This window comes from Cinclus cinclus, chromosome 2, assembly GCF_963662255.1.
Source record: "Cinclus cinclus chromosome 2, bCinCin1.1, whole genome shotgun sequence".
NCBI classification, from domain to species: Eukaryota; Metazoa; Chordata; class Aves; order Passeriformes; family Cinclidae; genus Cinclus; species Cinclus cinclus.
Genome location: NC_085047.1, coordinates 46477211 through 46614825, shown reverse-complemented (window position 1 = coordinate 46614825; position 137615 = coordinate 46477211). Strand labels below are relative to the sequence as shown.

At 40.0% G+C, this 137615-nt stretch overlaps 3 protein-coding genes across 3 annotated transcripts; 2 read left to right on the top strand and 1 right to left on the bottom strand.

Annotated features, from left to right (window-relative positions):
* The first annotated feature begins 24832 nt into the window (after positions 1-24832).
* On the top strand, positions 24833-102672 carry XPO4 (exportin 4). The gene is made up of 23 exons (XM_062487591.1): positions 24833-24913; positions 45715-45820; positions 49277-49418; positions 49669-49807; positions 61591-61707; positions 62490-62643; positions 71842-71954; positions 74336-74493; positions 74758-74932; positions 78964-79140; positions 81004-81146; positions 81272-81417; positions 82673-82850; positions 84292-84451; positions 86045-86214; positions 87157-87331; positions 88414-88707; positions 89611-89791; positions 91294-91412; positions 92312-92442; positions 93211-93328; positions 94524-94616; positions 97704-102672. The coding sequence occupies exons 1-23, from the start codon at positions 24833-24835 to the stop codon at positions 97899-97901; spliced, it is 3468 nt and encodes a 1155-aa protein (XP_062343575.1). The 3' UTR covers positions 97902-102672.
* A 10418-nt stretch (positions 102673-113090) lies between these two features.
* EEF1AKMT1 (EEF1A lysine methyltransferase 1) lies at positions 113091-117648 on the top strand. Its single transcript, XM_062514658.1, has 5 exons — positions 113091-113108; positions 113383-113532; positions 114384-114466; positions 115126-115406; positions 116581-117648. Exons 2-5 carry the CDS (start codon positions 113386-113388, stop codon positions 116706-116708), a joined length of 639 nt encoding a protein of 212 aa, XP_062370642.1. The 5' UTR covers positions 113091-113108; positions 113383-113385; the 3' UTR covers positions 116709-117648.
* A 5239-nt stretch (positions 117649-122887) lies between these two features.
* IL17D (interleukin 17D) lies at positions 122888-131961 on the bottom strand. The gene is made up of 3 exons (XM_062514656.1): positions 131947-131961; positions 131545-131855; positions 122888-123203 (listed from the first exon to the last, which is right to left on the bottom strand). Exons 1-3 carry the CDS (start codon positions 131959-131961, stop codon positions 122888-122890), a joined length of 642 nt encoding a protein of 213 aa, XP_062370640.1.
* Positions 131962-137615: the final 5654 nt, after the last annotated feature.

Genomic DNA, 137615 nt, shown 5'->3' with positions numbered 1-137615 from the left:
TAAGTAAACACACACAAAAATCCATAATTCAGATTAGTGTAACAGTCCTATTTAAAATGATTGACCTAATAACATTTGAGGAAAACACTCCTTTAATGTGTTTTTGGTTTATTTTATTTTTAAATCTGGAGCTTCATTATTTTTTTCCGTATATTATTCCACATATTATTCCTTAATGTTTTAGCATATCCTATCCTATCCATTGTTTAGATATCTAAGCAACAACATATGAATTCATCAGCCTAAACTAAACAAAAATGATTGTGTATTTGTTTACATTTGTATGAAAGGAATGTTCTGAGGTATGCAGTGCTTGTGTTGTGACAGTTCATGTAAGATTCAGTATTACTGCTTTTTTATATAGTAATGCCATTTTTTGTTATTTACATCTATCTGACATTCTTTCATGTGGTAGGTTCTTTCTCAGGAACTCAATTTAACTGTTATTTATTGATATATCATTGCCTTTGAAAGCTTCTACTGGCAGAATTTATTAAAAATCTGAATCAAAATCTACAATGTGTTATTATCTGTTATGTGTTATTCAGTCCTCCTTTAAGGCAGAAGCTTTAGTGGGTTTCTTTTTGTATTGTTATCAGTGGGGTTGAGCTATAAACATAAGATCCAAATCTCATCTCTCCTGCAGTATTTAATGTGGAATCTCCAGGTACCTTCAGACAATTTCATCTGTCCTCATGGCCCTTAAGAATAAGGAGCAGGATTCCAGGTAAAACTTGGTTTGGAGTGACCAGGTCAGTGGATGGAATAGAATAGATAAAATTGAACACAGTCACTTTCTGCGTAGTGGTGGTGCTGCCAGGGCAGCCACAACCCTGGCTTGCCCCCTCTGGCTGTTGCCTCTGATTAATTTCTAAAACGTAAATAACTCACCTGCACAGGTGGAGTCTCTGCAACTAAGCACAAGAGAAACCAGCCCAGAAGGAAACAGGTGCTTCCACCATTACTGATTTACAATCTGTGCTTCAGGGAACAGAAACCTACTCCCTTTTCACCTAAAAAGGGTGATTTGAAAAACCAATCTTTCAAGTTTATCAGTCTGTAGAAGTCTCTCATCCTTTGCAGAGGTAAACAGAAACTTGGGAGTAAATTTTATGAAATTTGGACAAGTAAACCTTGTGCCACATCCTGAGGCTGGCTCTAATTCTTGTTTCTGCTGAACTTCCTGCAAAATCAAGTATCTTCTTTTCAGAGGTTATAAAAACTCAGGGTTGGTATTAAAATACCTCTTCCTCTAAAACAAAGCAAACCAAGAAAAACCACAGATAACTTAAAAAAAAACAAACAGAAATCTTTCTATAGCAGGGGTGCCAGGAACAGAAAGAAGCCTCTGCAAACCTTTCATATGTGTACTCTTCAGCAGGGCCAGATTTGCTGAGCAGCAGCAACAACTCTTGAGAAACAAAATATTCCTAGTTGGACACAAAAGAACTGGCAGTGGAAGTTATAACCAGGTGCCTAGCTTGAGCAACATGAAAGCTAAATGAGGGAGAGAAGCATTTGACTTTTAAATGGAAATGGAAGAATGAGGCTATGCAGGAAGTAGGCGATAGCCTGGAACTGGATGGAAAATTGGTCTCATGAGCACAAGAAAATTCTTTTCCCTGTAATTTTTGAGGTATGAAATAGCTGCCTTAAAAGCTTTCCTAGAGAAACTGCAATGAGAAGAGGAATTTAGAACGTATAATTTGGTACTGTCCCAAAATGCAGAAGCATTGGCAGAAAATGGCAGCTGTTACTAAATTTATTATTGGTATTAAAAATAATAAATCTTTCCCACAGGAAATAATCTTAGGAATAGATAATGTAGAAATAGCAACCATTAAAACACACATACACACACCCCCCAAAAAGAGGTGTAAAAATGTTTTTCTTGGCAGAGAAATCTGCTGCAGCAAAGAACATGGAAACTCTGCCTACTTTGTGTATCTGTTCCGAGTAGTAAATGAACAGTGGGCAGCTTTTTACAAAAACAGAGTCCTGGGTTTCTTCTTACCATAACAAACTGAGGATCTGATCCATAAAGCTGGGGTCACCTTCTGCAAATACTGCAGTAGCTCCAGGCCTTGCAGAAGAAACGAGTCTGGTGGCATGGACAACAGAAAGTTGAACAGACTGATGGATGCACTGACTTGCAGCTCTCATGGTTTAGAAAGTGCCTTTACTTCAGTGCTGTGAGATGAAAAATAGCTGTGACAGCATCTGTTATTTTTAAATGTGTGAAGAAAATGGGGCTTGATGAAGCAGGCCTTGAGTGATCTTAAGTGTTTCTCAAACTTCAGGGAGGCTCAAAAAACAGTTAAGGCACACCCCATCTCATTTCCATGACCCAAGAAAGCCCCAGGTACTTAGTTGTTGTAAGAAATGGGGAAATTGAATGTGCAAGAGGTACACGTGGGCCAAGGGAGATAGTTGATCCTGTTATGCCATGAGTGGCAGCCAGGAAAAAGACTTTAAAGATTGTCCAGCCTTGCTGCAGTGTGCAGTGGTTACCCCATGGGTGTGCACGTGTTGAGAATGTTCTTGGCACCTCCTGTTGGTGTCACCCTTGTTGGGAGCACACAGCATCCTTCCCAGGGAGTCCTGCTGGACAGGAGGGAGCCTGCATGTGTCCTCACAGAGTGCCAGGCCTGCAGCTTTGGGTGCTGCTGTACAGGGAAGGGAAGCTGCATTGCTGCCCTGCTCCCACACCACCTCCATCCCTGGGCTGCTTTGGAGCAAAGAGGAGCAGCAGCTCATCCCAATGTTGCTGGTTTGCCAAGCCAAGTGCCACAAAGTGCAGCCACAGATGGAAAGCTTTTCCCCTAAACTCCTGTCTGTTCATATGAAAGCCAGGTGAACTGTCCCAGAAATATTCTTGTCAGAAGTTACAGTGTTTCTTTTTCTCCTGCTTTTATACTGTTGGGCAGCTAAGGGTGAGGTTTTTTCCTTTCTTTTTTCAGGGCAACAGTTGTCTGCACAATTCTGCTCCTTTCCAAAGGGAGCTCTGATAGCTTTCTGTGGCCAGAGGGGAAACTGAACTAGAAAGGAGAAGGATCTGCAGATCACTCAGTAACATGGCAAAGCTAACTCACTAAAGTGGGTTAATTTTAGTAATGCAAAATCTGAAAATTAAATCACCACTCCTGAGGGCAGCCTCTCGTGGTGGCCTCATGCTCTGATGAGTTACTGTATCTTCTTGACAGCTGCTATCCATAGCATTGCTCATTCTTGGCCTCAATAGTGGCAGTAAGCCACTGCCTGTGGCTTTTACTGGTCTAATGCCAATTTCAAAGCAGTTAATTTCACTAAAAAGAGACCTGATCGTGCTCAATAGTACGGCCAGCAAAAAGGAGAGGAAGGAATACACATTTACCTTTAATGTGTCTAACTTTGCTACTGGGACCTTGGCACAAGGACAAAAGTGTACATTGGCACATTCTTATGAAAGGCTCAGTTGTCCAATATTTCACAGGTACATTCTCCAGCTATTTATATGTTTGGGTTTGCCTCAACACTGAAGGATGGATAAGAGGTTTTTTGGTTTGGTTTTCTAGGCATAAAATTTTCTAGGCATGAAACAGCTAAGAAAGGTCAAAATTCAATTTCAAAAGTACCTGTGTAGAGTGTGGTTTGCCCTGATGTTTGCCCTGGACAGAACTCCAACAAAAGGAAGGGGTTTTTTTAATAGGAGGAACTCACTTGGGTGGAAACCAGGAAAGCTGCAGATACCCAAGCTGACCAGGGACTGGTAGGAAGAGAAGTGAGTGTCAAGGCTGGCTTTACAGCTGGATCTGCTTTGGCTAAGGCCAGAGATGAACAGTCAAAAGAAACACAGAAATGTCACAGTTGGCAGAGACTTACGGAGATCGGCAGTCCGATCTACAGCTCACCATGGGCTGCAGCCCACAATGGGACTGGCCAGCCAGACTTTTGTCCAGGAAAAGCCTCCAGAGATGAGGCATCCTCTCCCAGCACAAGGGCCTGAGGCTGAGTGGAACAGAAGATGGCTGCCACCACCCAGATCTGCTGGTCTCCAAGCCCTTGGGAGCCTGGCTGTGGGGGTTCTGTGGTTGATCTTCTTGGCATTGTTTCCCTGCACAGAAGCCTCAAATCACTGTTGAGTGCTGTACCATAGCTGCAGGAATGCATGGTCAGACAGTGTCCAGCCAAAAGATTCTTAAAGGAAGCATGGCTAAAGGACTGCATGAAGGATTCTGAAGCTGTTAAGGTGTTGGGGCACAGGCCACCCTGGCTGTTCCCCAGCCTTTGCCCACCACTGAGCAGAGCCATGCACAGCCAGAACACCTAAAAGGAGCCCATTTCAGAAAATGTGCACCTACACAGCCATAAGTGAATGAGGTGACTACCACAGATCAGGCACCTTTTCAGAGGCAGAAGTGCCAGATAAATGGCAGAGCACTGATGAGAATGATGATCTGCTGCAAATCTGGTGGGACACTCATGGCATGTCAGCAAGGGGAGTAATAATGCCTTTTCTATATCCATCTTCTTAATGTGTGCCTTGTCCCTGCTGTGCAGAGGGACTGTAACATTGACACATGTCAGTGCTCTGCCCCCCAGATGCTTAAATCTGGAAGAATTATCTAAATAAAAGTATCTCCCAGAAGATAGTTGTCTTTCCATTCCCAGGGATGGGCTGGGGACAGGCTGTTTCCCTCAGGGAACTCTATTTGTGTGGCTGAAAAGACCAATTCCCTGGGCAGAAGGAGGCAAATTAAAATCCATAGTGAGTTTTCTTCCCCCAAAGAAAATACTTCACATAGGAAAATACTGATTTGACAAAATGGAAATGTTTTGTGAGAACTTACCAGTGCATTTACAATCATATGTCTAAAACATGGTAAAAATATTTTGTTTCCAAAGAAATCAAACCAAAAATGTAATAAGAAGGCAAAGGGGTTATATTTTATATTTAACACTCTATATTCAGAATTGCAAACATTAAAATGAAGTTCTGTGACTATATCATTTTGAAGTTTCCAGAACAGATTTTGGAAATAGAATTTCTTGGAAATTTCCAACTGTGCATTCCAATTTAGGCTGAAGGATTGTTTTAACATTCAATTTCCCACATAGCAGGACCTGCCAACTTAAACTAGCTCTAAAAATACCAAAGAGGTCGAACAAATCCAACTAATATCTGAAATAAAAATGAACTTAATTGACAGCCTCATCCTGCATGTAGCTCTGACACTATCAATCTTCTTGCCTTCTTCTGAAGTTTAATCCATATTCCAGCCAGGGCTAGGAATGGGAATCACAGCAGGAGGGGTTCTGAGGATGTGATGGTCTGAGCCAGTGCCTGCAGTGCCATCAGTGGAGGGTGTCATGCTGGGGACAGACCAGAAACACAGAGAGCAACACCCTCAGCCTGAGTGGGGGGCTGGCCAAGCTGCTGGGCCTGCTCCACACAGCCCATTCCCGTGGCTGAGCCGATCACTGGGAAGCCTCACTTTGTGAAGTGCCAGAGCAGGACAAGCAAAGGTTATTTACCCCGGCTTGTAGCTGAGGCACTGACACTGCTGCACACACAGTTTGCTTTAGTTTGTTGAAATGCTGTGGTTTGCTGATTTGGAAGTATTCTTTTCCACTGTGGTTAAGTTGGGGGAACAGTGGTGGCTGGAATTGGTGTCCAAGTGGTTGCATATTTGCAGCAATGCAGGAATGTCTTGTTATTGCTCTTTTCAAAGTGAACCATAGCCCAGATGTGCTTGGCAGCTGTCCCAGTGGAAGGTAAAGAGTAGTGTAGGTGACAAGATGAAGTGATGTGAAAGCATTTCAGGGCTGGCAGGTTTAAGGCCTTTAACTCGAGGCCCTGAGCAGATGAGCAGGAGCCAGCATGGTGCAAAGGCAGGAACTGATACACCTGTTGTGGCAGAAGCAGAGAAGTGAGCAGTCACCACTCCTGAAGCCAAATGGTACCCAAGCATTTGTGCCCGTACTAGTGGCATTAGTGAACTAATGTCCCATCCCCTAGGAATGTTTTTCTGTCCCCACTAGTTGGGACACAGGGCCAGTGAGGAGCTAAGCAGTGTGGATTATTTGCCCAGATTTGTTATTTTACTACTACAGAAAGACATGTCTGGGGGACATGGACCCACCCAGGGTGCTAGCCAAGTCTGTCTCTACTGTCACAGCTAAGCAGAGCACATCAGGTACCTAACAGGTACCAGGCTGAGTGGCATGTAATGCCCACAAGAAAAAATATTCTGGGGTGCCTCTGTATTTCATGTGCCCATGAACTGGTGCTGTTTGATGGAGGGGCCTCCTGGTGTTCATTGACTGAACACAAATTCCGCACGGCAATCAAGACCAACCCCTGCCTTATGTAGCTTCCTAACCAAAGCCAATTCCACATTCCTAACAGCCTTGCACTTGGCCTTGGTAATTAATGCAGTCACGACCTTGAAACCTGTAATTCAAAGTCACAGCAAAGTTAAGAACCTCAAGCAGGTTGGAGGCAACTTGAGGCAGCCTGCTGAGCAACCGTGACAGCAGCGCCTCTCTCTGTAGTGCTTTACTTTTGGGTTTGGTTTCTATTAAATTCAGCCCACTTGAAGTTCTCCTTTGCAGGGTGAGAAACCTGGTGGCAAGCTGCAAAAATTCAAATTGCTCAGTGTGGCGTTAGCTTAGAGGTTTTTATAACAGCTAGCTCAAGAATCAGCTGATTTAATATGTGGTTTTGCCAAACAGAGTAAATTGCTTCTAGCACATTCCTGCTTTGGTTCCTGTAAGACACCTTGAGATGACCTTATGCTGCCTGCTCTGAGTTCAGCAGGAGGTTGGACCTGCAGGACCCCTTCCAGCCTCGGGGTTCTGGAGTTTTGGGCCAAGGATGACAAGGAGCTTCTGGAGGCTTCCCCTGGCAAGAAGGCGAAAGCCTCAGCAACAGAAGAAAAAAAAAAAAAGGCAGTTTATCTGGAAGAGAAACTGTTCTAGCAGCTGAGTGGCAGTAGGGAAGAGCTTGAACCTGAAGCATTGCAGTAAATAGCAAGAAAATAGTGCTGATCAATGGGCTTGGGAGTCACTTTGTGGTTAGGACAAGTCATGGTGTGGCACAGACAGCAACTGGACAACCCCAGCGACAGCAGCTGGAGCTCAAGGGGCAGGGAGGAAACTTTCCAAAACAGATTGGAGATCTCTTGTTCTGTCTGCTCTTTTCTGATACATTGGATACATTGAAATTCACTTTGCAGCTCAGTGACTGACTTAAATTAAATGATTAACATCCTCACTCTTAGAGAAAGCATCCTCATCCCTTTATTATGAATTTAAATGTTACTTTGCATTTTCTGAGTGTCAACATGCGTAATCAGGCTTGACTTCCTTTTGAGAAATATCAATAAAATAACAGCCTCTACTGTCAGGCCCTGGCACAATTCCCAGTCATTGAGCTACTTGAAACAACATTTGTCATTGCTAAAAACCATTTCTGAAAATAACACGAACTGCACTGTAGAAGTTTAACTGCTGCCCTCTTTTGGGTAGGATAATTACTGCTCATCTCTGTCGGGATGCTCTACCATCAACAGACATGGAATTAACTCTGCGTCGGAGCACAGAGGTGGAGTGATTCTGTACACAGCATAATGTCCTTGAATAGCCCAAATCCCACGTGCTGTTTGTATTTTACAATCAACGGTGGCTTGCTTATGAAGGATTTATGCAATCAGTGGTGGTTTCTTTGTCCCTTAGTTCTTCTTCTGCAGCTCCTGTGGGCACTGAACAGCTCTGTGCTGCAGGATGCTGTGGATCACAAACTCATATTGCAGACTGAGTTTTAAATGAGTTTTAATTGCTTGCGGAATACCAGGGAGAATAGCACAGATTTATCCAGTCTTTGTAGTCTGATTTTCAGATGGTTTTCTCTTGTGCTGGGAAGCCCAGAGTTAATATGTACTTATATTAACATGAACATATTGTGCTTCTATTAAGATTCTTTCCCCTAGTGTCTGTATTTATTTTTAAAGCGAGTAATACCAGTTAAGTGGTCACAAGGGGGACAATCAGAATCTGTCAGAGAAGATACTGGTAAATGCCCTGAGACAAAAGCAGCAGAAATATAGAGATGGGAAAGGATGTTTGAAGCTCAGGGAAAAGACATTAAAGAACACCTGTGCCTTTGCAAATCAGCTTCTAGTTTATTTTTAAATCCTGGGATATGAGTCAAAGGTGAAACATTTCCATTTAAGGCCTTGCACAGGCAGCTACAGCTGATCAGTGAGAAGAAGCAAGAGGTGACTAGTATGGAATCAGTGGAGATTTTGGGGGAAAATACCTGTGCCTGGGTGGCAGGCTTTCCTTCCTCTGCCACTTTTCCTTTCAGTGGACAAAAAGTGAAACAAGAGAGATGCAGGTTCAGAAAACATATTGTTCTGTGGTCCCTCCAGCCTTGCCTTTGGATTCACTTGTAGCACTGAGGCTAAGCAGAGGCTTGTCTGTAGGATTATCTTCCCTCTCCCTAACAGACTCTTGAGTAGTGGCTTGAAAGATGAATGTATCACATGTCAAATCTGTGGAAGAAAGTGTTTACAAGCATTTGATTTCTTAGTTGCCTCTTCTTCATTTAGACAGCTCTGGCAATTCTCTGGGTGCTGCACAACTATCACAAACTGTCCCGCCCATCCCAAGTCCAAATCCCATGGAGTCTCTGAATTCATGGTGCAAAGATGTTCAAACACCAAACCTTGCTCCATTCCTTATAGGTTGCTGAGGATCCTTCTTCAAGCTGATGCCAAGTTGGCACAAAACAAGATTCTCACTGTAGACAAGGGAGTGCTTACCTGACCAGGACAGACTATTTTGCTAAACATGTTCTGGTATCTCTAAGGAAAAGGTCTCACTGGGGTACTGGAGTGGGGTGTAGGTTGAAGTTCCTGCTTCAGAACGTGATTTTTTAGTTTCTTTATTCCATATCCGTAGGTATATGCTACTGTATAACTTTATATAATTTTATATGAGTTTTTTGCAAGAGATTTTTTGTTAGGTGCATATATAAATCTTTTAAAGGAGTGCCTTGTTAACTGGAGATAGTTGGTCCTTCTCTAGCTCGATGTTGCTATTTATACAAAATAAAACATCTTTTACATGTGAAATCAAAAGAGCTTCCACTCTTTGAGAGTCAGTGCTCAGGTGAAATGGACTGTCACAAGAGGGGCAAGGGAAACTTTTGACTCCAAGAGATCTGAGGTCCAAGACCCTGGGCCCCTCTCCTACCTCCAGCCATGAGACCACTGACTATGCTCAAGCGAAAGAAGCCTCCTATTTGTTCACAGGTGAGAAAGTTGGGATTTGGGTGTCTCTTGCTCACAAAGAGATTGCAGAGCTTTGGTCAGAGGTGCCAAATAGACATTGGGTTTATTTCTCTAGACCAAAATTGGTTGTCTCTGGTGGTTCTTTCAACAAAGGGTTGCATTTATTATAAGCTTCTAATAAGATATGCAGCTCACCCTAAGAATTATTGATGGGACCTGGCTGTCTATTTGGAAGTAACACTGCAAGTTCAGGCACTGATTCCCTTTTGTTGATCTACTTTCAGTGATTTTTAAGGCTGAGGTCTGGATGTCCTCAGCATCTGCTGATGCTAATGGGAGCTGAGAGCACCCCATGAACTCACTAGATTAAGGGCTAACCTTAATAACTGCTGATCTAAATGTTCCCAGTCCAGCAGCCAAGGACAGGAAAAATGTTCTGGAAATTTAATTTAATCTCTCAGCATGAGTGTCCTCCATGGGGCTCATCCCTGCTGCTGGATTGTCTTCTCACAGAATGCCTCAGGCACCACCTTTGAGGGACCTGCTGATTCTGCATTGAAATCTCATTCTAAATGTGATCCCTTTTGGTGTTATTTGGCTTTCATGTAACTACAACCAAGTTAACTGTGCAAAAATTTATGTTCATGGTGTCTACGCCCTCATGAACTGGGCAGAGAGGAGGACTCATTGTTTAGTAACTGTGGAGCCCAAGGATAATCACATCCCACAGGCTTACTACATTGGAAAACCATTTTGTGGAATAAAATGCAGTGATGATAGTAATCCCCAGCTGCAGGAGATGGAAGCCAAAGCTGTGGTTGGTAAAGGCCATCTTGTGGTAAGGCACTCATGCTGTCATTTTAAAACCATCCATCAGGAGATGCCCTTACGTTAAAAGAAATAACTTGAGCCACCTCCAGCCTTTCTGCATTAGTGATGGTATTTTAGGGACCCAAAAGTGAAGATGACATTTTCCAGTAGGCACATACTGAGCAAGGGCTCGACAACAGGGATGAGTGACAGTCTGGCCTCAGTCACAGGGAGAGTCAGGCTGCAAAGAAAAATGGAATTTTTCTTTTTGAGGTAGATTTTAGAAACTTCTCTAATTTTAAATATAATTGCCTGGCAGCTTTAAAAATTGTGCCCAAGAATGCTTTTTAAAATAAATACCATAGTTATGACATATTAAATGCACAGATATGCTAAAACAAGACTAACAAATCTGCTAAACACAGGCTGCCACAGTCAGGTCATCATCTTCATGCCAGAGCAGAGCACAGCAGGCTGCTGTACAGCAAGTCAAGGAAGTGAACAGGGTGCTGCCAGACCTCAATAACTTTGGAAACTGTAATGGAGATGCTCCATTGCTGCATATTTTGGCCAAAGTGCAGACATGCACATATTCGGTGTTCTTTGAATCAAAGCCAAGATAGCTGTAACCTCACAAGGAGCTTACAGCAAAGTTACACCCTGTGTACCAGCAACAAACTGATGGTCTTCTGAATTTTCCCAAATGTGAAACCTAAATAGAATAGTTCTTATTTCACTTTAATATCTTGCTTTATACTAATGAAGCCTTGAATTTGAACTACATTATGTGTTACTTGTATATTGTTCTCACTGTAGGCTTAATTATTATCAATGTCTAACAAGGGGCACTTACCTATCTAATTTTTAATACTCAGTTTTCAAAAAAGCATCTGTTCATAGAGTTGGCTGTAAGGTCAACTCTGCTTCAAGTAACAAGTGAGAGCAAAATATTTGAAGAGTAGTTCCAGTACATTAAAAAAACTCAAAACAACAACAACAAAAGCCCCACCAAAACAAAAGCGCACAGAAAGGTCATCTCTTCCTGCCAGAGAAACTGGATGAATCACTATGTTACTCTAGGGACTACTATTGCTTGATGGGTCAGACCTACCCTGCTCTTTTTCTGGATCTCAGTTTAGGGGTCATTGTCCCCATCCAACAACCTTTCAATCTATGGTTATGTAAAAGAACAGATTGATGATGTGGAGAACCTCAACTGCGTCAGGTGAGGAGGAGTGTGCAGAGGACCACTGCTCAAGTGGGACAGAGGAGACAGATTTTCTTTTGCCTTTAGTTGTGCTAGTCCAGCTGTTCTGCCTCCATTGCAAATATTCAGCATCTCTGGAATAGTGCAACAATGTCTTACTTGGAAAGAAGATATGAGGAAAGTAGGGATGGGATCCAAACATAGGGACCTGGTGTTCTCTTAGGCAGCCTCAGAGTCCATGGAGAAGTTTACTAGCAGTGTTTGGATACAGTCCTGACTTAAACAGGCCATGGAGGCTGAACAGTGCTGTGTTTTCCAGAAGAGATTCCTCCAGTCAAGGATGATGTTGATCAGCTGGGAACCTACATGGCTGCTCCCAGCACAGAAGGAAGTGTTTTGCCAAAACTCTTCATGAAATAGAGAGAAGGTGGGTGCCTCTGGGACCCACTTCCCTCCAAACAGTGTCCTGGCTTTTCTTAAGAAGCTGTCTCCAGCAGTGACAGATGTTGAAGGGATCTCTCGGGTGTTCCTCATGCCTCTCCTGCTTGCTCTTGCCATTTCACATCATGACACAGTGCAGCTGCCATCTCACCAAACACCCTCTGAGACAGCAGTGGCCAGTCCTGTTTCATGAGCACCATCTTCCCCAAAATATTTACAACAGAGAAACCAGGTTCACCCCTTCTAAATAAAGGTGGATGCAGTTGCAATAGTGGCTGAAAAGAAGTGAAATTGCTTGTTCCCAAACAAAAATTAATGAAGACGCCATGATTATTCCATTATTTCAACAACACTGAGAAAATATGACTGATACATAAAGCTATGTTGGTGGGGATACATCAGCCTCCAGCGCATTTCCTGACAATTCAGTTATGACCATTTCCTGGCTAATAAACACAGCCCCATATTTTATTTGCCTTAATCACCTTGGCCTTCCGCTTCAGAGTTCATCCAGTCCAAAACAATGCTCTTGCTTTTCTTTTTTCTTTCTTTGTTTTATTTTTCAGACACATCCTGATGTCATAACTACAGCTAGCAAAGGAACAGGACAGGGGACTTTACATTGTCTGAACTGTTATAATGTCCCTTTGCTGGATGCCACAGACCTGCTGTTGCCTGTTGTGTTGTGTTGTGTTTCTTCCCATTTTCAAACATATAAGCATTAATGCATATTGTACTTTGATTATTCTGGAGGGGTTATTTCTAAATGCTGTTGCTGACAGTAAGTTATACTGATGGTACCAAATTAAACAAGTTCTGCACTGACAGCTTTGAAGAATGGAGAGATTCAAAACAACAGCCATAGAAAGAGTAAACACTGTTGTAACCTGATTCCTGTCACATTTGCTGTCCCAACAACCCAACAGAAACTGCCTTCAGCATTTTGTTCAATGCACAAGTCATTTGAATACACAACATAAACTGACCAAATTTAACTCAGCATGAAACTTTCTTGTAACACATGTGGCATTTCTCCCTCCTTCATCTGTACCTAAAGTTAATTTGGATGACACCATTTTGTCAAGGTAAAGAGCAATTTTTAGTCAGTATTTCTGCACACAAAATATCACTTCCAAGCCTTGGAATTGTCTTGTTTCACTGCATTTTATTGTGACACCCTGAAAACTCAACCCCTCTGGCCTGTTGAACAGTTAGAGTCTGAGGAAAACCATCCTCTGAGTAAATCATCAATATTTCTCTCCTTGAGGCTAACAGAACTGTTTATCTCAGTTGCTCTAGTCATTTACACAAGACTGTTTACTCTGATGTTCACTTTCAAGTGACACTTTATGTAGAATTACTGAAAAATATGCTGGCAGACACTCCAGCTAAGAATAATGTGAAGCAGAGGGTATAATAATGATGATATAATAAATAATGATTTGCATGGGGACAGCTTCTGCTTATTAAGATGAGTAATGCAACAAATGATCTTGTCTTCTTCCTTTAAACTCCTAATTGGGAATATTTTCCTTATGGCAAATTATCCATACATTATTGATTTGGTTTTGAAATTTTAAGTTTTAAGATAAACTGTCTCAGGATGTAGAAATCACGTGTAGATACTGATTATAAATTAGGATTGCTACCTTCCATTCACCAAAGCAGGGCCCTTACCTACTGTTTTTGATTGTAGAGGACAGTTACTTTCAATACTTAAATTTGACATCGGTTGTTCATTCACTAAGTTTTGTTGTTTATTTTTAGTTTAAGCTGACTTTAAACTTGAATTTTTTTTTGTACAGTAAATTCATAGTGAAGCATGCTGCCAATGGCCCCCAAATTCCCAAGCCAATTCCCCCAGCTCCCAAACCCAGTTCATCTCCTGAGGAGTAAGAGTGATCCTGTGAAACCCATAGTATTTAGGAAGCAAATTTTAAAAATATGTAAGATACAAAATGCATCTCTGTTATGAGATTGTTATTGTTCTTTCCTCAAAGTGTATTGTTTTGAGGGGAAGATTAGGCTACCACTAATAAGACTGCTGGGGCTGTGATGTGATGTTCATGAGCTGCACCGCCTGAATATGTGCTCGCTCCTTCCATTGACTTTTCAGCCCCATGTCATTCTCTTCCTGGGTCAGGGTTTTTTGTGACCATGGGACCTTCCAGATTAGGGAATTAATCTTGATGAAAAATAAACCTGGAGGGATGACTTTGGTCTGTTTTTGTTTGTTTTTTTTTTTTTTTTTTTGGTTAGGAAAGCTGCCCGGCAAGTGCCAGTGTGCAGCCTCACAAATGTTTGTGGCAGAGCAGTGCTGGAGGCAATGGAGATGAAGCAAAGGCAGGATCCAAATGTTGCCTGTTGGATTTGCTGCTGCCCACTGTTTCTGGCATTTCCCCTTGGTTATGCTGGCATAACTGAGCCACTGGGCAGTACACTGAGAGCAGAGAGCTTAGGCCAAAAAACATCCCAGTGGAACACTGGCTGCTAATTTTAGCTGTATTGATTTTCTGAACCACTTCAGCGCATGGTGACATGGACAGTCATGCCAGCACAGCGGAGGAGCACAGGGAAGTGCAGGGAATGGAATGATAGTGTCAGGGTGGTGACTGCCAGAAGCGTTACTCTTGCTGAAAAATGTCAGTGTAATCCTATTGAAAGTAGCTCGGTCACTGCAGGAAAATCCATTAGTACAGTCTAGCCTGTCACAAGTAATCAGTCTCCACATTACTGTTTTTCTTTTGGAATGGATCACACATTGATTTCAGGGCATCAGCTTTCACCTCTAATCTGGCCCTGTGCACAGGCTTCCATGGGAATTACACCCGGAATAGGTCTCAAGGTTTTGCACCTATGAGACCGGGAGCTCATCAAGAAAAAAAGATTATTTCATCAATTCAACATTATGTTTTCTTTTGTTCACAAAAATATTTGCAAGCAACAGCAATTTTAACAGACCTAGTTTGGGAAGCTATGTTCCCAGGAAATTTCATCTGTTTACTACAAATATGCCTTTGACAAGTCAAGGCTGCTTATCTATGAGATATAATACTTTATATGCTAATGTAATATTTCAATTTCTTTGTGGCTAACCAGATTATTATGTATTTGCTTTTCTGGTCAATGCAAATGTAATTACAAAATAAAACTGCTGTGTGATTAAATAAATCAAAACCCTTATCTGAAGAAACAAATGCAACTTCACCTGAATTTATCTGCATTATTATATGAATGTAACTTCACTGACAACATTACACATGGACAGCTGATAATGAAATCATTGTTGAAATCCTTTTTACTACACATTCCTTCAATACTCTGCCAGCTGGGAAAGAAGACAGGAGACATGACATGAGAAAGTGGTGGTGGCTTCAAGGAGTTGGAGCACATTCTGACAGTGCATTGGCTCGTAAAATCTTCCTATCTATACTGCTCAAAGTACTTGTCTTCAACCCCAGCCATTATGTGAATCCATCTCCTAAATCAGCTGCAGCGCTAAAGGGTTAAGGGGCTGCCATGTTTGTTCTTAGTTTGTAAAATAACTCTAGGCTGAAATGCATAGGTCACGAAACCTTTTATGTGTATCTGACAAGCTTGTTGAATTGCTACTTAAAAAGAGGACACAAAAATGCATAGAAAATTGTGGAATGCTATGCTGATGTTTGACTAATATGTTTTCTGTACAAGACAAGATAGTAATTAGATATATATAAAGTCTGATCCAGAATGGAAAAGCCTACATAGCTATGCATTTGTTTTACAGGGGGAAAAAAAAATAGTCAAACCATTATTTTGTTCCAGATGAAATTTTCTGGAGTTCAAAAGCAGTTGCTCCATTGTCAAACAGAAATTATTAGTTAAACTAAAGATGCTTAAGTTTATTAGAATAGGAATTAACAAAGAGAGAACTAGTATGGGTTGTATTGGAAGGAAAATGGGATGAGAGGATTGTCTAGAGGAGCATCTAGAGCCATGAAGATCAATCCATTGACAACTTTCCTCACATGTTGCTATCAGTGGCAGCTTACAGCTGCCATGCAGTAGATCCAGTGTCTCAGCAGTGTAGTGCAGTCAGAGAACCCCTGCTGAACAGATAAAAATGGGTGCACAGCACATAATTGCCAAGAAAGCAGCAGCAGTCATCTGGACTTCTCTGGCCACTTCCAGGCAAAAACTCTTTAACTAAGGTGAGAAATCTATGGGAAGATCTGTGATCTTGCTAAACCCCTCCTTGAAAACAAGGGACAAGCCGAGAGACTTGTCCATCAACCTCCTAGAACATCACGTAGGGGGACCGAAGGGAAACCTAAACCAGGAAAACCAGCTTCAAATAATTATCCCCTAGTTCCCTATGCTCATACTAGAAACTGAGTGGCAGTAAAAGGATTTGATGACCATTTTCTTCAACTAAGGTTGCAGGGTTTGCCACAAAGGAACCCATTGGCTACCATGTCAAACCTCAAAACAGAGAAGACAAAGCAGGGTCAGGGATCTCAGCTGCTGAACAAGGGATTGGCTGGGCATCTCTAGAACTCCTGTTAGGAAGGGCTGGCTAAATAAATAGGTGGTGGGCACATACATGGCCTGAGGATATAATTTAAAATTTGTGTACAGCTGCGTGAGACCTCCAGGTCCACCTGCATGATGGAGAATTCCTGTTTTATGATTTATGATAAGGATTAGGAATTTCTTTATACTTATTTAAATTAATTGCCCTATGCAGAGTTGATTCTAGTACTAAGAAAATCCATGGTGAAGTCCCTGAGGGGCTGCTGCTGAAGAACTGAAATGGTATTTCTGCCATAGAGGCTGCATTGCAAAGGGACATGTCGAGGGCTGGAGAGCCTATAAATAGATCCAATTTTAATGCTTTTATAAATGGCTTGAGAACGAAAAGTAGAGCACACTAATAAAATCTGCAAATAGTATTCAGGCACATTCAGTAAAAGATTATTAACAGAACTATAAAAGAGAAAACTAAATGGTGATACATGGAATAATAAAAATGCCATGAAGTTTTTTGCTGTATGACTTCTGGGATTAGCCCTCTAAAATTCCTGCCCTATGTGTATTCCTATGTGTGTATTTGCATCAGGTTTGAGAGGTGCCTAAGATGCCAAAAAGATACAAATGTGAAACTAGTGGAGACAATTTTATCACCTAGGTCAATGCATTTCCAACAGCTACAGGAAAAGCAAGGCCCTTGTAAAACGTCATCCAAAGCATCACCATTCTGGTAGTAATGTTTTGAGAAAGATCAATACATGTCAGAATAGAAGAAGCATTATTTATGGAAAGGAACTTATTTATGGGAAAAAATCTCTTTTAATTCTATATGAACTCACAAAATGAAGAGTAAGGGCAATATGATATTCTAAATATACCTAGGACAAACATGAGGAAGCAAGGAAGAAAATCTAATTGGGATAAAGAATAATATCTATCCGTGCACCAGCGAATATAGTGAAAGTAAATCAACTCGAAGTCAGGAGGATTTACAACTCTCCAAGTCAAACTCTGGAACAGCTGTTCAACAGGAGATGTGAGGACAAGAAAATTAACTCACCTGAGACACCATCATCTTGTGCATGGTTGCACGTGACTCTGCAAAGTGAGTGGCTTAAATTTAGAACTCTTATCACTTCTGATTTATCACTATCTGGTTTATCAGAAGTACATTACTATTTTAGGCAGTAAACTTCCCCTCATAGGTGATGGGTAACAATTTTTTCCTATTTGACTTTATTATTCTGTCATAGTTCTGGTCATACCAACTATCCACATGGATATTAATTTAATACTACTCTCTGATAATGCTACCAAACGTTTGTGCTATCTGGTATAACAGGAGCTGCTGCAGGATCTTTCTAATGTCTCAACACACCATGAAAATTAATACTAAATTTTTCAACAAGACAGTCAAATCCACGAGGGGATAACAAGAAGAGTTCTTTTCCAACAGTGCGGTGCTGTGATGTGTTGCAGGAGGCAGCAGGGATGTGCAAAATCCAGGCAAGATTTTCAATGGTTCAAAACCAGGGTGCCAGTGGTTATCCCCAGAGTAAACTTGGCAGGTAAGAGCGATGGCCACAACTCATACCTAACTTGTCACCCAGGAATCCTCTTCTAAGGTACACTGCCATGTTCCATCCATACTACTCAAGGGAAGAAAGAAATTATTTAAAAAATCCAAGTTTATTCTGGAACTGCCAAAGCTGAAAAATTTCCTCATTCTTAGTATAAGGTTTCCAGGGAGCAGATGCAAACTACAGACCCAAACTGAAGCATTAAAATGGTTCTATGCAATGATCATTCTGCCCATGAACTCTCAGCTACTGGAAAATCTATTGGCAGGTATTTCTACTACTTGTCTCTTCTGTATATGGGAACAAAATAAGTCCTGTTGCATATTTCTGCCACAACTTCAGAAGCTAGCCACCTTCAGATACCCTATGTACTGCTAACTACTGGACCTTACTTTCTCTATTGGAGTAGATTGCATTATGTGACACACACGGTGTGTGACTATACAGAGGATTAGGCAGCTGAGCAGTTAGCTTGCTTTGCATAGACTGCCTTCAAAATAGGAAATGGCTAGATGATGAACCAACTTGTGAGTACTTCATGGTATTTCTGCATCCAGGAGGAAAATTTTTGAGGAAAAGTTTGTGTCAGGCCTCCTTAAGGGAAAACCTCCAAAGTAGTACAGCAGCATTTCCAAACACAAGTAGAACAAGCCTGTGGGTGTGCATGTGTCCCTGTGTTTGTGTTAAGCTACAAAGGCTTCATTGGCACCTTCTGTAAATTACCACAGATATTTCACCTCTCAGCTTCTCCAGACCCCACTGTTTTGTACCTATACAACATACAGGGAGAATCACACATCCAAATGAGGCCCATGAATCCCCTAGTACTAAGGTGGTAAGTCCTACCTAAGGGTCCTGCTGAGGATTTCCACTTAGGTCCTTACTTTTTATGCAGGATCAGTGACAATTTGGCTGTGACTTGTAAATTAGTGAAAGGAAGAAAAAGTCACCTCCTAAAAAGATTAGGAATAAACTAATAGGAGTAGGAAGTTCTTTGCAGATATCTTCAGAGCAGGGTGAAAACAGAGCAATTTCAGAGGAGATACTAAAGCATCAGTACTCTAGCCTGTGCTAATCAAAAATGACTCAATGTGAAGTGAATGACACTTACATGAAGCAAGTGTCTAGAGACAGTAGCCTAAAATACACTGGTGTTGCATTGATCCCTTTTGGGTCAGTAAGTTTGCCTTGACAACAGTCTTGAGATGAAAGAGGCAGTAAACTGGCAGTCTGAGCTGGCATTTGTGTCTTTCAACATAGATACCTGCTGGATGAAGATTTTTAAGTGTTTGATAGAGACAGTTGAAACAGACGAGCCATCATCCTACTATCTCGTATACTAGAAAAGAGTTCCCAAATACTCCAGAAGTCCATTACAGAGGCAGCACAGAGGCTGTGAGAAGGAAAACATGCATATTTTCCAAATACTTACTGTAAGCTATCACTGATAAACTTCCAAGTGAGAATCATAAGCAACATATTCTGATCAACCAGTCATAAATACTAAAGATAACTCTGAAGGTCAAAATAGCTGAACTTAGTGATTGTTCTGTTGAGCTCCCCCCCTTCTAAACACACTGAAGTTCTAGCCCCAACACGGTGGTTGCAAGACAAGTAGAGTTAGGAAGAAACAATGTAAGCAGATACAAACCCAAATACAATAGGTTTCCTGTAAAACAATTAATGGACTCACTTGCTTTGAACAATGCTTAAGCTCTAGCTGTTACAGCTTCATATGCAGGAATGAGTATCACAAGATACCAAGAGTCTATATCTAGTAGCACTTCCCACCTAGCCTACATTTAGATATTTTGCCATCCAGGGTCAATCTATTCCCAATGCAAGGCCTTGCTTGTGAAAAGCCAGTTTAAGTGTGAAGTGTGTGCCTCAGTTCTTGAGCAGAATATAAGTTTATTGAGTGTGACTCAGTCATTTGCGTGTCTGACATTCTCCTGAATTCCCCTTCTGCAGACTGCTGTTTTGGCAGCTCAGCTGGTCCTTGGTGTGTGCTGTGGCTGCTCCTGGCCACTGTGACTGTTCATTGCTCTGACTGTGTCACATGTTCTGCACATACACAGCTACACTACACACCAATTCTCTATAACCTCATTCTTAGCCCCTGTATTTTTTCTGTGTAATATGGCTAATAACTGGTTTGAATCTTGCTTCCAGTAAGACCCAGTCTTGCAATGTGGAGTTTGCTCACATACATACCTGATATCTTGCCTCTTCCCAGTTAAACTCATCTATGACATATTGCATTCCTTGACAAACTCCATTCTCAACAAAATTGAGAACTTGAAATTAATTACTTTAATGACTAATCCAGCTTTGCAGCATTGCTTACTGTTGTTTTGTAAGAAATTAACTAAGAGCAAGTGACCAACAGCACCGGGCAGTGCTATCAAACTTGCTTACAGTAATTTTGGTAGAAGCTTTACCTCAAAAGGGGAATGGTCACTTCCCATGCCCAGGTAACTTGACTGAGGCCATTTGTATGGAAGTCTATCCAGGTTGTCTGAAGGACTTAATCTGAATTGTTTTGAAGTGTCTGGTGGGAGATGATCTGTGTCACTGCAGATGAGTATCACAGACTACCACAAGTGGAATAGCAAATACTGGAACTAGTACTCTGAGCAGACTTCTGCTAGATGCTGATAAAAAGACAGTGATAAATCACAAAGTATTGCAGAACTTACTTGCAATTTATTTACAGAATTTATTGCAGGAATTGTTGCAGAAATCCATGCAGTCAAGGTAGGTGTTAGGAAAAATGAGCCTGGGGAAGGGAGCAAACTGGATATTCCAGACAGAAATGAGGTCTACTGAGAAAAAAAGTGCAGGCTACGTAGGAAGAGATCTCTTGAACACTGTTGGAAATCAACTTTAGGAACATCTTAGGAAATCAAGCACAGAAAATAAATCAAGATGTATGTCCTGATAGGAGATGATGGTTTCTAAAGCTTCTACCTAGCCAGTGACGAAAGATGAACTCCTCACTAAGCTTTGCCACTTGCATGCTTGCAACTGCCATTGCGCTTTTGTACTACTCATCCACTTCCCTACTGACTGTGATTTCCTTACCTCATCTAACTCACTGCTCAGTCACTTCTATTTCCTTGCACTAGACTTTGTCAGATGCTCCTGACTACAGCATATCTTTTCTAGTTTTGTCGTATGTGTGCATAGGACTGATAGACACATTCAAAACAAACCCAGATTCATGACTGGTTTGAGCAACCAACTGTTGTTTCGTTTTCCTTAACATTTTGATCTTTAGCCCAAACTGGAAGCAGTTGGCTGGTTTCAGCTGTGGGGAAAAAATAAGGTAGAGAAGGACTGATAGAACAGGAAGCCCAGGCTCCACTACCAACAACAGTCTTTCTGGCAATGAGTCCAAAACGTTGAACTATTTTAAGAGGATTAGCACCACAAAAGAGGAAAGTGTGAAGGAACAATGTGAGGCATCTTTTTTAGCCAACAGCAGAAATAGCTTCAGCATTCACTCTGACAAGATAAATGAACAATCAGCTTTTTTAAGGCTATCCAAGAGAACATTAAGATTGCAATACAGCTGAGAGAAAATGTGACTACTTGAACATATAATTTTTACTGAAGATTACTCCATTCAGTCCTCCCACTCAAAATGAGGACAAGATATACCTGATGATGATATGGTAAAATGTATGATTTTCATACCATTTGTGAAAGAGGAGTGGACTTTATGAACATGCTACAGTGTGCCCAAACTTCAGGGCAGAAGGGATGGGTACAGATTAATCAAACTGCTATGCCTATTCATGGAATTGGCAAATGGATGCTGTGGTATCATACTTTACCTAAAATGGAATAACCACCACAGCAGTATAGACTGAACTCTGACCAAAGTGGAAATCTGGAGGTCCTGGTGGACTCTGGCAAGGACAGTATGAGCAGGGCCACTCCATGAGGATGAATAAGCTGAGGCTGACCACAGGACAGGCAGGGCAGTGCTCTCACCAATCAGAGTGCAGCTCCATAGGATTTGGGTAGGGCTGGAGTGATGACAGGTCTTCTTGAGAGTCCAAGACAAGGCAAGATCATGAGTCATGTCCAGAGTCCAGACAGAAAGTGAAGCCAGAAACAGTAAAAGACAAAGACCCATGCAGGAGAAGGGTTTGGAGACAAGGCTATATATTACACAGGACCATGGAGGAAGGACAACTAATGAACCACAATGAGAGGAGACTGTGCTTGGCAGAGGCAAACCTACAGAACTGTACATGTTAAAGTCCCAGGTGAGGGTGCCAGGGCAGTTAAGGCCCAGCCATGCACTTTACTTGGCCTGACAGGAACCAAGCTAAACATAAGTGAGCAGAACACCACAGCAGTGAGCAAGGCTACTTTTATAGAGACATACTAGGTTGTTTTTGCAGGCATGTAGCCTACAGATCAAAAGAAGTACTAGTCCTCTTTACTCAGCACTTGTTACATCACATCTGGAAAACCACATTGCACTCTGGGGCCCTCACTATGAGAAAGAAGTTGACAGAGTGCAGTGAGTACAGCTGAGGGCAGTCAAGTTGGTGTGGGGGTGAGAGCACATGCCCTGTGAGGAAAGGCTGAGGGAACTGCATTCAGTCAGGAGGCTTGAAAGGAAACTCAAGACTTTTCTTCCAGTACCTGAGATTATCCAGAAAATGCAGCAACACTCTACTGAGGTGCACAGCAGCAGGATGAGAAGTAACAGACACATGAACACATTCTGATTTAAGGGGAAAAAGAGGTCACTGTGACACCAATCAAGCATTGACACGGTTACTGAGAGAGCTGTGTACTCTCCATTCTTGGAGGTTTTCAAGACCCTGCTGAATAAAGCCCTAAGCAACTTGATCAGAAGGCTGAAGAAACAGAGGCCTATTGAGTCCTCCCAACCTGAAAAATACTATTATATTTCTATTGTTTTCATGACTATTCAAGTGGCTAAACATATGAGGGCACAGGAGAATGGAGGACCTTTGAGCATGCTGAAAAATTGTTGAAGGATCTAGTTTTCAATACAAGGTACAAGTACAGAAATACTCAACTGAAGTAGTCCTTTACTAAGCACAGAATTCTTTAAAATAGGGCTTTTTTTCTTACCTTTCAGGATTTTTTTTGACATTTTACCCCATTGCATATAAACTTCTAAGCTCTGGTTTCTGTTCTTTAGAGTGAGACTCATTGTACATTGTGCTGTTTGCCCAGTAAACACACTCCAGGACTTAAGTGTGTTGTCACATTCTCACTACCTTTAAACTGCTCCATCTCTGACTGTTGTTCAATTTTCTGTATATCGATCCCTCCTTTCAGTGCAGCCCTGCTGATCTCCCCACATTCTTCAACTTTGAAGTTGAATGTTATCCTGAAATGCATGTTCTAGTTCTACCTCCTAGGTAAACCCCAAAATCAAGAATTTACATGGTTTTATTGCTACTTTTAAAACTGTCTAGTAATATGCCCTCTTCAGCATTGAAATCTGGTATTTCTTAGGAGAAAAATACTTGCATTTTTCTTTGGAATAGGAAAGATGGATTTCTTGCTATCATTCGTTTCCTTGATTCCGTCTTTCACCTTTGGCTATTACATTGTATCATCTGCATGGAAACATTGTCCATCGGCACTCCAATTATGAGAACAATCTAGGAGCATTCAACACTGCTATCAGCCGGCTGAGTTAGCTGATAAATCACAAACCTTGCATAAATTCAGCACTTGAGGTCAGTTTATGTCTCCTCAAGGCTGAGAGAACTATGGCTGAAAACACCTGACTGTGTTAAGAGCAGAGTGGTGCAGTGGGTTCAGGGGAACGCAGCAGCTGATGGTACCCCGTGCTCTGCACTGAGGGACGTGCTCTGAAGGGGATCTTGCCTGGACCTACACACTGAATGCTCCTTGGCAATTGCAGATCTTCCATTTTGGCTTCATCTGAAGGCATCAAAGCTCCAAGTCTGCTCCAGTGTGCAGACTGGAGCGGAAGCCATCAGATTTGTTTAAACTTCAACCAAAATGACATACCAGTGAAGGCATAATCTAAGAGTCCTTTTGCTGCTATGGGTGCACAACAGCGTTCTATTCACTATATCTTTCAGAATAATTAATACTCTCTTGTGACTCACAACCAATAACATGGAAGGAGCTCCAGGTGGATTTATGTGGTGGAAAAGTGCATTTTAAAACAGTTTTAAACATTTTCTTTTGTTTTGGTTTGTTTTTTTTGTCTGCTGCAATCCAGTTCTCCGCAACACTTTCTAACGCGGCTGTATTTTATAAACTCAGCTTTTCATTTCACCACAGATCTGCAAGCACCGCAATGCACAAGGGACTGCCAACAACCAACGCCTGCTCCTTGGAAAGCACAAGGAAGTGCACGTAAGTCTCGAGGGACGGTGCCAAGAGGATGGTGTCCAGCGACAGGACGAGGAGCAATGGCCACACTTGAACACAACGGGTTCCACCTCAACACGAGGAAGAACTTTCCATGGAGGCTGGCAGAACACCGGAACAGGCTGCCCAGGGTGGTTGCGGAGCCTCCCTCTCTGGAGACATTCCCAACCCACCTGGGGGCGTTCCTGTGCAACCGGCTCTAAGTGACCGGGCTTGGCAGGGGGGTTAGACCGGATGATCTCCCAGAGGCGCCTTCCACCCCTAAGAAGCTGCGGGCCGGGACAGTGCGGTGACCTGGCAGCAGCGGGGAGCGGCGGCGGCGGCCCGGCCCCCTCCCCGGGGCTCCTGAGGAGCCGCCGCGTGCTGCAGGCAGGGCCGGGCCGGGCCCGCCCCGGAGGCGGCCGGGAGGGGCCTGAGGGGCGGGGCGGGGCCGGAGGGAGGGAGGTGCACGGGGCGGGCGCTGGCCCCGCCCGGCGCTCGCGGTGCTGCTGCTGCGGCGCCGCCGCTTCGCTTCCGCGGCGGGGCCGGGCCGGGCCGGGCCGGGATTGGCCGCGCGGCCGCCTCGCCCCAGAATGCAGCGCATGGCGCGTCATTGAAGAGAGACCATGATGGCGGCGGCGGCCGCGGCGGCGGGGGGCGCCCCCGAGGTGATCGCCCAGCTGGAGAACGCGGCCAAAGTGCTCATGGTGAGGCCGGAGGCGGCACCGCCGCGCCAGAAGCGCCGCCTCACTCCCGAAGGGGCGCCTGCGACTCACCCCTCTCCCCTCCCCGCCTCCGTTCCCGCTGCCCTCGCCCCTCGAGCGCGGGGCTCGGGGCGCAGCCCGCTGGGGCGCGCCGCCTCGGCCGCCCCATTCCGCTCCCCTTTCGGCCGGGATCCCTCGCTCCCTTCCTGTCCCTTCGCACCCGTGCCGGCTCGTCCCTGTGGCCCCGCATGCGGGGCCGGCCCCGCCGCGCACGCCTCGCCGCTCCTCCATGTGCCGCCCCGGGCAGGCTCTGCCGGCTGCCCGCGCCCCGCGCTGCTCGCCCCGCCGGCCGGGTGTCCGGCCCCGAGCCCCCGCACCGCCACCGTCCGCCGCCCCAGACCCTCGCCCGAGCTGCCAGTGAGCAGCTCTTCCTCCCTGCCTCCCGGGGCCGGGGGCCCGGGCACCTCCCGCGGCGGCGGAGGAAGGGCGGGAGGTCGCGGCCGTCCCCAGCCCAGCGGGGGTAGCGAGGCACCCTGGGCAGCGTGGAAGCGGCCTCGGGAGTGGCGCGATCCGGTTCCAGAGTTTTCCTTTAAGCGGAGGGACACCGAGGAGCCACAGGCTCGCGCTGCTGCCGCTTTGAAGCAAAGCCATTATTGGTGCTTCGTACTTGATCTATTTGGTTATCAATTTACTGTCCCTGCTGACTATGTGTGATTTGTTTTCACAATTGTGTGGAAAAGAAAGCCCATATGGCAAAGATCAGAAATGCGATGGAGCTGGATACCAGTAGTGACCATTGGTGTTTAAACACCCTAGATTTGATTCTTGTAAAAGGCTTGTTTGGATGAAAAGCTCTGTGTTGGCTGGTATAGCTTACAGGTCTTTATTGCAGATCTTTTGTACGTGTCTAGCTGAAAGCCTTCCTCACAGAATTTATCTTATCAAAGAATGATTCTGACAGAAATAAAGTTTGTAACATGTTGCTATTAATGGGATTAAAAAAGAAAACAAACAACAACCCACAAAACAAACCCAAAGAAATAGTAGCAAAGTTTTTCTGGTATCAATAATTAATCAATGGCCAGAGTCTGAACGATTGTGTTTTAATGTCTTGCTGAAGTAGCCTGTCAGTGAAGTGAGAGGTGATCAGCTTTACTCATGTGTGTCCCATGAAAATATGCATGTTACTCCTTGTCAGGTCAAAGCCTGAAAGACACTTTATTGTCCTGTGTTTCCAAGCAGGAGAGTAAAGGTAAATAGATTGGCAGCAAGCACTAGTCCTTACAGAAAAATACTTCACAAAGTATGCCACCAGTGATGGGTTTCAAGCTTTGAGCTGCTTTTGATTCGTGCATGCTTTACAAAACATGTCTGTGTAGATTGTTAGATGTTCTGGTAAGGTCTGTGTATCTCTGTTTTAAAAATAACACAAATGCAATAATTACTAGGAGAGTTTGACTGACTAAGGAAAATCAGTGGTAAGTGTTACTGTGTAACAGAACGTGTGTGGAATGCAGCTGGTGCTTAAGTAGTTTTCAGTATCAAACCGATAGCATGTGCAGGAGCATCTCCAGAGTCTTGCATCTGTACCTGAAGATTAAATGTAACTTGTGTGGGCATTGTTTCCCTAGCATAGCCCTGCTAGCACAGAGAGGGAAAAGTAATTTACTGTGGAGTTAAATTGAATAAAAACCTTAATACAGTGAAAAGGCACAGGCCTATGGTAATGTTTGTGCTTCTGTTGAAGAATAGTTGCTGAACTTGCTGGTAAAAAATATGTCTTGGGTCTGGAAACACATGGATGTTAGGATCCTTGATGAATTGCTGCCTTCCTTCCTACAGCCTCTGACAGTATGAAACCTGACTTGTTCTGGTATTCAGCTTTTTCTTCTTTTACTTCTTTCCCACAGCTGATTTTGCAAGTTTCATAGACAACACTAGACTGAGAAGAACTAGTTAGATGGCTCTTACTGAGGAAGCTGTATGAAACAGAAATATTCACTAAAGCTGTCCATGAGGGTGAGGACCCAGAATCAGGCTTCAAGCAGGGTTGGCTGTGGAATAGCTGTGAGAACTGTTTAGAGTTATTTCCCTGTGGTCCTTCTCAGAAATCATTGAGTGTTTGGAGGGATGCAGGAGAGGAGTGTAGCTCAGCAGGTGCTTCACAAAGGCGGACGTGAGACCCCAGAGACTGAAAGAGTTGTGAGCTCTGCCCCTGTTCTGTTTCACTAGCAACTGTGCAAAAAGAGAGGGGCCTAATTGTGTTTCAGGACTGCACCTGGGCAGTGATGATCTGAATTCCATTTAGCCAGAGGGCTTCACTGTTTGGTTAAAGGTCTGCTTGGGGATGAGGGCAGGAACTTATCTCTGTGTGGCAGATGGGAGGGGTGAACTGATCAAGCAAACTGCTGGGGTCACTTAGAAAGGTATTTATGTAAAAATCTGAGGAGTTGTGGAGTGAAGGGTGATGAACCCAGTGGTAGCTTTGGAGGTCCTGAGTCAGGGTTGGCACCTTGCAGTGAAGCCATACCTGAAGCAATGGGAAAAGGCAGAGCTGTGAATGGTCTGACAATAGATGGCAGAAGGTTTTAACTGGGCAGGGAGCTGTGGAGGGATTCAGCAAGGTTTTCTTGTGACAGTCTGTCGCAGCTGAAACAGTGGCAATCCTTGCAAAATACAGGTGGCTAGGGATGCACCAAGGTGTTTCAGCATTTCAAAACACTGAGTAGGCAGTGGTGGTGGTTTACTTCATACTTGTCTTGATTTCAAACTGAAAAACTGAGCCTTGAGGAGAATAATGGCTTGTTAATAAAAAGACCTGAATGTGTTTAATTAACTTTCCTTGAGGATAAGCATGGATTACTCTGAGCTCTCTAAATCTGAGTATTTTCATAATTTTTTTCATTGCTCTGGGTTAGTTGAGTTCTCCTTTCAAAAATTACTTTTTCGATATCAGATAAAGTATGCCCAAGTACTGATCTCCTAAATTGCTGATCTTTATGGACTTTGCAAACCATGGCCTGCCATATTTGAAAACTGGAAACATTCAATCTTTTCTCTCACCAGGCTCTTCTACATCTGCATGGAAATGCTTTTCCTTTGCTACCAGTAATACCTTTCAACAGGTTCTAGGTAGCTCACATTCAAAAGTCTTAATTTGAGAAAGGATTGTAATTTGGTATAAATGGAAGAATTCTTAGATGAAACTTATGTTATCATTAGCTGCCAAATATGACTTTGAAGGGTGGTGCTGTGGAAACTTTCTTTAATGTGTGTAAAAGTATTTGCATATATAAAAATTTGGTACGTAATTCCTTTCTAGTAAAGCTATATGGTGTTTACCTGAAGTAAGATCCCCATTAGTGCTTTGCTGTGAAGTTTTTCAGTGCCACAAGCTGGTATCCACCTTTGGCCTGTGTGACTTTGGCTTGGAAACGACCATACACCAACATCTGTATGAACTGAATTAATTTAGTCCTCCATTTCCTACTGGCATGGTGTCCCCTGACCATGTATCTCCTATCTATTATGTTCTGTTTTGTTCAGGTGGGTTAATGCCAAATATAATTAGTGCTAGTTAAGCACTGTTAATAGCTGTCTTCTTGGATTAAAAAAGATACTGGTTGTATTATTAAGGAAAGAAATGTACATTTTATCCCAGAAGTGAGAGGATGAAGTAGGAAACATTCCTAACACTGTCTAGTTATTGCTGAGAGTTTATTAAAGCAGGTTGAAATTTTTTGCGTATGATATTCTCTTGCACTTAAATGTGAATTCACCGGTTATTGCTTGTTCACCCCACCTCCCTCCAAAAAGAGGTTCTCTGTTCTTACCTGAAGCTCTGCCTTCTCCCTTTTGACCCTGTGCAGAAGGTATTAATATTGTTGAGATGACATAGGAATTAAACAAGGGAATGGATTTCTGTCAGGTTAGCAAGATGTATTGGCTATCTGTGCAGCCATTTAGGTTGCAGAGCTAGCAGAGGGGCACTGAAATTAGATTGCTGGACATGTACAGAGCTGGTCTGCCCCTGCTAGTAGTGAGCTGTCAGGTAGGCTCAAGTGTATAATATACCTTCACTGTACAATTTACTTGCTAACTGAGACTCTCCTGATATTAGATATGCCAGACTTCACTTAGAGCTGCACACTGAAAAGAGGTTACAACTTTCAGAAGGGAACATTCCAGCTGGAGAGAAGACAAAAAAAAAAATCATATTAAGTGTGATTGGTGAAGGCAGTGGAGCAGACAGTGGAGGGAGGCTGTGGGGTCTCCCATCTTTGGAGATATTTAGTACGTGACTGAACAAGTCCTCAAACAACCTGATCTAACTTTGAAAAGCGTTCTTTTTTGGGCAGGGGATTGAACAAAGTAGGTCCAGAGGTCTGTGTTAGGCTATTCTATGTGGAGTGGCTCTTGGAAAGCTCAAAGAACATTTGAGCAATGACTTTTGCAGAAGAATTCCATTCTTTAAAAGTTTGTAAATGTTCTGCTTTGACTGTGATCTGTTTCAAAGGGTGGATGTTGGGGGTGTGCATGTGAGGTGATGTGGATTCTCACATCACCACCTTCTTAGGGTACCACTTTGTGATTTTTCCTGCTATTCTGAGGGAGATTTCAGGCCAAAGTTGGGTAGTCTGACAGTAGTCCTACAAACTTCACTTTCAGATGTTGAAATAAGCTTACAGAATAGGAGCATAAGGGAGCACATTAGTAAGACCAGATTGTTTATGCCATCAACCATGACAGTTTGTATGGTTGGCTCTTTTTGACCTACCTTTCTTGGAGATCAGGCCTGTTGTGGTAAGTGTATGAAATTGTCAGGAAATAAACCCCCTTTCTTTCTAGACAGTCCTCAGAGATCAGAGGAACTGGGTGCAGATAGGCTTAATTTCTCATTTTTAACCAGTTAGGCGCTGAAGTCTGGTCACATTGAATAAGAACTTTCATGGTTGTGGAGTCACAAATAGTCTGTTTTATTGAAGCAGCAGATTATATGTTCTTGTTATATTGCAGATAACTGCACTAGACCTACAAAGTATAAGTGCATAGCTCCGTGTACAGGTGTTCCCAGGTAAGCTCTAATGCAGTTACAAATCTTACCACAGAGTTGTCACTGCTCTGGGGAGAGGAGAGGAGCAAGCCCATCGACTTGTCTGTAGAGTGGGGTTGTATTCTTGTCCTTCAGTAGTGGAGGATTTCAAATATAAATTTTATACTTCTTGGACAAATGGATGAATGACTGCAGTTAAAAATCATTGAGTGCCTGTTGCTGCCATCATAGATGTGGGGTGGGAGGACAACTGTTTTCTTATTTTCATATTGGTTGGTGTGGTTTCTAATGCATAAACAAGGGGGTTAATGAGGGTCTTTGGTTACCTTCATAGAACCAAGCTACCTATCTTGTGGCTGAAAAAAAGCACAGATGTGTGGTACTTCAGTGTGCTCCTCCACGCGGCTGAGGCAGCAGTGGTGGCTGTCTGACCTTTGCCAGGGCTTTACTCCTGCCATTGTCTCCTCAGAGGAACAGATCTAAACCAAGGTTCGTGCACAGTGAATGGAGCAGTGAGGCTGAGGGCTGGCGTTGAGATGTGGGTGCTCTTCTGTCCTTCACTGAGACAACATTGGGTTGTGGGACCTCTGCTTCAGCCCAGGCACCTTTCAGTTGTTAAGCCTTGCTTAAGGGCAGGTGCAAGATGAGCAAGTGGCCTAGCTTGTGGCTTTGCTGAATCAGCCTCATCAATTCTCCACTGTCTCACATCTTGACAGAACCAGCCAGTCTGTTCTCCACAAAGACCATGGCAATCCTTATTCCACAAGGAGGTTCAGTTTCTTGTTGCAATATGTCTTCATTGCGAGGCAATTTTTCAGGCTGTGAAGCATGGCTCATAGTAAGGGTGAAAGGGAGAGATGGACTAGCACTGCTTTGTTATGGCAGGTTGCCGGTTGGAAGAAATCAGACAAGTGAATCATTCCAATGCTAAGATTTGTGAAAGTCCTCCAAGTTGTCACCCATAAAACAAGCAGGATGTGTGCTATATTATGGCTAGAATAGACAAGACTTCTGTTCACATCAGTTTTTTCTGGTGGTGGCCTCTAGCTGCTGATCTAGAGAGGTCTGAAAAGGATGATCCTTTCACTAGTGGACACTTCCCATTATTTGAATAAGCAATTTGAAAAACTTGAGATGTTGTCGTTGTTTTTTTTCTCACAAATGTGTCCAGTTGTTTCTGGAATGATTTTTTCTTTTAGTTTTTATTTATGTTATTTAATCCTTTTATATATATATGCAACCATACACATATATTTGTACACTGCACACGTCTGATTATAATGGGGTTTACAAGTGTTTTTTGAAAAAAACACTGTAGTTCTTTGAATGAAACCTGCTGTTTGATAATTTAATTCATTCTTAAATTATGAAACAACTGTAAAGTGTTCTGATTTTTCTTCTATAGTATCCTTTGTGATTGTTATGATTCTCTATCATATTGCATCTTCCACTCATCTCTTAGCTAAATGGAAGGATCTTGTCTTTTTCTCATGTGGGGTGTTCCTCCATACATCAAATCATACCTCTGTAATTTTTTAGATTTATGATACTGTTTTTGAATGAACTGACCAGAATTCTATGATGAAAGTACTTGAGGATTTTAGCTGGTTGTATGTTTTTGATATTCTTCTGTATTCCTTTCCTAATAGGGCTTAACATTGTACTTTTCTTTATTGCTTCAGAGCAGCAAGGTGATGTTTTCAGAGAACCATACCCAAGCCGTCCAGATCGTTCTTTTGGAGCAGTACTAAGTAACTTAAGAGTCCATTGTATATATGTATATTGTTTTCTTCTTTTGCTTAAGAGCTGGTATGGTTGGTGCATTTTATGGGCACACAGTTCAGATTACGGCCTGGGAGATAAGTACATGCATTGTGCACCGCATGCATTGTGCTAGTGAAACTCTTAGCTGGGAGCTGAGAGCAAATATGCATGGAGCTTATCTGTACGAAAATGAAGAGTTGTGATTAGGGAATTGAGAACTGATAGAGAATCTGATATCTTTGAAAAGTAAACATTGTTTTTGATGAAATTAAAATCTAGTGACATGGGATTATGCATGTTTAGGGTTTATTTCCCCTGACTGTTTCACAGAGGGAGTATTTGTGTTTTTGAATCACTGTTTCACACCCATTTGTCACGTCACCGTTGCATTGGCATATTTCTATATTTTGTTCTGAGTAATCAATGTAAATGCTGTATGCTTGCTTCTACATTCATCTGCTGGGGAACTTCATTAGTCCCTAACTCCTTCTGGATTATTCTTCTTCAGTCACTACCTACTGCTGTTTTCCCTTTAACCTGCTTCCTAAGAGTCTTATCGTTGTTATGCTAATCTGTGTTCATTAGTTAATTAACAGCTTTCCCTATGGAGAGGTGGAAGAAATCCTCTTGATTATTAAGTTGAGCTGATCCTGTCACAAGCAGATAAGTAAAATATTCCTTTTCTTCAGTTTCTGACAGTGTTTTGATTCTAAAAAGTCCTCCTGAGTTAGGTGTACATAAGATCTCTGCAATTTTGATGCCTGGTGGGGTGTATGAGTGGCATAAACCCACATATGTACTGGGTGGTCTGGCACACAAGGGAAGGTGTCAGATCTGAGCTGTAGAAGATGTTGGTCCTTCGGACTTTGAAGTCCAAAACTTCTTGTTGAACAGGGAGTAGTTAAGATGGGGATTTTAGGGAATGAAGAAAAACTGACGGGCGGACATACTTTAAATAGTCCCTCTTCTTCCTCTTTGATGTCTCCCAAAAAGGAAAACCCCAAACTTTCCTGCTTCAGAGAGATAACACTGAGTCACTGCTATACAGTACTGTCTTTGGCTCTGCTAAAACATAGGTTAATAGTACACCCACCTGAGTGGTTGCATAGTGAACTAGATTGGGTAGTGAATTCAGGGAGAAAAGAGTCTTTTAATTAAAGTAATTGTCACTGTGTTGCATTAGAGACAATTCTACTACCTTGACTGAGAGAGCTTGCCTATGCTTCTGGAAGAAATTTGGTCAAATTATGTTGTTAAACCACTTAGAAAGTAGCATATACAAATCTTTCTTTGAAATCAAGACTGATTTTTTTTATTTTTAGTAGAAAACACATTGAAGTTATTTACTATTCATTTGCTCCTACATTAACTTAGTTTTTGCCTTTGTTACTTTGTAAGTCAGATAAGTTGGTTTAATGGTGCCTACCAAATTAAAAATTGAAAGAACTATGAAAGTGAATATTAAGAAAGGCTAAAGATATATCACGATTTGTGCTAAAATTATGAATTTGACTCTTTGTTGTCACTCAGGCCAGCTGTGTTATGTGCAGCTGTGCAAAATGCTAGAGGCACAGCTGTGGTAGTGTTGAAAATATGGCTTATGCCAGGGTCTCTTGAAGGCTTTGTATAATTAATCTGCGGCTGTGAAATCAATGAAGTGCAGAAAGGTGTTCTGCCATGGAATTTTACAGTTTATGATGGCGGTCCCTGGGATTTCAAAAGCCTTGGCTAAGGTGAAGAACATCTGCAGTTGCAGGCTTGTAAGTGTGGCATAGGCTCCATTTTCACAGGAGCCTTAACCAGCCTAACACCAAGTGACAGAGAAAAAATATTACTTGTCTTTTTGCTGGATTGATTATCTGCTAGGTTAGTGAGCTGGACTGGCTGTCAGAAGGACTTGCCAGTTGCCAAAGCTAGCACGGGATAGTAATGTGTGTCTAGGAGTGGAGAAGAATTAACATGGCTGGAAGGAATGGAAGATCTCCAAGCCCCAAGCCTTGGAGTTCTGGAGAGGCAAGCCCTCTTTATTACTGTCAACTTAAACTAGGATCCTGTTGTAATGGTGGAAAAGAATAATACCAGAATCCTTTACAAATGTGTTCTGAAATCTGTTCATTTGAGGAGCTGCAGAAATGCTACGTGGTATTGCATTGGAGTGAATGGTATGTTCCTCAAGTTTGTATTTCAAGCTTTTTGGAAATGGGTAATCTGATAGTTTTTAAGACACAAGTAAGTGATCGAGCCATGTTCTATCACTTCTTCAGTCTGCTTTGGAAGGACCTTGAATTTGACTCTTTCACATCACAAGTAAATATCCTGGCTGCAGAGGTTTTTGCTTCAACAGTGTGTGAAGGAAGGCAGGGGCAGTTTGAAGAATTAAAAAAATATGTTGCAGTGTCATTAACACAGTGTGAAGATCCAGTAGCTGTGTACTCCAGGGGCTGGTGCATTGACCTGTGCCACAGAGCATCTGTACCTCTGGGACTTAAGCACTGATTTGCACAAAGATCAGTGGTGCAATTGGATGACAACCAACGCTCAATTATACCTTCCTTTGTTACTGTGAAACAATGTTCCAACTATCATTAATTGTGGCATTAGTGATGGTGTGCAAGCAGTATCAGAGCTAATAAGCAGCAGAAACAATTGTACAAGCACAAACCATGCTGGCTCATTGATGAGTACAGCAGAACTGCCACCTGTGCCTTGTGGCAGCACAAGAGAAGTCATATCTCCATGCCCTGCCTGTCTGGGGACAGGTGGAAGGCATCCAAGCTGGTGATGTGGGGTTAAGTGTTGCTTCTCTGCCTTGGGCGAGCAGCAGAGGCTCTTCTCCTTTTGATTATTTTGTTTGGCTCTGCAAATAGATGGTCTTCAAGGTTTTGTTGTGAACTTCCCCAAAACTGATATGCCACAGCTTGGTCTTGTATTGGTGGTCCTGAGTCAGTTGCTCCCTCATCTTGCCATGACTTCACACAGTTGCTGTTGTTGTTGGCAGATCCTGCCTGCTTGTTCTGGGTTTCATCTTACAGCTCAATTGGTTTCCTCTTATGTTACACACCTCACCTAAAAGCTTAATTTTACACATTTGTCACTGGTAGATTTCATGAGGGCATCTCCACAGCATCTCCGTGTATATGTGCATACAGGGACTGGAGATCACCAAATGAGAGCCTGTATCTCTGTTGCACAGGGACTGCAGCCCTGGGCAGGGACAGGAATATGATCCCCCTGTGCAGCTAGCTGCTGGTTTGATACTAGGTGCCTTAAAACTGTATTCTGTGTTGTTGAAGCAGTGGCTGAAAAGTATTACAATAACCTTCACTGATCTTAAGTGCAAAGAGAACTTAGCATTTTTTCTGCTTCATCTTTTAGTTTTGTTTTTTGTTTTGTTTTTCATCAATGTCTTAACTGTTCACATTTAGTTCAGCTTTTTCATCTCTTGGGCCACCGGCTTCTACTGTTTATTTTGCTAGTAATGTTGCTGCTGTTTGATTTCTCTTTCAACCATAGTCTTGGTAGCTTCCCAGGTGGTTACATCTTGCATTGTTACTGAGGAAATGTGCAAAAAAGCTTACAAAGCAGGCACACTCCTCTCTGGTGATGAGAGTATGAATAATGCTTTCCTCACCTGTCAACAACAGCCACCAAAGCCCAAGCACAAAAACAAATGTGCTTCTTCCTGAGAGAATTAGGGAGGGTAAGCTGCAAACCCTTTATTTTGTCATGTTGTTTTAAGTGGGATTAGGAGCAGATGTTGGGTAGCTTCAGGATAATGAATTGTTTAGTGAGAAATATATAAATATTAAATTCTAATATCAAGAGAAATGGCAATATTGTTTCTGGAGCTAGTCTCCTGTTCATTTTACAGTAGTACTACCTCTAATAGCACTGAGAATAAAATATATGATTATGACCACATTTCTTCATGATCTTTTTTCAGTGGAACCTGAATATGTGGAGCCCTGTGACTGTTCAGAACTTGAGACTTGGCTAATTTGTGCCAGTTTCTTAGAGTGAACTCAGGCACTCACTTTAAGGGAGTCCTAGGAGTTGCATCTCCTAAATGAAATCCCAAAATATTTTTGTATAGAATTAAAAAAACCCCAACTTTGTCATAGAAAACTCATGTTGAGAAGAGGTTTTCTCAAAATACATGTAATGTGTCTGCTCTCTGGTATATGAGAGGATGAATACAGATGTGTAACTTCTTCAGTATCATGGTTCAGGCTGTATTTGCAGGAGTGGGACAAAGTGGTGAAACCAGGTAAAAGTAGAAAATATCTTACTGTCTCTAGCATGTAGAATTCTAGATGGATTTTTGCTGTTTCCCAGTATGGACAAACTGAGGGGGGACCTTTTTTTGAGGTGTGTTCAGTGAAAGTTCATAATTTTTCCTGGGTTTGAGTGAAAAGTTATTCTCATCACAAAATGAATTTCAATTTCACAATTTCTGTTGACTTTCTTCCACCTAATGCAGGTTATGAACTTCTTCCTTTGGCCTCTGTGCTGCTCCTCTTTTTTTTGCTAAACCTTGATTTCTTGTCTGTACTTTGTATCTGTCTGTATCTCACCTGTTTTCTTGCATGATTCAGATATTGTACTTTGTGTGTGTTTGACTTGTGTCTGTAAGTTTTCATTAATTCCCTAACAGTTAAAAGCCATTAATAAAGGTCTTAGGCCATGCCATTTTGTAAGTACAATAAGCCAGAGGAGTTTTCCACATCAAATTTATATAAACTTTAAAAACTTCCTTATCTTGCTTTTAATTGACTCTTCTAAATAAATATGATAGGGCAAATTGGTTTTGACATTTTAACAAGATTGATGGTGGAGGAAGTGCTAAACTGGATTTTGGCAGGGAAACTGACTGCCCTGTGTGCCTGCCTTTTTTCATTAGTTTGGTGGGAGGAAGTGCCTTTTTGATAGGAGTCAAAGCGTAAAACACTCAGAAATCAAAATTTGTTACTACCTCAGTTTAAATATTTCATGTAGTGATGGCTTTTGGCTTGTGTTTTGGAGTCTGAGGTAGATGGTGGTTACCTGCCCTGTGATGTCTCACTCTACTGTATGTGCTTACTGTAGAAGGCTACATGCAAGTAAAAGTAATGCCACCCTTACAGTGATGGGGGGTTCTTTCATCATGTTCTTTCATCAAGTATGATTTGAAATTGGACAATAGGAAAAAATTAGTAGAGGACACTTCATGCACAATATGAAAGTTTCTTTTGCAGCAGGAGAGCAGATGCTGACTGTATTTGATGCATAGTGAGCCTGATAAATGGGTCATATATTATGTACATCTGAAGTTATGATTTCCTGAAAATGAGTATTGCCATTACCAGCATTATTATGATCTCCTGTCTGGCTGAAGAGGGTTCACAATGGTTCTTTCTTTACTTCAAACTTTGTGTTGAAATTCACTGTCACTATCCTGGCATATTTTTTAAGTGGTGTCTGTGGGGTCTTATAGGCACAGAAATGAGCAATACAGGGGTGAGCTACTTCAATCTTTTGATCGAATTGCAATCAGGATTTCAGAGGCTGTGGATAGGCTAGGATCCTATGGCTTACTGGAGAACTAGGACCTGTTATGGGAATAGTGCACCTTGCAGTGAGGTTTGTGGTGTGTTGATGCTGAGACTCCTTTCCGCCTATAACCCGTGTCTCTTCCATGCCTCCTTGTGGGGAAAGAGAGAAACAGCTGGAGTTGGTGGGAGCTAAGGGAGAAGTTTGGTTTATTTCCACTAACTTTTCTCTTTTTTGCATCAGGATAAGGAAGCCAAGCTCACTCCAGGAGAGCGCCAGGAGATGGTCAGAGGATGACGTTGCCAAATTTGCTATCAGTCAGAATTTAGGGTCAGCCACCACCAGCCCTGTGATACCTGAGGAGTAGCTAGAATGCATGGAGGGTTATTTTCTGCTAAATCTCCTATCTCTTAATAGGAAGATTTTGCATTTACACAATGAAAGGAAACAGGAGACCAGGACTTGAAGTTCGTGTGAGTGCAGTTGTTGTAAGGGCACTTTGACATTTTGTATCCTTTAGTAACATATTTTTGGGGTTCCTGTGCTACTACAGTATTGATGTGCCATTTTTACTGAAGTAAAAATGGGTTGATTTTATTTGTTAACATTAAATGCTTTGGTTTGGATTGAAAAGGTTTGGATTTGGAACAATGATATTTTCCGTAACTGTTCTGTGTAGTTACAGTGTTTTTCTTATCTTTGCCCTTCTATTACATACTTTGTCTTGATTGAGGTTTCTTTGGCATGCATGGATTGACTTCATGTTGCTTTGTTGGATCTTACTGACTTCAAGGGACCATGTGGATTGTGCCATTGTCATCAGTCAGTCACATGTTTTAGAAAAGTTGTTTTGCCAAACAAAACTGCAGGTCAGACCTCATTTGTGCTTTGAAATGTTAGAGCAGTGAATGTAGAGATTAGAAAATAAATAACATTGAATTTATGGGTCTGAACTTTAGCCTCATGTCAGCATTCTTCTCACTGTCTGTAGTCAGACTGTTGTCAGCTAAATATCCATTATGGGATGTTTCTCAGAGTTAGCTGTGTTGTGCGCATAAATACAGGGTAATTTCAGTAGAGAGCCTGTAATAGTCTATATATGTGGATGAAACTATTAGCAGAGAAGCAAAACCTCAGTAATGTTTGTTGCTTGCCTTGGAGAGAAGTCTTATCTCAGAAAATGTTTTGTTATTGATGGTAATGATTTACTTTGGCTCTTTAGCCAATTAATGTATCTTATACAAGAACATTGCTGAAAATAGTTCTCAGTATAGTTCTCTCAACTGAGAATAGTTCTAATTACAAGCTACAGTTTGTCTCCTGTTTTACTTGCAAAAGAGTTAATAACATATTTCAGCTTCAAAATACAAAGCAAAAGTTGACAAGAAAAGAGTAATATTTTTTCCCCCTATTGTTAAGTTTCTGCATAAAAGCAAGATGTGAGTGAGTAGGTGTGTAGGAGGCAATTCCTCCAGCAGTCACATATTTGTTCCAAATATATACTGAAAAGTACTGGGCACTCTGGGGTTTAAATAATTCAAGTCATAATTACTTTTAGAGATTTTTTTTTTTTTAAATCAAAGGAATATTTTGTTCAGAAAGTCAAATCTCCACCATATCTCTAGTGCAGGTCTGGTTGGAAGTTATTTATTGCCTCTTTCTTAAAAATCTCCACAAATAATCTTGAGTATCTTTTAAATTGGAGGATGAGTTACTGCTGTGATTTAAATGATTGTTCAAAAAAGTAAATGTAAAGGAAGTAATTGGAATGTAGTTGGAGATTTTTTTTGTGCTAGCTAAGTTTTCTGTAGTAACTATTACTCAAAGCTAGGCAATTGTGTCATGACAGATCTGATTGGGACAGCAGAAGCTGCTGTTGGTACCAGTTGACTAAATTCCTTCTGACCTTGTGCCCAAGCCTAGAATGTCTTATCTTCTTGTAGAGCAGTTGCAGAGCTGAGCATCTTCATCTACTGTGAATTGTTAGCTTGTGGCATCTGCTTCATGAAAGGGCAAGGTACCTTGCATCATTAGGTGTCAGTGTCTGCTAGAGAAGTAGGGTGAATATCTAAGTACAAAAGTGTGGCTAATTGTCCAGTTCTGTGTGCATGACCCCTATATTTATTAAATCTCTTTGGTTAGCTACTTTAGTAAGACAGGTGACAGTGCTGTTATATATTGTAGGAAAAAAGCTTATTTGGAACACTTGAAAAGTGTTACTGGTAAAACTGGAATGAAAACTTGTTATAGCTTGATTCCACACAAGTCAGGGTAAATCAGTCTTGGGTCGTGTTGCTTGATGTGACTCTGGTAGAGTTAAACATGGAAATCTCCTTATTCTGAGAGTCTGATTCTTTTGTATAAATAGCTTATACAGCAGAACAGCTTTGGGGAGTAATTCTTTCAAGGTATTTTTGTTATTTAAGATACAGAAATCTGTTTTTCATGGGTTTTGGTCATCTTGGTGGAGGAACACAGTAATTTAAAATTGAATGACTTTTGATTATTTAGTTATGTTGCAGCTGTAACAATTGCTAACATAGGTGGAGTAATATATTTAGCAGTCCTAAATGCAGTATGTGCACTAGTTAAAAATTATTGCTTGCCCTTGTGTTATTTCCTCCCTTTTTTTTTCTTTCTCCTTCTATTTTTGCCAGTACTCCTCAGCTATGTTATCACCATCACATGGTGTTCCCCTGCACATGCTTCTCAAGTTCACTCATGATCTTTCTCCTCTGCATATGCCTCATTATTACTTGGCTTCCCTGCCTGCTGGGACATGTTGGCAAGCCATCTGGACTTCCTTTATTCTCTGCTTCTCTGAGCATGTCTTGCCTGATGGTGGCTGTCAGCAAAGTCCAGACCCAGCAGTGCCATTGCCATCTGTGATGGATTTTGCTTATCCTTGTATATTGATAGAGATCTGTTTCCTAAGCTCTTCCCTGTTAGGTTTCCAGGCTCTCTGCAGCACAGAGTCTAGACACCATTCTGAAGAACAAGAATGTCTTGAACTGGGTTTTCATAAACCAAGAGTGAAGACCAGAGTTTGGAAACAATTTTATCGTACCTTTTGACTGCAAGGAAGGCATAATTCCCATACATATTTGGGAAGGTCAGTTTGGGGAGTTTGTGGTGAATTTTATGAAGTCACACTTCAGTAGAAGTATCAGATTTTTGTTTTTGCCCTTGTCAAGTTTGTAATGTTCTTCACTTGCAGACATAAACATTGCCTTTGGCAAGAAGGGCTCCTAGTACTTGGCTTTAGTACTAACAGGTACAAGCAATCTGATCCTTTTTAAAATTTTTTTAAACCAAGAAAATTCTCTTAGTAGACATGTTTGCCTTTCCATAATCCTACTAGTGTTTAGGCTGTGCTGTGCATAGGGGACCTTTTTTGTAGGTGGGAATACTGTGGGTGTCAGCTTAAAATGCTCCAGTGTACTCTCTCTGTGTTCTCCCAAACAGCAAAGTCTGGAGGAGTGCGTGACTGTTCTTTGTGACATGCTAATTTGCAGGCTTCCCCCAGTGTAATTGTAGGAAGGTGCTGACTTTGGTTGTATACAGTGCTGTCTTGCCATAGCAAAAGTGAAAAAGTAAAAATTGCCTTAGGAAGTTTTTTTCCCTGCAAGGAATGAACGCTGCTCACCCCATCCTTAGTTGTTTATGTTTGATCACGGCCAGGATTTTTTTTAGAAAAGTTGTGATGCAGAAGTACCAATGCAAGCTGGTTAACTAAATATTTAAATAAAAAACTACTCCCTTATTGATTTTAATAATAATGTCACTTGAATGGTAGAAGTTGTTGCTCTTAAGATACTGTCAGTGTCTTAAGTAAGCAATAAGTAATATTCTCTGGAATCCACATTGACATTAGAAGAAACTACTAAACAATCAACTTCAACAAGGTGTTGAAGGTATTGAAGAAATCAAGATTCATAGTCAGAAGCCAATTCAGTCTTTTTTTTATTGACCTTGTAAGAAGATGGATTTTTTTTTACAATGAGGATGGTGAAGCACTGGCACAGGTTGCCCAGAGAAGTGGGTGCCCCATCCCTGGAAATGTTCAAGGCCAAATAGGAAGGGGCTGTGAACACCTGTTTGGGTGGAAGGTGAAAGTCTCTGCCCATGGTGGAGTTTGGACTAGATGGCCTTTAAAGGTCCCTTCCAACTATTATGTGATTCTGCAATTCTATTCTGTGATCTAAAAGCATTAAGAAAATAATGTAATATCTAATAGATGATCAAAACCAATTGTATTTTGTATATCTGTGATATGCACATTTGATATCTGATTGGCATGAAAATGCCAAGAATCTCTTGGGAGGGTGGAATTTGATGCATTTACTTTTTTAAAGCAAAAGGTGTTTTCAGATAAGAGGAAGGAGCTAAAAAAAGCAGACTTCAGATGTGGATGTGGTGTTACTTCTTTAGACAGTTAGTGGCAAATACAGGGTAACTTCAACTTTAGTCTTAATTAAAAAGTATTTGGAATGTGTTTGCTTCCTTTTTGTCTATTTGTATCTATTCTTTGTATATATTACTTCTTGGCACTTTCCATCCTGGCAAGTAAGTCATAATTACATTGTATTTTTAAAGGTATGTTGCTGAGGTAGGAAATGCTTGTATAAAGCAGGTGTTTCTGTGTACATGTGTATAGGTTCAGTTCCTCTGTATACATCTAACTATTGAAATGAAAGAAAATTGAAAATGAAAGAAAATCCCAAAGCCTTTACTCTTTCCACTTGTATGTCAACAGATGTTTCCTAGTCAGGTGTGTACTTTCCATGACAGTCAGTCTCACATCTTCTGCAATTACATTGCTTTCTAAGGAGTTATCCAAGGCTTTCAGGTAAGTTTAGTGGTCCTGCCAGTGTTAGAGCTAGTCTGCTACAGTGTTTCTCGTCTTGTCTTTTTTTCAGTTTCCCTTTCCTTTGAGTGGGTAGCTACCATGTGAAACAGTAGTCCTGCTGGATCCTATTTGTGAGCACTGCTGCTTCTAGTCCTTTTCTGTAGTTTGGTGGTTGAAAGGTTGTAATTTTATTTCTAATACTGCATCATATAGGAACTCTCTTCTTATGGGGCAGTAGCTTGTTATGCTAAAAACAGAAAGATGATCATTGTTCTGGAGAAATTTTTATAGGTAACTTGCAGGACAAAAGAACAGATGGTTAGAGGTAATGTCAGACAGTACAGAAAGGAAAGTGATATAGCTGCAAATAGTTTCAATATGCCAAAAGGACCTGCTCCTTACCTTACTGTGTAAGTTGGGTAGTAGAGAGGAGTTTGAAGGAGACAATTAGAACACAATGAATGGACATGTGTGCTCTAGGGGACCTTCCAAACATGATGAATACTTTGGGTCTGTTTCTAACCCTATTATGCCAAGGTGGTGCTGGGCACCAGGGTACAGGGCTCTTGGGTTCACTAAACCAGTGTTCTTATAATGTGAAATTTTGCACAGAATATATTGCAAAAAATATATGCCTTTATAGGCCTTTTCTTTAAAGCAGAAACCAGCTGGACTTGACTTTCATTGTACGGATAAATATTGTCTGAATGCAGTGAAGGGAGTAGACTGTGAGCTTTAAGCTCCCTCTGGTGGCTTTACAGTACAGTTCAAACCTTAACTGCTGGACTTGTCTGCTCTGGACAGTTTTGAGAGTCAAAGTTTGTAATGTATTGTGGGAAGATGCTGACTTTGGTTGTATTCTGTGCTGTCTTACTATAGCAAAAGTGAAAAATCAAAATTTGTCTTAGCAAGTTTTTTCTTGCAAGGAATGGACGCTGCTTACCCCATCCTTGGTTATGTTTATATTTGATCATGGCTAGGACTTTTCTTAGTAAAATTATGAAGTTATTATTAAGTTATTGTCATGTCAAAAATTAATACAGGAATATGATGTTCCATATGCCTTTCCAAGGTGTCAAAGGTCTTCTGTAATGGCTAAAGAGAAGTAGAAGAGCTAAAATAATATAAAGCAAGAGGTCTACTTTCTAGTTTTTATGATTGTAAAGGAGGTATTTCCCATAAAGCTTCTCTGGTGGTTTTTTAGTGGTGCCATAGTTTACAGCTGATATCCCTGAAAGTACCCTTAAGTATTACAGAACAGTGAAAATAGATAGGATCTTTGTATGGCAAACTTAAAGTGTTAATGCAAAATTAGTTTTTGGATCAGTTAGCCCTGATTTGGTCTTCTTGCCCTAAGGATGTGAATATAAATGACCCCGGGCTTGCAAAAAGTTATGCTTTGTCACACCCAAAGGATTTGGTCTAACATGGCTATAATTTGTGAGGCTTCATGAGACTGCAGAGCTGTGAGCTGCAAGGTCAGTAGTGTTCAAAGGGAAATGTCACTCCACTCCTTTTCTCGCCATCATTGCACCGGTTCTGGCACTTGTCTGTCTTTTTGATGCTTATTAGAGTAACGAATGTTCATTCCCCTTGCCCCCGGATTTCCCCTCTATCCTCTTTTTCTTTTGTGGACTAGTTGATAGAAAGTATCATGCGAAGAGGTCGCAACACCAACGCAGGGGGGACCAGGAAAGGAGTAGGACCTCTCCTTTTGGTAGTGGGAAGTTATTTTAATAAGTCACTTGTCTCAATAAATTAGATTCATAGTTCTTGTGAAATATTGTTGGGCAGAGCTGTGTGTTCCTTGAGACTTAAAACTGTTCCTGGGCATTGCACAGCAGCAGAGGCTGTAGATTAAATGTACCTTAAATGATAACTGGTGCTAAAAAAAAGTGCAGCCTATCACCACCCAATATGTCTCATACTGTGCTGATTTAGGCCTTTGTGTTGGGTTATGGTGAACCAGACTGATCCAGATGAAAAAATCTGGGATGCTTCTTGGTAATCACTTCCCCAGGCTGGTTCTCTGTGCATTTGCACAAATGCTTGCCTGTACAATGAAAAAGTGGGAACTGCCTTTTTTTCAGTGGTTTTGTTTATTTGCCACATCTGACTGATGTGTGTATCAAGCTGTTGCTATGTAGGTCATTCTTGCATGTTTGATAATCTGCTTCAAATATTCTGGCATTCTGTTCTGACAGCTGGTTTTATTGCAGTGATAATGTAGTCCATGCAGAGGAGGATGGTCCTTCACACTGCAGAAAACACACAGTTGTTCCTATTAGGAACAGCTACTGCTGCATGCAGGACAGTTGAGGTTACATCACATAAATATCTGTTAAATCAGATTGCCTGTGGTTTATTTCCTGGAAAATATTTCACTTACGTTAAAAGCATTGTTCTTGATGCTTTTATTCCCAAAGCAGTGGATATAAATCATGACTGAAAGATAGGTGGCACACATGTTCTTCTCAAACTGCTAGGGATAGGGCTGGAATGTGGAGTTTGGAAGTTGAGCTGAAGTTGAATAACCTGTGCTGTCACCTTGATCCTGCTCTGCAGTTTGGATGTGGTCTTCCTACATGTGTGCATATTCCTTTCTCAAAGGTTAGCATCAGTTTTGCTTACCCTGTTTGTGGTATCAATCAAGTGGTATCTTGTGCTGTGTGTGTGTTCAGATAAATCCCAAATAGCAGAACTCAGAGAATACTAGTGGCAGAAGTGGAGAGCAGTGTGGTGCTGTGAGCTGCTGATACTTTATCTGCATGGCTGTTTTTACCTTGTAGGGCACTGGGGCGTGTTGGGACTGCTCAGTGAGGTGAGGCTGCAGAGTGCAGGCAGCTTCTCTGTGCTCAGTAGGCACCTGACAGGGGTCCAGGTTATTTCATGGTTTCATGCTCTACTTCTAGCTGATTTTCAGGTAGAAACCGCCCTGGAGCTGGCTTTCAAGAGGAGAGCAGCAGGTGTTACCTGAGCAGCCAAGGTGCCCAGGATGTAATGGGGTGGGTGTATACAGGGATGGGTGTAAGCTGAGCAACCACCATAGCCATTCCCAAATGGGCTTGCTTGTTTTGTTCAATCACACCCAGTTCTCAGGATGTCAGCATTAACATTAAACACTAGAGGGTAGTATGTTCCTGGTAATAGTTTATTTTAAAACATATCTGTAGTAATTTTTAAGTCCTCTGAATTTATTATACAGTTAAATACTTTAAAACAAATGTAGAACTAAAAAGAAAATAGTACTTTGCTTCCAGGACTGTGAGTGTACTTAGCAGCATTTAGTGATGTGCAGTGGTATTTTTGGTCTGAGTAGAAAAAGGATTGGTTTGAATTTAGATCTGACTTCTAACTTTCTTCCGAAACATCATTAGGAAACTATACTTAAATTATTCACTCTCTGCCTGATATATCGATAGTCACACCTATGTGCATGCAATGTAAATATAGAGTGGTATATAAGAGGAGGCAATGCCTGAGGACAAACAGTTTTGCCAAGAGATACTTGGTTTTGATGTTTAATAAGGCAAACATTTGTAAGTTCATGACATTGCTCCTAGTATATTTTTGATCAGTGCTCGAATAACTTTCTTTTTTTTCTTTCAGGCACCACCTTCCATGGTCAACAATGAACAACGCCAACATGCTGAGCACATATTCTTATCGTTTAGAAAATCAAAATCACCATTTGCTGTTTGTAAACATATTTTGGGTAAGTTTCAAGAAATTAGATTAGGCATGTACATTCTTTTGTAACTGGAGCTGTGCTCTTAGTTTGCAGCTGGGACTATGAGCATCAGTTTTTATTTTAATGAGGGGTACTTTTCGATGGAGGGTGAAGCCTATTACTGCCCTTTTTTGTTTAATTTCTGTCAGTTTCAAAATTGTAAGGTGTAACTTCATGTGACTAAGTTCCTAAACTGATATAATAGATTTTCTCTGTGACATGATTATTGTAATACTATATAATCTGTGCAGCTGCCAGTAGTATGGTTGCTTGGTTTGTGCTTGCTTCCCATTAAATTGGCCAACGAGGCAATTTTATTCGCTTGTACCAGATTTTGCATTTGTGCTGAAATGAGAGTTTATTTCCAGTTATACAACTTAGTTGCTGTTGACAGTCCAGCTGGAGGAAAAGAGGAAAAAGCTAGAAAAGTTTCTGTCCACCTGGTAGAAGCAAGACAGTATTGATTTGAAATTTTGTGTGATTATACCTGTGGAGAAAGGAAAGAGGCAGATACCACTCTTCATCAGAAATTTCTTTGATTTTAATGTAAAGGCTCTAGGTGTGGTTGTGTAGCAAGTTTTAGAAGATTAATGTTTTTACAGGTGCTATAGAGACTTATTAGAGTTTGGCAGCTAAGTCTGAAAATTACAGGAGCAGTAAAGATGTAAGATTGCTGTGCTATTGACCAGATGTGAGTGCCGGGGACAGGTGAGGGGAAATTTCAGTGAAAACTGACTCAGACCTGACTGGGGAAACCTCAAAGTTTGTGCAAAAGAGCACATGCCAAAACCACAAAAAGCAACTTTTCTTTTAAAGAATTTGCCAGAATGAACAGAGAAATATTAGAATTATGTTGAAAATATTTTCATACTTAATTAATTCTGCAGTATTTTTTTAACAGTTATTTCTAAACTTACTGGATTAGACACAATTCGTGACTATTATGATGTCAGTATTGCAGACCTACTTCTATGTTTTACTGTGATATATAGACCAGGGTGTGCTTCCTTTCCAACATCCACTCTGCAACCAAAATTTTTCTCTACAAATGAGTTTCTTCTGGGTTTAGTATGTTATAGTAGTACTTCCTCTGGTTTGGAGGACTGCAATCACACTTTTTGCTTGATGGGTCGGCAAAATTGAAGGTTGTTGTTTTCACATTGATTTTTAGAGAAAATTAAGTGGGTGAAAACATCCCTAAGTAACTTTGTTTGCAGACCATTTGGATCTAAGGATACACTCATCATGAATCAGAAATTAATAATGAAATTTCATGAAAGCTCAAATGTGGCTGGTTGGAGGGAATATGATGCTGATTTTAATCCCTTAATAAAGGGATTTAACACCCTTTGGATGTCTAGAAATATTACATTCTTAAACTGTTCGTATACTGCCACCACTGAGAAGCCAGTGTGTTTCCACCTGGGACAGGTTTTTCATGAGAATGTAGGCAGTTATGATGCTGAGACCTGGAACTTAGAACTGGAACTTTTTCAAAACTTTGTGCTTCCTCAGTATCTGTACAGTCTGGACAGGAAGAACAGGTAGTTAAGATTTGGGAGTTAAGGAAAAAGAGGGGGGGATTGTGAAATCAGGAATCAGGGAGGTGAAACAAGCTGTTCATGATGAAGAATAAAAGACTTGAGGTGTACTGAAGGGATGTGTGCAGGAAAGATGAGCTGGAACCAGAGGACCAAGTAGACGGCTTTAAAAAAAAGTAGGAGAAAAATGGTCAAGATGGGAACTGGAATGGCGGTAGAGAGAGATTAACAAGGATGATGTTGTTCATGGAAAGAAGAGTGTGTGAATAACACAGGGAGAATAATGGAGAAGGTGAGCATATGGAAAAGGGGAACAGCCACTATTATGTTGTTCCTTAGAAACCTGAAGTTGAACCCAGCAAGCACAAGGCTCTGTGTTCTGCTGTAAGCTTATAGCTGTCCAGTGCACTGACAGAACTTGTCCTTCCTTTCTTTGGCAAGTTCCTGTGATGCTCTGGCTGATTACAGGCTTATGCTGGGGGCTGCAGGTCTGTGCTGTCAGTGATCACAGTTGTGCAGCTGCGGGATTTGGCACAAAGGGGAAACTCCATCCTTTCTAAATAATGTTCTCCTTTTTTTGTGTGTGTGTGCAAGCTTTGTACAGTTAGAAAAGCTGAAGACCCAAGGTAACAAGTGCCAGAATTAAAATTCCCATTCAGGAATAATTCTGTTTGTTTTTATATGTGTTACACATACACATTAATCTTTCACTTAAGTGGTTACTTAGTTTTCCGAATTAAGCTAAGTAGATTTAAACATGGTTTATTTTGATTTAAGCATATTTACTTGTGTGGGTTTAGATTTGGAGCCTGATTAAATTACTTTAAAATATTTTAGCATCTTAGCTGCTGTCTTTGATGTAGAACTTGCATATAAAGGGAATTTATAATACAAACTTGTGTGTATGTAGTTGGGGTAAGAAAGTTTGTTTTGTAGTAATTTAAAGCCCTTCATCTCATGATTGATGTTTTTTCAAACAGTTTTTCTAGTCCTGGCAGGTCAACCACTATAGCTCCAACTTTGCTTCTTGTGTGGGAATTTTATTTCATCATTTCATATTTTATGCTTTTGCCACCCAGTGGCTGCACCCTTTCTGAAAATTCTTTCTGGGAGCTCAGAATGTTTTGAAACTGGCTTCTGAGATATTATCTGTTATTTCCAAGTTAAAATTTTTAAAAGCACAGGAATAACAACAACATCTCTGTAGCATTTCTCTTTAAATTGTACTTTGTAGTCACCCAAACTGTTACCTTTCTCCATAATATACTTAAACTTTCCTTAGTGCATCTGTATATGTAGTAATCCCATATTCTGATAATAATGGCAAATAATTCCTACACTGTCAGAAATTACATTTTGATTAACTCAAATCTGGAAACTTGAACATGATGAAGAGCATTTTAAATGTACCACAGTGTAAAATTTTTGCTTGGATAATAAAGCACAAATGTTACCTTTAAGTGTAAGTGGATTTGCTTCTTTTTAACAACCATGAAATACATGTACTTTTATGCGCTATTGGTTTCAAAGGCAAGCACAGAAATATCCAGCTTTCACATGTCTGTAAGATTAGCCACTTTTATTAATGTATTGAAACTAAATCTGTCATGTTGTTTGTTGTATTCCCCCATTGTGTTAGCATTCTTATTCCTGTTCTTTGAACAGCCTCCTAGCACAGACAACTTTTCTGCTAGGTCATTGACTTGAATAATACTGGACAATTTGATATTGGATTATTGATCATTTCTTCCCCTTTTGAGTTGCAAATTCCTTCTCTGTTTTCATAGCAACAATATTCTATTTAATAATAAATGGTAGTAAATTCCATTTTTTTTTTGTTGGAAACACATTCAAGCTGAATGTCTTCTAATACTCAAGTTGCCTTTGTTTCTTCCCACAGAAACTAGTAAAGTGGACTATGTCCTTTTTCAAGCTGCTACAGCGATAATGGAAGCAGTTGTAAGAGAATGGATTCTCTTGGAAAAAACTAGCATTGAGTCACTGCGAACATTCCTTCTAACCTATGTCTTACAAAGGCCTAAGTAAGTACAGAAAGCATACCTCTGAACATGTAGGATTCCCCATAATGTCTGGGTTATCATTTTTATTTCCCTGGGCAGCAGTGCAACAGGATTTTAAGAATAATTTATCTTCTAGTCTTGGCAGCTAACTTCTGTTAGCTTTCCCTTATGAATTTACACAATATATTTGAAAAAGAAATGTGTTTAAAATTTTATTGAGCATCGATGTCCAGAATTACCTGCAAGTATATTTGTGCAATGTTGTTTACAGCCTTCAAAAGTATGTTCGGGAGCAGATTTTATTAGCAGTAGCGGTGATAGTGAAACGGGGATCATTAGACAAATCAATCGACTGCAAAAGCATTTTCCATGAAGTCAGCCAGCTGATCAGCAGTGGTAACCCCACTGTGGTAAGTACTTCATTTTTTTTCTTCAAAGGTTAAGCAGTCTGTAGCAGCAGCTTATGTTGCATACTTAGTGGCTGTAAAATATTTTATACTTCACTTATCCAATTAGTTAAGTTGGTAACTGTGCAATCATTTACCAAACTGGAGATTTTCTCAGTGTTTTGGGACTAGGGGTAGTATTTGTAGTTCTTTGGTATACAAGGAGACCATACTTTTAGGGAATGTTTTTCTGAATAGCTGCTTTAAGTGCCATAGTTGTGGGTTGGTGGTTTGTTTTGGGGTTTTTAGTGTGTTTTTAAAAAATTATTTGTTTTCTTTTTTTTGTTCTCTGGTTTTCTTTAAGCTAGTAGTAAGATCTAAACCAGATTTTCCATTAGCTGGGAGGTTCTTCACACAGTCAGTTCCCCTTCCATCTGTGCAGTGCTGCACACTGCTGTGGCTCAGCTGTCAAAATAGACTGCAGGCAGGAGGCATAGGCCACTGCTGTTCTTTGGGACACAAGTAGGTGGAGAGAAAGGGGTGTGAGGAAGTAAAACATGGAATGGAAATACAAAACTTATTCTTGATTTAATGTCATACTACTAGGGGTAAGTGTTACCTTCGATACTGAGCTCAAAGTGGAAACAAGGTGTCCAATATCTATCTATGCATTTAGTGAAATTCCGTTTGCTATGCCAGGGGATAAGTTTAGAATAGGTCATAATAGAGGCATGTAACTAGAGCTTAAAGAGAGGTGATTTTTTCTCCCGCCAAATGAAAATCAAAGAGTATACAGATTCCATGCTGAAACTTTAACTGAAGCTTTTCTCAAAAAAATCCCTTGAGAGAACTGGCTCATGACAGTGCTAAGCATTAAAGCAGCAGTTGTACTAGATAAATGGGAGTGGCAAATGTTTAACTCTGAAAATTCAATCAAAGTGGACTAGAAGTAATCCAGCTCATGTCATGATCCCAAAAATAGTGTGTCACCTCTGAGCAAGAAGTAATATCGCTGTGGGGTATGGAAATTTCATTTGGTCTTGTAAAACCTAATTACACAGTTATTTACTTTAAGGAAACCATTTTAGCCTTTTGGTTCTGCGTAATTCGGATAGAAATGGGTATTTGTTAAGAAGAACTGGGTTAATGCTTTTTTCCAGGAAACATGGTCTGGTTATTAAAATGGAGTTACAGCTGAGGTTTTCAAGTTTTATGCACAGCACTGTGTATGCTCATGTAGTTTTAGGATCTTTGCATAAAGATATAAAAGTGGCATAAATAGAACCGTGGACTTTGAACTAAGTAATGTGCAGTCCAGCTTGTGCAGTTGTATTCTGTGCATGCACTGTCCACAGACACACTGCACTGACCACAGCACACAGCAAGCTAAGACTGCCTGCTCCAAGCATATCATCCTGGGCATGCAGAGGAGCAGAGCATGTTGCAGAGGAGCTCTGGCTGGGGGAAGGGGTACTCTTCTCCAGGTTCAGCTCACTGCCAAATTGAGCTCAGTTTTTCATTTCCCTTTATTTCATCTTCCCTTTATTTCCCCCACTTCATAAGTATGAATTTATCCATAGCTTTTCCAAAATATTTGTGCTCAAGTTTTAAGAATGGTATTGAAAATGTCTACGATATATAATGATGTTTTCTATTCTGGTGTGCTAATAAGACTTACTAGCAAAAAAACCCCAAGACACGTGATGCTGCTGAAATGTCTTTTCTGTACAGCAGGGTATATGGTCGTCAGTTTTTGGCAAACTACTTATAAGCACGTGCTCCCATGTATATATGATGGTTTATATTATAAAGCAGTTTTCATTCATGAAAATGGTCTTGTAATCTTCAGAGACTTAGCTGCAAGAGAGACTCTGGTTCTGGCACCCAGGACTGGCGTGTGCAATAATAAGCAGTAATAAAATGGTGTTTTGGTGTGGTAACTGCCAAAACCCCTTTCTGAAGGGAGTCAGGGTATACTTCTTGTATAAATATGTAACAACTTCAAAAGGTTGTATGAAATAATTAATACAATTAATAATGTTTTTTTTTTTTTTTTTTTAGTTATCTTGTCAAATATGGCTGGGTGGTTTTGTTTCTTCGCTAGTGTCCCTGTAGCATTCAGCCATGCCTGTGGGGCCATGTGGGACCCCAGTGGTGCTGTTGCCTTGCTGCTAGGGGAGTCTCAGCTAAGGGTACTTCAGGATATGGTGTGAAGCCCACATCCTGAAGGGAGTGGTGCTTTCAAGATCCAAGATGTGCTGTCATGCACTATCACAGGTGTTTCTGGGGATTCGTTTGTTAGTCACTTGTAAATACAGGTCTCCATTAAAATCAGGGAAGAGGCTAGGATGTAGGTATTGAAAGAGATCAGCACATGTATTGCAGTCCTCTGTGCTTCCCTGTGGAAGGAATCATTCCACTTTTTTGACATCTTTCCCATGGTGTGTTATGCACTCTTTTCTCCTTGTACACTCAAGTTGCAGAAGTCTGTCATACCTTTGTGACTCCTAATTATTTTTCCAGTCTTTGTCCTTCCTGTATCCTTCTCAGCCTTCTGTTCTGACCTGCCCACCCATTTGTGTCATCCTGCCTGAGGTTCACTACACATGAAGTCAGCAGCAGATCACTTCATTGAAAATGTCTAAAGCTCTCAAGCAAGAGCTACCAGCAGCTCTTGGCTGCTTGATAGTTGGTTAGAGCATGTTACCACAACCCAAGGTTGTGGGTTGGATCCCTGTACAGGCCATTCACTTAAGAGCTGGATTTGATCCTCGTGGGTGTCCTCCAACTCAGAGTATTCTGAGGTAATGGCTTTCTACAGCAGTTTGTAATGAAAGAAAGTCCATTTTAAAAAAGCAAAATGTTCTTTTGTCTGCTTCTTGCTTACTTTTTCCTCTCTGTTGGCTGTGAAGCTTCCTGATCCATCTTTACCTTATGAGAATAACATAGGTGCTTAATCTTTTCCATTCCCTGCAGCTCTCCACCCAGTTTCTGTCAGACATCTGTACTAACTTTGTGATATCAGACAGTCCTGCTCCCTGAAATTGTTGGGACTTTTGAGTAATAATATCTTTTCAGGATCAAGTCTTGATTGTTGGGGTAATAAGGAAGGCAGTGAAACTAGATGTTAGTGTCTGTTGTGTGTGTCCTTTTGCAGGATTTGATGTGCTTAGTACCTCAACTTCTCGAGTACTAGTTAAAAAGATATTCAGAAATTGATGTATTTTGAGGCTAAGACTTGAAGGCATGTAGTGGCAAACTGGCATGTGAGCAAGACTGATGGATGAACTGTTGAGAATGAAAAAGTAAGAATGAAGTTGGAAGGAAGATAAGGAGAGGAATTGCGATGAGAATAATAAAATGGCATTAGTATTGAGTAATTTTTAAATAGTGGAACACAGTCTACATGTTAAGGAAATAACAGGACACTAAGGAGAGCTAATACTCCATGGATGGGAAGGATGCATGGTTAGAGCCAGGTTTAGAATTGGAGTGTTGGCTTCTGCTGCTGGTTCTCTGCCATTTGGTGCTTTATGAATCTCACAGAAGAAGGCTTTGTCTGAGAAAGGAAAGCGAACTTGTAGTCTGACTGCCTATTTATTTACAACTGTGTTTAGGTATTAATCCTCTGGGAGGACAAAGATTAGCTTTGGAGTTCTTGGGTTTGTTTTTTCTGGCTCCTCCTGTATTATCAGTACAAGCCATCCCTCTGCTTGTGAAGGAGAATCTGTAATCTCCCTCCAATAGCAATTTCAGGATCTCTCTTCAAAATCTTCATCTCTCTAGGGACAGAGCTTTTGCAGCAGATACAGTACCATGAATCAATCTTAAAATTCTAAATACATGTTTTCTATCACTCATTTCAAGATTTTGGAGAATTGTGGGGGCCAAGTTCTTCTCAACTGTAAATGCCTTCAATTTCTTGGCCTTTTCTTCTTGTGTTAAAATATTCTGCTTTTGCATAGCTGAAGGATTTTATTTGTCCTTCATCCCTGCCAGAAAGACAGGAATCCTGGCAGCTAAGTGACTGACTCCCAGGAGAAGGATCTGGTCTGCATGTGAGCACAATCAGGTAGATTTTGTTTAAAACTAGACCAAGATATGGATCACACCTTGATTTCTTCCAATATATGTGTAGGCAGATGCAGAGGGGTCTAGCTGCTATAGACTTGACATGGGACTGGGAAGCAACAGAATCTGTGTTTAAGACCTTTCAGTGCATACAGTAGAATGCATTTTAATATAAAGCTTAATATCTGAAGCCTACATATATTTTTTTGTATATGGAAGATGAATTGTCAAGATTCATTGGAAAAGCTCTGGAATCCCAACAGTTCCTTTTCTTACAAAATTTTCAAATCTCTTGTTCTGTTTCCCAATGTTCCTAGTTGGAGCAGAGGGAAGATCCAGCTGCTTCAAATTACCTAAAGCTTCTGAGGGATGTAGTGTGAATGGATTTCATGTGAGTGGTGGGAAATATTAATAAGCAAAACTCTAGGCATTCATCTTCATTGAAGTTCATTTATCCATTATAGTGGCTGCCTGGATACCTAGTTATATTTATTTAGCATTTACAGTTCTAGTTTGTATTCTTTAAAGGGAATTTTACTTCTGGAAATCTGTCTAGCTGTTACTGTTTCTTGTGGTAGGGTAGGAGTTGGAGAGGGTCTCCTGACTTTCACATTTTGACAAAAACATATGTGTTATCCACCCCAAGTTCTGTCTTCTGGTCTAATAAAATTGTTATATTGTTCTATGAGCCTCACTGCCCTTGAGACATATTGAGTATAAAAAATTAGAGGGCGAACCAGGATATTTAAGCTGATAAATTCTCTATAAAGGCCTAAATTAGTGTGTTAAAAGATGGGTTTGGGAATTTTAGGAATCCAGAAACTATTTAACATGTGAGGTTCAAACTCAATGATAGAAATATAAGAGAATTTTAAAACATAAGTGGCTTTTTAGTAGTTGAATTAACCGGGGTGCTTTTGCAGTTTTCAGACTTTTCTGTTGAAAGGGACATGGCTTTACCAGAGATGCAGTACAGCAAGTTTCCAGCTTAGTTGCTTAATAACTGCTAGAAATTGGTAACTCCCCAGTTACATTTACACTAGAACTACAGTTTCAAACACAGGGCTAGGAAGGGAGGAAATGTGTTCCAAGTGGTGACATATGCATCCCCTGTTCTATGCCAAACCCTTTCTTTCCTCAGTTTTGCCATCTCATGAGATTTGCACCTGTGGAGTTCCTCACCTGTGATGTCACAGACTCACTGGGAAAGAAAAATTAAGCCTTTCAATGTGTTACACCATACATTTATTTTTTTTTAATACAGTGGTGTCACACAAATAAACAGGCTTTAGGGGAAAAGACTCTTTAAGACATTTGTTGACCTTAGCTGATTGGTGTTTAGTCATTCTTCCTCTCAAAGGTACCATCCTTCAGAATAAATGTGTTGAGTAATATACTGGATTTTTGTGCAGTCTGCTTAGAAATGGCCTCTTCTCCCTCACAGCCTCTCATTTTTCTCTTTGAGCAGATATGCTGTGGAGCACACCTGTGTAATGCAGCTCATTTGACATAGCTGGCAGTATGGCAGGCAGAGGCAGGCAAGAAAGACCAGGAATGAATACTGGGAAAAAAGGGGGGAGGGAGGACACCTACCCACCAAAGCGCACTTGTTGGGATGGTGTATATTTAAAGCTGGGTGCTGCTGATGGTGAGCTGCATGGCTAGTCTAACTATTCATTATTTTGAGTTTAATTGAATGTCCTGTATTTGTTCATGCAGCTGTGGTAGGAGTGAAGATCCAACTGATAGTGTTCAGAGAGGAACCTGGAGAAGGATATGTTACCTTTATAAATGCTTTTCAGGCCTTCAACTTACTTTTTTTTTTTTTTTCTCCTACTGATTTCTGCCTCACAACTTGTCTCCAGACAAACAAAGGAAAGCTTGTTTTGCACTCTGTGCTCCAGCAAACTCTGTCTGGACCTCTTCCATTATTAGTAGAGGCTGCTACTTCCCTTCTCTCTTTGTCCAAAGCCTGCATGCTTCACATGCCACAAGATCATCTTCCTTTGGCCCATGGTGATTCACAGGGAGCTGATTTTCTCTTTCTCAGCTCACCCCTGGGGGTTTCCCTTGGTTTGGAAGGGAAGGGAGGTCATGCATGTTGTGCTGCTGTAGCTCTGATGCGTTAACCTGGAGCTGCTTATCTGTCTTTGCACAGTGGCAGAAAGGGAAGAGGAAAGGAGTGCACTGCCCAGTCAGTCCTTTACTGCTGACAGCACAGAACTGCAGCTGTGGGTCCTATTCCTATCATCCTATCCCTACTCTATAGCTTTTTTCCAACAGTTGGCTCATTTGGGAAGGAACAGATAAAAATCAGTGGGTTCTTCCTGGTGCTTCAGAATATGTTCTGGTTTTCTTTGGTTGGGAGCCACTGCTTCAGCTCCTGGGTCCCCCACCCACCTTGCAATACTCCCAAGTTGAAATGTTGGAGTGGTCCCAGTTATTCTGTGTACCTAAAGATATTTCTTTTGGCCCTCTGGCCATCCTGTTAAACTTTCAATTTGGAGTTGCAGCATACATTCTGGAGATTTAAATACTCTGAAAATGTTAGCAAAAATAGCTGTGTTTATTCAAGGAAATTAGAGAAGTCTATTATTGCCTTTATGAAGAAAGCCTTGCTTTGAACAACTTTAGTAGCATTGCTTTTGATACATTCTCATTACAGAATTCTATCACCTAGGAGCAACACAGCAAATTCTGCTTCCAATACTTTGATTCTTTGATTCAGGCTTTGATTTGAAGAATCTTTGATTCTTCCTGATCTTGTGCAAGTTAAATTTAGGTAGTTTCGGGATACTATTAAATCTCCACATGCCTTCCCTTTGGTTTCAGTAACAGAGTTTACATTATATGTGCGGAGACAGAAAGTCCTCTAAACACATATTCAAGCTGGCAGTGATCTAATGTAACAGGGTAGATGTTATGATTTGCTCTATTCAGGCAAGACCTTCGTTCTTTTAAATATGCTTACTGCTTTTTCTGTAGGTATAAATGACACAGAAGGCACTGCATGATAGTTTAGGTTTTGTAGGAAAACTAATTTCTTAATCAAACCTCTGACAAGCGAACTGTATCTCTGCTCTGAATTCAAAACAAGGAAAGAATTTTTGTATTGGAGTTTATTCTGCTTTGTCTGTTGACTTTATTGCTGCAGAGCTGGTGTACCACATGTCCATTTTTTTCCTAGGCTGTATTTGTACTCTTCTTCCTTTCAGATGCTTTGTAACCTAACTACCCTCAAATGAAGCACTTCATTTATTCCATGGGCAGCCCAGGCACAAGTGTGAAATCCCTTCAAACATTACGGCTTTAGCTTCTTTTATAGGGGACATTCCATTTGGAGGTATAAGCTGTATTTACCTTTTGCAGCTGAGTTTTATGAATGATTTATAAATGTTTTCTGTTAAAATGACACATGGTCTTTCTGTAGTGTCTATGTTTTATTAAAGTAATTTAAAAAGAAAACCACTAAAACGATGTTACTACTGGGTGTCTGATTGCCAAGTTAATCTCTTATCACAAGTCCCATTGATCTTCTGTTTGAGCAGCTGAGAGTCTATTTTATGTATAGCGATCTTTCATAAAGTTTATTCCTGGTAATAAAGCTAACTGGGGTGAGTGCCAAGCTATTCTCAGAGGCAATCCTCTCTCTCAACAAGAGAAGGATTTTATTTTGTTAGATGGGCTTATTGTTTGGGTATGTACTTGTGGCAGAGCTAGTGAAATTGCTAGGGAGTGAGTCAAACTAGGTTCAGAGGTGTACTCTTACTGGTATGAAGTTAATGGCATTGCTGCACAATAGACATTCAGATCTGGCTTTTAATATGATGCCCAGAGTCACGTGCATTTTCTCCTTATTACAGTGCAGTATTACTAACTTGCATTGTTAATCTCTTCTGTGGTGTGGCAAAAACCTTAAAAAAAACTTTAAAAAAGAACCAAAAAATCCCCACCAGAAAACAAATTAACAAACCAACCAAAACCACACGAAAACCAACAGCAACAAACCCAACCAAACAAAAAAAAAAGCAAAACCAACCCAACACAAAAACCCCCAGAACCCTCCATCCTAGAATTTTTTACGTGTTACGTGTAAGAGGAAGAAATTTTAGTTCCTGTAGCACACCAGTATTGGTTTCTCTGAAATTGCTGGTTTTCAGATTTTTGAAATCTTTCTTCACATAATATTTGTGTTGAGGTACTTAATGTCTTCACACCAAAAGTATCTGTATATTAAAAAAATGTAATTCAAAATATTAGTAGTTAACCTTCAGTAACATTACTTTATGAAAATCAAATTTTAATTTTAGTAAAATTTACTTGAGCTTTATTCCAGAGGTTATGTGATATTGTGTGTTCAGGAAAGTTTCATGCACAGCAGGGCAAATATTTTAAGCTAATAATTTGTTAATACTCATGAAAATGGGCTATCTTACTGCTATGTACAATAGTCTGTATCAATTCCTATAGCCTTATGTCAGTTTTGGGAAGCAGTGGTGGTTTTGCAAAGCTCTGTGCAAATACTTGGCATTTCAAGGACAGGTTTTGGTCTTGATCTGTTCCTCTGCTCTTATTTGAAAGCTGAACTCATGGGGGCTGGCACCTACCTTCTAGGAAACCAGACTTGAGCCATCTCACCTTAGCCTGTTGTTGCAGTAAATTTTAAATTACTGGCCATTATGTTCTCTTTGGTCTTCTCCTGCCCTGGTGACCTGGATGTACGGGAGTGCTTACAATTCCTTATGGATGCAAGGGGTAAGTGCAGGTGCAGATAGCAACAGAAGTGTATGGATGTGCAAATACTGCACATGAGGCCCTTGGGATGGTGAGGGAATGGGGCAGGATTTGCACCTCAGATATTGAAATACCAAGTTAAGGAAGTTGATGGGGTGCTGGGAATTCAGGAGGGAGTAGAGCAGAGGCATGCAGTGTGCCCTGGTATTTGCTGTGAGCTAGCCTGCTGGATGGAATAAGGTGTGTAAATCTAGTAACAATTTTTCTCCTGTCAAGCTCAAAGCAGATACTGATGTCTCAGAACTATCTGAACTAGCTCTCATTGAAATCAGGGGGATAGGTCACTGTTCAAGCTGCTTTATTGGGCTCTTAGCAGATTCAGTCAGCCTACCTGTACTCATTGCTCTTTATACTTTCAAGGAGATGTCTTTACCATCAGTCATAAAATTTAACCTTATTTTTCCTTCAAATCAGGAGAAAAGTGCACAAAAAATCTGTAACACGCTTTTACCATGCAGTAACGCAATACTCTGCAAAGAAAAGAATAAATTATATATATATAAACAAACTGGAGAAAAGGAAGATGCTATTACAGCTAATATTAAGTATATGTAATCACAGTGGGAACAAACTTTTTTCCTATTGTTCCTGCCCAGTTGAACTTGGTGATTGATTTTCCAGTAATTGGCAACCAACTGCAAATGATGGGTAGTCTGCGTTCCTGCCCTGCTTGTTCTGTGGTGGTCTGGGTGGTGGCTTGGTGTCAAGATCTTAGCATGCTAAAGCAGAAGCAGTTTAGTTTTAACGTGGTTGTTGTCTACTGGAGCCACTGAAACCACTGGCTAATCAGGGTATGTTAGAGAGCATTGAAGTGTACAGATTTGTAACTGCAGCTAGTGATGTCCTTACATTGTGGCTGCTTTGAGTTGAAAAATGTTAGTGAGTCAGTAATTTAAGCATCAAATAAAAACTTGTATTTTAAATTATTTAGAGAGTCATGTGAGAGAACTTTGCATTATTTCTTTAAAATGTGTATTCAGATCTGAAGCATTCTTCTAAAGTCAGACTTGAGGGGTTTTTCTTAGTTGGTCTTTTTTTTTTTAACCCAGGTTAATTATTTTCATGTGGAACTTTTAATGTTGGATTTAATACTCAATACTAGTCTATACTCTTGGGGTCTTTTTAATATTGGATCAAATCTGTATTTCCTCTAACTAAACAAAATATTTATTGTGTGAATTCCTTGCAGAAAAAACTGGAAATAAAATACTGAAATGATAGAGCTAATTAGAAATACTTCTAGTATAAAAGTGACCAAGTTGCACTTTTGCTGGAGTAGTTTAAATTGTGCTGCTGGTTTTCACTGGCTAAATGCTTCTTTGGTAATATGTATTGTTTGACAGAGCTGACTGTAAATGAGAAATAGTCCACTTGAAATAAATAATTTCTTTAAAATGGGAGAACTTAGCAACTGATCAGCAATGTGCTGCTCTGTTGTACTTATGCAGCTTTATTGCATAGTTGAAGAGAACCTGTGTATTATCACGAAGCCACTATGTTTGATCTGTCTGGAACTTATTTAGCAAGTAAGAATGTTAATTTAGTGTTTACTGACTAAGATAACTAGTTGTCTGGGGGGTCAAGGTACTGACTTCAGAGGCATTTCTGAACAAAGATGTTGCAGTTGGTGGGTGGATGGCACTGGTCTCAGCTGTTGTATGAGCTTGCATAAATAGTATCATCTCCACTTTAATCTTTCGGGTGTTCAGAGGTAGTGTGCATATTTCTGTTTAACCCCTGGACACTTGCTGGCATGCATGACCCTTTAACAATTCCTATCCCTCTGTCCATCCCTGGCACCTTGGCTCCAAACAGTCTGGGAGGACAGCCAGTAATTTTGGAGCTTTTTGTATAGAACATCTCTTTAACAAAAAGTCTTTTCATTTCAGCAGGATACACTTTCTATTGTGCTTGTTATAGTAGTGTGCAACACAAGTCTGAAGTACTGCTTGCACCTTCACTGTGCAGTGCTTGCTCCCCTTTGTGTGCAATGATCAGTTAAAAGATATTAAAACTGGTGATGATGGTTTCTGGACTTTGGCATCAGGAAAAAAAGCTTTTTTTTAATATTTTGAAAAACAGCAACAAAGGCTGGAGCCATGTGTTTCATACAGAGTGTTGGCTTTTAAGTAGTGTTTTAGATAAGCATTTCATTTACCTTATCTTCAGTTTTGAGAATGGGAAAGATACTTAAACCTTTAGTCTTCATAAATCTGTCTCTCTAAAATTTATATGCCTTTTTCCCACCAATTTTTATATTACTTCAGAGACATAATTTTAATAGAGTAGATTTAAGGGTTATTTCTGAGGCTTGTTGATGTAGTGCCTTGGAGGGAGGTGTCCAAGACCTTTCCAGTATCTGAGCTTTCTGTGAATTCCTCTCCTATTTCTTTTGATGGGGAGAGAGGGAAAAGATGTGGTAGACAGTGTTATTGCAGGTGTTGTTTTTGATAAACTTGTGTCACTTTTGGTGCTATAAAGTTAATCATGATCAAATACCAGCATGGTAAGTGTAGCAAATGCAAAGAAGGCCAAAACAAACTTTGGAGTGACCTGAAGTATTAGATCAATAGAAAGAAGTGGGCAGTGAATCTTCCCTGAAACTAATACCTGTAAAGGCCTGTGCACAGGGAGACGAAGTAAATGGCAAGGCTGGGAAATGGTTTGCAATAAGTTGGTTCATTTGTAATGATCACACAGATGCCAGCTTTTATATTGCTTGAATACTCAGATTTCTTTTTTAAGGATGGAGCTCTGATGATTCCAGAAATGGTTCATCCAAGAATCTATTTTCCTGAAAGTTCGACTTGTTCTAGTTTGTGTTAGAAGGAACTGAAGTATGGTTGTATTAAAATGCTAATAAAGAAATGAGGGACACTGTAGGTGCTATTGCGTTATTGGACATCTTTTAGTTATATTATTCCCCCTTATTTTTTTTATAGCAAACTTTGGCCTGTTCCATTCTAACGGCGTTGTTGAGCGAGTTCTCAAGTTCAAGTAAAACCAGCAACATTGGACTAAGCATGGAGTTCCATGGTAACTGTAAACGTATATTTCAGGTAAACTAGTTCTGTATTGATATATACTACCTCTCTTTCTAAAATTTGAACATTGAGAAGCAAAAATACTTTGTTGTGCCAGGTGCAGTCAGGTACACTGTGTGTCTAAAAGCATTTAATAGGGCAAATACTGAAGATAATGCAGATACTGGCTACTCAGGAAAATTGATAATATATGTTTTGAAAACTTGTATCAAAAAGATGCAACCCATTTGTGCCCATTTTATGAATGTAGATCTACAGATCTTTATGCCATTGGACTCTTTAATTCCTTGGCTACCAATTGCAAACAAAACGAACACTCTGTGGAACAATGATAGTCTTAAATATAGCTTTGGTTTAAAGCCAAGGAGAGCTATGTATGTATTTAAAAATATTATTGCAGATGGTGTAGTCCGGTTGTCTCAGATGTATTGTTTGGCCAGTCAGAAATGTTTATGTGAAGGCATTGCTTTAAACTGACTGTTGTGGAACAGCTTACCAACTTTTTTTCATGCCAAAGACCAACTCTTTACTTCACCACTTATTAAAAGCATATTGGTTTTTTTATCTTTTAACAACTAGTATTTATGTCTTGATTTTCTTCATAATCTTTGCAAAAGTAATCAATTAATTTTGACAAAAGGGGGGGTTCTCACTGGCAATTTCAGAATATTTCCTGTATTTTAATGAAAATAGGGTGAAACTGGAAATTTTTTTTCTCTCTGGAAAAGTATTTCTGGTTGATCAACATTTCATTAAAGACTCAGATACTGAATGTATTGTGTTCATCCTGACTGTAGGAGGATGATCTGCGGCAGATCTTCATGCTCACAGTAGAGGTACTTCAGGAATTCAGCAGACGTGAAAACCTCAATGCTCAGATGTCTTCAGTGTTTCAGCGTTATCTTGCACTAGCCAATCAGGTCTTAAGCTGGAACTTCCTTCCTCCAAATTATATCCTTTTCATGTCAGGTCCTTTGTTTCCCTTGACTTGGGTCACTTCTTGGGTGAGGAGTGTAGTCTTTGTAAGGAGAGTAAAACATAAAACTTAAACTTTGTGTTTAGTCCTTGATTTATGTTTTCTTCTGTTAGTGCTTTTTGTCTCCACCATGCTTGCTAAGACATACTTACATACAGAAGCTGCTGTTGGTCTTCATTAAAGTTTAAAAGTATTTAACATAGAAGAGAAAACATACAGAGTACCTGCCTTTTACAGGTTTATGGTCTGTTTGGTGTAGGGAACAGGAAATGTGCAATATGCTACTTCACTGTAGAACCATATGGTGAAGAGTCTAAGCCCTCTTCAGTTTTTATGCAGATATCTGGTCTATCCTGCTTTTCTCCCCCAGAGAAGAGGTCGGGACAGGCAAATGCCCCATTATGTAGGAGTATTCATGTTCATGCAGGTGAACCAACTTCCCATAAAAGAACATGGTATATACTAGAACACAAAATCTCTTCAGCCTGAAAAAAAGTCAGAATAAATGTCAAATTTAAATTTACAGAGGTGCCATTGCTTCCATTTTGATATTTTTGTGATACTTGCTGATAATTAGTCCAGAGAAAGGTGGAGCTGGAAAGTAGAGAAGGAAATGGGAATCAGAAGGAGGCTCTTGGTGAAGGAGAGGGGAAAAAAAGATACAAAAATGTTCAGTCCAAAAAATAGGCTAGACAAATATTGTAGAAATAATCAATCACACTTTATTTAAAAGCAGTTTTAGACAGCATGTGTAGTAAATCATTATAGTGCCTGTTTTAATCCTTTATGATACTGCCTTTACGAAGCTCAGAAAACTTCCCAAGAGCCAAATTTTTAAGCTGGTTTATAAACTTTTTTCTTAAAACTTCTGAAATTGCTACCAAGTTACACATACTGCAGGAATCTTGCTGTTGCTTTGAAATCCACTATGAAGGACTTTATTTGCCTTCCTGGTGTGACAGTCAGAAGTTGATACCTGTGTGTTTTTGTTTTCTTTAGTCTGTTCATTATGCAGCAGGCAGCAAAATTAAATTTATTGGAAACTGGATATTCACATCTGTAAAGCAGAATGCCAATTACATTGGCTTTAAGAAAGGTTCCATGGATTAAAAGTAAATATCCTATTTCTATATATCCCTGAAGTGATGTGGCAGGGGTTCAGAGAGGAATTTAGTGCATGTGCCTATGAAATGGAGACTGTAGTCAAATTATTGCACCTTATAAAAGTTTCTGGAAGTGGATTTGGGATTTCAAATAGAAAGGCTCTTGTATTGTGCAGTGGTGGTTCTCTCTGAATTTTAGTCTGGCTCTGCATAAACATCTGATATAGTCCTAAGTACAGAATTGTAGAATGTTAAGGGGTTAGAGGGAACCTTAAAGATCATCCATTTCCAGTTGCCCTGCCATGGCTAGGGACACCTGCCACTAGACCAGGTTGCTCAGAGCCCCATCCAACCTTGCCTTGAACACTTCCAGGGTTGGGGCATCCACAGCTTCTCTGAGCAACCTGTTCCAGAGCCTCACCATACTCACAGGGAGGAATTTCTTCCTACTCTCTAACCTGAATTTCCTCTCAGTTTGTGCCCATTGCTCCTTGTCCTGTCACTGCAGTTCCTGAGAAGGAATCTCTCTCCAGCTTCCCTTTAAGCCCCTTTGAGGCACTGGTAAGTTTCTATAAGGTCTCCACACAACCTTCTCTTCCAGGGGCTCAACAGCCCCAGCTTTCTCAGCCTGTCTTCACAGGGGAGGTGCTCCAGTCTCCTATCCACTAGGTGGCCTCCTCTGGACTTAGTCTATCAATTCCATATCCTTCTTATGTTGGGGACATCAGAACTGTAGTCAGTGCTCCAAGCAAGCTCTCACAGGTGCAGAGTAGAGGGAGAAATCTCCTCTTTCAGCCTTTTGATGCAGCCCAGAATGCAGTTGTCTTTCTGGGCTGTACATGCACATTGTTGGCTGATGCTGAGTTTTTCATCCACCATCACCCCTAACTCCTTCTCTACAGTACTGCTCTTAATCACTTCTAACCTGTTGGTGTCTCTGGGATCTTGGTATGGCTCAAAAGTGAAAGCTTTAGTTCTTCATGAGCTCTTTGTCCTTGGCTAAGGCTTGCACTGGTGGAGCCAGATAGAGAGATAGATACATGCAACACGTGGAGCCTTGGAATTCAAGCTTTCCTTTTTACATCTGTATAATATGAAGTGATTTAGGTGCTAGTAAATAAATGTTACTAGAAATACCAAAGCAAGTCATACTACTGCTTAAGGTAAATCATATTTTCTGCTACTCAGTCTACTTTAGACACTTTAGCTGTTAAACAAGTTCTGGCCATTTCTGGAGATCAGATGGACCCAAGTGTTCTTAATGGGTCCATTTCAAGTATTTTTCTAATTTGTAATCCACCTGATACCGTATTTTTTTTTCTACCACTGGATGTTTCATTTTGTAAGAATTACAGCACCAGCTTGGATCTTTTTTTATGTATTAATCTGTTTTCACAGAAGTTGGAACATCTTCAGTCCTCCTTGAGAAAAGTTGGTCTTAGCTGCCAAAGATTCAGTAACTCTTGGGGTTTACAGTGCCGCGTTGATTGTATTGTGGCATAAATCTCTTCCTTAAGATGACCTCTTTAACTGTTGATTGTTAGCCCATGGACAGTGAAACTTAGCTTGGCTGTAGGTTCTAAATAGATAGCACATTACATAAGAATGTAAGAATTGCTGTGTTGATTGATTGGTTAGAGTCCTTTTGGTGTCCTCTTTCCAAATCTTGACAGTACATATGCTGAAGCAATGGGCATAAATTTAATACTTGAAGCATGGAGTAAAATGATCCACTGTATTTTCAGATATATCTTTTTTCCTTTAGTTGGTATTTCCCCTGGCAAGATAGTATTGATTCTCAGTATTTCATGCAGCATCACAGTAATCTGTGGTATATTTATGTAATATTTAGCAAGAATCATATATCTCAAAAAAGGGGAAGTAGCATAAATGTGCATTAACTGTATGGTGGCTCTTGCAAAGTGGCATGCTATTCAAATCCCCAGGTTGTTAGAATTGAATCAAAGCATACCACTTCTCAAGAGTTCTGTGCTGTTATAGGACAACTTTATAAGGGTTGCATTGTTAAATGCAGTTTTGAACAGTGTTGCGAACAATTGTAAGAAAAGTTGTAGTAAGTCTGCATTGTCTATTGCTACCATGAAAGATGCAAGATGCATTCTGGAGTAACCACTGCATTAGAGCAGCAAAGGAAGAAACTCTGGAACCTACCTAATTTCAGATTGGCACTCTGTATTTTTAAATTATCTTGGGATGTAGTGCCTGCAGTAGGAAGAACACAGGGTTCACAGACCTAGGAAGCCTTCAGTCATGTCCAGTTTCTCCCATTTCACTTTCCAGCAACCATCTATTGTTATTTTTATCTGCCACCTTGAGATATTAGTTTACCTGGTGTTTGTGGAGGCTTCAGAGGTAGTATCTTGTGGCACGTTGGCTTCTGCACAGTTTTTTTTTTTTACAGTGTTGTTAAATGCTATTGACTTGGATGGAATGAATTTCAACTGTATCTTTTCTTAAATGAATGTTTCAACTAATTAAGGAAGTACAGTTGATCAGTACGACAAATATAGCCCTCTCCTTGACAAAAGTTCCTTCAAGAATCTGACTTTCAGTATGTTGTGAGTACCCAAAATCTCCACTTAAGAAGCTGAATGTTGTTGGGCTTTAATATACCTTGGCACGGGCATACACATCTTGTGGAGTCAGGATGTAATTATAATTTCTATCATTTTACTTCCAGAGATATGTCTCTTGTTGACTTTGGGATTTTTCTGTTCCTGGAAGTCACATTCTAATGGACTTTGGCTGAATGTCCTCAAATATAAAAGTTCTTTAGCAGAACATAAGAATTGTATGCAGCTGTCTCCCATCTACAGAAAGGTGTCTGTAATCTGTCATTAGGAGCTGTCATAGAAGTACTTATCCCTTATCCTTCAATGTATGGATTACAGTACATGACTAAAGAGATACTTCAGCTTTAGTTCTTATTTGGGATTTAGTGCCTGTACTTGATCAGAGGCAAGCTGGCAAATTTTCAAGTGAACATAGAATAGGGGATTTTAAATGCAGGCTGTGTAGACCTAGTGGTTTGCCCTCTTACTAATACACGTCATTGCTGTTCCATTGGAATTGATGGTGCCATGGTAGTTGTATGAAGTGACTGAAGCTTTTGTTTATCTGAACATTTTTGTGTTCCTTGGCCACACGGTTAAAGGAAGAAAGCTCTTCATATCTCAGTTTTGAAGGTCTTTTAAACCTCAAGCCAGAATGAGACACCTTGTCTGGGAGGTTCTGTGAACCATATATGGTTCTGCAGACTTTTAAGATTTGAACTCAGTCCAACCCAGATTGGTAGCATCTGTTGTGCATAATGGAAATGAATGAAAACCACACAGAAAACTCAAGGTTGGTTTTGAGGAATGGTTCAAGTTGGCATTGCTGCTGAAAAAGCATCCTGCCTTATCTCCTATGAGCATGATGCTGAGCAGGGAACCAGCTGGCTAAAAATGTGGTGGGGTTTTTTTAGCAGGTTTTGGGCCCCTGGTTTTATTTGTTTCAGAGCTGCAGAAATGATACTACCTGTACCAAGGAAAGACAACATGGATTTCTTCAGCAGTGTGGCTTCTTTCCATAGGCCTTGTGTTTGTTAGCAGTCTGGAATTATCCTGAATTCACTGCAGCAGTGTGATTTTATCTGAAAAATGAAGTGTTGGGGCACTACCCTGTCTATTGTTAGGGGTATATAGCAAAATTCAATGTAATTGAAACAGCTGTATTTAAGAGAGCTGCATTTTACTTTTATCAAACTTTATCATCTAGTGCTTTTAGGTGAAAACTGACCTGGCTTTGAAATCCCAGATGTTTAGAAATTATTTCTGGGATACTATGTGTTTTCTTATCAATCTTTTCTAGTAACTTTTTAAGACAACACTGGGCAAACCCAAGAAGATTGGAAGATCCCCTGAATTTTGTCATAATTGCACTAAACGTGTTTGTATTGATGTTGAGCTCTTTAACAATTAATTTTTCATAATTTCAGTTTAACTGAATGAATTCTGTAATCAGTTTGCAATGTAGGAACATCCTTAACAGCATTAATACCAGAAGAGGAAAAGAGACCAGGAATGACCCTTTTTGTGAAGGGGAGCTGATGCTCAGCTTTCTTGCCCCAGTGGTTTTTAAGTTTCCAGTTTTGCAGCAATGGTTACAGCACCCTGGATGGCAGCTGGTGTGTGGTGGAAAGGTGTGACTTCTGAGACACATCTGTGTGGCAGCCACTTGTGCATGGGTGCTTTACATGCCAGTTAGGCTGGAAGTCATCAGCTTGCATATCATGAGCTGCATAACTATAGCAGCAGAATGTACCAAGAACTGCAGAATCCACATGGGTGGCCATGAGCCTTAGAACTGGCATGGCTCTGGAATCAGCCAGGTTTAAAATTAGCTTGGGTGTTCCTGCACTTCCTACTCCTGTTCCTGCAATCTGAGTCCAGTGTCTCCAACACAAAGTATTGTTTCATTCTCGTGACTGTTAAGAATACTTGTGTTTAATAACATTTAAGCATATGCTCCTTGTCCTGGTTTCTGGGTGTATTTGGCCAGAGTGTAAGGTATGGAAAGGTCTGTGAAGGATTTCTCTATAGGGGGCAGCAAGCCTCTGCAGCATTTTAGGTAGTTGCTCCTTAGACTCATCCCATGTGCTTGGCTCACTAGCTAGAAAGCCAGAGGAGGTCTTAAAAATCCAGATAGAATCAGTATTTAACATAACACTGGAAGCCAGGTACCTTTCTAATGCAGTTTTTAATTTTTAAAATGCAAGTCTATGATTGGCACAAAGTCCAGAAATATTTCAAACAACAAAATTAAGGTGATTAAAATAATTTTTAAGAAAGATATTCAGACCTTAACACTCCAGGAGTTTTCCCTCCATGTCGGAGATGTTTTTCACTTCTGTGCACAAACATGCAAATGGGGTTCTAGCAGAAGAAATCTCAGCTTTGATTTTTGAGTTCCAAACTTACTGTTTTGTGGAAGAACAAGCCTTGCCTCTCTTGGGGAAAAAGACTGTGGGATTAATACTCAGATACTGGAATTCATTGAAGTACTGATGTAAAATATTATAATCCTTCATGACTACTTTAGGATATGAAATATTTTGATATTTATCTTCACCTACTAGTCCCTTCCGGGGACAGAGGCTGTGACAGAGGAAAACTACACGTTTGCTGGTTTTTAATTTTTGTTGTTTTCATATGTTCCTCCAAGAAGCACATGAAACCTCAAACTTTTTTTTCTAAGTTAATTTTAAAATAAAAAAATTATAACTTCGAAAAAACTACTCTTATTTCTCCAGCTTATAAAACAAAGCCAAGAATAGATCTAATGTCTGCATGCATAAATTGAGTCAAAGATAAAAGAAAATCTCTTTTAATATTATGGTCTTCTCATCTTCCTCTCTAGGCAGTAATAAGCAGCATATGGACCTTATCATACATTAAGGCATCTAATTATGTTCTTATGATTTTTAATAGAGTTAAGTTCACATCAGTGAATAATCTGATTCATGCATGATTCAAGTCTCTGAAGGAATCAGTGTCCTAAATCTTGCAAAATGAGTGAAATGTTGACATGCTTCTGGTAGCTGTTTGTTAGCCTGGATTTTTATATAATTCAAAGTAAATTTTGTTAAAAGTTAGTCACTCCCCCAGTAGATCTCAGAAGGTTAGAAACATCTGTATTATTGCCAGAAGTGGTTTGCAGTTGTTTTTCATTCTGGAAACAAAGAAAACCCCAAACTCTCCAGGATGTCATAGAAGACTAATCTATGCTTATCATTTGTCTATGTTGTAAGTCTAAATCATAAGCTTGAGTGCTTAGGAAAAAAAAGTGTTTTGCTCATTCTGTTCTTTTTGTTTCTTTGTAAGTCTTGACAAGTAAGTTGATTTTGAATGATGAAGAGCACATTTGTCCTGTGTACACCCATGTATGAGGCAATTTAGTGCCATTCTGTTCAGGCTTGGCATAACTAGACTTCTGTTACTAAGACCAAACTGTAGCACAACATAAGCTGGGGTACTTAGTGGCAGTAAGCATCTCCACAGCCAGTTTCTGCTAATGCTTGCATACGTGTAGCACACGCTGGAAAATGTCTGCAAGATCTCCGTGATAGGTGGAGTCATAATTTGTAATGTTCAGTGAACAGATATTTTATCCACGAATCTCCTATTGTCAGATGTGTCATCAGTCCATTAGCATGAGAAACAAGAGTAAAAATAACAGAATAAGGATGCTAAATAGTGAGTCTTGCTAAAATAGTGTTGGCAAACTAGCACTTGTTTCATTCCACGTGAAAAGCATTTTGTAGCTGGTCCCCTCTGTGTACTCAACCTAACAAAGAGTAAATTTTTCACAGATTGGTAGTGTGTTCATGACTGTCTTCTGATAGTATGTCCAAGCCAATAGCTTATTGGAGAGTCACAACAAAGGATATTATTATTATTAGTAAGCAGTTTTAAAATACCATTTTGATTAAAACATTCTAAACAGAAAGGAATAAAAGGCATAGCTTAATTTGCCAGATAAAATTAATTTTAATTTAGAATATTACTTCTGATAAAGCATGCTTGCATGTGATAATTTCATGCCTTTTTTGGTTTTTTTGTTTTTTTTTGTGGGAAGAACCGAAGTATATTTGATCGATTGATAATCTTGAAAATTATGAAACTGCTTTTATTTTGCACTAATGTGAAAACCCCTGGTGGTTCTTGCACAGTATAACGTGCTGACAGCAGTCCTGGACACATACCACCAGTGAATGTCCACTTGGTACTGTACTTAGGAAAAAGTCCCTCTCTCTTTTTTTTTTTTTTTTTTTTTTTTTTTGGAATGTGACTTTGCACAGTGTTGTTAGGAATTTTGTTTCGTGGCAGAACACAGAAGACAGGTCTAAGTAAACTGAAATTGTGCATCCTGCTTTGTGACATGATTTTTTGTATTAAACTACTTTCTTGCTTTAAATATTGTTCCCTTAAAAAAAAACCATCAAAAGTTAAGGGGTCTACTGTTTTGAATGATACCACTGTAAAACTTATTTAATTCTGGACATAGAAATAGTTTCTTAAACACGTTTTATAGTACCAGATTACTTACACTGTGAAAGGTAGTGTTGTTCATTACCAGTAAGTAAATTATGCGCAGCTGAACACGCTGTTACTTACTCTGACGGTTGGGTTAGAAAGGGATCAAAGAGGATAATGTGGGGTTTAAGAAAGACAAATAAAACATTAGTAAAACTGCTTTAACTTAGCAACTACTACTTGAAATGGGTGGTGTCACAAAGGAAAATACTTCCAAAATTTTTTGATAAAAGCTGTTGTGTGCTCAGACTGAAAAAGAATTGAACCTGTTTGTTTTAAATGTTTTTCCTCATGTCTCTGTTTTTTCTCTTCTAGAACATTTGCAGAATTTTTTAAATTAAGCTATGCCAAAATACATGGCGAGAGCTGAAATGAGTGCAGCAAAATTGTGTATTTATAGCATGCACATTTTTGTGAGTGTCTCTTGCAAACACATTGAATACAACAATGCCTTGTGCTGACTTGTGCTTTTGTTCTTCTCAGTGTGATTAGAAAATGGAGATTAATGCAGGGCTAACATATCTGCATTCTGTGACACATATCTGGCTATTTAGAAAAATAGGATATAGATTTCAATGATCTATCTTTAGATATGGTAAGGCCTTTTAAAAAGCTGCCAGGAAAATTTTTTAGAAAATGATTTCCTATTTTGCATAAATTTCAACACCTGTTAATTGCGGTTGCTTTTTTCCCTTCTCGCTGTGTCACATTAGACACCCTGGTTATCAAAGTGATCGTATCGCTATGGTATGTCTCATAATTATGATCAAACTGTTATCTAACATTCCTGGAGCATTCTTTTTTTCAGTACTTAATACCTTTTATTCCTTGGCCTCATGCATGAATTATGCTGTGTATGTGAAGAGGCTTAAAGTTTGTTTCCATTGCATTCTTTCTGAATGGATCCTGTTGTATCTAGGATTTTTTTTAAAGCCAAGTAGGAATGTTATTGTTGACCTTGACACCAGATAACTGGGCAGACATTATATAGCTATGTTTGAATCCTCACAAAATGTGATGCTAAAGCCAACAGAATCCTGGCGTGAGACCCTCCTGGACAGCAGAGTTATGGAGCTTTTCTTTACAGTAAGTTTCTTTCTTCAACTTTCATAGTCCAGACCACAGGGAAAGCAGCTCCTTCCTGTTCTAAAACTGTGTTGTTGGACTCTTCCTTTTGCATCAGGTAGGACTGATTCTGTTCACTTCAGCTTGCTTATTGAAGCAGACAGAAGCATTGTCTTTTTCCTAGGGTACTGAATTTGTATTTTGCCTATTAATTGCTTTAAATTGATGACCACTAGCAACAGAAAAAGGTTTATAGTTACCTCAACTTATGCATTTAATACTTCTGGACGTGTACTCGTCAGACAAAAGCAAGCAGGATGAGCAGTAGTAGAGTAGTGAATAATCTTTCAGATAAGGTGTAACTGCTCTCAGAAGAGACAGAACGAGCAGTGTGTGTTCCTAATATTAACGCATTTGCTCAACAGAACAGCTGAAAATAAGAAATGTCGTTTTCTAGCCACTTTTAGCACACAGAATTCTGCATCTCTTTCCTCAGCACAAAGGAAATCCACAGAAGTTAAAATGGAATGAGTTAGAAAGGATAAGGAAGAGGTAGTGTTGGGAGAGGGGAATGTAGTACTAAATTTCTCGAACTTAAAATCCCCACAATGTTAAAAATGGATAGAACTTGTGTTGCTTTGTTTTTGCAACTGTTGAGAGAAGTTTGTAATCATTGTTCAACTAGGACTTAGTGCAGCAGCAACATACATTGGCTTATAAATTCATTTGCTATGCAATTTCACTTAGGTTACATCTCTTGGGATCTGAGAATTCAGCATTCTCAGGCTCTTTTTCATTTTTGCAAAGCAGAGAAATGTGCTCAAAACTTCAAAGTTGCAAATGTAACTCTCCAGTGCTGCTTGACAGTATGTGTTTGGATACATGTCCTTACTTGATAGGATTTTAGATAAATTTAAATTTTTATTTTTATTTTTTTACTACAAGTTTATCCAGCAGTTTTGAAAAGGTGAAAAAAATCGATGTCAGAACTCTCAGCAGCTACACATAATCTGAACAGCTGTCTAGACTATCCAGACAGTTGCTACTGTCAGCTGTGAACCTCCACATGCAAATAACTTTTTGGCTTACATGTTAACCCTTCTTCATTTAATAGTATTAAGTTGTTAGAATTGCATATCTGTTTCCATGATTGGTTTACAAATACTTATTTGTGATAAGAATATTTTTAATAATACACAGATTTGTTTTAATACGTTTGCATTTTGCTTCATAGTAGCAGAGGCTTGCTTGTATTTTATCATTTTTGAATGAATGCTAGCCAGGGCAGTATCCTGTCAGTTCTGGTTTTAGATTCCTGATTTGCAGTGGTTGAGGCTTGCAGTAGTAGTTTTCTGTTTGAGGTAATGTAAGTAAATTGTAGTAATTTTTATTCATTTATCTGATCTGAGAAATGTTAATAACCTTGCAAAAGTTGGCAGGATTGCTGTGTTAGAGCAAGAGCCTTCATTTCTAATCTCAGCCTCGTGTGGGACATATATTAGGAGGGCATACTTCTGTTGGAAGGTTTGTTTCTCCTGCTAGTTTGATCTTTCAGAGATTGTTAACTGTGCAGCTAATCCAACTAGTTATGAGTTAGCTGAACTTGCAACTATAGCACCACAGAAAAATGGTTAGTGTTTTAACTGTACTTTTTGGTATAATATTACTGAAATAATTTAGCTAAAATTCACTTCTGGGTGAAAAAGCCACTCCATGTTCATTTGTTTATTTATTCAATAAATCTTCTGAGATAAAATAGGCACAAGCCAAAAAAATTCTTTAAATCCATGTTTGACTGATAAGTGAGAATATGTTTACTGAAGTAGTAAGATTCAAATCTACAAAGTCTCAACAGCAGAAATAATGACATAACAGTTTGCACAAATGCGGGAAGATTACTGTTGGCCTTTTATAATATAAGGGTGTTGCTAAGGAAGTGATGCATTCATTTTTGTATATGTCTTCAGTGTTTACCTCTGCTAAAGAAGCATCTATATAATCTTAATTGAACTTGTTGACTAACTTTAGCAAGACTCTATAGCCTAGGCATAGTTAGCATAATAGAGATGACTGTCATTATTGCTGTTTTTAGAAGGAGCAGCATGTCTGACTGGCTGGCATCTGTTTCTTTCTTTAAGACATAACATTCAGTTCAATTTTCAACATGTAGGTAAGCCTTAACTGTTAGTTTCAGTGAGTTAATTCAAGGCTTGAGATTGTGAGCTGAGTCATGATCTTGACGTTTGCCATGGTTTAGGGAGTTGCAGAAACCCTTGTATTTCAGACTGAGTGCAAGTTATAGTAAGCTTTTTTTGGTGTGTGCTCTTTTGGACTGAGAGCCATGTGACTGTTGTAAGAACACCCTGTTTTCATGTATTATTAACGACCTCACTTCCTGAAAGGTACATCGAAAAATCAGAGAAGATACAGATATGGCCCAAGATTCTTTACAGTGCCTGGCACAGCTGGCATCTTTACACGGGCCAGTCTTTCCTGATGAAGGTTCTCAAGTTGATTACCTGGCACATTTCATTGAGGGATTACTGAATACTATCAATGGGTATGTATGCCTGCTCTCTAAATTTAGATGGCATCTTTTAATCTTTAGCTTGGACTGTAGCATATCTGTGTGGTGAAGTGGTATGGCTTGCTTATTTCTGGATATAATTCGTGCTTGCTGTTGGATTGCTTAAATTGAGAAAGGGCAGATTAAAGTAGGTGGCGCTTATTATGAAATAGATTTATTGATTGAAAATGTATCAACAAAATCAATTCCCTTTCAGAAATTTTCTTAATGGCAAAAAACTGCTATTTCTATCTCTAGAATTGAAATAGAAGACTCTGAAGCAGTGGGAATTTCCAGTATTATCAGCAATCTGATAACTGTATTTCCCCGCAATATTTTAACGGCCATTCCAAATGAACTTTTCTCTTCATTTGTTAACTGCCTCACACACCTCACCTGTTCTTTTGGAAGAAGTGCTGCCTTGGAAGAAGTGGTAAGTAGCTGCTCTCAGAAAAGTGGGTAGCCTTTTTCACTTCTATTTGTGATAAGCATAAGTGACATGAGAATTTGGCTATTTTGTTAATAACTGTTGTGAATTCCATAGTTTTGTCCTAGATATTTCTGAAATCACATACGAGAGGATTTTGGTTTTATTTCATGCAATGTAATGAACATGATTGCACACTGTGTGGATCTTTCAGACTTCATTTTGATTTAAAGTGCATCTTACTTTTTTAAGTGAACGGATTAATTTAAAATATTAAAGTCTTAAAGTATTACTGACTTGCTGTTGTAGATAATGAACAAGCTGCAGTCCTGAAAGTTTTAAATGACTACATGAACATATGGACAGACTGAAACTTAACTGCTGCCTAGGGTTCTGAGTCAGGAGTTTCTGTTTTAAGTGAGTGTAGCTGTTAAGATCTGTTGTTAGCATCACACACCTGAGCTGTTCAGATCATACCTTCATTGCTGACACCATTCAAATGGTAATTGTGCCTGAAAATCTAGTGCAGGAATTAAGAGGTTTTTTCCTTTCACTTTGATTGTAACTCTAAAGGGCAATTGGCATAGCCCAAGTGTTCTGCTCCTAAAAGTTGCATTAAAAATAAAAACTACCAAGGACACACAGTTTAAGGAAAATAGTGTAAGAATTAAGGTGAATTATCTTGCGCTTCAGCTGTTTATGTGCAGTGGCTATAGATTTAAAATGAGACTATCATGATACCAATATTTCCCCATTATCATGGGAAAGGATGATTTTCTTTGTTTTCAAAGTTTGATGTAGTGACAGAGTTTGAAAATAATTATAGAAGTAATTAGTTACAAAGTTGATGGACATGTTTCCTTACCAGAGAGGACAGGTGTATTAATTAGCATTCATGGCAGAACATTAGATCATGTCTTCTCTGCAAGGTTAACATGTATTATATCTGGGCTAGTGCTCACTCAAACGTTTCATTTTTTTATGTCTCAATCAGAAAATTGGTGTTTAAATTTAAATCTAAAAGAAAGCTCCTTTCCAAACTTCATTGGTCAAAGTTTGTGTGCTTTTGAGATTTTCTAGCAGAATACTGAATACATATTTTAGTGTTCAACAATACGTTTAGAAATGCTCCTGAAGCCTTTATATAAGATTCATCAAAAACACAGGCAGCTATCATCTAAATTCAAAGGAGCCAAAGGGATGTTGTTTCCTCAGTTAGCATCTTATTACTTAAGAACTGCAATATGCAGTCATGTTTAATGAAAACAGTGCTCAACATGATGCCATTTAAAACAATCTCTCAGCAAGACCTTACACTAGCTTGTACCACTCCCTGGTGCAATGATACCGCATGCTGTGCCTACAGAAGTACTACTTTGTATCCCTGAAAACAATCTTTTGGCTTAGGACTGTCCTGGCCATGGCTAATGTGTTCCCCAGGTTTCTTTTAGAATGTATGCAGTGGTACTTTCTGCAAGTTCATGTGCTGTCTGTAGTTAAGAGCTTTCTGACAGATAAAATATTGTGTGTGCTGTGCTCAGTAGAATCCTCAGATAATACTCCATGAGCTTTTCAGAATGCAAAATGCAGAATGCAGGTAGGGATATTCCTTGAGCTTTGCTGGTTGGTAAAACTATTTTCCCCATATTTCTGCTACTTCTGCTAACCCATCAGGCACAAGGAATCTACTTAGCTGAAGACCTGCTGTGAAAACTGTCAAAATATGGAGATCCTGAATCAAAATCTGCAAACCACTTCAAAGCATTTAGTACTGATTTTTTCAACTACAGGGAAAGCCCCACAATCCAAGCATTATGTTTAAATGCCATTTCACATTAACCTGCTAGTTTGGGCTAAAAGAAGTTGAAACATTTACCTGGACCAGCTGCGTTGGTGGAGGGAGGGCAGTGAGCTTCAGCAGTGCTGAGGGTTAGTTTATGGGGCAAGGTGGACAAGTAATCTCTTCCTTTCATGACACTGGGTGTGAGAAAGGATGCTCATCCACAGCTGTACTCTGCCTTGCTCCACACTTAATGCTTATGCAGAAGTATAATCAAATAGCCCACCTGAATTAGTGAAGAGTATGAACAGGATGTTGGATGAAACGTCTGATAAAAAATTATAACAAGGGCTTCTTTTTCTCAAAGCTAATTTTAATGTACTGTTCTTGTTTCATGATATTTTTTTTAAAGATCATGTGATAGCAGAGATCATTCTGAATTTGATCCTTTCTGTTGTTCTTCCAACTCTTTGCATCTTGTTGCTGCTTGACAAACTTTTAAAGCATTCTTTCTTCAAAGAGTCAGAAAACTGGAAAGGAAGAAGAACCAATTTTTTTTGTTTCCCATAGAAGAAATTAAGATAAATTAAGCATCTTTGCTTTAAATTTACCGGGTTTATCTTGCCTCTCCTGAAGATCTGAGTTTTGATCCATCAGAATGCTTCAGCTCCCAGTCTACAACATGGCACTTTTCCTGTATGACATCTTCGGTACCCCAGCAGCAGCTAATCTGAAATAAGGATTGGGATGTTTTCGTATGGTTTCTTTGGGACCAGATTGGTTCAATGTGGATAAAATCTTTCTACTGTTTGGGCATTTATTTTATGGAGGCACTTATTAGTCCTAGATGGCTTATGAGAATATCTCTTAAGTGTTGAAATAATTCTTCATGGCATTAACTTTATTACCTTTTCAAATAAATGAATTGGCTAAATTTGAGGTTATTTTGTTGTTCATAAAAACATGTCTGTTTATTTGTTTATGCTCTCAATTATTAAAAAAATATTAGAAGTCATATGTAAAGTTATAGATGTAAATATATTACATACATGTCAAAATACTTCAGGACTGAATGACTATCTGTAAATGCATGTGTCCTTTAGGATGGTTTTAAAAAGATATGTTGTGGTGTCCTTCCTAAATTTATAACTTATGTTAGTGTTGAAAACAATTTTGACTCTTTTTGTCATCTCCAGGTTTTGTTTTCAGAATTGCATCAGCATGTCCCATATTTTAACTTCTGGAAATATGTCAGCTTTGCAATTACAAAAGGATGCTGTGAAGCTATCTTGGAATGCTTCCAGTGTGATATCAGTTTTTCCCTCTTAATCAGTCATCCAGCCAGTGTTTTCCTTGCCTGTTCATCGGACTGTGTTTGTAACTTCACTGGAAGTCATGAATTCTTGTGTCTGGAACATGATTAAGGCCTTAATATCTCTTTATTTCCTCATTGAACCATTTTACTAACCTCTGCTATCTCTGAGTTACTTCTGTGAGCCATCCTGTTGGTTGAAACTTGAGAAGACATCTTAGTAAACTGTTTATCTGTACAGTCACACTGAAGTTTTTTGAAGTTGGATGTATTTACAAATGTTCAATTTTTGCATCAGAACAAAAAGTTGATAGTTACATTAAAAATACTTTCTGAAAGAACTGACCACTTTGCTGTTTGGATTCTTTTGCTTGCCTGTAACTCAGGACTTCGTTTTTGAGAGAAGTTATTTCTTTTTGCAACTTATGTACTATATAGAAGCACATGAATAATTAAAAACAAGCAGCATCACCAGTTGAGATGCAATAAGTAATTATAGCTGCAGGCTTATTATGTCCTAATTCATTGGGTTTTGGTTTCTTCGCAGAATGAGAAGTTGTGATTCATCATCAAAACTGGCTACCTGTAATAAGGTTTCTTGAACAGTTGCAATCTTGCATTGATTTCCTCTGGAATCATTGTTTTTTCTCTCTTTATTTCAGAGATAGTGGAATACCTATAAATCTATATGCAACATCAGATGGAGAGAAATAGCTAAACACATTGACAGGCTTTTAAAGCCTAGCAGACATGAAAGCTGCAGTGACCTTTTTGATGCATTGCTTCAGATCATTCTGATATTTTCTTAGCTATCCTTAGATACATTTTTTTTTGTTTGTTTCAACAGTAGAACAACATCTGTTAAATAATGATAATTATAAGTATGTTCCTCTGGTTTAGTTTAGTAATAAGATTTTTATTGGTTTTTTTTTCCATCTCTTACAGCTTGACAAAGATGACATGGTATATATGGAGGCATATGATAAGTTGCTGGAATCCTGGCTTACTTTGGTCCAAGATGACAAACATTTCCATAAAGGTTTCTTTACCCAACATGCTGTTCAAGTCTTTAATTCCTACATTCAGTGCCATCTAGCTGCTCCTGATGGCACAAGGAATTTGGTAAGCCTTCATTGTAGTAGTTTTGGATGGTAACATACAGTAACTAGCCTATGTCTTTTGGTGTGTGTATATTATGTAGCTCAAGGCAGCTAGTATAGAATTGCCCTTTGTGACTTGGGAAATGAAAAAAATTGCTGAACTTGTTATTCAGTTGTGATTTCCTAGTCTGTTTCTCATTCTGTAGAGGAGTTAAAAGAAATGCAAATTTGGAAATAGCTTTTTTTAAAAAAAAGGAAAAAGAAAAACCCTGTAACTCAAATTAATGTGTATCTTGTTCTTTCCACAGATACAGTGACTAAACTTTTGACCTTCTGGATTAGAATTCTAGTTTAAATTCTCATTGAAATTGGGGGCCTCTTTTATGATTGTTGCCCCCCATGCACTATCTTCAAAATATAACTGACATGCATAAATACCTGAGAAAATGTAGATTGACTGTGTTCAAAGTAGAAGAAACTTGTAATATTATGTGGTCCTTTTGGATAAAATAAATTCCCAGTTCAGTTTTTGAACAGTTGACTGTCTAGAGAAAATTTAAAAGTACATCAAATATCTCTTGAGCCATGGAAAAGAAAGATGTCTGTCAGGAATCTGGATCTTATACTAAAATAGATTCTTATACAGAAAGTTAGATGTAGATGTTAGATGAATTAGTTATTGCATAGATTTAATGCATAAATGTTGGTATTTATACCAATAATGGTATAAAATCTCCCTTTAATTTGGTGCTGTGCAATGATTTCAGAGATCTCATTCTGAAAAGTACTATGTAAAACATAATTCTGCTATCTCAATATGTAACAGATGGTAATAACAATGCCAAAACTGAGAGAAATATTTCACAAGAGAGCTTTGAATTCATATCAGGCGGTCTTGACATAACTTGTGTACACAGGTTGATTCATGTCATTCTGTGAGATAAGTCATTTATCCCATGGGTAACCTTTAAAAGCCACAGCTGGCATTTTAGAATGCTTCTTGTTCTATATCAAAGCAGTAACAGGAACTTTCAGTCTCTGCTTTGAGAGCAGAGGCTCACCCTTCAGTAAACAGCTGCAACTTTGAAGTTGCCAAAAGAGAATGATTTGCTAGGTTGCATAAAGAAAAGATGAGTTAAAAGCACTTTGCATAAGGAGTTGTGTGTGGATTCAGTTTTCCAGGGCCTCTACAGAAACAAAGCAGACTGATAGCTTTCTCCGCCCCTTGTATTTTACTTGGTTACTTGCATAAATTTTATGATTAAGAGATAAGAAATTTTAATATTTATACTTGGTTTATGTATATCATGGCTCATCTCTTCAAGGAATAAGATCTGATTATAATTATTTAAATAGTTTTATGATGCAACCAAAATAAGCTTTTAGAAATTGAACAGTGCAACTCCTGCATCAGCAAGAAATAAATTGGAGATCATCAAGATTATTAGCCTGCTGTTTTCTGAGTTTATAGCATTTACTTTTAATGTACTTTTTTGAAATTTAGTAGTACTTTTAAAACTACCATTTCCCCTCAAATATTAGGTTAGGGAAAACCTTTAATGAAAGGGCTAACATTCATTTCATCATGAAAAATACTGCCTATTACATGATTGATGTAAGATCTAAGACAACTGAGAACTATTGAAATGTTAGCAAATGAACCGAATGTGGCATTTTGGTAATGAGTTTGTGAAATGATGATTTTAAAACAATATGAACCCATGTTGACTGTTTCACTCTTCTGTGTAATTTAGTACAAGTCTGTTGTTCATACGTGCAAACTACCTTGCAAGAAAGAGCCACGATAATGCAGAAAATTGTGGTAGTGATGAATTTACTGAGTATGACCCTAACTGGTTGCTTCTAATTTTGTTGAAATAACCAGACTGCCAATGGTGTGGCCTCTCGGGAAGAAGAAGAAATAAGTGAGCTGCAGGAAGATGACAGAGACCAGTTCTGTGACCAGTTGGCCAGCGTAGGCATGCTGGGGAGGATTGCTGCAGAACACTGCATACCTCTTCTCACAAGGTAATACAAAAGGAAAAAAAAAAACGAAAAACATGAGTGCAAATCAATAAAGTTGTCAAATAGGAAAAGCTTAACTTTGCCAAAATAGTTTAAAAACAGTGAAGCTACTTTGTTGTTGTCCACAGTTTGTTAGAAGACCGAGTGACAAGGCTCCATGGACAGTTGCAAAGACATCAGCAGCACTTACTTGCCTCACCAGCATCAGGTTCAATTGACAATAAAGTGCTTGATGACCTGTATGAGGATATTCATTGGCTTATTTTAGTCACAGGTTAGTGAACAGCTTTAAACAGTACTTATTCTGAGAGTCCTATTGCAGCTGGAACACCTCAGGGGAAAAAAATAATCCCTGTATATCAACTACTCTCAGTTGATGATACATTTTATCCCTTACAATTATTTCATCTTACATGCAGGACTTGCAAAGTCCTTGACTTACTATCATCTGCCTCAAGTAACAGAAATATTATCTCTTAATGATTACCTCATTTAAGGTTTCATCAGAGTCCACTGAAAATTCCTGCAACTAATTTTGTTACAGATTTTTTGAGTTGTGTAATCTGTCAACCTATTCAATAAATTAGTCTGTTCATGGTATCAGTGATGTTGTCTGGGTGCACATGACTTTATAAGGGACCTAGTATGAGATCAGGGTAATGGTGACAGAGAATCATGTAAGCTCTAGATTTTCTCAGTGCTGATGATTCATGACCTGCTATTTTGTTATGTTTCAGGGAATTTAGAGCCTTTTTGGGTTTGATTTTTAGATGGCTATATTTTACTTAAGTTTGCAAATGTAATAACTAGGTTTGTACTTTGCTCGAGAAATGTATAATGTCGGAAATATTTGTGGGACTTTTCAAAGATCTGGTGTTTTAGTTGCTCTCCGATGTTGACATGAATGTATTTATAGTTAACACTGAGATGGAGTTTGTAGCTCACAGGTGGTTATGAGATCAGATATTGAAAACTACAACTAAATCTGGGACTATTATTATCTAGATACCAGAGTATTATATGAAAACCCATGCTTCACCTGATCTGCAGTTGCTAGGCAAGAAAAACTGTGTCACAGCACATGTATTTGAGGTCTGAAAGACTCTCACAGTTTTTAGGTGTTAGCAAAACAGAGGTCCCAAATGATAAGGGCTCAGCAGGGAAACTGTAAAACAAGGCTTTTTTACCACATAGCAGAAGAAGAAAAAAATGACAATAAAATGTTGTTTTGTCCCTCCCCAAATAGATGCATTGACTGTAGCACTTCTACATGAAGCAAAATTTGTCTCTTTGTATTGGTTTTTAAATTGGTGGTTGCTTTTTACAGTCTTGGTTTCTTGTCACTTTAGGTTTTTTCCTACTGAATGGCTTTAAGGATTCTAATTAATTTGTAGGCATTTAAGCAGGGTCTATACAGACATTTGATTCTGGTGTGATGTCTGCAGTTAAGCCTATGGATTCTTTAATCAGAAAGCCTTAAGTTAACCTAGGGTAGAATGTTGTGATCACTCTTTCTTTTTTAATGTAAGGCTACCTCTTGGCTAATGATACTCAGGGAGAGACTCCACTAATACCTCCAGAAGTAATGGAATATTCCATTAAACACTCAGCTGAAGTTGACATCAATACAACACTTCAGATTCTGGGATCTCCAGGAGAAAAGGCCTCTTCCATCCCAGGGTACAACAGAACTGATTCTGTAATTAGGTAAGGATGCATCTTGTACTATTAAGTGTGTTAAATGCTTCTTCAGAGAAAAAAAAAGCAACCTACAACGTGGGCAGACTTCTGTGAATGTGAAGAGTTAAGAAATATGAAAACACTGAAAAAGGAAAGATTGACCTAATAGTCTTAACAAACAACATAAGCCAAAATCTTGGGAATATACAGAAATGTTTTTTGTATTTCTACTGAAAACCCATTGTTGATTTATTTTTTATAGGAAATCCTAGAAACTACTGAAGTAAAAAAAGTTGGCAGATCTAAATCTTTATCTAAAACTCATTCAGCACATACAGCTTAAGCAAATCCTTTCCAGAACATCAGTGAGCTTCTTTGCTTTAAATACAGGTTACTGCTCAAGCTTGGCAGTAGCAGCAAAATTGATCCTCAGAGGGTGAAGAATTGTTGTCAGTTATGTACATGTCACTGTCAGCCTATAAAAGAAGCAGGAGAGATTTCCCTTCTCTTTTGCAAGAAGGCTGATGCTCCCCAAGGACTCCTCAATTTGAATCCTCACGCTTCAGAAGACTGCGTATCCACTCTTAGCTGACTTGGAAGAGTCTTCACCTAAGATTAGTTGCAATGTTCTTTAAATGTTTTCTTCTGGGAAGAAAGTAGAAAAAGTGGACCTTCATTAGCAATGACGCATGTACATAGTGTTTAGAAGGTTGAACACTGCTCACTTGTACTATTGGCCACTTCAAGAAGTGACCACCAAACAGGATTTCTTGATGCAGTGTCTGAGTAGTGGGAATAAAACCAGATCAAAAGAAGGAAAGATTTGAGGCCCTTTGGCAATAACTCTGAAATGTCTTCAAGAAAGAGGCCACTGTCAGCTCCTAAATTTCTTGTGTGCAATCACATTCTTACAAAATTCAGTTGATGTACTGCAAAGGATAGTATTTAATGCAGTTTTATGGGCTGATTGTAGCAATGCTATCACCTCATGATTTACTATTTCAGACTATTTCCCAGCAGTAATGAACAATAGAAAAATAACTGGTCATTTCTGTATTTGTTTTTTGGTATGTGTCAACACTGCAAACGCTGCAGTTAGTGACCATTTGGTCACTAAACTTTATGGTGCAAGGAAGGAAAAAGCAGCTTTTCTGGCATTCCTAAGTAGTCCATTTATTTTTTTAGTAGTCCCACAATGTTTGTGGGAAATCTTTGTTGCAGTAATTTTGATGTCAAAATTACTTTTAAATCTTTTTTTTGGAGGATATTTGCTCTATTCTCTCTCTCTTTCTGTCTCTTGCTTTGCATTTCAGAAACAATAAATTCAGGTCCTTTTTACTTGATTAAAGTGCTTTGTATTATCCTGATCCTTCTGTCATATTTTGTGAAACATTGAAGTGGTTTTGGTAGTTGAATTGCTTCTCCAAAAACCACTTTCAGCATTCTCCATTGTATTTTAAATCTGCAGGTTGTTATCTGCTATTTTAAGAGTGTCAGAAGTAGAATCTAGAGCAATAAGGGCAAATCTCACGCACCTCCTGAGCCCCCAGATGGGCAAAGATATTGTATGGTTCCTGAAGCGCTGGGCAAAGACTTATCTCCTAGTAGATGAAAAGTTGTATGATCAGGTAAGACTATAACTTTTATGAATTTATTTGTGAGTATTAACAATCAATTATCCTGTGAATGTAGATGTCAGTGTAGCTATTTAAAAGTGTGATGCTATTTTTTAATGTTACATGGGTTGTGATTTTATTTTGGAATTTATTTGAAAGCTGATGTTTTCTTCCATTTGCTGAGTAGAAATACAAGTTTTTAGGGGGCTCTCACATTTTGCTGTAGATGTGATTTTTTTTTTTTTTTTTTTTTTGGTAGCCATTGCCATATCAGAATAACATAGTGCTCCTAGGCTGCATAGTGAGTGAAACTCACTGACTGCAGTGATAAGTTATGACTGTCCATCTGATTTTACATTTCATCTCTAATACAGTGATTGCTCTTGATCGTGATTCTGAGTTAGATATTTAACACCATCACAAAGGTAGTATACATTAGCTAATGTCATGCTGCTTTCTCTCCTTGTTCTCATTGTATATATCATGATTTCAACAGTGTGTTCTTTGTAAAGGGCAACTTCTTACTGTGCTTGGACAGCACTAATGGTGATTAGAACTTGATCCTGATTTTGCTTATCAAACTAACTGTAATGCAGCTAGCATGCAGAGACCACCCATCCTGAGGAGATCCTGTAGCCTCTAATTTTTGAGATGTTTCCTTCTCCTCCCCTTTATTTCCACTATTGAAGCAACTAAGAATACTAATGCTTCAGGAGGCCTCTCCTTAACAATAATAGGTATCACACGGACTTGGAAACATTTGGAGTCATGTTATTCAGCTCATACATATAGCACAGCTAAGAATTCATAAAGGTACCAGTTGGGCTGGTTGTTTTAGGAGATCCATGTGAAGAAACAAAACAGTGTCTAGGAAATGCACACATTTAGTTTGTGTTGACATGTGAAAGTGATTGAAACCTCTATTTAAATCTTATGCTCAGTCATGAGTTCTTAAAGGTAGAAGCATTAGTGGTGTGCTGACAGGAAGCCCCTGCACAATTACTACAAAGTCTTTGGATTTCGCTCTTGAGAAACTTTCTTTAAAGGTAGGAAAACAGGCAGCATATTCCTTTATCAAGGAAGCATATTTTAATGTGCCAGGACCAGAGTGACGTGTTTCGTAAAAGATGTGTAGATTGAAGGAACCATCTGACTAAAGCACATGCAGAAAAGTTGAGGTGAAAATTAATTTTTACAGGTTTCTATATGTATCAAGAACTAGGTTTATCTCTAATACTTTTTACCACTGAATTTTGAGGAATTATGTCTGAAATTCATGGAAACACTTTCGGGAGGCAATTTTGGGGTCTTTCTTTTAATTATTAAGGCTTTTGAACTTTCATTGGTCTTAAAAGCTAGACACACTCAAACCTTTTTTGTAACGAGGTTGAAAGTTTTCTTTGTTTTAGATGTACTTAGAATTGCAATATAAATTTGGCAAAGATTTTTCTGTTACAGGTATTCTTTGCCTTTGTCTGTGTAACATTTGTCTAACTTAAGTAGGAAAGAAGTGACAGCCTGAAAAGAATTTGCTGACAATGATTGCCATACACTTTTTGGTTCTGGCTTCTGTAAAACTCACTCATTTTAATGCTTTTCTTATAGATAAGTCTGCCATTTAGTACAGCATTTGGTGCTGATACTGAGGGTTCCCAGTGGATTGTGGGTTACCTTTTAGAAAAAGTGATCAGTAACCTGGCAGTGTGGAGTTCAGAGCAGGACCTTGCAAATGATACTGTACAACTGCTAGTAACATTAGTGGAAAGGAGAGAGCGGTAAGTTGATATACCTCTGGAAGTCAAAAAGTTCCTTTTGCTTCCTTTCAAGTTTTTTGGCCACAGTAATCCAGATATAGGGCACTTCATATTCATGTCTCTGTAAGTCAAATTACCTTAGTAACATCCTATAACTGAAAAAGCACCACAAACTTGTCTGACAAGCTGAGGAGTGAGACCTGTATTTAACAAAGCATCACCTAATTTTTATTACTGTTTAGAAGTGCACTCTCCTTCCCTACTTTTGTGTCTCACTCTTAAGCAGTGAGAAAGGAAAACTCTCCTGGTCTCCACTCTTATTGCAAGGATTTTTGTGTTGCTGTGAATTTTTGTTGCTTAGTTCAGATACTGGCTAAGCCAGTATCATGTTTTGTAAACCTAAATTTTTCTTTTTTTTAAATACAGGATTGTGGATTCACTCAAATTTCAATAAGTTTTCTTTGATACTGCAAACTGTGAAGCAGGAACTTATTGAATGATTTATTTCTGTCAATTGATATGCAATTATACATGCAATCATGCATTCACAATCTATTGAAAGACTGTTCTGAAGTATTAAATGCTTGAGGATTTTTCTTGTTAAAAAAATTAAACCCCAGAGGAGCTAGTTTTGGAATAAATTGCTTATTTTCTTATGACATAATGAGACTAAGCTTTTAATCCATGCAATATGTCCATTAACTCTTGTGTGTGTATGTGTGTAAAACTAAAGCACTTCCCTGCTTTTCTCCTGTATGAATTGATCTAGTTTCAGAGTATATACTTTAGAACTCTGAGAGCTGAGACATTAGTAAGATGAAAATCAAAAGGCAATTTAGTCTCAGAACAAAGGAATTTTAAAAAATATAGCAACAAAAAACTTCTGGCAACTGCTAAAAACCTGATGTGCTCTGTTCATACAATTTTTTGAAGTCTTTAATGAACTTTTTTTCCCTCTTTTAGGGCAAACTTAGTTATTCAGTGTGAAAACTGGTGGAATTTAGCTAAACAGTTTGCAAGACGAAGTCCTCCTCTTCACTATTTGTCTAGTTCTGTGCAGAGAACACTAATGAAAGCTTTAGTTTTAGGAGGTTTTGCTCATATGGATACAGAAACAAAGCAACAATACTGGACAGAGGTAAGCTATTTTGATACTTTTATTACCTCCATTTAAGCAAGCAGTACAACAAGTTAATTTAGGGAATTTTATAGTGACACAAAATCAATTTATGTAACATTTTGATATTTAATACTGATGATTTTTTAAACTATTCTCTTTGGTGGTCAACACTTGTATCTGTTGCATCAAAATTGTGTCTAAAATATCTCAGTCCAAAGGAAAACCACTAATAATTAATTGGAGGATTTGTGAAGCAGACAGTAGAGCAATATGTTTGAAAGAGATTATTATAGAAGATGAAAAATTTCCCTTGCACTGGGACGTTTCTTCCTTTCATTTTAATTTTATGGTGTTATGAATTATTCTGTTATTACTTAATGATAATGGCAGTAAGTAAAAAGCTAATGTGGATCATAAAAAAAGAGTCTTGACCAGCTCTTTGTGCCCTGGCTCCATTAAAGCTCAGATATTTAATACCAGAAAGGTTGATGCTAGAAGGTAGCTGAAATGGCATCAGGAAGCACCACATGACGTTGTAAAGCATTCACCTTCTGAGAAAAACATGCTTTTATTGGCAGAGCTACAAAATTAGTGATTTAAGGTGAGGCTGTAATGCAGTGGAAATAATTGGGGGGGGGGGGGGGGGGGAACCAACTCTTTTTGTGGAAGTTTCTAAATTGTTTCCAAATACAGACAATGACAAAAGTGATTTCACTCTTCAGAATCATAGTGTGGCAAAGGTAACTGTGAGCATTAATCTTAATGGGTTCATTAACAAGCTGTAACAATTTTCCCCCTAATGCTAAATATGAAGGGAATTAAATGCTTTGAACCAGAGAGAGTCATTGTCATTTGTTTAAACACTACAAAAGTACCTAAAATATTTATGGAGGTGCTCATGGACAATGAGAAGCACTACTCACTAGCACTTATGCTTGCATTGATGTGACAGACAGTGACATAGCCAAGCCATTGGAAACTGGAAGTGATTGATTCTTGTACTGCCATGCCAAAAGCAATGAATTTGCTAAACTATTTAAACTTCACATCTCATATAATAGTACACTTACCTTAATGTGACTTTTCTGAAAAATTTCAAGGTTCTTCAGCCACTTCAGCAGCGATTCTTGAATGTGATAAACCAAGAAAATTTTCAGCAGATCTGTCAGGAGGAAGAAGTGAAGCAGGAAATCACTGCTACATTAGAAGCACTCTGTGGCATTGCTGAGGCTACCCAGATTGATAACGTAGCAATTCTCTTCAATTTCCTAATGGACTTCCTTAATAATTGCATTGGATTAATGGAAGTATACAAAAACACACCAGAGACTGTTAATCTCATAATAGAAGTCTTTGTTGAAGTTGCACATAAACAAATTTGCTATCTTGGAGAGGTAAATACAACCAGAAAGGGAAGGAGGGGGCAGAGTGTACGTGCATGTGTGTAAATGTGTATACAGTGCTATTCTTTAAACAAAATAAAATGTAGTGATTTTTAAAGAGAGGAAGAAAGACTATGTGTATACATCTGTTAAGGAATTCCTTTGTTTTAAAACATACACTTGCAAAGATTAAAAGCAGGACATTTAGACAGTTGTTTTTTTTCTTTTACCAATAAATTTAACCGCAGCTCATCGTGAGTCTAATTCCCTGCATGGGTGTCAGAATAGGACAGACTATGTTGATACTTTTTTATAACAATATCAAACTTCTCTGAAGTCTAGTCTAGGAGAATTGCAGCAGTGTTCTATGTGGCAAATGCAAACCATAGAGACACTGCCTTAGTCCAAGGCAAGGCATTAATAGATCCCAGGAAGTTACCACCTAAAATTTTGAGTGTGTGCAGTACACTTGCATCTTTGCACTGTTGGCTAGATTTTTTATGGCACCTGGAAGTTTTCCTGCCTATTCCAAACTGGGTATGTACAAACGGAGTATTGTGGCTCCAAACTTCTATAAGTAAAGTGTGTCCCCAGGGGATTTTGTTGGTCATCTAGTTTGTGAGGTTACTGGGATATGTCAGTCTGTTTCAAACCACTTGTCTGATTTTTGTTAAGACTGAGGAATCAAAATTAATGTTTCGCTCTTTCAGTCAGTATTACATCAATATAAGGCTGTAAGTGTTCTTATTGTCGAAGGTGGCTGTTCCCTTGATGGCTTTTTGTACAATTGGTACGAAAGTGATCCTGCACTGAAATTAAAGTCTTGAAGTATTGTCTACCAAGTAATGCCATCTTAAAACAGTGTTTCACTTTTAGCATATGGAAGTTTTCTTATTATGTAATATTGTTTTATAGGCCAAAGCCATGAACTTGTATGAGGCCTGCCTAACTCTGCTCCAGGTGTATTCCAAGAATAATCTAGGTCGACAACGGATAGATGTTACAGCAGAAGAAGACCAGTACCAGGATCTCCTTCTTATTATGGAGCTTCTCACTAATCTTCTATCAAAAGAATTCATAGATTTCAGTGATACAGGTATTAAGGAATTGGTAATAGATGAATTGCATGTTGTTTTCTAAACTGTAAGAATCATTTTGGGGTTTGTGTTGAGTCCATGTAAAGTAAAAGCTGAAGTTTAGGCTTGACTAGGTCAGGATATAGAAATTGCTATTTAAAGTAGCAAAGAAATGAAATATTTTCACAATATTCTAACTTCTGAAATTACTATTTCTGTCATAAAATAAATTATAGATGTATGAAACAGCTTCAAATCCGAATGTTGCAAGTCTGAATATGTTGTACCAGCAGTTTTATAACAAAAAGCACATAGAGAAGTTGGAGTAGCAAAGTAGTGCAAGAGAGAGCAGATGGGTGGTCTTCTTAGTACAGGATTTAGCTTTTGGGAAATGTTGAGTCATTAAAATTCCATCATGTGAGGTTCTTCTGTATTCCTCTTGCACAGAACATGCTTTATGGTTTCTGGGTGTAGTTAAGGGTTCCTTCTCGTATCCCGTCCTGTTGTTTTTCCTACATGTATTTATCACTTGAAATTGCAATTGTCCTGAGTATGTTCTGGCAGTTAGCTGTGGTGCATTGCTTTTGAATAAGCCAAAACACATCTGCCCAGTTCATATCTCACCATGTTGTATACACTTTGCACAGATAACAACCCAGGCAGATTCAATTTGATACCAAGCATGTTTTGATATTCATTGCTTTTCTGAGGTACATCTTGAAAAAGAGAACCTTGTAGTCTGAAATACAGTGCATCATTTTATTTTTACATCATGCATGCACAACACGAGTACAGAACCAGATTTAGACTTTTTCCATTGAATGGACAACCCAGTGATTTCTAAAGTATTTGCTTTGAGATCTGGATGTTAGTTGTGTGGAAAACACACCATGAAACAAAGTAATGTGAATAAAACCTAGACGCAGTGCCCAGAGCTCAAATCTATTGTGAGTCTTTGAGCTACTGCTGCTGACTCAATGGAGGAGTTACAAAAGTAGGGTCACTGCTATTTGATGGGAAATGTAGGCCTTAACCTGTAACTGGAGAAAATTTGGCAACATCCAAACTACAGAACTTTCTGTTAGCTCTCCCTTTTTTTTCTCTTTCTGTTCATACAATATATTAAAGCGTATCTAAATATATATATATAGAGAGAGAGAGTATAAAAGTGGAGTAATATTTTACTCATTATGTGTTTATTTGTGCAGGCATGAACCAGCTATCACTAGAAACAAATGCAATGTTCTGTAATGGAAGGGAGCTTTCAGTATCTGAAGTGTTTTGGGTTAGCATGCCATCTGGTACAAGTGATTATGAAATGCTTAGTCCTAATGAATATAAATATAGAGTGATGTGACAGCCTCCACTCACTAAGTTTCTATTTTAACACAGTGCCTCGTGGTTTTGTTTGGAGAGAGGGGACCAGTCCTATTTTTAAAAATGTCTATATTATAAAGAAATGGGACTGTTCCTTCAAAATGTTTAGTCTTCCTTTGATAAAAAATATTTTTCTTTTCTGCAGATGAAGTATTTAGAGGACATGAGCCTGGGCAAGTTACAAATAGATCTGTATCAGCAGCAGATGTTGTCTTATATGGGGTTAATCTAGTTCTGCCTCTAATGTCACAAGATCTGCTGAAGGTAAGTATATTTTTTTACATGGAGCTGCTAGAATATGAAAGCTTTATAGTAATGAATTCCCAGAATTCGTTCCTAGGTGCATTCCACCTCGGTAAGCTGAATTTTCTGGACTTCATAAATGTAAATAACTGTTCCATAGTTCTAAATACTCTTTGAAAAGAAATACTGTAAGCTGAGAAAATGTGTATCTGAAGGTTCTAAATAAAACTTTTCTTCTAAAAGCATGTCTGTGCAGATCAACAGCCAAACCTGAAATGTGGCTCACAGAGTCCTTTTTCTGACAGTGTCAGAAATATGACAAGAAGCATAGATAGTAATGAGTTATAAGACTATTTATTTCCACAATACAGATGGCTGTCAATCGTAAGCATCAGCAGCTTGTCAGTAGAACAACATGAAACAATGGGGTAGCAGCATTTCATTGTTGCCCTGTGTTCATGCTTTACTTCAAACCAGGGAAGCACTTCTGGAGGGTGTCTCAGCTGTCCCCTCTCCACATGCCTTCTCATCTGGTAGTGCTTGCTGAGCATGAGGGCTGCGTCCATTTTAGATCAAACCAAGGCAAAGGATGTGCCCTGGCAGCCCCTCAATTGTGCTCCAAATGCTCGTGAGGCTTTTGCCCCACAGGACTAGATTTGGCTGTGTCTGAAATAAAATTCTTTTAATTTGTATAGAGCAGATATCAGACTGCCACCATCTACTGTTTATCTTTAGTAATCTTCTTTTATTATACCACTTTTATTGTATTTATATAAAGTTGTAGCCATTCTAAAGACTCAAGTTTCCTACTAAAATTCTTTTCTTCTATGCAAATCATCAGTCCTGTCTCTTTGTACAGTTGAAATTATGCCAAAATAGTTGTGATTGAATCTAAAAATTTCATGTTTTTCTTTTGACAGTTTCCATCCCTGTGTAATCAATATTACAAATTAATCACTTTCATATGTGAGATATTCCCTGAGAAAATTCCACAACTTCCAGAGGACCTCTTTAAGAGCCTAATGTACTCACTGGAGCTCGGGATGTCATCGTATCCTTTATAGAGCTTGGGAATGTTTTTTAAAAGAATCTAAGTTGCTTTTATAAGGAGGACTTGTTAATTTATGTATTCATTTATTTATTCTATCAATATCTGCATTTATAATGATATATTGGTAATGGACTCTTACTCTGCTCTCTGGGGATTGAGAGTTTCACTATAGTGTCCATTGAGATTCCAGGAGTAGCTGAATTGCCTCTTACTTGTGGTGCTTGGGTGCAGCCTTTAAGTAGCTTAGCATGTAAGTTTTTTCTGGCAGCCATTCCTGCCTCCTCCATTACTTCATTTCAGAGTGTGTAACTTCATAAGCCTTCAGCTGGTATCCCAAAGCCATTCCTGAATTAGTCTCTCAGCTGGTAATACAAAACATTGCTGCTGTTCTACTGGGCTGGCTCCAGAGCATTTCCTGTCAGTGTGCCAATGGGCTCTCCCTCTCATAATGGGAGTACCATTTTCACTAATCTGTGGCACGTGTCAGAAACAGATGAGCTTGACCATAAGGGACTCTTTCTGAAAATGTTATGTCAGAGAGGGTTATGTTACCTTAGGGCATGTAGCTAATAAAAGAAGGTAACAAAGTTAGAATCCTTTTCCCCCCTTTTTTCTAGCAGTTTTTTAGATTTTTTTACTTAGTAACTTTGTAGCAAAAAGAAATCTTGAAACATACAAGCATTTCAGATATTTTTTACTCTCACAGCTGGGTAGTTTAACCACAATTTAATTGAAATCCAACTTCAGTTCTTTAACACCCATTATCAGAATGAGCTCAGAGGTTTGCCAGCTCTGTCTGGAGGCTGTAACACCGTTAGCAGAACAATGTGCAAAAGCACAAGAAACAGATTCAGCCCTTTTTCTAGCAACGAGGCACTTTCTTAAGGTAATGTGTCTATGTTTCCTGTTACTTTGTTTTTTTGCATAAAGGTAGCATCCAGAGGCCAGTGATCATGTCCGGATTAATCAGGGTAATACATATAGTAAGAAACAGCCTGTTGCCTAAAAAAAAAAAAAGTGACAGCTTATGAAGGAAGAGGGCATGAAGAACTGAAGATGTCAAACTAGAGTACAAAAGAAGATGGAGGTGTAGATGGAACCAGTCCATTATTGCCAGTAAACAAAAGACCTGAGCCTCTCAGAATGCAATTTTTATTTCCATGCTCTGCACTTGACATTGACAGTTTCAGCAGTTCCTGGTGAAGCTGTGAACAGACGGCTTCCAGAATTCTGTGAACTGGAGGCTGGGTAGAGTACTAAAAGAAAAGGAATTAAAAAAAGCATAGCTGGGAGCTAGAAAGGAAATGCTGTCATTTATTCAATGTATCTAATGAACTATATGTTTTCTTAATTCAATATCACATTCAGTACTTTACTTTTAGAACCATCCACTTTAATGTATTTTGGAATGACCTGGTAGTGTCCAGGTTCCTACTAACTGGCAATGAAATAATTGTGGAATCCCTGGGCTTGTCTTCTGATTTTGTATGGGTTTCACCAAACTGACATTGGGATTTCTGAGGATTGCTCATTAAATGCTTTCATCAGCAAAGCTGAGAGAATGAGAAACTTGCATAATTTTGTCTTCATGTATCTTCTAAGTTTCATATGGTTTCATTCCTTATAATATTATTCTTTACTAATCTGTTCCCTGTTCAACTTTCTATGAGCTCTAGGAGTCTCCAAAACTTGAGGAAAAGTTCTGTATGTTATTCTGGACAAGCAAACCCTTTTTTCATTATTTCTCTGGCATAGCTGCAGCTTTTGGAGAAAAATACAAATGATGTCATGTTTCTCTGAAGAACAGTTTATATAAATCAACAATAGGTTCCAGTGCTCTGAGATGTGAATTTATGCTGTTAAGCGAAGACGCAACTTCTTTTAAAAGAACTTGGCTTCTAAATTTCTGGTACCTAAATTCAAAAACTAAAAAAAGGGGGCAACAAAGCAAACAGCAACCTTGGATGTATGTAATACATGTTCATTGTTATTAGAAGTGAAGATGAACTTGAGCAGCAAATACTGATAAAGTAGAAAGTTAAGCATACACTTACATAACTACTTCTGTTTTGGGATTTCAGATGGTTTTTGATATGCTGGTACTTCAGAAGCACAATACAGAAATGACAACTGCAGCAGGTGAAGCATTCTACACATTAGTGTGTTTGCATCAGGTATGGCATTCAGACACACCCTGAAAAGAAGTAATTTGTTAAAGAAGAGTGGTTATTTCTTGTGCACCTGATAAATCTCAGAATCATTTGGTTTGAAAGGGGGGCATCCTCAGGAGGTCTGCCTGTTTCAGCTGCAGATTTTTGCATTTGTCCTTGCTGAGTTTCACAACACTCCTGTCAGCTCATTGCTCCTGCCTGAGTAAGTGTCTCTAAATGTCAGTCCTGCCCTTGAATGCACTGGCTGCACTCCCCAGTTTGGTTTCATCCCCAGACTTGAGAAGAGTGTATTTCCCCTCCTCCTCCAGGTCACTGACTAAAATATTTAACAGGACAAGGTCCAGATATGAGCTCACAGTGCCACTTTGTGCCACAGTGCTTCCAGGTGGAACATGAGCCATTAGCCTCAATCATTTATAGGCTGATGGTACAGGTGTGTTTTTACACATATAGCAGTTCACCCATTCAGACAATAAAATCCTGGCTTGGTTGCAAGGGTGCAGTACACAACTGCTAAAGACCTGATTACCTTGGGCATCCACTGCACTTGTCTTAGCCATAGATGCAAGTAATTTTGTCAAAGAAGACAGGTTGGTAAAGCATTATTTACCCTGGGTAAATCCACACTAGCTGTTCTCAGAATCACAGAATATGCCGAGTTGGAAGGGACCCATGAAGATCATTGAGTACAACTCCTGGCCCTGCACAGGACCATCCCAGGGGTCACACCATGTGCCTGAGTGCATCATCCAAATATTTCTTGAATATCAATCAGGATTGATGCTGTGACCACTTCCTTGGGGAGCCTATTCCAGTGCCCAAACATCCTCTGGGTGAAGAACCTTTTCTTAATACCCAACGTAAACTTCCCCTGACACAACTTCAGGCCATTCCTTTGGGTCCTTTGGCTTTCACATGCACAGAAATAACTTCCAGGAGTACTTACTTCATTATTTTCTTAGTCATTCAAAGATGATAGAGAGCAGCCAGTAATGAATGACATGACATGGATAGATTCTGTCAGGCCTTACAAGCTTGCATGCATCAAGATTTCTCAAGAGATCCGTGGGTTGATCCTCTTTTATGCATAGTTTGTCTCCTCCTTGAACTTGGTTTCTAGTCACAAAGGTCTGGAAAAACCTGTTGGTGAAGACCAAGGCAAAAGAAAGCATTGATTATTTCAGCCTTACTCTTGTCAATCATTAAATCATCTATTCCCTTCAGCAGTAGAACCCATATTTTCCCTGTTCCTTCTTTTACTCTTAAAGTACTGGTAGAAGCTGCTTTTGTCTTTGATGTCCTTTGCTAAATTCAGCTTTAGCTGAACTTCATTTTTCTCTTATTGTTCTTGTCCAGATGATTTTTCTGCTTTCTTCCTTTCTAGATGTTCCTGCTTCTATTTCCTGCATGCGTTGCCTTTGTGCTGGAGTTCAGTCATTAAGTTGCTTAGCTGATCAGTGTCCTTACTGTTTTCCTCTGTGTCTGGACAGACCATTCTTGTGCTTGGTAGAGGCTGTTCTTAAAGACCTATCTCTTGAGCTCTTTTTGTCTTCAGAGCTTATTCCCACAGGATCCCGCCCACCAGTCTTGAGGAAGGTGAGATCCATTCTCATGATGTCCAGGTTCTGTACTTGGCTGCCCTCTTTCCTTGCTTTCCTGGGAATCCTTATCTCCACAATTTAATGATAACTGAAAGGCTGGCACTAATTACCACATCCCTGATCAGGTCTTACTAGCCATGAATAGGAGATGCAAAATCACACCCCTGGGTAGCCCATCTGGTATGTGAGCAAATGTCAGGGAGATAATCTCTTGCAAGTCTGATATGGAAGCTTTCTCAAGTTGCTTTAAGATGACTAAAAGCCCTGTTCTGGGGATGTGTAACAAGATCTCACTCCAAGAGATACGTCATCTTCACTGCTTCTCCTCTGACCGTGATCCATAAACACTCAACTAGATTGCTGCCCAGTCTTGGAAAACCATCTTTAATTTGAGCTGCCTTTTCACAGAAGTGCCAATATTCTGTCATCTTCTGCCCTGAAGAGATCTAACAAGCTTCCACCTGTCCCTTGGAACATTCCAGTCATGTCACCTGTCCCACCACATATCAATGCCTGCAGTAATGTTGCAGCTCTCAACCTGCACGTGGAGCTCTAGGTCCTTCTGTTTCCAAAGTTGAACACACTTCTACACAAGCATTTCAGGTTGGCCTCCTTTCAGCCCTTTTCATCCTTTCTGCGGAGCACTTGTAAACCCATCACACTTTGTGTTCTTAGTACTTTTGGTCTCTGTCTCTTTACTTATCTACAAGTTGTTACCACCATCCCTCAACATGCCTTTTAAAGCCCTTCCTTCCGGCTTGGCAAGCCTTTGGCAAAGAGGATGCTAAGCCACTTTGTCCTGTGGGTCCTCTCCTGTTAGCAGCCCTTATCTCTCAAAGAGGGACTCGTGAACATGTAAGAGAAAAGGACCCTGAGATACCACCCACAGGTGGCAAATTCTTGTTGTTTCTAGCTTCACCCAAGCCCTCATGGATAGAATGGAGGGAACTGCCATTCTGGCTCCTGTGTCCTTCATCTGTGCTCCCAGAGCTCAGTCCCTTTGGACTTGCTTCAGGTGTGCCCCTTGGCAGTGTCCTTCTAGTCATGTTTGACATGTTTCTTGGGCTTTTGCTTCTGTCTAAATAAGCGTGAGAGTAAGTAGGAAACTCTTAGAAAGGAATCTAAGCTCTCTGTCCCAGGGAAGGAACCCTAGAAAATGGAGGTGATTAGTATGGAATATGGGAGAGCCATCAAGAAAAAACAGTCCAGTTTGCAGGAATAAGCCTATGCTAAGGAGGAGCCAGAAGGCCCTTAGCCTTAAAATTGTCATCTTACGCTGCACTGCAAAACACTGTACCTTGCTTTGAAGACTTCTTTAGCCTTACTAAAATACCAGCCTGGATGAAGGACTTTAACTGGTTTAGAGGTAGGTGAAAGGCTGTGAGGACAGGTGAAGAGGTACTGATGGTTTTCTGTCACAGCCTTTATTCTGGATCTTGTCCTGATGAGAGAAGTTGTATCTATTTTATTTTTTTTGTTTGTTTAACAGGCTGAATATTCAGAGTTAGTTGAAACATTGCTATCAACTCAACAAGATCCAGTAATTTACCAGCGGTTAGCAGATGCCTTCAACAAGCTTACTGCAAGCAGCACTCCTCCTACACTGGACCGTAAGCAGAAGATGGCCTTCTTAAAGAGTTTAGAAGAATTTATGGCAAATGTTGGTGGACTTCTCTGTGTAAAATAAGTAACAAAACTCTATGCGTAATTTAGACCCTTTCTGCAAAATGCACTGAGAAATGCTGAATGCTGACTAAATCTTGTACTTGTCTCTGGGGTCTTTGCAGCCATCTCAGATTCTAGAGAGCCTGGAAGTATGAACATAACACCATGGAATAGGAGAGGTCAACTTTGAATCAGCTTCTGCTATTATGTGTTAGCTCCAATCTGTCATACTTGGGTGTGGAAGAGAATGAACAGAAAATCTGAAATTTTTTTCCATTTATGTGCAAACAGATATGGGCACAATGAAATAAATGCAGTGCCTTTCCCCCTGTACTGGTTTAAAATATGAGTGGTCATATAAACAGATTCTTTTCTCCCCAAAATCATGTTAGAGTGTGATGCAGATACATATAAAGCTCTAAACAGTTTAGCTGATTTTAAGCTTTATTTTTCCTCTCTTAAAGTTTGAGTTTGTGTTCCAATGAGGAAGAAAAACCAAATGGTATTTTAACTTGTGTTTAGTTCTGTTTTTCTACATCAACCTGACATTGCAGGTTTAATGCAATGCAGGTTTTTGCATTATGTTCTGCTGCCTAAAGTTCAGAGAAAAAAAAAAAGGTGTATATTTTTGTTCCCCTAAAATGAACTTTAGGAACTGTAGCCATTTCATTGCCTTAATTTAAAAGAAAAAAAAAAAAAACTCATATACTTTAGGTAAGAAATTTAAGGCAAGATTTTACTCTTGAGAGTTGGTTTAGGATGTTGGCACTGAGCTGCTGTGTACCTGTTGCAGCCATTCATGTTGATGTTGTTTTGGAATGAGTGTCTAATGCAAGGTTCATGTGTAGTTTTACTTTCAGTATCTGTTTTGATTCTCACCTGGGTTGCACGCAACTGCAATGTATTTCTACACTGAACTGTTTGCTTAAGCAATAACAACCCAAAAGGTGTGAATTACTGGCAAACTTTGTAAAGTTGGGGCATTAGCTAAAACAATTCTGCTGGCACAGGGGCATCAAACCCTTTTACTCAAGCATGTCTGTTTGACTCCAGTGGGGAAGTGTAATTGGGAAGTCTGTGCTTTGTTTTTGCTGAATGTAGTCCCACTTCTGCAGAGCTCTCCCAGCTGCTCTGGCTTGGTTCTTTATATAAGCACTTCAGCTGTTATGATAGCAGAAGTGCCCTGAGTATATAGAACCAACAAGGGAGAGCAACACATGAATATGAAAGCAAGGTCTGCTTTGTCTCCTGTCATGAGCCAGAGGAAACTGAAGCGAACACAAATGCTGCATGTCTAGTAAAATTATTTTTGTGGAAATGCACAGAGGCAGAAGTGGGCCTTTCTGTTTAAGATCTGTGCTAGATTATGCTGTTAAATATTTCCCATGTGTTTTTACAATTTATATAAAAAGTCTGGTATACACCTTTATATGGCAATGTATAGCTTCGTGTTTGCAATTCTGTGCCGTTCTTCAGCTATTCATCTCAAAACTAGTCACAATAGCCAGAATCTCACAACAGACACAAATCTCTAATACTGTGCTGTAAGTGATCTAAGGCTTTTTTTTTCTTTTTTTTTTTTTAAAGTTAAATCTATTAAGAGTCTCAAGCATGGATCCACAAGGCCAAAAATGCCATCTCTTTATTATACTTTTCTAATTAATGTGAAAACTGGGCAAGGGCAGATTTACACATCACAAAGTGACCATAAAACATCTTAGATAAGAGTACCTTCCCAGATAGTATTTTATTTCTAAGATAACTTGCATAGTATTTTAGAATAGGCGTATTGCTCTCAATTTTTTCTTGAAACTCTAGTGCTTTTTTTAAAAGGATTTCTTGACTGTGCGTTTGCACAAAATACAATGATCCTGGCAGATCAATCTGTTTCAAACTGTTGTGATGGCTGAGGTTTTTTTTTAAATTGGGGTTTGCTGGTTTTAAAACTGCTTCTGGAGTTTTTCTGAGTTTGTACATTGGATAGGGGAAAAGTTCTGAAACCTAATTTTTTTCAGATGAAGGGCCATGAAGCCTGGGAACATCAGCAATAGTAGCAGTTGCTGGCTTGTTATGATGTGCTCGATGTCAGGTATCTAGACTGAAGTCTTCAAAGAGATCATAGCAAATATTTCATGTTTTGGGTCTGAGTAACTGATACACTCAGTCATTTTTCTTTTATAACTAGCTCTGTCACTATTTTATTAATCCTAAAGCTGGCTCACTATTTAAAAATATTTATTAACTTTAAAGATTTGCAATCTTCTTGCATATTGTGATGAACAGGAGCACGGACTGAGTTTGTATTCTGGGAAAAGTAATGTGCATACTCATTATTTTTCTTGTTAGGCCCATTGTGTTGTAACAAGCAGAGACACAGCATTTTAAAGTATCAAGACTTTAGCTGAAGTATGAACACCCACTTTCAAAGACCAGTTTTAAAGGTGGTTTAAAAATTTCCTTTGCCCTTCATTTAAAAATTATACTATATGTTAAACTGTCCTAGCAAGGCTTTGGGGTTTTTGTAATTTCCTGCCTGATGGTACAGTTTCCTGTTTTTTTAAATTTTCCTTTCATTCTCATATATTCAACAGGGATTTTTCCATGCCATTTTAGGTTTCTTTTAGAACAATGCTAAGATGTCTCTGCTTAGTGACATCCATGGAATGGTTGCAAAGGCTTATGGAATTAAGTCCTGTTCATTCATACTGCTGCTGGCTTGGTGACTGCTTTTACCTGAGCTATTTGACTTCTGTATCCCTACTAAAAAAAAAAAAATAGGAAAAAAGAATCATCTCTGATCTCCTACACATCCAGTTGCTGTACATCAGGTTGTGAAAGCACACTGAGGTCCACGGGAAAGACTCAGACTGTTTGTGGTGAACACTGAGAGCTGACTCCACATAGGTGTTCTGAAAGTTTTACAGCATCACTGCATTGATTTTTCCATTCACCGTGGAAAGTGAATAATGGTTTTAAAAATGCACCTGTTTTTTGAAGGAAGAAAAAAGGCAATTCAAACAGTTATAAATGCTGCATTATATAATTGTAACAAATATATTTGTCTAGACTTTTCTTGCTGAAACAGATTATTGGACCAGTGTTTTCATTCTGAGACTAGCTTCTTTTCCATTTTGCTAGCTCCTTCCCCATTGTAATTGTTCTAATGCTGGCATAATAACTTTGCTCAACCTATAGTTTTCAACACTGACAAGCATGGGTTTCGAGTTCAATCATAAAATTCAAGACGTTGTTGAAAGCACAGATACAAAGGGACAGGGAGAAGTGGAATGGATGCATGAAACTTCCACTTGCATCTGCATTTATGCCTTAATTAGCCTCACTGAATTACTGCCAGAATCTTCTACTTTTTGCCCAGAGGTTTGTGTTTCACTGTTTATTGGTAAAGGGCTCACCTTTTTTCCTCAGGAATGAGAAACTTGTTTTCTCTCAGCATGTCCAAATCCTGCTAGTTGAAAGAGAGGGGTTTGAATTGGAGTCATCACTGTCATAGTGAGTAGAACTCACTAAAGCTCCAGTGTTTACCTGGGCAAATCCCTTTATATCTAAGCCATGTAGTTCTAGAAAATAAGCTTGCTCACAGCAGTCAGTTGTCCATTAAAAATCTAGTTCTTTAAAAGGGAAAGTAAGTTCTAATTTGTGATCTGTAAAATTATTTAAAAATACAAATTTGCAGCATTTTGCTTGTAAAACACTTTAAGTAATTTTAGGTTTGGTTAAATAATTACATAAGAAGGGGTGGGTTTTGTTTTGTTTTTTATGGAAGTAGCTTGATGAATATAAGCGCAGGAGTAGGAGCAAGGCTCCTCTAATTTTGTTGTGTTTTTCCACAGGATCCTCTGTGGCCATTGGCAAGTCACTAGAACTGTGTTGTTATGAAAATAGCATTAACACCTACCTACCTCACAGGGATGTTGTGAGGATTAGTTTATACCTATAAAATGCATTGAGGATCTGAGATGCTTAATGTAAATATTATATACTTTAATTTTAGTTTTGTGAGGTGTAAGATTTACTGTAATGAAGACAGAAGATTTTCATAATTGTAAATCCCAGTAGAGGCAGCAGTAGTGCAGTATTCTGAGGACTGATGTACTGCAGTACAGTAATGCTTGCTGTAAATTGTCATTATTTCAATTACAGCCAATTGAAATGATGGCGTTTTCTTAAATAAGGTGAGATTCCCCACCAGTGTGCCTCAGTTCTGATCTACAAAGGGAGAGGACAGATACAGGTTATTCAGGCTTTGGTACCTCTGCTTGTGACAAGTGCTGCTTGTGGTGGTGGGGTTTTTTGTTTAGCTTATTTTTGGGTTTTTTACATTTTTTCTGTAAGGAGCAAACACCACTCATTTCTCCCATGTCTGTTCCAGTCACTAAATACAACCAAAGTCTAATGGCAACAATTAAAATTTAAAGAGCCAGCCGGGCTCCCCATAAATTTGCATTTGAGTACATTGTGCTCTGTTTCCATTAAATTAATGTTTTCTAGCACTGATCATGAAGTAAATCATGAAGTGTGTTTTGCTCTAGAGCCTCAAACTCTCAGCGATCTTCTAAAACTCTTTTATCAGTATGAGATTTCTTGGGGCCCTAGAAACGGAGAAGTAAGATACCTCTGGCTTTTTCTTCAGTGAATTAAAATTGACTCTGCTTTTTCATTTCTTCCCATTCCCTACCCTGATTTCTCCTGTCCTTTTAAGCTGTTCTTAAGCAGATTTGGAAGGCCCTTCCAAACTCAAGAGGAAGATACTACTACCCTTGTAATTTTCCAGTCTGTTACAGCTTAATACTTGAAATTGATAAAAACCTCTCTAATAGCATTTGCCACACATTTCAATCTCCCATTAAACCATTCTGGAGATTTCAATGGGGGGGGGGGGGGGGGGGGGGGGGAAGACCTTTATTATTTGTTCTCTTTGTGCAAAAGAAGAATCCTCCATGCAGTGAACATGCAGTTTTAAGGCAATAAATGCTAGTACTGCTGTTGGTCAAGTGTGTAAATATTTTAAATGTGTCATTCAATACTGTGTTGAGTTTATATATTAAAAACACAGGGATTGAAGTGCTAGTTGATTTTAAGTATTGTTTTATCTGTACAGTTGAAGATATGAAGTTGCATAGAAGTATTTCACAGTTTATTGCAATAAGATATGGGAAATGGCTGTGTAATCAAGCCTTATCATGACTGAATTTTCAATTTTGAAGTGATCACTTTGTGTATTTTAAGATCCATAAGCAGGAAGAGGATAAAATTGTTTTCCACTAAAGACTTTTTTTATTTTGTTTTTGCCACGTGTTATTTGTGTGTTTTCTTGTTTAATATTTTTCTAAAATCTCACCTGTGTTGAATCCCTGAAAAAGCATTTGTTATACATCCTTACAGTGGAAACATAAATAGCAACATTATGAAACCTTAGGCTACACCTTTGGCTCTTTGGCTACAGTGACTGCACAATAATTAGGTTAAAAGTTGGAGTAACCTGAGTTTAAGTCAGCACTTAAGGCATGAGTTTGTCCATTAACAGAAAAAAGTGTGATACTGCAACAGCAGTGTCTCACACTGGACTGCAGTTACCAGAAATGACTGTGAATATATAATCAGATTAATGTTCCAAAAGAAGTTTTAACAGTGACTTTCCAGGTTACTATTGTTGGAGGCATTTGTCTACTCAAAAGGAATACTGATTTCTGGGTCTTTAATTTGTGTGTGTATTTAATCCAAACAGTTTTTATGATGGTATCTGGCACAGCAATGTTTTCCAAGCTCATAATCTGTTCCTGTGTTCCTAAGGAACATCTAACAGGGTGTTACTCCATGGATATCAGGAAAGTTCAGTTACAGGCAGCACTTCCTAATGTGCTATAATACAATTACATTTAGATAAACTACAGCTATTTTCTATTGTTCCCCTCTTACTTCTGTGCACTCACATCATTTAGAAAAGGAAAAAAAGAAAAAAAACTTCACAAATCCTGAAAGTAAAACTACGCAACAACTATATGGTGGTGACAGCTTGCTATATATCTTGGCTGTATGTATCACTAGAATTTTACTGGTTTCAAAAGTAAGATTATGCAGTTATATATTTACAGTAGCATGGTTTAGTTCAGTAAATATTTTGGGGAAGGACAGAAACATTTAAGAAAATTTTGAGGAAATTCCTGAAAGCAATTGGTAAGACTAACAGCAGTGTATCCAAGAGCCTTTCATGTAGAAAATGGAACTATTCTGCTTTACCTTACATATGAGTTCTGGAATAAACTTGAACGATTTGGGTACAAAGCCTTTATTCACACTTGTTTGTCTAAGTATACACAAACCCCATCAATTTTGCCTTTTTGAAACTTATATTGGCTTCAGCTGTGAGTGGTGGAGTTGGTGGTGGATTTTCTTCTTCTGTGATTTGCCATGTCTTACAAACAGAAAAGTAGGAAAGCACAACCCTCCAAGTGTTACTTGTCTGGACAGCCATCCAAGGAACAGGTTGCACATGAACTGGAAGAGGGAAGGAAGAGGAGAAGAAAGTGATAGATTTGCAATCTTACCCAGGAAAAGAGAAATAGATCAATCTACAAGACACCAGTGTTATTCCACAAGGTTTAACCCATGACATCTTGAAAGGGATGAGTAAAAGCCTGCCATATTTTATCAACAAGTTTGTTGGAGGAAAGAGAGAGTACTGTTTTGGAATTCGTAAATGAAATGTGATGCTATCAGTGTAAGTTTTGTTATTTAAATAATAAATTCTTTATTTTGGAAAGCATGTCCAAAGAGAACAAAGAAACTACCAACTGTGACAAATAGATAATTCATTGCTAGTTTTTCTGCTGTCTATATTTGAATCTCGTGGAACAGCTGTTTTCACTTTAACATCTATTAGATGGGATCAGATTTGATTTTCCTGACATGCTGTTGCCTTTACAAGTTAGAGTAACACAAAGCTGTGGGTGTGATGTGCTTCCCTTTTTCTTCCTCTCTATCTGGCCTACTGTTAATGGTTGTAAAGACAAATATGATTGATTTGCTTTAACGTATTGTTTTGAATGCTACAGTTTAGGTTTGTGGCATATTCAGACTGCTTCCTGTCTCTGTGTTTGGTGTTCCCTGAACGAAAGTCATCACTAGACTCCAGCACAAATATTGGGTTGAAAGTCTCACTGGTAACTTGCTTTAAATAAGCTGTCAGGACATTTGCTTTAGTTTTGCAACTGCACCAATATTACTAATGGTCTTTTGTTCATTGAAATGATTGTTGTAACTCACAAAAAAAGCCCCCAAAGCCAAAAGCCCACCACCACACTGTGGAATCTCTAGGAAAATCACTGATGTCCTCACACAAGATCAACACTACTTTGGGGAAGGCTTATATTCTTCTGCCACTTTAAGGAAAGACTGTTCTTCTGAAGTACTTTTTGCCTGCTTTTAGGCTGTTATGCACTTTCATGATTTCTTAACAAACTACTGTTAAAATGTACTGTAACATGGATTTTGATAAGCGCACATGTATTTAAACAATTCACTCAGCCTCAGGAAAGCTGGAAAAATCGGATACCTGTTTTGTATCTTGGTTAAAATGTTTGTTACCTGCATCCCTTAAGATGGCCAGATAATGTCTAGATCCTGCGAGTGTAACTATTTAGGATACCAGTATAGTCTGTAAAAGGAGGACAGTGTAATTTTGCTTTAGGGACAGAGAAAAGGGTGTCCTTCTCTTATTTTTCTTAGAGGTATATATAGTCTGAATTGGAGTTTCAAAAGCAGAAAGCAGTAATAAACCCCATTTACTGTTCAGGGAAGGAAATGTTTTCTTTCATAACACTATCTGATTTCTATTTTCTTCCTTCTCCTTAAAGAGTGTGTGTGGAATAAGTGCAGAGGTATGTGTAGGAAAAACTGTAAAATCTGCTGCTGTACATGTTTGCTACTTGACTGCATTTTCTGTTCCACTTTAATTTTACTGGTTTTGCTAAATATATTTTATATATTTTCCTTCCTGCTTCTTGTGATGGCAGAGTGATTACATCTTTTGGGGGAAAAAGATAAAACAACCATGACAACGCTTTGGGGCTAGAAAATGTCGTGAAGGTTGGATGTTACCGTGTATCTCAGGACACTTTTTGAGGGACCTGTGTAAGTCAAGCCATGGTAAAATCCATGGGGATGTGAAAATGTATAGATAGTGATAATTCTGTTGAAGGCTTGGGTGGCTTTGGTTTTTTCTCAAATACTTGTAAAGTCTGCTTAAAATGTCAATACCACTAGGTGGTATTGACTAGTGGTCACTTATGTAGAGCATTTTTCTGTCTGAAAGCTGTGGATCCTGAATCACTTCCAGGGGATGCACAAAGCCTGGCAAAATAGAAAGAAGTTGTTGGGATCCTGTATCACTGTCATGTTTCTAAGATTTTTGTCTCCATAGAGAAAGAGTTTGGATTCCACTAAGAACTTCAAGATGAAAGCTTACTTCTGTACATGAATCCATGGAGTAACTGCAAGCTTTTAAGAGGCTGGCTGACAGTCTGCCCTCCCGTTGTGCCACAAGATCTTGGGAAGCTGTGGTGCACCTGGCCCACACAGGTACCCCACAGGGCTCCAACACACATTTGATTTTCCATTTGTAGGGGGAGCAGCTTGGGAGTGAAAGTAAAAGTGCAGCAAGCTTTGCTTATGAAGAGGTGTTGCAGGTTGTTTTCCAAGTAGAATATTTCCACTTGACTATTTTCCATCATGAGTAGTAGGATTATGTTGTCATTAACTAGAAGTAATCCTTGTATGGTTGTAAAGCATTGCGTGCTTTGCTGCCTTCCAAATCAATGTGCAGTTGGTTTGCCAGCCCTAAACATGTCAAGGGTTGTTTGGTTTTTTTGGGAGAAAATTAATATAATTTTTTAGACTTTTAGACTGGAAAGATTCTACAGTTAGAATTTGATAATATGTTTTCATATTAATTAAAGCTGAATATATTTTTTCATATGGCTATGGCTTGTGCAACAGTGAGAACAAAACTAGAATTTCATTAGTAGAGAAAAAATACAATGGAGTAAAAATAAAAACTCAAACCCCAGAACAGAAAGGCCTATTGAGTACCAAGTTGCTATTGCTCTGCAGGGTAGAACTGTGTTTTTAAACACTGTTTCTGATCTAGCAAATGCATTAGTGAAGAGGCAGTGATTATGTCATCAGGACACCAGTATCACTGCTGTGACATTGGTCTATCAGTGAAAGGGCAGGGAAGATAGTTTAACTGGAAATCCCTGTCTGCAAAACATATTAGGGAACAATAAAATCCAATTATTAATAAATTTCTTTCAGGGTGCACTTTACAGGTATTCCCCTGTTTGTGACTCATTTGTCCTCGCATCTCAAAGAAATTGCAGCAGGAGATAACCTGTTTTTTTTTTCCTTCCTACAGGGTCACTTGAGCTCCTTTGGAGCTTTGCTTCTAGAACTGTCTTGTAACAGGATTCAAGCAAGGCCTTGAGCTGTGTTTGCTGCCAAGTAGTATCTGATATCATAACCTAAATAATGTCACCCTGCCCACCCCTGAGCTCCCACACAGCCATGTGCCCTTATGTGATCTGTCTAACCTTTCTGGTGTGGAGGAATTGCTTGCCAAGGGGCAGTCTGATGCTCTGGGAAATCTGAACTGAGAATGTGTCATCCCAGTCTCATTTCTACTTTCATTATCAGCCCTCTGCAGAATATTTTTTCATGTAAAATGCCTTACAAACATGCATGAAATAGGAAAATTACTCAAGTGTCACTTCACTGTAGTACCTAAACCACATTTCTTGCTGCACTCAGCGATGCTGTGCAGGTATCAATGTTAAGACAGTTGTCACTTTCCACAAAACACGGAAAAGGGGTTGGTTTGTTTGTTTTAAATTACAGCACTGGTGCTAGCATTAATAGATATGGATGCCCTCCATATGTGACAGTCTTCTGTGATAGGATGAAGTCTTTTTTTGGCAAGAACTTTAAAAGACCAAGTGGGTAATGCACTGAACGCGAGATCCAGACTGCAGAGAAAGCTTTTAAACCGAATGAAAGTGTCCACAGTTCTCTACTGTCATGAAAAACCTTGTTTCCACATGAGGGAGATTAAAAATATGGAGATCTGAAGGAAAAATTGGCCTGTCACCACATCATATGGTGGCAGGAAAATTTGATTCTCTGCTGCTTATGTAAGCTGTGCTGCAAAAATATTTTTTCATTAATTTAGTATTTCTGTCTTCCAAAGCAATAGTTTTGCTCCGTTTATTAAAGCCTGGGGCTGGCCTGTGACTTTCCGTTCAGCCGCAGTGAAATGTTGTGGCAGATGAAGACTGAGCATGTTGTAGGTAAAACTGCAGTTTCTTACTCAGCTCACTGCTGATACAACTTCTTACTCTGGAGAACAGGAGCATACTCTGCTCTTGGGTTAAATAATCCGATGGGCAACCTCCTATGAGTTGGTTTATAGGAGAGTAGTTGAATGATATAAACACAACACTATGCACATGATTTTTACAAACATCAGACTTTATAAAGGAAGGAGAAAAATGGATGACCTTTTTGTCTTGGGGCAGTGAGATATACTGCTTCCAGCTCTGGGGTCCCCAGCACAAGGACACTATCCTGTCAGAGCAAGTCCCAGGGAGGGACACCAGGATGATCAGAGGCAGGGAATACCTCTCACATGAGGGAAGGTTAAAAGAATTGGGATCGTTCAGCCTGGAAAAGACAAGGATTTGGGGTGACCGAATTGTAGTCTTCCAGTACCTGAAAGGAGCCTGCAAAAACGATGAAGAGAAAACTTTTTACACGGGTATTTAGTGACAGGACAAGGGGGTGGAATGGCTTCAAACTGAAAGCAAGTAATTTTAGATCAGATATTAGGAAGAAAATATTTACTGTGACAGTGGTGAGGCATTGGAACAGGTTACCCAGAGTAGCTGTGGATCATCCCCGAAAGTGTTCAAAGCCGGGTTTGATGGGGCTTGAAGCAACCTGGGATAGTGGAAAGTGTTCCTGCCCATGGCAGTGGCATTGAAATTACGTGGCCTTTCAGGTCCCTTCCAACCAAAACCATTATATGATTTTATCAAGTTAAACAGCGAAGGTATTTTAAAACTTGCTATCTTTTGAAAGCATCTAAGAATCGGCTAGACTTTTTTTTTTTTTGTATGCAAGAAAGGGAGCTTGTTCCAGCCCGCTAATGCTAAATGGAAATGGAAAGCCTGGGCAGGAGAGCCAGACGCAGAAAACCAGTTTGGGGCGCTGGGCTGGCTTCGGAACACTTGCCATCGGACTCGAGGGCTGCCCGTGCCGTCCCAGCCTGACAGGCCGGGTGCCCGCGGCCGTCTCGCCCCCCAGCTCAGATTCCCGTACCTGTCAGAGATCCCAGCGCACGCGCAATTCCCGCGGCTCGCAGCCGGCCCGAAGCGCTCCCGGCCCCGCCCGCCGGGCCACCAGGGGGCGCGCGGCCCGGGGGCGGGGCTTTGGCCGAGCTGCGCGCGCGCGGAAGGAGCCGGCGGGCGGTGAGTGGCGCGAGGGGCGGGAGCGCGGGCCGGGGACCGTGCGCGTGCCTGCCGTGAGGGCGGCGGCACTGCCGCCCAGGGCGACCCCTCACCGCCCCCTCATCGCTCCCCTTATGGCACCCCTCATCGCACCTCTCACCGCTCCCCACATCGCCCCGTCATCGCTCCCTCACCGCCCGACCCCGCTGCGCTCCGCGGGCGATGGCGGCCGAGGCGCTGTCGGGCCGGCGGGGGTCACCCCGGGGTTCCCGTGGCTGCAGGGTGCCCTCCAAGCGAAGCACGGGGGATGGGACGGCAGGGAAGGGCTTTCTCCGGGAACCGCCCATGTCCCGTCAGCCACGTGTGGGGAGGACCGGCGGTCCCGAACCCTGCCTGCGCGCCCTCCGTGCTTGCTAAAAAGGATGGGAATGGAGCTGGCGCACATCATGTTTTCCATTTGCTTGAAGTAGCCACCAGGCGTCCTGACTTTACTTTGCTAATCTGGTGTAGTTTCTGCATATTTAGTAATCCTCTGAGAGCTTCTATGAACTTTATGTGTCACTTTGATGCACTGTGAAATCCCGGCTTTTGAGGTATCAGGGCACAAGTCCAGATATTGAGTAGCTTTCAGGTCTATCAGATCACGATTTCTCTACCTCCGGGCAGGTGGTTGCAGCCCCTTCCAGGTGATTTTCATTATGGTTGTACCCTGCTGGCCAGCTTTTCTCGGTATGTGCTATAAACACCATGGATGATGGGCTGCTTGTCTCAGAGACTGTCTTGGCAGCTTGGAAAAAACACAGACAACTACATTAAACTCCCATTTCGTGCTCTCTGCCTTTTGATTAAGGTTACTCTTAGAATAAGATCTTTTCTGAAGTTGCACGTGTGCTTTTTATATTATTGGTAAAAGATCTGAAGGGCTAACACTGTCCTCTTCTTCCTCCTTCCCAGTGACGAACAGCATGGCTTTCCAGTTGTATTTCTGTCTCTATCCTATGGCCTTTTTAACAGTCTTTGGTACTGGTTTCTTACCACCTGTTCTCCATGTGGTCATAACTAAAGGTGAAATAAATGTACTGGGGACCAAAGACTGTTAATTCGTGTTTATTCTAACTTTGAGTATTTTTTTCCTCTGTTTTAGAATTTGGCCATATAGAAATAGGCTTTTCATACATGTCTGCCAGAAACTATTGTTAAATACATACAACATTCTTGTGTGGACAAGACCTTGGAGTCTCCTGTGCTGCTCTTACCTCTTAATTTTTTTATTGTTTTCTCTGGAGAGCGTTCACTCTGCAGTGATGATATTTGCCTGAACAGTGCATCAGCTAATGAGAGAGATTGAGCTGGGCACAGGGGCAGGGACTGAGGACTCTACAGGGAGCTCCACCCCCTTCATCCTACCTGCTGCACTGCCGACCACATGGTGTGATTTGTCACCTCATTTTTCCTGTTTTAGGGATTGATCTGCCCCTTTAGGGACCAGTAGCATTCAGATTTGCCACTTTACCTTATTAACACAGCCCTGCCTGTTCCTGTTCCACTCTATCTGAGGGAGCTTACCTCCTTTTCTGGTTTTCCTTTGGGTGAACTTTGACTTCACCACGAGTCTTACTTTTCTAAACCGTACGTGGTGTTCTTGAGCTGTTCTTGAAGATCTGATTTCCCCCATGTGGCTTTCAGAGTGCGTCTGTGTGAGGACAGAGCTTGGTCTGCATGTGGAGGGACCCATGGCCTGGGGCAAGCAGGGATTGGTCACCTGGAGCCTCAGGGGCCTTGGAAATTAAGAGTGTAAAGCTTCCCTAAGTGCCACAGGCACTGTGGGTTTCTGTGCTTCTTCCATCCTTCCGCAGAACTTCCAGGGTTTCTTCTGGACTTGAGAGCAGTGAACTTTCTGGAAGGGATAATGAAGGGATTTCAAACAGTAGAACTTTCTCCCTTGAAGGAATTGACAAGTCTTAAGAGTTTTCTGATGTAGTTCTTAAACATGAGAACATCTTCATGCTAATAACCTGAGTCAGTATATGCGTTCAGAAAAATATATTGCATTTTGGAGGCATTTGTAATAGGTGTGCGTAATATTTCTACCATGTGTTCTGAGTTTCTTCTTACAAAACCTCAAAGTTAATTACTTCTTGGTTCCTACAGCTTTAATTTACAAACCAAAAGGAAGGCTTTAAAAATCAACTAAAAAATTATTAATAGATAAAAGGTGTCTATGGCAGTATGCCTTTTTATCTTCTGAAACAATGGCAAATTCTTCATTGGCAACTATGTCTGTGAAGGTTTTGTTTCAGGGGCGTGGATTTAGTCCTTGCAAATGCCAGTATGGGTTCACTGAACAGAAAATCAAAAAAATTCCGCTTTTGACTTAAAAACTGGAACTTTGCACCTGTTTCAGTTTCTCAGTGTCAAAGCATAGATGTATTCTTGCTTAGGGGGTAATAGCAAACCAGATTATCATTCAGTTAATAAAAATAATGTTGTGAGTTAAGGAGTGATTGTAAATTTCTACCTTGTCCTAACAGAAATGAATTGTTGTATAGGACATAAAATGGGTCATACTGTTGTGTATTGTTAGAGTATTGTGGCTAGAAACTGTTATCTGTCTGGACATACAGTCATTTCTACCATAAATACTTTAAATATACGTAATTTAATAGCGTAAATATTCTTAAAGCATTTGTGCTTTGTTCAATGAAAAACTAGGGGGAAAATAATGATTTTGGTTTTACTAGGTAGTTTGACTCTGGAATTCTCTTGCGTGTGGCTAATGCTGTAGGTGGGTCTTTGGGTTGTGAACAATTCCCTGTTTGGCCAGCCTGGCCTGAGCAGCCAGAAAGTCAATAAATGATACTCTGGAAAGGTCAGGTTTTGAAGATAAGAGCTTTCCTTAGGTGTGTACTGTGTCAGAGGAATGGAGGAGTTACTGTGCCAGGGTAAGGTACCATTTTCCCAGCAAGCAGGAAGAAACTCTTTTAGGAAACTTCATTTTGGAAGCTCTTCTAGAGCAGAAGGAAGGGTGGAAGTGGAGGAGATTGCCAGTTCTGGAGGTCTCCTTGTAATGCAGGGAATGAGAAGAAAAACCATGAGCAGCTCCACTTGAAATTACTCAAAAAGTTCACTCACTGTTCTCGGTGACTTCTGCATAATGCAGGTGTATCCCTGCCTCCACGCTCTGTTAAAGGCATGGCTCGTGTGGTGGTTCGTAGTCCGGATGCAGGGAAAACGGGTTTCTCGAGAGAAGAATCTTTCTGTTTTCCCCAGTACTTTTCACGTGCTGAGTGGTTTCGGGCACCTCTGTTCCACGAGGTGGCACCGTTCCCTGGGAGAGGCTGCTGCACTGCCTGGGCTTAGGGATGCTGCCTGGCAGAGTCCACTTCAGGAGCTTTCTGAAAATGGCTGTACTTTTCCACTGGTACATACTGTGTGTTTTTGGAGCTTCTTGACTGCTTTTTTTTCTTCTTCTTTTTTTCCCCCTTGTAGATTTATGGCATTTAGAGGAATCTTTTTTATGGCATGGAAGTTAAAACCAGGTGATGCTGAGCTAGAATGCTGGTTTACTTCATTTGGAGTCAAAATTGTGTGGCTTTTGAACATAGGAAGGAATGACCAATAGCTATCATTATTTCTAGGAGGGAAGGGAATAATTTCTATAGGATTTTCCAGATCCACAGGAAACCAAGAACTGTAATGTCAACTTCCCTGTAAGAACACAAGCCAAATCCATGTTGTATAGAAAGGGAACAGTGTTGCTGCTCTTCCTGAATTCTCTGTAGACTTGTTATTTCCAGTTGGCCTCTCACTGATTTAAGAGTGCTAAAGTAGAGGGAATAAGTTTTCTTTTGTTAGGAGGTTTTCCTAGTTAGCTGCATTCTTGGTGGAACTTGTTTTACCTCACAAGATTATACTATTATAAAAAACATTGACCATTGAAGAGGGTTAATTTAATTAATTAATTTTTTCTTGTTGGCATCTAAGAAAATGGATGATGATGATGACATTCCCCAGCTTTCATCCCATACGCTGGCTGCCCTCCAAGAGTTCTATTTGGAACAGCAGCAGAGAGAGGGCATGAAGACCTCCCAAGGATTTAATCAATATTCCATTGGCTCAATAGAAGAAGACTGGGTAAGAAACTATAAATTTCAGTGAAGCACAGATAGAGGAGTAGCCCTGACTGAGTTTCTTTTGTGGCTGAATAATGAAATTAAATTAAAGAGGGGAACACTCAAGATGTTCCTATTTTAATGGATGGCAACACTGCAGGGAGATTTGTTTTACTATTAAATCTGGTTATAGTTGTTTGCTCCACATGTGCATGGCGGGGAGCAAACTGAAAGTACATGGAGAGGGAATAAAGCTGCTAACAGAAGCATCTGTCCCTTCTGGAAATTTTAACTCCAGCCTGGCATGTGATAGTAGTAACAACCCCTCCCTGAGTCTGAGACAAGCACAGTGTAACAAGACCAAGTGATCTTTCCTTTCACATATTTTTCTTGTGTGTGTGTGTGTTTTAATTATTTTTGTGGATTATTGTTTTGCTGCCTGTTTTTATTTGTGACAGACTGATTTCTGATTTGTCTCTGGGTTGGTTTTTTTTTGGGTCTTCCTTTTTCTGATCCATTCTGATTTAGTGTTTTTATCCTTTTCTTTCTTCCTATACTGTCACTTTTCAAGGTCCTTTTTCCTTGTCTGCTGAAGTAACTCAATTTAAGAGCACATAAGTAATGTGCATCTGCACATTGGCTTTGAAATACCTTGTCAGTGGTTTGGATTACTTGGTTTTCCTGCTGCATATCACTAGATTACAGAAGTAGAAGGACTGTCAGGAAAACAGTCACCATTCCAGCTTTACCATTTGTGAGCTGAGAAGTTGCTATGGATTGTGGCTTTCTTCAGTTACAGCTCAGCACATGTAACTCTGCATTGCACAGCCAGGAGAGTTGATGTTGTTTGTAATTGTGAATTATTTTTCTCAGCAACTGAGCCAGTTTTGGTACAGTGATGAAACTGCATTGTGCCTGGCTAAGGAAGCAGTCCTGGCAGCTGGAAAAGGTGGCAGGTAGGTTTTAATAATTGTGTTGTAGACTTAACATGTATTTTTTTTTTTCTGCAAATACTTTTTTTTCTGCTATGTAGACAAGACCATGCGGTTTAATTCATTACTCATTGCACTTCAGTTTTGTTCAACTGAGATACTGCAGAACTGCTTTGATGTAATTTAGTTAATATTTTATACTGATCTTCCTGTTTATCATTTTCACTGAATGTTGTAGTCTGTGCCCTGTAAAAGTTTACTATGAATCTTTTTATTTTTTTGAGAAATAAAAAGTGCTTCAGAGCATATTATTGACTTGTAATTATTTTCTTAGTTTTTATATAATGTTTCTGTAGAATAAATGGAAAAAACTTGGTTTTCTTCCTACTTCTATAAACAGTAACTTTTCAGTTTTTGAGTGTACTTCCTTTTCTCAAACAAGACTTTCTCTGTAGTTAAGCTTAAGATCTTTTTGTAGCATGGTGTTGAACAGGTAATGACTTTCATACTTAAGACTTTGTTACTAAAGTAATTAATTATTAGAATGAAGGAAGAATACTTTACATTTTTGGGACTAATGTTTAAAATATTTTCCCAAAGCCTCCCTGAGGACTGCTGTAGAGTTTTGTTGCTGTTGTTTGCCTTTTAAAATTGCAATTTTAAGTTACTGTGTGTTTTTTCAGGATAGCATGCATTAGTGCACCGAGCGTGTACCAGAAATTGAAAGAACAGGATGGTGAAGATTTTTCCTTGTGTATACTGGAGTATGACAGAAGGTTTTCTGTGTATGGAGAAGAATTTATTTTCTATGATTACAACCACCCTCTGGACTTACCTGAAAATCTCCTGCCACACAGTTTTGACATTGTAATAGCAGATCCACCCTATCTGTCTGAGGAATGTCTTCAAAAGACTGCAGAGACCATCAAATATCTAACTAAAGGAAAGGTTCTGCTTTGCACAGGTATAACTAATAAAAATATTAAGTCTCCCTAAGTACCTTTTTCTCTCATTCTAATGACAAATTTACATAAGACAAATACTAACTCAATTGTGCTGAATTATCAGCAATTTAAGGAGGAATATGTGTCCTAAGCTTTTAAGTACCTGAGTTCAACCTTTATTTTAAACAGAAGGCAAGTTGGTTTTAATCGTTCAAGTGAGTCCTTTCTTCATATGGCATTATGAATTTTACTGATTTTTCTGAAGAATTTTAAGATCATCCAGCAAAATTCCAGAAATATAATTTTTCTTGTAGAAGGGCCACTCTCTATAATTGCAGTGATTGAAATCTGGGAATAGCAAACACAGGTGCAAGTTACAGTTTTTGTCTTAGGCACTGAAATACAGCAAGAGGAATTAAAAAGCAGTGATAAAAGCAGAAACCAGATAACTAGATATCTGTACTTGTGGGTCCTTATTTAGGAAGATGCACTTGCTGGTTTGAGAAGTGATGTGTGTCTACCCGAGTCATGGCTTTTCTTAAACTGTATTTTTATCTGAAGACATCCAGGAAACCTTTCCAAAAAGCAAAGGACAAAGCCCTTCTGTATGTACAGTTTGAGGGAAGGCAACCAAGCAGGCAAAATAAAGAAAAATTAAAATAATATGGCTATAGAAGGCCTGATCCTTGGTTTAAGTGCACATGGCAGTCACACACAACGGTGTCTCTCAGAAGTTTTTCCCTAGAATGGGTAGGTGGTCCTTCAGTTTGCTGCTCAAAGCAGTGATTTCTCAGTGTGTAGGTGCAAATATCATACTGTGGTTTTTCTAAGTGAGAGTAGATGTAATCTGTTGGCATTTCCCATGGCTCCGTACCATTTAACTTCCTTGGAATGTAGCAAGAAGACTTAACTTCAAGTTTGCTTTCTGTAAAAAGGGCACTGATAACCTCTACTTATTTTTCTGCAATTTCTCGGACATTAATTTCCTTGGGATTTCTTCCACTCCTCTAGGTCTATTTTGAATTTCCCAATAGATTCTGTTGTTAAAGAAACCTGAGAATATAGCTGCTTTAAGCCTGCCTTCCTTAAAAAAAAACGGGCTCCCTATGTATGCATTTGGGAGGAGCTAATAAAAAAGTTCAAATATTCTGTTGCTGTTTTTTCTTATTGAATACCAATTATTTTTTGCTGTAGGTGCAGTCATGGAGGAGCAGGCAGCAAAGCATCTTGGTGTGAAGATGTGCAAGTTTATTCCAAAACACTCACGAAATTTAGCCAATGAATTTCGATGTTATGTGAACTATGCTTCTGGGCTGGACTGATTCTCCTAAGATCATCTACAGGTCTACAACTTTTTCAGTCAAGCTTCTTTCTTTTTTTTTTTTTTCTTTATCAGTTGCACTACGTTTTTTAGGGCTGAAATATTCTAAGTACTGTTTTCTGGGGTAGCTGGAATCAACATGGTGTGATAGCCTCTCTCTTTTGAACAAGTAAGCCTTTGCAGTTACTGTGTTTTGTATTAGGTAAATGCAGACCAAGCAATGCAGGCGCTGGATAATGGGAACTTCTCTGTTAGAGTTTCATTTCAACTGGTAGCTTTTACCATTTGAGGACACATCAGTGACTTCTTTGAAGTGATTTTAGCTTATAACAGCAGATGGGTGTTTGCCTTGCAGGTATCAGAATCATCGTAGCCAAAGAACTTGATACTTCTGTAGTAATGTGACCCATACGTGTCCCTTAAATCTTGTATCTTAATGGCTCTGATTAAATATAGTGCCTGCTTTTTAATAATTTCAATGTCAAGGTAAAGAGGAACTAGGGGTATGTCAAGTTTATAGTTCAAGAATGTTGTTTTTTTTTTTTCCAATTGCCTGGTTTTATCTTTTTCTCCTGTTCCACAGACAGCAGCAGAGCAGTAGAATAGAAGCATCTTAAAAATCATTGAATCTTAAAAGGCCACTGAGGAATAACATATTGATAAACTCCCACTGTTTCAAATAGAATGAAGTTAGATTTTATATTCAGGGTTTGGATCATATTTCAGTCAAAATAGATGATACAGTTGAAAAACTTTGCTTTGCATAAGTAGATTTTTGATAACTGGGAATTTTAAGGCCAGTTTTGACTAAACTTTTTACTACACTATTGAAATATTTTTGGGTGGAAGTTAGTTCATAAATTTCAAGGCACTCAATGCTTTTATAGTTTCTGAAAACACTCTACAAAACACAAGCACTTGTCTTTGTATGCCATACTGTGTGAAGGTTAACAGAAATGCTGCATCTACAAAATGAATCACATAAAATCAAGTACTAAATTTATTTTGTGGTGGGAATAAACCTAATTAAGCTTGTGAGACGAGACTTTTTATAAAGCAGTGGTAATACTCATGTTTCTGCTGTTTGGATGCAAATTTTCCCATCTGGTGGAGTAAACTGCTGAGCAGGAATAATATAGGTGGATTATAATCCTCTCTCAGTGCTCAGAGAATGTTGCTGTCTGAGCTGGATGCAACAGTGGTTCATAAATACCCACCCAAGCCACTCTAGCTCTCCTCTCCATTTTCCAAGAGATCTGTTTGCTTCCTCAGGCTTTGCCCTCCTCACATTTTATACTTGCTGCTTCCTCCCTGCATGTAGTGTTCCATGGTAACAGTTTTCTTCCTCTTTGATACGCCTTGGTTTCTGTCAGACTGGTCACAGGTGTTGTTGAAACGAGGGAAGTGCAGCAGAGGAAGCGCTCACAGGGTGAATGGGCACCAGCCTCTCCTTTCTGCTCTGGGAGCCCAGGGCCCGTACAGTCTTGCCTTTCAAACCGGATGCCATCCTTGCTGATAAGCCAGAATTCCCCTGGAAATGACTGTCCACAGGTGAAATACAGCTGGGTTGTTTTCTGGGAGGCTACACCATGACTTTTACGTGGTCAGTTTGAAAATAAAGCAAAGCAGAATGGCAACTGCATAGCTGTTGGCACTAATTTGTATGTTAAACTGGTTTATTACCTCGGTGTCTTGCACACCAAGCAGATGGAGACGATGAAGTAACTCATGAAACTTTAACTACATAGAGGCTTCCAGTGGGACAAGTATGATTGCCAGAAGGGATGATACTGTTCCCCTGCCACCCAACTAAATTAGAATGTGCTGTGCAAATCAAATAATTTTGGTAAGTGTGTATTATTGGGCTCTCCGTAGCAGAGTTAAAAGTCAACTTAGCTAACTTCATCTGAGGTATTTCTTAAAACGGTGGAAGCGCATGATTCAGTTGTACCAAGAAATTCACTTCCAAGAAAATCACTACTGCCTCCCACATGTAGGTCAGACCGCTTTGAAAAGGGGCACTGTGAAGATGTGTAGTTATGGAACTGAGAGTACATGAAAATCTGTGCAGATGCACTCAACACAGCAGCCCATTGTCCACCAGCTTCCCTCTTAAAAGCCTGGGGGTGCAGGCAGCTGCCCAAGCAGAGCTTGACTAGTGGCATTTACAGCCTTCATCAATGATTGGGAGGTAAATTATTTTTGTCATACTTGATTCCAAGGAGGTAGCTGTTTCTGAGAAGGGTATAAGTCACAGAAATCCATAGTGAATTTGTGTTTTTGCTAGTGTGATAACTTCAAGAAACAGCATGTGACAGCAAAACCCTCTTTTCTTCTGTAACAGATTGTGAATAAAAATATCAGTGTCACATAGTGACTGACTTTACCAGGGATGTCTCATGGATGGACTTTGTGTTGGAGCAGACTGTGGTGAAGTGTCTTGCTATTTTTCCAGTGGCATTTATGACTGCACAGTCATTTGTGCTACAGCCTCTTTAACTACTTACTCCAGGCTGTTCCTTATTCCCAGCAAGATTAATGGGTGCTTATACTTTCTGAGCACATCGCAGCCTTTTTCCCTTCTGCTTCTGCTGCTTTCATGTTCATGTTCATGTTCCCCCATGCAATTCCATGTTTACCTCTAGCTGTAGATCTTCATCTATTCAGACAGACACCTTCAGGTGATGACTAGCAAGTATACCCAAACTAGCATCTCAGGATTTCCTCAGCCTTCCTGAATGATAGGAATTTTCCAAATTTACCTTAAGTGATACTACAGACAAGAAAATAATCTCTTTACTGAGGATATTGTTCTGTGTTCTGTGGCTCCTAATGTATTCCAGGGACAACCTTGTTGAAGGAAAAGATTTTCCTGGCACAACAAAAAATTTTCTCAAATCAGCTGCAGCTGCCAGATAGTTCTAGCTTTGAATTGCTTGCATTTATTGGGCCTGGGGTTGGTTCAGTGAGGGATTTCTTGTCTGCCTTCTGTCAACAGTTTGTGTAGCCTTGAAGCAACTCCAATGAACACTCCCTCCCCCATGCAAATTGAAGGCAAGGCTGCGGCAGCTGTAACCAGAGGGCTGGAAGCTGGAAAATGTCATACTACATTTGAAGTGAAACTGATATAAATCCATGATGTGATGACCTCGTTTAAAAAAAAAAATAATTCTAAACAAATGCAAACTACATTTAACACTCAACCTTTCCCACATGAGTAATGTGGAGAGAAAGGATATATGGAAGGATATTTTGAAGGCCAGCAAGTGTTTGTGTAGCTAATAGCTCTTGATGTTAAGTATTAACAAACAGTTGTTCACTAACAAAATATCAAACAGTTGCTCCTGTTAAAATATAAACAGCTTTTAAGAGACACCTAACTGGAAAGCTGGATCAGGAAGCAAATTGGCTCAGCTAAAAAGTCTGTCATAGGAAATGGAGGATTAAGAAGGGAAAATAGGCTTCTGAACAAAATCACATAAAGATGCTTGAACCAAGGGAAGCTTTCTGCACTTGTTGCAGTGTGACAAGAAGGAGGTCACCAACACAAGTGCTCTGTTGATCATGGAGGATTTGTAGTTCTCAAATACTTCCAGTCATCTAATTTCTGAAGCTTTCTATAAGCTAAAGTATCTACTTTTCTGCATTGGAGAAAGTGATTATGTTCCATTTAGCTGATTTTAGCTTGCACCTCCCAGGAATTCCCTGAACATGCTCTAGTTACTTGAAAACCTCAAAATGACTCCATAATTTATGTCTGGAGGACAAGAGAGTTGGAAAAAAAATAAGATTTTTTGTTTCTCCTCATCATGTAAATATATCCATGTGTTCTAATAACTAATTTGTTGCAGACAAATTTGTATAACAAAAAGTGTGTGGGCAGACAGTGATTTCTGCTGGAGGGCAGTGTTTGGCCAGACTTAGCTGGTATCCCCCTCTGGGTTTTTACTGAATGTCAAGTGCAGTATGGTTGGACATTTTGCTGTTGTTGTTTGGAGTCATGTTGTTGCCTGCTAGGGTGAAGATTTGCTTCCTATGCCATGGAGTCTGAAGGTTCAACTTCACACCGCCTTAAGTGTATCTGTGTAGAAAAACCTCACAATGTACTGGTGAAACTGGAAGGCATCTGGGTACTGAAACATCACCTAGTGTAGTGTTTCTCTAGTTTTGTGGGTCAGCCTCCCTTTTGAGCTCCTCTGATTACCACTTCCCTCTGCTCAGAGGGTGAGAAGTTCCTCCACATTAGGAGGAAGGAAAAGAAGTTGTAACTGCTCCAAGTATTTACATTCTCTGGGGAAAAAGTAACTACCTATAATTACTGGCAGCAGCCAGGCAATTAGCTGTTCTCGGAGTAGCATAAACATTTTATGACCATCTTTGAACTCACCTTGGAGGATCCCCTTGAGATAGAAGCATCACAATCTGAGAAAACACAGATCTAAAGACAAGGGGAATTGAGAAAAAGTATCTGCGCAAAAAACTCAGCTACAAACTTCAATCTGACATCGTGATGGGAATCTTTATTTGTTTCTGGAGTTCTTAAAGTTATTTAGGCTTTGTAAGAAATTTCACAGATTGCACTGTAAAAATACTGTTATGCTAGACTGAGTCAGAGAGCACAGTCAGTAATTATGCACCAAGATATGGAGCTGTCATATGACTTTCATTCTGTTACAGAATCAACTTGTTAATTGTGATTAGCTCGCAGTCTTTCCATTCTTCATCTAACAACACTCCAAATAAGAGTGTGTGTATGTAGTGTAGGGGCTTTCACTGCTATGAATTAAGGCAAATTTTGACACTCGTAATGTAGCAGATACATTGCTGCATATGACGTTTATTCTGTAAAGATACTGCAGTGAGCAACAAATGATCCTTCAGCTGGGAAAGAGATTCTCTGCTGTGCATTCAGAGGTTTTAGCTGTTTTGGTGACTGTGGCCCTCTGAGGAATTACATTTGTGCAAGGCATGCCTGGTCGTTCCTGATTCTTATTCACTAGGCTGAGTCAACTTCAGTCTCTTGTTCTGGAAATGCAAGCTTTTGTGTCTGCAGGATTTCTGGTGAGGGCCTGCCATCAAGTTCCATCAGCAGTAGGCTGCACAGGTGGAAGGCTGCCCATCAGCAGAGCATCAGCTTTTGCAGGTGATTGTTTGCAGGTGATTGAGAGTAACAGTAATTGTAAAAATCAGTTAGATTTAACAAGTTTGGTTTGGCTGGGACTCAGCTCAAAGGCCTCTTGTAGGACCCGGAAGTCAAGACCTAGCCTGCTTGCTCACCTGTAGTGCACCTGAGTTGAAGCCAGTCCTTGGTCCTTACTTTTTAACAGGGAATCTCATTTCCTAAAATGAAAAAGGTTTTGGCCTTTCAGCTGCATAGAACAGAGTTTTATCACAAGGAAGTTAAGCAGTCAGTGATGGATGAAATCAAATACAGAATTCTTGGGACCCAAACTGTGTTTTTTCTAATTGATATTTTCTGTGTAATTAGACTTAGTCCACATCAAGAAAGTCCACTGCATTTTACAATATTCCAGCATGTTTTTCCTCAACACCTTTGTACCCTTAGCGATTTGTCAAGTTTAAAAATAGCAAGCACATAGAAAATTGCTTCATGAATGACTCCAACTCAGCAAAGGTTTCCTTGCTCTTGTGTATAAATTAGCCAAAGAGTTAACAGCTCAGAGACAAAGCCTGGAGTTTATGCAGTATAAAGGGAGACTCTCCCAGCCTGAGAAATGATCCTTTTAACTGCTGATTTGTCACATGTACACCAGGTATGTGATTTTTTTATATAACGGTACTTAAAAGTAGAATATAAGAGATTCCTTAAAAATATCTACAACCAGTAGCCTGCTATAGTAGTAGCTACCATGTCTTACAGTTGCATCTTCTTCTAAAATTTACTGTGAATAAGCAAAGATAAAATGTTCTGCTCTAAGGGGGTAAAAAGGCTACTACGGAGTTTGCAATAATGAGTTAAACAAGTTTAAATGATCTAAAGAAGTTAAATGAATTGCCGTCTCTAATGATCTGAGTGTCTGGACTTCCCATCTTATATCTGAAATAACTGTAAGCAGAAAGAGAGGGCGACTGAGTGTGTTTGCTGCTGCGGTGCAGTTTCCTGAGGTGGAGAGATGGGGATGTGAGGCCAGTAATGAAACATGACTTTTAATACATTCTTCATTCCGATGAGGGCTTGTTCTGCCCCACCAGCAACTTCACTTCTTGCTTGTCTATGCTGGAATTGGCGCTCTCTGCCTCCTTTTCCTGCTCGGGGACGCAGGTGCAGCCCACGGGGATGGTGATGTAATCCTCGGTGTAGACGTAGCGGCCCCCGGCGCAGGCGGGCGTGCGGCGCAGGATGACCGTGGGCATGAGCACCGGGGTGCTGCGGAAGTGCAAGTTCTCCTCGCCAAAGATCCCCATCAGGCAGCCTTTGCACAGGCAGTAGGCTTCGGGAATGTACTTGGGGTATCTCGTGGGGTCATAGGAAATTCTAGAGGGAAGCAAATAAAGATTCATTAGTACCTCTAAACCCAGGTATACTCTTCTGGAATTATATAATCTTATGTATTATTACAATTATTATGTCATTATAATATTTGTATCATGTTTTTGTTGTCTTCGCCAGGGAAAACAGCCGTAGCTGTTGCTGTCTGGCTTCTAATTTATAAAGTGTAAAGAAAAATACATGAACAGCTTACAGAACTGATTAGGTCACATGGAAGTCACTTCCAGGTCACTTCCAGTGCACAGGGAAGCATTAAGTGTCTGGCTTTCTGAATTGTGAGATTAAAGAGTTTAAACAGAATGGGTTTTGCATTTTGGACCGAATGGGTAAACAAGGCATTAAAAAGGGCACTTGGGCATTTCTAAACATTTTATCTGCCTTGAGTTCTTAAAAAACTGGTACAAGTCCTTGTTAATGCCATGACATGATGTTTTAAAAGTTAGTAATTTAAATAGAATTTAATTGTACTATTATTTCTGCAATAGGTTTTTCTCCCTAGTATGCTCAGGGTCATAAATATGCCTTCCCCTTGAAAGCAGAACTCTGTATGCTTTTTCTACTGTGTCTTCTTCTAACCAGAGAAGAGAAACATTTTCATGCCTGCACTGAGATAAACTGCAACTTCCTGAGATGGGGCACCCACAGCTTCTCTGGGCAACCTGTGCCAGTGTCTTACGACCCTCACTTCTTAATTCTTCCCAGTATTTGATCTAACCCTGCCTTCTTCTAGTTTAAAGCCATTATTCCTTGTCTTATCACTCCATGCCCTTGTGAAGATTCCTTCTCCAGCTCTCTTGTAGGCCCCCTTTAGATACAGGAAGGCTCAGCCTGTCTTTATAGGAGAGGTTCTCCATCTCTCTGAGTGTTTCCATGGCCTTCTCTGGACTCTAACAGGTCCTTGTCCTTCTTGTGTTGTGGTCCCAGAGCTGGATGCAATCCTCCAGGTGGGATCGCTTAATAGATCTTAAAGTGATATTAAAAGTTAATAGATTTAAAGCAATTCTAAATTGTGTTTCCCAGGGTTGGCAGCACTTCCTTGGGTATCAAATTGTTCACCTTTTATCTCTTCAGGCTGTCTCTGAGATGAGGTTTCAGTTTGTAAGAGACAGAACCCTAGATCTGCCTCAAGCTGTGCCTGCAGTCAGTGCTAGTCAACAAAATCTGTCCTTGTGAGAACAGGCAGCCTGGCTCTCCCTCTCACACCCACCCACACTGGGTTGACACTGATCTTTTTCTGATCTCAGGATCAATAAAGGAACACATTCAGCTGTGGAATAACTCCATCAAAAACTGGGGTTTGGTCTGTCAGCTGTCTTGCCACACATGTACACAGAGCTCTGCACCAACCAGCCAGAGTGAACAAGCTGCTTTATGCAGGGACAGAAAAAAGCTGCCCTTTTCAGAAGTATCACCAGTTTATCTGATTAAAGGAAATCTGGAATAACAGCTTTTGCCAAACACAAATGTGGTTATCCTGTCATCAAGGAAAAAAAATAAAATATATATATATATAGACTATTATGTATTACATATATATAAGTATATATATATATTTGAAAATAAAAATGTTCTTTCAGGAAAGGGAATGAAATCTTGGAATCAGAGAACAAAATCTAACAAATGCTTTGGAAAGGAGACATGATACATTAAAATGAAATTGAAAAAAAAAAAAACCAGAAAATTTGTAAATGGAGTGACTACAACCAAATGGACCGAGACGAAATGAGGGGCAGTGAGAAGGATGAAAACTTGCCACAATTGCTCCAAATAAAATACTGAAATCATGGAAGAAGATAAAAAACGTGTCAAGAAGATGCTGAGGAAATGAAAGGCTTAAAAAAAAAAAAAAGGAAAAATTCTGAAACCAAATGAAAACCCTAAAAGTCCATGGGATAAGAAGTGCAGGGAAATGGATCAAAGCTTGCCCAAATAATCCTCATTGAAATCTTGAAATCAGAGCACAACGTCTAACAAACCCTCTGGAAAGGGGATATGATACATTAAAATGCAATTGGAAAAAAACAGAAAATTTGGAAATGGAGTGACTACGACCAAGTGGACCAAGATGGAATAAGGGGCAGTGAAAACAACCAAGACTTGCAAATTTAATGCCATTAAAATCCTGAGATCAGGAAAGAAAGGTAAACAAAGAGTGAGGAAAAGATGCTAAGGAAATTAAAGGCTTAAAAAAAAAAAAGGGGAAAATTCCGAAACCAAGTGAAAACAGTAAAAGTGAGTGGGAGGATAAGAATTGCAGGGAAATGGACCAAAGCTTGTCCAAATAATCCTGACTGAAATCACAAGATTTCCTTCCCTTTCCTTGAAGGAAATAAATAAATAAATAAATAAATAAATTTTAAAGCATTTGTTTTCCTCACAAAAAGAAACAAAAAAAATGTGACCAGTTCTCTTATGACCAGACATTTGTGATGTTACAGGTACTTTTTGCAATGCTTCTCTGTCCCATTTATACTTGTTTACTTTCCCCAGGAAATACTTTCATGTTACAGGATCTCACACCAGTGGGAAATAAAATATCTGGTAGCTAGCAGAAGGGAAGAAAGGGGAATACAGGCCTTTCTACTGTGATACGTTCCCATTTCAAACTCAAGTGTGAGTAATTTCAGTGGTGGATTGTTAAACCTACCATGTGCCAAGTTATTGGTGTTTCCTCTACTGTATTATCTGTAGCACCTGGTTTGTGATGTTACTGGCAAGTATGAACATGTTTCTGCCTGCAAACATGAGAGGTTTCACTCCTAACAGGAGAACACTGTCACTGGAATCATAGTCTACAGTCACCTTTCTCCTCCAAATTCCCACGTGGAAAAGGTCAGGTATTAATGGGGTGGGTTTTTTGAAAGATGGTGTGATTGTGGCACAGTTTTCTACTTTCCAAGGGAAAAAAAAATCTCAGTTCAATGTCAATACATCACGTGAGGACTGGAAGGAATCAGAGAAATTCCAAACTTAATGATGGATTCAAAATATAGACGTGGTTTTGCATCCAGACCAGAACTTCAAGGCTGAACTGTCTAATGCCTCCTGAAATTAATACCTTAACTCAAATGTCACTAAAATTTGGAGCCATATACAAGGTTCCGCATCTTCAGCTCAAACCTGTTCAGAAGAGCCATACAAATAAAACCTCGTTTGTGTCTTTCTAGGCAACCCAGACCTTGGGTTGGAGGCACTAACAGACACCAGTAACACCCAGCTTTTAGCTGAATAAATGCAGCTGGACCTGCTTCCCTCTGTTTGCAGGAACTGAGCATAATCATGGTGTGCAGAGAATGACCACGGCCTCAGCTGCTGTAGTTGGATTCCTCTCTTTACTCCAAGCACTACAAGTCATGTTTTAACATCTTCTCCTGGAAGAGGGTAAATATTTTTGATCAGGTTAATTAACCAGGTAAAAATGCATGGTCTGAGTTCCTGCTATGTCTTTCCTACACCCAAGAGATGGACGGAGCAGGGAAGAGTAATGGAGAACCAGAGAAGTGCAACTTTCCACTGGTACTCAAGTGTCCCCTGCAGCCTTGTGTCACTTGCTGTGGCCACTGCTGCAAACTAGACAGCCCAGACACTTTCACGAGGATTGCCCTTGTCCTGTGAACTCAGGTCACCACTGTGTAAGGCTAAGTCTGCTTCACCAGCACTCCTGGTTCACAAGTGACAGGAGCAGTGAGCTGTGCTGGGCTGCTCTATTCCAGATGGGAACAAGAAGCAGGTTTGTGCTGAACTGGAACTGCTAATGAAGTGTGACTCGGCTGCTTTTCCTTATGATCCTAGGAGTGCTTTGAGAGTTCCCAGTGTAAAACAAACTTCCTGACATTTACGTACTAAGCCTGGAAACTCAAGAGAAAACTTTCTGTCAGAAGTAAAACACTTGCACAGACTTACTCTGCCTTCTCCTATACCACTACTTTTATATGGAGTATTTTTAATAATATTGTCACTTCGTAATTTCCAAGCCTTTGATTCCACAGGGTCATACGCTGTGCTGGGGCAGGGAGCTGACTCTTCAGAAAATAACTGTTAGCACTGGGCTAACAGCTGGATGTTATCAAAAGTCTAATAAGCAGATCATCATCCTCTTCCTTCACACTCTGAAATACAGGATTAAGAGCTAACAGCTTTTTCCCCCCCTTGCCAAGACATTTCTTTCCCTTTAGCAGGTGTTCTTCTGTTCATGTTCTGCTTAGTTTATTTAATATGCAGGCAGCAACATAGGTATTACTACTGTAGGTAGCACAGTGCTTGCACAAAAATAGCCCAGCTCTAACTGATTTTCTGAAGAGTTACACAAAGGTGCTCAACTAAAAAGGATGGCAGCTTTGCACACCCTTGTATTCTTTCCTTTGGCTGCATCTTTGGAACATGCACACTGTGCCACATGGTAATGTTAAATCCTGGAAAACGCCTTGGATAAGCTTCTAGAAAATCACTGGAGTATTATTTGCAGGAAAGCGCTCCTGTATGACTTTGTTCACACTGCAGACAAGCTTGCCTTTTATCAGTGAAAAATTACTTGTCTGTATTACTTCTATTAAGATTCTTTGTAAATTAGCACTAAACTAGGGATGCTTATAAATTGAAACTGTTTCTTGAAAAACAGAAAAAACAAGCTGGGCAATGTTTGAGAGAGGGACTGGCTATGGCTAACTTGGCTAACATCATCAGAGCAACACTGACAATAAAAGTTAAATCTTTATAAATTAACCATTAGTAGATGCAAGAGTGGGCCCAAGAGGCAGACATTTAAAATGAATCCTGTTTATAATGGCTCTTGTCCATGAGTAACTTTTCTGTGCATCTCTGGAGCTATGCTTGCACTGCTAATGATTTACCATGATTGTGGCTTCTGTAAATGTTAATAAGAGCACCCATCCTGTGCTGTCAGCAAGGTCTGCAGGTCCATCCATATCATAAATTCTTGTTAAGCAACTCTGAACCATAGCAGTAGCCAAATGACCCATGCCAGAATCTCCTTGTACAAGCAGACTTTGTGGTTTTCATTGACTGTCCATGTAATACCATTAAAAAGGACAAGCAGCCCCTGGATAGAGGTCGCAAGCTGGCACACAGTCAGCCCGATGATTTCATGGAAGGACAATTTCATGGTGGAACTTCTGCTTCTGGCTGTTTTTAAAAAAAACTGAGTAATTTGTAGCCCAACTTCCTGAACTACTGAGCAAATCTAGCATGCTCAACTGACTTCAGGGAACTCTGCTGTCTCTTTATAGCTCTGCAGAGCAAAGAGTGATTTGCGTGATTCAACTCCGCACCCTGAGTTATATACTGATCTCCTGTGGCCACCAGGATGGAATTTCAGTATCAGACACATGAACTAGTATTTTTCCCCTAATTTTTGCCTTAAATACCACCTGTAGGTTGCTGCTAGCAGCAGGGTTGGGGACCAGATGGAACTGCGATGCAATCCATGTACAACTCCTGTATCTCTCGGTTGCAGCAAGCCGTAAATTATGTAAGTCTTGATTTTTGAATAACCAAGTTAAAAGACCAAGTAATGGAAAATAAACAGTAAGCACAGAGCAAAGACAAGCAAAGAAGCCACATAAGGATTATCAGAGCTTTGAGCCAGTCATGCCTAACTCTTCCACACTTAAACAGAATGACAGGCTTGGGATACAGACAATGCAGTAAAGTCAACATTATACAGTCTCTAAGTAATATATTTGATTTTTTCTCATAAATGCTGATATGAAAAAGTTCCAGTTCACTTGGACTGAACAGTCATGTGAACAGAAGAATTACAAGGAGCAGCATTAAACAGCTGGGAGCAGGTGCCTAGGGAGATATTCAGGGGAAGGTAAGTAGAGCCAAACTTAATATCTTCATTATTAATGACCTGGAATAGGGAGTATAAACAGTGTGTTAATGAAATCTGCAGATGGTAACAATGGGAACTGCTGCAACACCAATGAAGACAGAAAAATTTCATGAAGTATCTCAGGCATTAAAAAGCATGTCAAAAAGTAAAAAGAGCCTTTATGCACAGAGCAGAAATGGATTGCACTATAAGTCTTCAGGTGCAGAAAAGAAGCTGGAGAGCAGGATGTCTGAGAGACGCTGGAATGGGACAGGCATCTTAATGCAAATTTCAAGTAGTCAAATTCAGCCTTTGAGTAGTGTTCTATCAGGGCATACATGAAGGGTCTGCCTATAGTGAATTTATTTATGAGCATTCACCACTAGAACAACTTCGGTGATTCACAAGGCAGTTCAGGAGACAGCAATGAATTTGTGAAGGGAAGCAATTTATGAGGGAAAAGAATTAAATGCAAGTAGTCTTGCCAAGAAAGTGCTGTAACACTCCAGTCATGGAGAAGAAATTGTTGGGATTGTTTAAGTGAAATTGGTTAACCATTGACAAAGCATAATGGGACATTACTTGCATCTTTAATGGTGAGCCATGTGTCCCTCTCAATGATATGGAGTAACTCTAATGGGATTAAGGAGCTTCCAGGGTACCCAGCTGAAGACCACAGAATAAAACGAATTTTCACATCTAGCTTCAAAACCTATGAGAGCAGGTGGTAAAAGCTAATGCGTGTTAGCAATCTTATATTTCAGGCTTTAATTACACATCTTGAGAGATCTGTTGCTGTCTCACTGTACACTAATAATGCAGTAAAAATGCAGTCATAAAAAAAACTGTAAATGAGATCTGTTAACTAGACAGAGTACTCAGGCCTCTTTACCCTAGAGAAATATTTTTCCCTCTGAATATAATTTTAGATTTTGCTTTTAATGGTGTAATACTTCTTCCCCATTACCTTTTAAAATTCCTAGCTTGAAGATGTCATCAAGTTACTTGTATGTGAATGGTTAGTGGTCTGTTTGAAAATACTTTGATAAAAAGTACAGTGGGTTTACTTTTGTAAGCCAAGTCCCAAAAAGCAGCTGTTTCTCTGTTAAGAAGTAAGCCTATACAGATCTCCAACTGAGAATAAATACCTGGCCAACGACATGTAAGGATGGAAGGCACTGTTTTCCAACCAGAGGAACAATTCTCTGATAGCACTAGTATCTTGTAAAATCACTATAAAAATACCTGAGCCCAATGGTAGGTGTTTCATTCGTGGTATTTACTTTGTGCACTCTTAGGTAGCTTAAAAATCCTCAGTCTTCTTAGAGAAAATGTATTGCTAAAAATACTTTGCTTATGAAAGGCTTACTCAGCAAATAAACCATCTTTCTCTCAGTAGGATTACTTCTTACACTAAAAGTGAGCAAAACTCATGCCATAAAGTAAATATTTATTGGAGAGCCTAACAAGAAGATAACTGTTTGCTGAATGCACAGGAGCTGCATCGAAGTATATACCAGGGACAATATATAAAAAGTAGCAAGAAAGTCAGTTCCTTTTAAACTTGCACATTTTAGCTTCCTGATGTCTACCGTCCTTTGCAGAAACCTGTAAACAGAACTCAGTCTTATTCAAAGCACCAGAAGACTTCATAGTCTTCTGAGAATGTGATCACACACTGGATTTACTGTACTAGATCAGTGGTTTCCAAGCTTTTCCCCCAGAGCTTCCTATAGAGGTGCAGGCCCTTTTTACATGTATTAACCAGCCTAACAAACAAGTTTACTTTACTTAGTTGTTTTTGTGCTCCCTAAAAATACTCTGTCAGCCCCTGTTTCCACCTCAGGGGAAAGAGGTTTGCAAAGCACATGTTGAAGGCACAGGTGTAGAATATTGCTGTACTCATTCCTTCCCTGTGGTCCTAAGCAAAAGGGACACCGAGCCCTTGGGAGTGTTTGGTGGGTGAAGATTGGCAGGTCTGTTGGTAGGTGACCAGAACACAGAATGTACCCTGACGTATTTTAGAAACAGCAGAGTGACTGGAGTCACATTTTGGGGAAAGCATCTGAGCCCCTCCGTGGCTGCTGCAGAGCCTGGTGGTGGTCCTTTGCTGAGGGTCCTCCGATTGTCACATACGACAGTTTGCCCAAGTGATTTTTTGAGGGTGGTCTGTGCTGCCGGGTGGGTGTGAGCTCCATCTCACGGCTTGCTCCACCTCATTCTTTTCTCCTTTTGCCCGTTAGAGATATTCCTCACACAAACTGTCTTTTACATAATTACTTTCTATCGCCTACTTAGACGTCTGTGTGCTTTAGCGCCTTCCCTGCAGGCTGCTGCCCGGTGCCGCGGCCGCCCCTCGCCTCCCGCGCCGCCCCGGGCACAGCGGGCAAAGCCGGGGGAGCCCGGCGCTGCCGTCCCGCACGGGGACACCGCCTCGGCTCCCTTCAGCCCCTAAGGCGGCCGCACCCCCCTTTCCCCAGCGCCCGGAGTCACCTGTATGCCCAGGGCGATGCGCTGCGCAGGTTGACGGGGAGCCGGACCCTCTTGTCTGCGGGCGGCCGTGCCCCGGCGGGGCAGCTGGCGTTGTGCTGGCGGCCCGGCGGCTCGGGCTGCAGGGTGTGGTGGAAGGCGCTGAGCATGCCCGCCGCCAGCCGCCCGTACAGCTGCTCCAGCAGCTCCTCGGGCCGCTCGCCGCAGCTCCGGGTCCGCGCCGGCCGCTGCTTGGGCGCCCTGGCGGCCTCCGGGCGGAGCGGGAGCAGCGCGGCGCAGAGCAGCGCCAGCAGCGCCGCCAGCGCCGCCCGCACCTGCAACGACGCCGCCGTCAGCGGGGATGGGGACACCGGGGACATCGCGCCCGCCCGCCCGCCACCGCCCGCAGACCCCGCGGCCCCTTACCCTGCCTCGCTGCATGGCGGCCGGGCTGCTTCTCCTCCAGGGAGCCGGGAGAGCGGCGGGCTGCGGCGCCGCGCCGTGCCACGGGCTCTCCCGGCGGAGGAGCTGTTGGAAAAGTGCCCCGCGCCTCACTGCATCTCCCCTGGCCTCGCCTGCCAGGAACATGTTCGGCGGCGCTCACGGCGGCGGCGAGCGCTCGGCGCCGGGCGCGGGCCGGTCCCGCATCCCAGCGCTGCTCGCGGCCCCGGGGACGCCCCGCGGCCACCCCGCCGAGCCACCGGCTCGGGGGTGCCGTCGGGAGCCCCGCTCTCCCTCCCACCGCACCGGCAGCAGCCGGGCTGACCCAACCCCGCCGGGACCCTCGGCATCCAGCGGCGCCCTCTGAGACAGTGCTCGAGACTGAGGCCGAGCCAGGGGGATCTGGCCCAGTCGGAGCCAAAGTGTCAAGGCTGATGTGAAAAAACGCGCGGATTTACAGCTGGGCAAGGGACTGCTCTAGCCCGGACTGTCTCAGACACTTTAGGGCAATTGGCACTGTCCCTCGTAGGGGTTTGGGATTTCCGACTTGCGCGACTCCAGGCAGCACCTCTGGCATGTTTCTCCATCCCAGCTGTGACGTTCCTCCAACAGGCACCGAGGCGACTGATGTCCAGCATGAAGCCTGGGGCTGGCGATCGTGAGGCCTGATCCTGCCGCTCCTCCTGCCGAGGCAGCCTGGGGCACACACCCGCGGCAGGGGCACGCTGCTGCCTGCAAGAGAAGCCGCTTCAGAAGAAAAATTTGCATCATAGGTACCTAAAGGAGGTTGAGGTGAGCCTCATCTCTAATGGCTTCTCCATGTGTCCTGTACGTTTAAAAACACATGATGCAATTTATTAATGGTCTCTGGCACAACCCACAAAAATAAGCATACGAATAGTACTCTGGTTCATAGAAGATGTGGTCCTGAAATGGTCTGCATTAAAAAGAGACTTTGGGATTCATCACTTGAATAAAATATTTCATGTGCTCTGATTAAGTCCTGTGCATCTCTTGAGACATTTAGGATAAGGATAGCTAAATATGAAAATACTGGTCAGGAATAAGGGAAAATGGGATCATAAATCATACAAGGACTGAGAAACCCCAGCTTGGTACCACAGAAATACATCAACTTCACCAAACAGGCTGGAGTCGAAGCAGAATGGTCTGGCATTCATAAGGAAATTAAATGACTTGATTTTGTGGTGTCTGAAAAGTCATACAGTTAAGTCTAACTATGATTTTTAGTGATTTTGGTGCCATATGCATCACAGGTCAGTATCACTTATTAGCTGTGTGGGACAGCTTAAATTGTGTGGGACTTGAATTAGATTTAAACTCTGAGGAAGGACAGTTTTAAATTGAATTCCAAACTCTCCTTTGCAGTCATATCCTCAGGCAAAAGACTGAGGGTCTTTCTTTGAGGGTGAAAATTTTCTTAGAATTTGAGGGGGGGTTAAAATACCTATACAAATGAAATATTGAAAAAATATTTAGTAATATGAAATCCATCCTGAATTTGATGTAATATAGGACATTTCAATCAATGAATTCAGAACTATGCCTTTCACTTTTGCGTAATATTCAAAATGTTCGTTCTGGAGATTGTAATTCAGTATTTATATCTTATTTATATTATCTCTCATGAGATTATCACCACAGTGATCAGTGTGAGATAAGTTCAGTTCCACAGACTCCTGCTATGAGAAAGTCAAGGATATTACAAAGAAAACTAAGCTCTGCAAGAATAAGACAGATATTTTTAGTGAGTTCAGATAAATAAGAATAAACATTTTCTGCACCTGATTCCACCAGAGAGCATTTCATGCCATATTAAACACTGAAATGTGTTTAACAAAAGACACACCAGGTTTGTGTCTTCAACTTAATTGCTACCAACAGCTGGAGAAAAATGTGTCACAGTAGGAAAAAAAAATCCTTTTCAAGTATGTTATCATCAGGCTATTATGATAATTTGGGAAATTGATTTAGAACCATTGGAACGATGGTAAAAACCTGACAGTAAATGTAAGAATGTAGCCCTTCCCAGACACATTAATCCCCAAGGAGCAGCATTGTCAGGACATTTTCTGGTAGGGGTTGTTGTCTTCCATGGCTGTTCTGGCATATACAACAGCCAGTTTCAGCTACTATGGTTCACACATAAATAAACCACATTATTGTGACAAGCATTATTAATGAACATGCTTGTCACAAAAATGGCAGAATTGCCCTACACTGGCATATTCCAAATGCTTATTCCCATCCTGCTACAGCATTAATGAGATCCTATCTCTATCTAAAATAATGATGTGAAAACAGCTTTAAAGATCATCATACAGACCTTCAAGTTGAGCACTCATGTTGTTGGGTGGAACAAACATTCAGCTGGCATGCCCAGCAGGTATAAATCTTCAGAGAGAGAATTAAATTACTCCCCAAAGATGTCCTTCTCCCTTGCAGTCTGTTTGCAGACAACCTGTCACCCAAACTCTTCTGTTCCCATTCATCTTCTCTGCAGTTGTAAGCATTGTAATACCACTCTGCAGTGTCCATGGCATGGCATCTTCTGCAACAGCATCTCACCATATTTTACAGTTGTTAGGCAATGTAACTTTGCAAAAGTGAATTCTTGAGAAGTGCAGAATCTTCAAAAGGCTTCATTTTGCCAGAGGGAAACTGAGGAGCAAACAGGTTAAAAAAAGCCTTCTTACCATAAGGCTGGTCATCCGTGTCCTTGACATGAAGAATAATCAAAAGGTAGCAACTTAGATTAATTTATTACGATCTCATACTGGTCTTGCAAAGAGCAACAGCCCTTTATCATAAAATTTTATCATAAAACTATTTATTGGCAATTTTGGGTGCCCCATCCCTGGAAGTGCTCAAGGCCAGTTTGGATGGGGCTTGAAGCAACCTGGTCTAGTGGAAGGCATCCCTTCCCACAACATGGGGGTTGGAACTGGTCTCTTCCAACTCAAAACATTCTACGATTCTGAGTTCTATCTTTGTACAATTTTCAATTCCTATTTTACTCTGGAATAGCTTTGTTCTAGAAGTAATAAATCATGTAATCTGTAGTGAAGGATGTTCAGAGAAGAACTTGAAATATGTGATTAAGAATGTTTTGATGCTGTAGAGCTAGGCTTGTTCAGAAATAAATAAAATACTACTCAAGTAGTCATTTATATTTGGCTACTGTACAAAGAGATGTTTTTCATACATGTAAAGAGAAAGTTAACTTGGTATGTAAAGTCCCTGTTCTGAGGAAGATCTCAAGTCTAAGAGGTCAGCTGAAGATTGTCCATTATTGTATAACAGATCTTTTCATAACAATAGAAGCTAAAATACCCCCCAAGTCAGTTCCTCAAGGGAATCAGCATTATCCTAGGTTTTATGCAGCTGCCCTTCTAGCTTAAAATAATAATACAATAGCAGGAATCTTAAATTACTAATCTACTAAGTCCAGAATGATAAACACAAGATGGGGGTTTAAATGCTGCTGGAAGCACATACCTACAGCATGTGGCTTCTGGAGATGCAGTCTGTTTTGTGCAAGCCTGAGAAAAAGTTTCTGCTTGAATTTCTTGGATGAAAATAGAATAATTTAGCTCATTCAGGTTTCCATTCCTGTGGCTTCTAAGACCTATCACAGGACCAAGGGTATCCTACATGGCAGCAGGGAACACAACTCACTGTTCCTGAGCTAAATGCCAGCCAACAGGGTCAAGGACATCACATCAACACAGTACAATAATTCCATGTAACCCAGGTAATTATTTGAAACAAGCACTCCACTGACTTGGCCACTTTTCCATGGAGAGCTGAGCTGCCTGAATCCTGCAGGTGTGTTCACCTGTGTGACAGCCTGAGGTGTTCCAACAACATGATGACACAGCACTTTAGACATGCACACAGCTGTTTGCTCAACAGATTCCAGTCATATTAATCTCCATCAGGGATCATTCTTCAGCCTTCAGTCCAGTCCTTGAGTCTTGTGTTCCCTCACACAGAACATCTTATACCAAAGAAGAAGGATGATGCACTGATGCTGCTGGTTCCTGGCCCAGGCTTACCTTTGGATCATGCAAGGCACTTGTCTGGGAGATGAATTGTCATGGCCCAAAATTGTGCTACTGTGCACTACTGTGCTACTGGTCTTACAGAACAGCTGGGCACACATTCCCTCCTCTGCTCTGGGCTTGCCCTGGCAACTTTGCAGTTCTAGTACAGATGCAGCCATAGGGAACATGGTTTTGAAGTTGGATGAACCTGGGCTACATAATTTTGACTGTCAGCAGGACTCATTATTCTGGTGTTGGAGTTGGATCACATGGCTTTCTGTCAGTTCAGAACAAGCTCAACTGTGCTTGCAAAGTAACATACAAATTCATCACAACCCAAAGCATTATATAATCAGATCCTCATGCTATAGGAAACAGCATGTTCCAGAAGTCCCTGGGAGTCTGTACATAGGAAACAACATGTTCCAGAACTGCCTGGAACAAAAGTGCAATTGTTTGTAATCCACAGAATTTTACCCAATGTACAGTTATGCATCTGGACAAACCAAATTGAGAAACTGTTGCTGATCAAAATTTCTCTGATGTCTGCAGGAGTGTTTCTACAGACTAAGTTGTAAACTGTATCCCAAATTATTAAAGGTACTTCATGCCACTTTGTCGTGGACATGACTATGCGATTGCAGTGTTTGATTAGATGCTATATTAGGTTTGCATGGCCAAACTTTGGTAATGGGGAGCTACAGGGGTAGCTTCTGTGACAAGTTGCCAGAAGCTTCCCCCATGTCCAGTGGTGGCAATGCCAGGCAGCTCCAAGTGCTGCTGATTAAGGCTGGACCTACTAGAAATGGTGGTAATGCCTCTGAGATAACATATTTAAGAACAGTTTTTTAGAACTTACTGCGCAGATCTAATTGCTGCCAGAGAAGGGCAGGGTGAGAACAGGTGAGAGGGACAGCCCTGCAGATCCCAAGGTCAGTCCAGAAGGAGGGGCAGGAGGTGCTCCAGGCACTGGAGCTGAGATTCCCCTGCAGCCCCTGTGGTGGAGCAGCTTTGCCCCTGCAGCCCATAGAGATCCACAGGGGTGCAGAGATCCACCTGGAGCCTGTGGAGCAGCCCACACTGGAGCAGGTGGATGTCTGAGAGGTGGCTGTGACCCCTGGGAGGCCCCTGGGGAGAGGAGCCCATGCTGGAGCAGCCTGTCCTTGAGGCACTGCACCCCGGGGAAGAGCGACCCACGTCCCAGAAGTTTGAGGGGGACTGTTGCTCATGAGATGGACTCACACTGGAGTTCATGGAGAACTGTCTCCCACGGGAGGGACTCCACGGCACAGCAGTGGGAGATGCCATGAAAGTGATTATGACCCCCATTCCCTGTCTCCCTGAGCCACTGAAGGAAGAAGTAGAAGTGGGAAAAAGGGAGTGGTGGGGGGAAGGTGTTTTGAAGGTTTATTTTACTACTCATTACCCTGTTCTGATTTTGTTAACAATAAATTCAATTAATATCTCTTATTTAAATCTGGTTTTGCCTGTGCTGGTATTTGGTGAGTGATCTCCCCTGGTCCTTAACCCATTTTCTCCCTTGCCCAGCTGCAGAGGGGTGATGGGCTTCAGTGAGGTGCCAGGCAT

Bases quoted from the DNA above. Each gene is read 5' to 3' on its own strand.
- XPO4 (XM_062487591.1), top strand. From the start codon at position 24,833: ATGATGGCGGCGGCGGCCGCGGCGGCGGGGGGCGCCCCCGAGGTGATC. The intron at 71,955-74,335 runs GTAAGTTTCTTT...ACTTCCTGAAAG, and splicing joins TTATGGAGCTTTTCTTTACA to GTACATCGAAAAATCAGAGA. The intron at 81,147-81,271 runs GTAATACAAAAG...TGTTGTCCACAG, and splicing joins TGCATACCTCTTCTCACAAG to TTTGTTAGAAGACCGAGTGA.
- EEF1AKMT1 (XM_062514658.1), top strand. From the start codon at position 113,386: ATGGATGATGATGATGACATTCCCCAGCTTTCATCCCATACGCTGGCT. The intron at 113,533-114,383 runs GTAAGAAACTAT...TATTTTTCTCAG, and splicing joins GCTCAATAGAAGAAGACTGG to CAACTGAGCCAGTTTTGGTA. The intron at 115,407-116,580 runs GTATAACTAATA...TTTTTGCTGTAG, and splicing joins AAAGGTTCTGCTTTGCACAG to GTGCAGTCATGGAGGAGCAG.
- IL17D (XM_062514656.1), bottom strand. The intron at 123,204-131,544 runs GTGACTCCGGGC...GCTTCCCTCTAG, and splicing joins GCATCGCCCTGGGCATACAG to AATTTCCTATGACCCCACGA.